General features: G+C 48.4%; 1 protein-coding gene across 2 annotated transcripts; it reads right to left on the bottom strand.

The window, feature by feature from the left end:
- Positions 1 to 47,350: 47,350 nt before the first annotated feature.
- Positions 47,351 to 118,674, bottom strand: LOC144485335 (NACHT, LRR and PYD domains-containing protein 3-like). 2 transcript variants are annotated; one of them, XM_078203527.1, is made up of 13 exons: positions 118,565 to 118,674; positions 115,804 to 115,969; positions 100,295 to 100,389; positions 99,001 to 99,164; positions 94,280 to 94,451; positions 94,125 to 94,190; positions 89,065 to 90,802; positions 82,355 to 82,441; positions 73,385 to 73,555; positions 69,215 to 69,385; positions 59,164 to 59,334; positions 53,727 to 53,894; positions 47,351 to 48,708 (listed from the first exon to the last, which is right to left on the bottom strand). In XM_078203527.1, exons 3-13 carry the CDS (start codon positions 100,356 to 100,358, stop codon positions 48,621 to 48,623), a joined length of 3,060 nt encoding a protein of 1,019 aa, XP_078059653.1. In that variant the 5' UTR covers positions 100,359 to 100,389; positions 115,804 to 115,969; positions 118,565 to 118,674; the 3' UTR covers positions 47,351 to 48,620. The 2 variants fall into 2 exon arrangements, with proteins under 2 accessions (XP_078059653.1, XP_078059654.1); XM_078203528.1 differs by lacking the exon at positions 118,565 to 118,674 and adding an exon at positions 118,024 to 118,115.
- Positions 118,675 to 139,200: the final 20,526 nt, after the last annotated feature.

Raw genomic sequence — 139,200 nt, forward strand, 5'->3', positions numbered from 1 at the left:
AATACTCACTGTCTCCATCTCCTGGTGTCCCTGTCTAACTGCACTCAGTTACCCCCTCACTGTCTCCATCTCCTGGTGTCTCTGTCTAACTGCACTCAGTTAGAATACTCACTGTCTCCATCTCCTGGTGTCTCTGTCTAACTGCACTCAGTTAGAATACTCTGTCTCCATCTCCTGGTGTCTGTCTAACTGCACTCAGTTAGAATACTCACTGTCTCCATCTCCTGGTGTCTCTGTCTAACTGCACTCAGTTACCCCCCTCACTGTCTCCATCTCCTGGTGTCTCTGTCTAACTGCACTCAGTTACCCCCCTCACTGTCTCCATCTCCTGGTGTCTCTGTCTAACTGCACTCAGTTAGAATACGCACTGTCTCCATCTCCTGGTGTCCCTGTCTAACTGCACTCAGTTACCCCCCTCACTGTCTCCATCTCCTGGTGTCTCTGTCTAACTGCACTCAGTTACCCCCTCACTGTCTCCATCTCCTGGTGTCCCTGTCGAACTGCACTCAGTTAGAATACTCACTGTCTCCATCTCCTGGTGTCTCTGTCTAACTGCACTCAGTTACAATACTCACTCTCCATCTCCTGGTGTCTCTGTCTAACTGCACTCAGTTACCCCCCTCACTGTCTCCATCCCCTGGTGTCTCTGTCTAACTGCACTCAGTTAGAATACTCACTGTCTCCATCTCCTGGTGTCTGTCTAACTGCACTCAGTTAGAATACTCACTGTCTCCATCTCCTGGTGTCTCTGTCTAACTGCACTCAGTTCGAATACTCACTGTCTCCATCTCCTGGTGTCCCTGTCTAACTGCACTCAGTTACCCCCCTCACTGTCTCCATCTCCTGGTGTCCCTGTCTAACTGCACTCCGTTAGAATACTCACTGTCTCCATCTCCTGGTGTCTCTGTCTAACTGCACTCAGTTACCCCCTCACTGTCTCCATCTCCTGGTGTCTCTGTCTAACTGCACTCAGTTCGAATACTCACTCTCCATCTCCTGGTGTCCCTGTCTAACTGCACTCAGTTACCCCCCTCACAGTCTCCATCTCCTGGTGTCCCTGTCTAACTGCACTCCGTTAGAATACTCACTGTCTCCATCTCCTGGTGTCTCTGTCTAACTGCACTCAGTTAGAATACTCACTGTCTCCATCTCCTGGTGTCTCTGTCTAACTGCACTCAGTTAGAATACTCACTGTCTCCATCTCCTGGTGTCTCTGTCTAACTGCACTCAGTTAGAATACTCACTGTCTCCATCACCTGGTGTCCCTGTCTAACTGCACTCAGTTAGAATACTCACTGTCTCCATCTCCTGGTGTCTCTGTCTAACTGCACTCAGTTAGAATACTCACTGTCTCCATCTCCTGGTGTCCCTGTCTAACTGCACTCAGTTACCCCCCTCACTGTCTCCATCTCCTGGTGTCTCTGTCTAACTGCACTCAGTTAGAATACTCACTGTCTCCATCTCCTGGTGTCCCTGTCTAACTGCACTCAGTTAGAATACTCACTGTCTCCATCTCCTGGTGTCTCTGTCTAACTGCACCCAGTTACCCCCTCACTGTCTCCATCTCCTGGTGTCCCTGTCTAACTGCACTCAGTTACCCCCTCACTGTCTCCATCTCCTGGTGTCTCTGTCTAACTGCACTCAGTTACCCCCCTCACTGTCTCCATCTCCTGGTGTCTCTGTCTAACTGCACTCAGTTACCCCCTCACTGTCTCCATCTCCTGGTGTCTCTGTCTAACTGCACTCAGTTAGAATACTCACTGTCTCCATCTCCTGGTGTCCCTGTCTAACTGCACTCAGTTACCCCCTCACTGTCTCCATCTCCTGGTGTCCCTGTCTAACTGCACTCAGTTACCCCCTCACTGTCTCCATCTCCTGGTGTCTCTGTCTAACTGCACTCAGTTAGAATACTCACTGTCTCCATCTCCTGGTGTCTCTGTCTAACTGCACTCAGTTAGAATACTCATTGAATGTCCCGCGCTGTACATTATTATTGTTAATGATCTTATTCGTAAAAACACTGTGGATTTACCCTGATTCCTGTTATTTTTCTCTCTCTGATCTCCAGTCTCTATGGTAACGATCTCACAGATTCTTGTGCCGAGGACCTGGCCTCTGCTCTCAGTACAAACCGCTCACTGATAGATCTGAATCTGGGTTCCAATAACCTGGGAGATTCCGGAGTGAAACAGCTGTCTGTGGCTCTGAGGAATCCGGAATGTAAAATACAGAAACTGGAGTAAGTAGCAGACTGTGTGAGATTGTGTTTATAATAACTGAATATTCAACAATATAATTTCACCACTGGTATTTGTATAAAAAACACTGCCCATTACTATTGGCGTCAGTTATGAATCAGGAAAACTGCTTTTCCTCTGACTCCTGTTGCTGCTCTCTCTGATCCCTGAGCAATGGGATGTCAGTCCCACAGATCCTTATGTTGAGGGAGTGGGGGAATAATGTTATGGTTCACCCTCTGAGGTCCAGTCATTGGCAACTGCAAACTGTATTGAATTTCTACCTTCGGGTGTGCTGACTCTCAGAATCCCCAACCTGATCCAATCTCATGACTTCATATTATAAGATCCGACAGCTTTGACAAATCAACAGAAAAGGCAATGAGGGACAATTCGCCTGGGAGCAAAGGTCGCCAGTCACAAATCTGATAGGTTTGTGGTCACAGCACAGCTGAAGTAACCTATATCGTTTTGGTCACCTTATGAACGTATTTTATAAACATTTGAGAAAATGTTGGCTTGAGTCTTTCGTGGCATGCCAGGCTTATCTTATGAAAAAATATAGAAATTATTCGTCCGATACTCACTGCAATTGGGACGAACCACGGCTGATCATGGTCGGCAGGGTGGTAGAGCTGTTAGCACTGCTGACTCAGAGCGCCAGAGACCCGTGTCAATTCCGGCCTTGGGTGACAGATTGTGTGGAGTTTGCATGTACTCTCCGTGTCTGCGCAGGTTTCCTTCAGTTACTCCAGTTTCCTCCCACATGCCAAAGATGTGCACGCTAGTTTGAGCGGCGATGGTAAATTGACACTTCATGTCAGGGGGATTTGCAGAGTTAATATGTCGGGTTACTGTTATAGGGCCTGGGCGGGATTGTTGTTAGTGAAGGATTGATGGGCCGAATGGCCCACAGCTTGTCTGGACTTGCAGAATCTCACTGGCTGTCCTGTCTGGAGACAATACACATCTCTTTAACCTGTGCTTAATGCTCCCTCCACTCACACTGTTTGTACCTTTAAGACTTGATTATCTGTAAAGACTGCATTCCAGTCATTATTCTGTAAATTGAGTTTGTGTCTCTGTGTGCCCTGTTTGTGAGCATTTCTACACTCCACCTGACGAAGGGGCAGCGCTCCGAAAGCTAGTGGCATTTGCTACCAAATAAACCTGTTGGACTTTAACCTGGTGTTGTTAAACCTCTGACTGTTACTAACCCAGAGCTCCATGTGACCAATGATGAACACACAAGCACCAGGTTTTGGACTCAGCAGCAGAGTCTCTCCTGTGCCCATCCATTCACTCACTCACTCTCTCTGGATCCACAACCCATCTCACCATCAGCGATTGCCCACCCAGCCTCCAGGTCTCCCAGCTCCAGCACTGCATCTTCCATTGGCATAAGGATGACACAATCCAGACACTGTCACTCTTGGCTCCTTCTCTGACGCTGAGTGCCCTCTTCTACAAGCACATAAATTTCCATTGTTACTCACCCATCAAAGACACACACAAGCCTATGATGCTGCCAGGCTGCCCATCATGGGACCACCAGGATGGTCACTCAGTGTCGGCAGTGCAGCAGTCATCTCTGACTGACCGGAACCCTTCACAGAGAGGCTGACATGTTCCTGAAGATTGATGCTGCTGTCTGGACATTGCCAGTGTCTGGGTGGAGATGTTCTTTCCACCATTCCTCTTTCATCCTTATTCACATATCACCCTGTAAGTTTAACGCTCACCTTGTCAGAACATATCAGGTTATTGATTCTTTGCCTCACTGCAGCCACGTGCTGCCTGCTCTGGCCCTCGGCAGTTTCTATCCAGACTTGCTTGGGTTGATGTGACAGGTCTCCTCCTCCACTCCTGAGGGAACAGAACCTCCCTCCAAACCGATATAGCCTTGAGAATTTCCAGGGAAGTGTCAGCGAATTGGGTTTAATCTGCCTTCTGCCATTTCAGCTCTTTGTTCATTAACCAGGGCTCCCTCACTGCTCCCTTCAGAGCCTTTAAAAGTGCTGCTGGCTGCCTTTAAATCTGGTGCCAGCTCTGCCTGAATGGGGCCTTCCCCTGCAGCCAGTGGTTAAGCTCTGGAATGCACAGGGTTTTGGGGGAAGGTGGGGGGATGACACTTAGTGAGTTGCTCATTCGGAGAGTCAGTGCAGACACGATGGGCCGAATGGCCTCCGCCTGCTCTGTAACAATACTGTGATTCTGCCTGTGCTGCCTGAGTGGACGGATTTCCCGAACCTGTCAGATATTAATGTGCCTGTTTGGTTATATGTGGAGTTGGTTAGTTCATTTGGTTTGCTGTTTAGAGTGTGATGTAGAATGATGCTAAATCTGAGGGTTTGGTCCTCTTACCGGCTGTGGGTTCATGGAATCCCATCTCCTCCCATTGCCGCACGTTTATTAAATTGTATCCCTGAAGCTACATGTAACAAATTGTCTCTCTCCATTGGAGAGAAACACAAAGAACAAAGAAAATTACAGCACAGGAACAGGCCCTTCGGCCCTCCAAGACTGCACCCACCATGCTGCCTGACTTAACTAATACCCCCTACCCTTCCGGGGACCATATTCCTCTATTCCCATCCTATTCATGTACTTGTCAAGACGCCCCTTAAACGTCACCACCATATCTGCTTCTACTACCTCCCCCAGCAACGAGTTCCAGGCGCCCACTACTCTGTGTAAAGAATCTGCCTCGTACATCTCCTTTAAACCTTGCCCCTCGCACCTTAAACCTTTTCCCCCCTAGCAATTGACTCTTCTACCCTGTGAAAAAGCTTCCGACTATCCACTCTGTCCATGCCCCTCATAATCTTGTCGACCTATATCAGGTCTCCCCTCAATCTCCGTCGCTCCAGTGAGAACAAAACAAGTTTCTCCAACCTCTCCTCATAGCTAATGCCCTCCAGACCAGGCAACATCCTGGTCAATCTTTTCTGTATCCCTCTCCAAAGCCTCCACATCCTTCTGGTAGTGTGGCGACCAGAATTGAACACTATATTCTAAGTGCGGCCGAACGAAGGTTCTATAAAGCTGCAACTTGACTTGCCAATTTTTAAACTCAATGCCCCGGCCGATGAAGGCAAGCATGCCGTATGCTTTCTTGACTACCTTCTCCACCTGCATTGCCACTTTCAGTGATCTGTGGACCTGTACACCCAGATCCCTTTGCCTATCAGTATTAACATTTTATTAAGGACTATGGCGACTAACACTGTCCACACGGCAACATCACCAACTTCCAGTTGAAATATCGATAACATTTTCAACCACTATCTTCACAGAATTCTTACTGAGCACAATGAGGCCATTTGGCCCATCGTGTCTGCACCAGCTCACCAAATTAGCATTAGGAATTTGAGTCATTCTCCAGCGTTTTTCTCGTATCCTCGCTCATTCTTTATATTCAAATAATCATCTAATTCCTTTTTGACTGCTTCGATGCAGCCGACCTCCACCACACTTCCCGGCTGTGAGTTCCAGACCCGAACCACTGGCAGTCTGAGAAAGGTTTCTCTCTCATCATCTTCAACCCCACCACACACTCCATTCCTGAGCCACTGGCCATCCCATGTCCCTCCCTGTGACTCAGGGTAAGGACATGGGAATCCTGTGCTCTTCCCTTTCACCATCATCCTTTTTGTTGTTTCATCAGTCCGGCACTTCCATTTTGTTCTTTCCTTGTCACCCGCCCATCCCCAGCTCCCTGTCACTTAAAACTATTTAATTCACTGCGACTTCCAATTTCTAAGTTTCGCGAATTGAACTGAAACTAAATCTGTTTCTATCTTCACAGATATTGCCTGACCTGATGAGAGTCTCCCAACATATTCATATTTCAGATTTACAGCATCAATATAATTTTGCCTTCTGTATCAACTGAAGTTGTGTTTCTTGAATGTCCCGCGCTGTACATTATTATTGTTAATGATCTTATTCTTAAAAACACTGTGGATTTACTCTGAATCCTGTTATTTTTCTCTCTCTGATCTCCAGTTTCGATGCAAACGCTCTGACCGATTCTTGTGCCGAGGACCTGGCCTCTGCTCTCAGTACAAACCGATCACTGATAGATCTGGATCTGAGTGTCAATAAACTGGGAGATTCAGGAGTGAAACTGCTGTCTGTGGCTCTGAGGAATCCGGAATGTAAAATACAGGAACTGCAGTAAGTAGCAGACTGTGTGAGATTGTGTTTATAATAACTGAATATTCAACAATATAATTTCACCACTGGTATTTGTATAAAAAACACTGCCCATTACTATTGGCGTCAGTTATGAATCTGGAAAACTGCTTTTCCTCTGACTCCTGTTGCTTCTCTCTCTGATCCCTGAGCAATGGGATGTCAGTCCCACAGATCCTTATGTTGAGGAAGTGGGGGAATAATGTTATGGTTCACCCTCTGAGGTCCTCTCCTCCTCCTCAGATGTGCACAGCTCTCCCCGGACACAACATCCATTGATTAGTGAAAGGGGGAGAGTGAGTGGATGACAGTAAATGGAGGGCAGGACATGGTGGTGGAGTCTCGCTGTTAGTAACAGATGTCAGTACAGTCGCGAGAGCTGAACTTAGTTCCAATGATCAAGATGCAGAATCAGTTTGGATAGAGATAAGATTTAACAAAGTTAAAAGTTCTCTTGTGGGAATCATTTTTAGGCTCCTAACAACAGTCACAATCTCCGACACAGTACACAGGAAAAATAACGGGGCCTTGTAAAAACATATTGCAATAACCACGGGTGATTTTAATCTTCATATACAAAGAAGAACAAAGAACCGCACAGCACAGTAACAGGCCCTTCAGCCCACCAAGCCTGTGGCGCCTCCTAACGCTTATTCAGACCCAGAACTTTCTGCCAATTTGCGGTTTCTATTCCTCTGTTTGTCTCTTGTTCATGTGTCTACCAAGATGCACCTTGGACATTGGAAACGTGCCTGCTTCTGCCACCTCCATTGGCAGTGCCTTCCAGGCACCCACCACCCTCTGGGTGAAAACTTACCCCACACACCTCCCTCCAAACTTTGCCCCTCTCACCTTCATCCTGTGCCCTCTTGTAGTTGACCATTCCACCCTGGAGAAAAGTCTCTGACTATCCACCATATTGATGCTTCTCATAATTGTGGATACCTCCATCAGGTCACCCCTCAGCCTCCCTTTTTGTAGTGAACCAATCTGTGTTTATACAACGTCTCCTCATAACCTAACCGTCCTTGACCAGGCAACATTCTGGTAAACCTTCCTTGCACCCTCTCCAAAGCATTCACATCATTCTGGGAGTGTCGCGAATGGAACTGCAAGCAATATTCAAATGTGGCCAACTGAAGTTTCATACAGCTGCAACATAACTTGCCAACTTTTACACTCGATGCCCCGGTCGATGAAGACAAGCATGTTGTCTGCCTTCTTGACCACCTCATCCACCTGTGTTGCTACTTTCAGGGATCTGTAGACTTGTACACACAGATCCCTCTGTAGGTCAGTGCTCCTGTGGCTTCTTCCATTTACTGTATAAATCACTCAGATTGCCAAAAGTTGAAAAGAAGATTAGTTCACAGAATCTATTCAAGCAATTTCTTGGAGAAGCACGTTCCAGTGCCAATCACACAACAAGCTGTTTTAGACATGGTGATGTGCAAATGTGTGGCGTTTCCAACAAAAATAGATTCCTTTCATTTGGAGAAGAGCAGCAGAAGTGTTCCAGCCGTTGCTAATTCAAGGAGTGTATTAGATTAAGTGAAGATGTGGCACCGGGGTTGGCACTGCTGCCTCACAGCGTCAGGGACCCGGATTCATTCCAGCCTTGGACGACTGTCTGTGGAGTTTTCACGTTCTCCCCGTGTCTGTGTGGGTTTCCTTCGGCTGCTCCTGTTTCCTCCCACAGTCCAAATATACTGTGTAGGTTGGGTGGATTGGCCATGCTAAATTGCCCGTTAGTGTCCAAGATGTGTAGGTTAGGGGGATTAGCGGCGTAAATATGTGGGGTTACAGGAAACCGGGCAACTGCAGATCTATTAGTCTGACATTGATGGTATGGAAATCCTATAATAATCTGTAATGAAGGAAGTGATAACAGAACACTTTGAAATTAATGGCAGGATTAGACAGGGCCAACATGGATTTATGAAAGGCTGGCACGGTGACACAGTGGTTAACATTGTTGCATCACAGCCAGGGGCCCGGGTTCAATTCCAGCCTTGGGTGACTGTGTGGAGTTTCCACATTCTCCCCGTGTCTGCGTGTGTTTCCTCTGGGTGCTCCGGTTTCCTCCCACACTCCAAAGATATGCATGGTCGATGGATTGGCCATGGTAAAATTGCCCTTCGTGTCCCAAGATATGTAGGTTAGGTGGATTAGCCCCAGTAAATTAGTGAGTTTATGGGGAGCGGACCTTGGTAAGTTACTCTGTCAGTGTGTCTCGATGGGCCGAATGACGATTCCTACACTAGGGATTCTATAGTTGCATGATTCACACACAAGAGGTTATTAAATAAAATTGGAGCACGTGGGATTGGGAGGAATATACCAGCATGGATTGAGAACTGATTAATGGACAGAAACAAGGAGTTGGAATAAATGGGTTATTTTTGGGTTTTCAGCCTCTAACTAGTGGAGTACGGCAGGGATCAGTGTTTGGGTTTCAGCTATTCAGAATCTACATCAATGATATGGATGTGGGGATCGAATATAATATTTCCAAATTTGCGAATAATGGAAAACGAGGTGAAAATCTGAATTGTGAGGAGGATGCAAAGATGTTTCAAGGGGATGTGGAGAGGCTCAGGGAGGCTCCACAACTGGAGTAATGTGTACAGTGTTGAGCTCTTTACTTACAAAAGGATAGAATTGTATTGGAACCAGTTCAGAGAAAGTTCACTCGGCTGATTCCTGGGATGGAGAGGTTTATTTTACGAGGGAAATTTGAGCAGATTGGAGCAATATCTATGAAAGTTCAGAAGATTAAACGGTGATCGCATTGAGGGGATGAGACAGGGTGGTTGCTGAGAGGCTGTTTCTTCTTGTAAGAGAGACCAGAACAAGGGGACAGATTTTAAAATGTAATTGTCAGTCCCTTAAGACTGAGATGAGGAGAAATTTATATTTTTAGATGGTGGCTGGTCAGTGGAATTCTCTTCCCTGGAGACTCGTGGCGGCAGAGTCATTGAATATATTCAAGGCTGAGTTAAGAATGATTTTGGATTGAGAAGTGAATCACGGGTTACGGGGAAAAGAGTTGAGACTATAATTAGATCAGCCGTGATGGAGTATGCTCGAGGGGCTGAATGACCTTCTGCTGCTCCTAGTTATTTTGTTCCTATCCCAATACGTCCTTCAGACTGCTCTCTGTGACCAGTGATGGATAAACAAGCTCTATGTTTTGTCCTCACCAGACGCTCTCCTGTGCCCATTCATTAGGCCACCCACTCAACCCATCTCACCAGCAGTAATTACCCACTCTGCCCCCAGGCCTTCCTGATCCAGCACTTCATCATCCATTGGTGTAAGGATGGCAAGACCTGGATGTCTCCACTCTTCTTCACTCGTTCCCTGATGATATTTGCTCTCTTTCCAAACACATAAATTGTTACTCACCCATCAAACACATGCAGTAGCCCAGGGTTGTCCAACGTGTGAACCAAGGGGTGAATGTGACCCTCGAAGCCCCTCAATGCGGCCCCCGGAGCGAGTTTCCAGAATCTCAGTCACACAGTTCAGTTTGAATGGAAGAATCTGCATGGAGCTGCTCCTCCAATCACATCCCGTTTCTTTCCCATGTTTGCTGCTGATTGGTTTTTGAGCCGATCTGCAGCAAATGTGGGAGAGAAACAATTTGTGATTGATGAGGATTAAACTCTAATAAACATCTTTATTTATTACTCATTATTGTGCTCAGCAAGTTGTTTCTTTTCATATCTCAGTTTAGTTTTTAATTGAAATTTCTGCTGTGCCAAACTTTATCATTCTGAAATTTACTCATCGGCCCCTTGAGTGAGAAAAACATTGACGTGTGTTTGCCCAGTGAATATGTTGGTCAACCCTGCTCGAGCCTATGCTGGTGCCAGCCTAACGGACATGTCTCTGACAGTCAATGCTGCTGCCTTTGCATTGTAAGAGTTTTAACACCAGGTTAAAGTCTAACAGGTGTATTTGGTAGCAAATACCATTAGCTTTCGGAGCGCTGCTCCTTCGTCAGATGGAGTGGAAATCTGCTCTCAAACAGGGCACAGAGACACAAAATCAACTTACAGAATACTGATTAGAATGCGAATCCCGACAGCCAACCAGGTCTTAAAGAGACAGATAATGTGAGAGAAGGGAGCATTAAGCACAGGTTACAGAGATGTGTATTGTCTCCAGACAGGACAGCCAGTGAGATTCTGCAAGTCCTTTGCATTGCCGGTGTCTGGGTGGAGATGTTCTTTCCACAATTTCCCCCTCATCCTTATTCACACATCAGGCTGTGCTGCACTCACCGTGGCAGAACACATCAGGACATTGATCCTTTTCCACTCTGTAACCACGTGTCTGAAACCTGCTCACCTCCCAGCAATCTCCATCCAGACTGGCTTGTACCGATGGGATAATCTCCTCCCATCCTGAGGGAACAGGACCTCCCTCTGAACCCGAGCAGCCGGGAGGAGCCCCTCCAGGGAGGGAGGGGAGGGGGGGGGGCGCAAGCCTTGCTCTGCTTTCTGACATTTCAGTCCTTCATTCAGTAAGCAGAGCTCCCTCGCTGCTCCCTCCAGAGCTGCTGTTTGAAAGTCCTGCTGCCTTTGGAGATGGTGCAGCATTGCCTGAACCGGGACTGCCCCCTGCCCAGGCTGCCTCAGTGGGCAGCTCCCCCTGCCTGCCAGCCGTTAATTGTCCGCCTCTGACAATATCTCCTTCATAACTCTGCCTATCCTGCCCACACGGACACACCACCCATTTCCAATCCCCATGTTGGGACTTCAGAGCTTCTGGTAAAATCACAGCCATTATCTTCAACCTCACCACAAACTGCATTCCCAAACCACTGACCATCCCATGTCCCTCCCGAGCCACTCCGAGTAAGGACATGGTGATCCTGTGATTATGGTCCTGTCCCATCATCACTTTTATCATTTAATCACTCCTGTAATTCCAGTTTGTCCTTTCTTTGTTTCTTCCCCAGCCACCCACCGCTGTCACTTCAAACCTGTCAATTCACTGCCCGTTCCCAGTTCCAATGGAAGCTCAAACTTTACCCCTGTTTCTCTCTTCACATGTATTTAGCTAACCTGCTGAGCATTTCCAGTTTATTTATATTTCATTTTCAGCATTGAGTATTTCCTCATTCTACAGAAATGCAGGTTGTGTTTTTGGAATGTGTGATACAATACATTATTATTGTTATTAACGGTATTATTTAAAACACTGGGGATTGAACCTGATTCCTGTTATTCCTCTCTCTGATCTCCAGTCTGTATAATAACGCTCTCACAGATTCTTGTGCTGAGGATCTCGCCTCCGCTCTCAGTACAAAACAGTCACTGAGGATTCTGTTCCTGGGATCAAACTCCTTCACAGATCAATCTGTCCCTGCTCTCCGCCGCCTCATACTGACCTGCAGGAGTCTGGAGGTGATCTCGTGAGTGTTTGTGTTAATTTTTAGTGTAACAATTAAAATTTAAATGGATTTAAAATATAAATGGGCCTGAATCTTCCAAGCAGCAGCAATGGTAAGCAGATTGCCGGTATGTTTAAAAATTCTCCCAACCTGAAACTGCTGCATATTTCTCCCAGGATCTTCGGCACTGCGACCCTGGGAGCTCCATCAGAGCAGACAAGAGTCGGGGAAGAGAGAGCACACACCCTATTTACAGCACAGTGACCCCAGGGAACTCCACCAGAGTAGAGTCGGGGAAGAGAGAGCACACACCCTATTTACAGCACAGTGACCCCGGGGAACTCCATCAGAGCAGACAAGAGTCGGGGAAGAGAGAGCACACACCCTATTTACAGCACAGTGACCCCGGGGAGCTCCATCAGAGCAGAGTCGGGGAAGAGAGAACACACACCCTATTTACAGCACAGTGACCCCGGGGAGATCCATCACAGCAGAGCAGAGCTGGGGAAGAGAGAGCACACACCCTATTTACAGCACAGTGACCCCGGGGAGCTCCATCACAGCAGAGCAGAGCTGGGGAAGAGAGAGCACACACCCTATTTACAGCACAGTGACCCCGGGGAGCTCCATCAGAGCAGACAAGAGTCGGGGAAGAGACAGCACACACCCTATTTACAGCACAGTGACCCCGGGGAGCTCCATCATAGCAGAGCAGAGCTGGGGAAGAGAGAGCACACACCCTATTTACAGCACAGTGACCCCGGGGAGCTCCATCAGAGCAGAGTCGGGGAAGAGAGAGCACACACCCTATTTACAGCACAGTGACCCCGGGGAGCTCCATCAGAGCAGAGCAGAGTCGGGGAAGAGACAGCACACACCCTATTTACAGCACAGTGACCCCGGGGAGCTCCATCAGAGCAGAATGGAGTCGCGGTAGAGCGAGCACACCTTATTTACAGCACAGTGACCCCGGGGAGCTCCATAAGTGTTAGTTGATTGTGGGAGTGAATGGGTTGGTGTGTCGCTGGATGAGTGGTTAGTCAGGGAGCTGAGGAGAGGTTCAAGGATTCGTTCTGGGTGTCTGGAGGGTGGTCGAGTTGTGTTGTGTTGGGTTGGAGGGTTAATCAGCAGTTTGGATGGTGGCTGGGAGTTGGTAATGTTGTTGGGTGTCTAGTTAGATTTGGTTGCGTGGCTGGGGGTTGGGTTTGGTTTCTAGCTTTGGAGAGTAGTGGGTTGGGGTTGCTTCTTGAGTAATCAGTTTAAGTCAGAGATATAGTCAAGAATGTATTCAAGAGGCGGCTGCATATAGCACTTGGGGCGAACAGGATCAAAGGTTATGGGGAGAAAGCAGGATTAGGCTTTTGAGTTGGACGATCAGCCATGATTGTGATGGATGGTGGAGTCGGCTTAAAGGGCCAAATGGCCGCCTCCTGCTCCTATCTTCCATGTTTCTATGTCAGGTCAGGAGAGGTTTGGACGGATGAGGCCAAGTTGGGAGGTTTAGTCAGATTTGTTCAAGGGCTAGTGGGAGGTAGTCGGGCTGGAGGGGAGGGAGAGATGATTTACGGGAGTGATAGCCTGTCAGGGGGAGATACCAGCAGCAGCCAGGCCTGTGACACCACAGCTGGTTCTGCTGTGGGACAGGGTCGGGCAAAGAGCAAGCGAGCAGTAGTAATCGGGGACTCGCTAGTTAGAGGCACAGACAGGCGTTTCTGTGGCTGCAATCGAGACTCCAGGATGGTGTGTTGCCTCCCTGGTGCCAGGGTCAAGGACGTCTCTGAGCGATTGCAGGACATTCTGAAGGGGGAGGGTGAGCAGCCAGAGGTCGTTGTACATATTGGTACCAACGACATAGGTAGGAAAAGGGATGAGGTCCTGAAATGTGAATACAGAGAGTTAGGCAGAAGGCTAACGTGTAGGACCTCGAAGGTAGTAATTTCAGGACTACTATCGGTACCACGTGCTAGTGAGAGTAGGAATAGGAGGATGAGGCAGATGAATGACTGGCTTGAGAGCTGGTGCAGGGGGCAGGGATTTAGATTTTTGGATCATTGGGATCTTTTCTGGGGAAGGGCTGATCTGTTCAAGAGGGATGGGTTACATTTGAACTGGAGGGGGACTAACATCCTGGCGGGGAGATTTGCTCGAGCAGCTCGGGAGCGTTTAAACGAGGTTGGCCGGGGGGTGGGATCCAAAGCAGTCGGGAGACAGAAGAGAAGTTTGAGGACAGCACGGAAGTTAAAGAGAGCACATTAATTAGTAAAGGCAGTGTCAGTAATCCTAGTACCAGACAGATCAGACAGAAGCAAGACAGAGAGCAAGGGAAGTCCAGATTAAACTGCATTTATTTCAATGCAAGAGGCCTGACGGGCAAGGCAGATGAACTCAGGGCATTGATGGGTACGTGGGACTGGGATATTATAGCAATTACTGAAACATGGCTAAGGGAGGGACAGGACTGGCAGCTCAATGTTCCAGGGTACAGGTGCTATCGGAAAGATAGAACAGGAGGTAAGAGAGGAGGGGGAGTTGCACTTTTGATTAGGGAAAGCATCACGGCCGTACTGAGAGGGGATATATCCGAGAGTTCAGCCACTGAGTCTATATGGGTGGAACTGTGGTTTCGGGTGTTTTTTAAAAAAGGGTGGCATGGACAAGTTGGGCCAAAGGGCCTGTTTCCATGCTGTCCATGCTGTAAACCTCTGTGACTCTATGAGTGGGTCTAGTCAGATTGTGGGAGGTGTAGTATGGGGATCAGTGGGAAGTGATTGGGGGACTCGGGTGTGCTATTCAGGTATTAGCCCAGGTGGTGAGCTGTCTAACATTACCTGAGTAACTATCCAGGTCAACTTTGTGGATCTGTCCCAAGTATCTGACTCTAACTGCAGCAGGGGAGTTCCCCAATCGTAGTTAATACCTCTGGGACAATTCCCAGGTAGATCAGTGCGTCAGGACATCCACAGGGTCCCGATGCTCATCTTCGGATGTGTGTCTGGTCTCTGGCGATCCAGAGACCAGAAGATTTGTCCCATTAACTCCAGTCTCCTGTTATTTACTCTGTTCAATCTGTTTGTTTCCTGTTTCATCTTTAATCTGTTTCAGGCTGCGGGGAAATCAGTTCAGTGCAAATGGAAAGAGACAGCTGGAGTCGCTGCGGGAATCCAGACCAGGACTGACAGTGCGAGTGTGAACATTTCAATCTATAAACATTGCTGCTCCACCGGTTACAGTGAAATCCTGAATTGTGAAGATCTTCGACAGCTCCTTCCAAACCCTTCATTCCTGCCCCTCTCCCTCCCTATTCCATCAGCCCCTCCAGCCTGGCACTGATTTCCCTGCTTACCTGGTTTCCCAGCTGGAAAACTGTTGTAGTTTTAGTCTCCACATTGAAGGAAAGATTGCTGCAAACCATTGTTTAAGCAGCAATGTGTTGTCAGTGTTCTCAGCAACAGAGTCTTCAACCTCCTTTCAAAATGGAGCAGCAGAGATCATTCTCCAGAGAGAGAACAGTGTGTGTGTGATTCTGACAGTACCCAGCAGGGGGCAGATTGGTCAATCTTGTCAGAGTTTCCTCTCTGTCTCTGTGAATGAATTAAAGGCTCCACCAGCCTCTCCTCAAAACCTCTTTCACTATCTGGTGATTAAAGTGACACAATGCCACCACCTGCTGGCGGCTCACAGCTACTGCAGGCGCTGCTCTCTGTGAGCCTCAGACAAGTTCAGTAAGTCCCATGTCTGCATCTGGGAACCGGTTCCTGCAGCGTGAATATTGAACAATATTGACAGGGATTGGAGTTTGCAGCAGGAACCCCGGCTGGTGAATTAACCCTTTTATCACCAGACACTGTACATGAACTCTGTTCCCCCATTCCCTATGGGAGATATTGTCTGGAGATTGTAGTTGGGGATGATCTCAGACTGTAATGTGTACATTTGGTGCAGTTATCAGACACTAATCCCATTCAGAATGGGAGTGGGTAAACTCTGCTGCACTCTGTAATTCCTGTGTCAGACATTCAGTGTTTAATCTTACACAGGGGATCTTGCGAACGGTTCTTTTAACGTTTCCAAGATAATTGTCTCAATCTCACAGACTGGTTCTCTGAAAATTGGAAACACAAACATTTTGAGACACAATTACAACCTTCAATCACATTTTGTCCGTGTTCGAACAGAAAATAATTTCCAAACAAACTATTCCCCTTTTGCAACTCTTGCTTTCCAATTGCACAGGTTTTGGTGATACAGAGAGCAGCTCAGTTGGAATCCAAATTCTCTCATTCCACTCTCGCCCCCCCGTTTACCCTGCCAATTATCAACCTCAACAAAAGTTCCCACATATTTATCTGGGACAGTTTCAGTGTTGACTCTGGTGAAGCAGGGTTTCCATTCCTTAACCCACAACACACACACACGGTAAATGTTACTGCAATTGTTTCTGGAACTGTTACAATCCCGAATGCACAGGTTGATTAAAGTGATTCCAATCCAAAGGTGGAATGTGTTTCTGATTTATAATCTCAATCACACAGACACACTGACATTCGCACACAAAAACACACAATCACAATCTCACACACACGCTCACAGAGAGACACACAGAGCAACACACAGAGAGGCACAATCATGGAAACCGACACATAATCATACACATACACGCATCTGTGCATCCGACACACATCCCTCCAGGCACACACACACAAACTGACACCCACACACTCATTCACACACTGACAAACTCTCACACATGCTCACGGGCACAGAGATACATACTCTCACAAACACACACATACAAACCCAGACACTTCCACACTCTTATCATAGAAATCATAGAAACCCTACAATGCAGAAGGAGGCCATTCGGCCCATCAAGTCTGCACCGACCACAATCCCACCCAGACCCTACCCCCACATATTTACCCACTAATCCCGCTAACCTACGCATCTCAGGACTCTCAGGGGCAATTTTGAACCTGGCCAATCAACCTAACCCGTACTGAGACACAGAGACTTACAGAGAGAAACACAGAATCTCTCTGAAATACACATAACACGCAGCCATACACCCACAGAAACACACATCACAAACCCATGCATTACAGCGGTGAATGAATTCTCAGCACCCCACAACCAAATGATTTAAGTTGGACAACAGTGATAACATTTCCTCTGAAACTGACATCCCTGGAACGAAAGCAACACAGGAACACTGGCGCAGGATTGCACAGGATCGGAGCCTCGGAAATGCTGTTCCCTCTTTCCTTGTTCCTTATATCTCACTGAGCAGATACAGAGGGAGAGCATAGAAAGCTAGAATTCACAATTTCACTCTGTTCCTGCACACTCACCTCAGCTTTATTTAATTTCTGAATGTATGATTTATTTTGGATTATCCCAAAGATCTCAGGACAGATGCACGATGTCAGATATTCCCATTATTTATCAAACTGTTTATTTTACCGTGACAGATATTACCTGGTGTTTGTCAGATTGTTGCTTTTCATCCATCGACAGTTGCAGATGCCGGCGCTGAAAAGTGGGTAGATATTCTACACCATTAAAAGCTTCACATTGAATCGGGGAAATTCTTCAAAGACTATGAATTAATCACTTTCAAATCAGTATCATTTCTTCAGAACAAACTGTTCATATCATCTATTATTGCAATTTAAACTAACTTTATTGTGTTGTCTGCTCTGTGCTAGTTTTAACTGAATACTGCTCAGGATGTGACATGATCTGTGTTATTGAGTCTTGGAAGAGAAAGGGTTAATGCTGCTGCTCTGTAATTGTAATGAATATTCCTAATTTTATCATCTGTATAACTGTAGATATTTACAATTAAATGCTTATTGGTTAATTAGTTAAATGCTAATTGTGAATCATTGGAATGCTGAAACTAATACGGACACAAGCTAATAAAGAGCGGGGGAACTAGTGTAAATACTGTAGCTAACAGTGAGCGTGAAACTGAAAAGACCATAAGATACAGGAGCAGAATTCAGCTATTCTGCTCATCGAGTCTCCTCCACCATTTAATCACAGCTGACAAGTTTCCAACCCCCCCGTCTCTCTCCCCCCACCCCCCCGTCTCTCTCCCCCCACCCCCCCGTCTCTCTCCCCCCACCCCCCCATCTCTCCCCGCACCCCCCCCGTCTCTCTCCCCCCACCCCCCCCCCCGTCTCTCTCCCCCCACCCCCCCGTCTCTCTCCCCCCACCCCCCGTCTCTCTCCCCCCACCCCCCCGTCTCTCTCCCCCCACCCCCCCGTCTCTCTCCCCCCACCCCCCGTCTCTCTCCCCCCACCCCCTGTCTCTCTCTCTCCCCCACCCCCCGTCTCTCTCTCCCCCCACCCCCCCGTCTCTCTCCCCCGTCTCTCTCCCCCCACTCCCCCGTCTCTCTCCCCCCACCCCCCCGTCTCTCTCCCCCCACCCCCCGTCTCTCTCCCCCCACCCCCCCGTCTCTCCCCCACCACCCGTCTCTCTCCCCCACCCCCCGTCTCTCTCTCCCCCACCCCCGTCTCTCTCTCCCCCCGTCTCTCCCCCCACCCCCCGCCTCTCTCCCCACCCCCCCGCCTCTCTCCCCACCCCCCGCCTCTCTCTCTCTCTCCCCACCCCCCCGCCTCTCTCTCTCCCCACCCCCCCGCCTCTCTCTCCCCACCCCCCCGTCTCTCTCTCTCTCCCCACCCCCCGCCTCTCTCTCTTCCCCCCCCCCCCCCCCCCGTCTCTCTCCCTCTCCCCCCTCTACTCTCTCCCTGTCCCCCTCTCTCAAGCCCGGTCGAACCAGATGACTCCACCCCGTACCTGTCCCCTCCCCTGCTCCCCCCCTGCCCCCCTCCGAGCGCTGCCCGCGGGGGTCCTCGGACGGCCCGGCCCGCCCCGCCTCCACGTCCACCAGTGTTGGCACTCGGACATCTGCCAGCCACACTTGCTGGGCAAGTGCGAGCTGGGTCCAAGCTGCCCTCGTCACCACACCCGCTTCCCCTACCACTGGCAGCTGCTCCGACGCCGCCCCGCCAAGTGGATCAGCCTGCCGGAGCTGGCCCAGCACCAACTGGAGCGGCTGTACTGTGCCGGGGAGCCCAGAGAGAAAGAGTACCTCCTCAGTGTCCCTCAAGGCTGAGGCTTCAAACTGGGCCTATTAAGGAATTAGGCCCCACTCCATCCCTGTGTGAGTTGTGATACACAGGGACTAGGCTTCAATCTCGGCCTACCAAGGAGTTTGACACGCCTATCCTACTCAGGATGTCAAAAGCTGCACGGAGGAGCGACTCTCCGATCTCATTGAAGAGGGAGATGAGGAAGACTCGCTCAGCGAGTGATTAGTCTGCGGGATTCATTCCCCCACAGAGAGCAGCGGGGACGGAGGGGCAGAGGAGGATGGATGGGAGGGGAGGGGGAGGTCAAGGAGTAATGGCGGGGAGGAGGGTGGAGAGAACAAACTGATCTTATCAAATGGGATAGTAGAGGTGGAGGGGCGGAATGGCTGATTCGTGCCCCGACTTTGCACATTCTTGCGCGCTCGATGGCGGCAGAGGCATGGGAGTGGGTTCCTTTTATTTAATCTGTGCGTGCCTCTGTTTTCCCTCCCCCTCCCTCCTCCTCCCTCAGCCCCTCGCCTCAGAGATTGAAGAATCCTACAAGCTTGAACAGAAACGTTTCCGCTTCGCGTGGGACGGCACGGAGTTCGTCATCAACTGGGTGGACCTGAGCGAGAGCGATTTGACCAATGGGGTGTATCGCAAAATCTGCCGTCGCCCCGTGTTCTGCTCGCCGCTGGAAATGGTCCCCTATCTGAGGTGGGTCCCTACCTGAGCGCGGTGCTCCGAGTGTGGTCTAACCGAGGGGATAGGGAGACTGGAACTGTGCGCGGTGCTCCGAGTGTGGGTCTAACCGAGGGGATAGGGAGATCGGAACTGTGCATGGTGCTCCGAGTGTGGTCTAACCGAGGGGATAGGGAGAGGGGAACTGTGCACGGTGCTCCGAGTGTGGGTCTAACCGAGGGGATAGGGAGACCGGAACTGTGCATGGTGCTCCGAGTGTGGTCTAACCGAGGGGATAGGGAGACGGGAACTGTGCACGGTGCTCCGAGTGTGGGCCTAACCGAGGGGATAGGGAGACGGGAACTGTGCACGGTGCTCCGAGTGTGGTCTAACCGAGGGAGACGGGAACTGGGCACGGTGCTCCGAGTGTGGTCTAACCGAGGGGATAGGGAGACCGGAACTGTGCACGGTGCTCCGAGTGTGGTCTAACCGAGGGGATACCGAGATGGGAACTGTGCACGGTGCTCTGTGTGTGGTCTAACCGAGGGAGAGGGAGACGGGAACTGGGCACGGTGCTCCGAGTGTGGTCTAACCGAGGGAGACGGGAACTGGGCACGGTGCTCCGAGTGTGGTCTAACCGAGGGAGACGGGAACTGGGCACGGTGCTCCGAGTGTGGGTCTAACCGAGGGGATAGGGAGAGCGGAACTGTGCACGGTGCTCCGAGTGTGGTCTAACCGAGGGGATAGGGAGACCGGAACTGTGCACGGTGCTCCGAGTGTGGTCTAACCGAGGGGATAGGGAGACGGGAACTGTGCACGGTGCTCCGAGTGTGGTCTAACCGAGGGGATAGGGAAGCCGGAACTGTGCACGGTGCTCCGAGTGTGGGTCTAACCGAGGGGATAGGGAGGCCGGAACTGTGCACGGTGCTCCGAGTGTGGGTCTAACCGAGGGGATAGGGAGACGGGAACTGTGCACGGTGCTCCGAGTGTGGTCTAACTGAGGGAGAGGGAGACGGGAACTGGGCACGGTGCTCCGAGTGTGGTCTAACCGAGGGGATGAGGAAGACCGGAACTGTGCACGGTGCTCCGAGTGTGGTCTAACCGAGGGGATAGGGAGACCGGAACTGTGCACGGTGCTCCGAGTGTGGGTCTAACCGAGGGGATAGGGAGGCCGGAACTGTGCACGGTGCTCCAAGTGTGGTCTAAAAGAGGGGATAGGGAGACGGGAACTGTGCACGGTGCTCCGAGTGTGGTCTAACCGAGGGGATAGGGAGGCCGGAACTGTGCACGGTGCTCCGAGTGTGGTCTAACCGAGGGGATACCGAGATGGGAACTGTGCACGGTGCTCCGAGTGTGGTCTAACCGAGGGGATAGGGAGGCCGGAACTGTGCACGGTGCTCCGAGTGTGGGTCTAACCGAGGGGATAGGGAGGCCGGAACTGTGCACGGTGCTCCGAGTGTGTTCTAACCGGGGGTGTAGGGAGACCGGAACTGTGCACGGTGCTCCGAGTGTGGTCTAACCGAGGGGATAGGGAGGCCGGAACTGTGCACGGTGCTCCTGAGTGTGGGTCTAACCGAGGGGATAGGGAGGCCGGAACTGTGCACGGTGCTCCGAGTGTGGGTCTAACCGAGGGGATAGGGAGACGGGAACTGTGCACGGTGCTCCGAGTGTGGTCTAACCGAGGGGATAGGGAGGCCGGAACTGTGCACGGTGCTCCGAGTGTGGGTCTAACCGAGGGGATAGGGAGGCCGGAACTGTGCACGGTGCTCCGAGTGTGGGTCTAACCGAGGGGATAGGGAGACGGGAACTGTGCACGGTGCTCCGAGTGTGGTCTAACAGAGGGAGAGGGAGACGGGAACTGGGCACGGTGCTCCGAGTGTGGTCTAACCGAGGGGATGAGGAAGACCGGAACTGTGCACGGTGCTCCGAGTGTGGTCTAACCGAGGGGATAGGGAGACGGGAACTGTGCACGGTGCTCCGAGTGTAGTCTAACCGAGGGGATAGGGAGGCCGGAACTGTGCACGGTGCTCCAAGTGTGGTCTAAAAGAGGGGATAGGGAGACTGGAACTGTGCCCGGTGCTCCGAGTGTGGTCTAACCGAGGGATAGGGAGACGGGAACTGTGCACGGTGCTCCGAGTGTGGGTCTAACCCAGGGGATAGGGAGACCGGAACTGTGCACGGTGCTCCGAGTGTGGTCTAACCGAGGGGATAGGGAGGCCGGAACTGTGCACGGTGCTCCGAGTGTGGTCTAACCGAGGGGATAGGGAGGCCGGAACTGTGCACGGTGCTCCGGTTTCCTCCCAGGAAGAGACAGCTGGAGTCGCTGCAGGGATCCAGACCGGGACTGGAAGTGACAGTATGAACATTTCAATCTATAAACATTGCTGCTCCACCGGTTACAGTGAAATCCTGAATTGTGAAGATCTTCGACAGCTCCTTCCAAACCCTTCATTCCTGCCCCTCTCCCTCCCTATTCCATCAGCCCCTCCAGCCTGGCACTGATTTCCCTGCTTACCTGGTTTCCCAGCTGGAAAACGGTTGTAGTTTTAGTCTCCACATTGAAGGAAAGATTGCTGCAAACCATTGTTTAAGCAGCAATGTGTTGTCAGTGTTCTCAGCAACAGAGTCTTCAACCTCCTTTCAAAATGGAGCAGCAGAGATCATTCTCCAGAGAGAGAACAGTGTGTGTGTGATTCTGACAGTACCCAGCAGGGGGCAGATTGGTCAATCTTGTCAGAGTTTCCTCTCTGTCTCTGTGAATGAATTAAAGGCTCCACCAGCCTCTCCTCAAAACCTCTTTCACTATCTGGTGATTAAAGTGACACAATGCCACCACCTGCTGGCGGCTCACAGCTACTGCAGGCGCTGCTCTCTGTGAGCCTCAGACAAGTTCAGTAAGTCCCATGTCTGCATCTGGGAACCGGTTACTGCAGCGTGAATATTGAACAATATTGACAGGGATTGGAGTTTGCAGCAGGAACCCCGGCTGGTGAATTAACCCTTTTATCACCAGACACTGTACATGAACTCTGTTCCCTCATTCCCTATGGGAGATATTGTCTGGAGATTGTAGTTGGGGATGATCTCAGACTGTAATGTGTACATTTGGTGCAGTTATCAGACACTAATCCCATTCAGAATGGGAGTGGGTAAACTCTGCTGCACTCTGTAATTCCTGTTTCCAAGATAACACACCTGCACCTATTTCCAGACACACAGGCACAAACTGACACCCACACACTCACAAACAAAGACAATTGTACACTCTTATCCACGTACTGACACAGAGAGAAACACAGAATCTCTCTTAAATACTCTCAACACGCAGCCATAAACCCACAGAAACGCACATCACAAACCACTATCAAGCAACAAACCCATGCATTGCAGCGGTTAATGAAATCGCAGCGCCCTGTAACCAAATAACATTTAAGTTGGACAAAAGTGATAACATTTCCTCTGAAACCGACATCCCTCGAACGAAAGCAACAAAGGAACACTGGCGCAGGATTGCACATGATCGGAGCCTCGGAAATGCAGTTTCCTCTTTCCTTGTTCCTTATATCTCACTGAGCAGATGCAGAGCGAGAGCATAGAAAGCTAGAATTCACAATTTCACTCTGTTCCTGCACACTCACCTCAGCTTTATTTAATTTCTGAATGTATGATTTATTTTGGATTATCCCAAAGATCTCAGGACAGATGCATGATGTCAGATATTGCCATTATTTATCAAACTGTTTATTTTACCGTGACAGATATTACCTGGTGTTTGTCAGATTGTTGCTTTTCATCCATCGACAGTTGCAGATGCCGGCGCTGAAAAGTGGGTAGATATTCTACACCATTAAAAGCTTCACATTGAACCGGGGAAATTCTTCAAAGACTATGAATTAATCACTTTCAAATTAATATCATTTTTTCAGAACAAACTATTCATATCATCTATTATTGCAATTTAAACTAACTTTATTGTGTTGTCTGCTCTGTGCTAGTTTTAACTGAATACTGCTCAGTATGTGACATGATCTGTGTTATCGAGTCTTGGAAGAGAAAGGGTTAATGTTGCTGCTCTGTAATTGTAATGGATATTCCTAATTTTATCATCTGTATAACTGTAGTTATTTACAATTAAATGCTTATTGGTTAATTAGTTAAATGCTAAATGTGAATCATTGGAATGCTGAAACTAATACGTACACAAGCTAATAAAGAGCGGGGGAACTAGTGTAAATACTGGAGCTAACAGTGAGCGTGAGACTGAAAAGACCATAAGATACAGGAGCAGAATTCAGCTATTCTGCTCATCGAGTCTCCTCCACCATTTAATCACGGCTGATAAGTTTCCAACCCCATTCTCCCGTCTTTCCCCCATAACATTTGATCCCCTGACCAATCAAGAACATGTCTATCTCTGTCTTACATACACTCAATGAGAGAGAGTGAGCAGAAAGAGTGAGGGGGAGAGTAGGTGAAGAGCGAGTGAGGGGGAGTGAGGTTGAGGGCAGATGGTGTGAGGGGAGAGCGCGATGGGAGATAGAATGAGGAGGAGAATAGGTGAAAAGTGAGGGAGAGAATGGGGGAGGGAGAGTGAGGAGGGGAGGGAGAGTGACGGGAAGATAGCGCATGAGGGGTAAGAGAATGAGAGGGGAGTGCGGGGGACGCAGGGGGAGGGGAAGGGTGAAGCGGAGAGATAGAGGGGAGGGAGTGAGAGTGGGGGATGAAAGTGAGGAGGAGAGAGAAGAGAATGAGAGGTAGAGTGAAGGGGAGAAAGTGAGCGGAGATGGAGTGAAGGGACGGAGTGAGGGGGTGGAAGGTGAAGAATGAGGGAGAGAGTCAGAGGAGGGAGAGAACGGGAAGAGGAACTGACTGGGAGAGAGTGAGGGGGAGAGTAAGTGAAGAGCAACTGAGGGGAGAGAGCATAAGCGGGAGAGAGGCTGATGGGACGGATAGTGAAGGGGAGAGTCTGAGGCGGGATAGTGTGATGGAAAAGACTGAGGGGGAAGACACTGAAGGGGAAGGGAGAGAGTGAAGACGAAGAGAGTGAGGAGGAGAGAGAGGGGAGGGCGAGTGGGGAAGTGTGAAGGGAGAGAGACTAAGGGATGGAAAGTAAAGGGGAGAGTGTGAGGGCAGAGACTGAGGGGGAAGAGAGTGAAAGGGAAGGAATTGAGGGAGGGAGTGAGGGGGAGGGAGAAATTAAGTGAGGAGGAAAGTGACTGGGAGGGCATGAGGGGGAGGGAGTGAGGAAAAGAGAGGGTGAGAACAAAGAACAGTACAGCACAGGAAACAGGCCCTTCGGCCCTCCAAGCCTGTGCCGCTCCTTGGTCCAACTAGACCAATCATTTGTATCCCTCCATTCCCAGGCTGCTCATGTGACTATCCAGGTAAGTCTTAAACGATGTCAGCGTGCCTGCCTCCACCACCCTACTTGGCAGCGCATTCCAGGCCCCCACCACCCTCTGTGTAAAAAACGTCCCTCTAATGTCTGAGTTATACTTCGCCCCTCTCACCTTGAGCCCTTGACCCCTCGTGAACGTCACTTCTGATCTGGGAAAAAGCTTCCCACTGTTCACCCTATCTATCCCCTTCATAATCTTGTACACCTCTATTAGATCTCCCCTCATTCTCCGTCTTTCCAGGGAGAACAACCCCAGTTTACCCAATCTCTCCTCATAGCTAAGACCCTCCATACCAGGCAACATCCTGGTAAACCTTCTCTGCACTCTCTCTAACGCCTCCACGTCCTTCTGGTAGTGCGGCGACCAGAACTGGACGCAGTACTCCAAATGTGGCCTAATCAGCGTTCTCTACAGCTGCATCATCAGACTCCAGCTTTTATACGCTATACCCCGTCCTATAAAGGCAAGCATACCATATGCCTTCTTCACCACCTTCTCCACCTGTGTTGCCACCTTCAAGGATTTGTGGACTTGCACACCCAGGTCCCTCTGTGTTTCTATACTCCTGATGACTCTGCCATTTATTGTATAACTCCTCCCTACATTATTTCTTCCAAAATGCATCACTTCGCATTTATTCAGATTAAACTCCATCTGCCACCTCTCCGCCCAATTTTCCAGCCTATCTATATCCTGCTGTATTGCCCGACAATGCTCTTCGCTATCCGCAAGTCCAGCCATCTTCGTGTCATCCGCAAACTTGCTGATTACACCAGTTACACCTTCTTCCAAATCATTTATATATATCACAAATAGCAGAGGTCCCAGTACAGAGCCCTGCGGAACACCACTGGTCACAGACCTCCAGCCGGAAAAAGACCCTTCGACCACTACCCTCTGTGAGGGTAGTGAGGGGAAGAAAATCAGTGGGAGAGAGAGTGGAAAAGAGGGGAAAGTGTGAGGGAGGCAGAGTTTGCAAGGGGGAGGGAGAGAGAGGGCAAGAGTAGGGGGAGAGAATGAGGGAGGAGGAGGGAGGGGGAGGGAGAGGGCGAGGGTGTTTTTTCACTCACTTTCCTGCAATTCTTCCCGGTTGCTCCACCTATTTGCTTCTGCGTTGCATCTTGCTGGGGAGGATTGTCCACATTCACTGTGGGAGGGGGGAGAAAACTGTTCTCTGTCCCCGAGGTTTAATGCAGCCTCTGGGACTAGGCCTCAGTTCAAGGCCTAATCTCAGAGGGCCCTCAAAATGTCCTTTTGTATTTGCTTCATCCCCGAACAGCGTCTGTGCTGAAGTGGGAGAACTCGATGGTTAAAAACAAAATAATGCATTTAATTCAGGATGTGATTGTGGGTTTTCCTGCTCTCTCTCTCTCTCTGTCTCCCATCGTTCTCCTCTGATTGTGAGTTATCAGTGAGAGAAATGGGAACTGGAGGGTAACAGTGAGGGGCGGGGGGACAGGAGGGTAACAGAGCAGTTTGCTTGTGGGATCTTGCTGTGTGTATTTTCCTTGCAGCCTATCCTGCTGGGAGACCGTGGTTCTGCTCCCCAAGTTCAGTGTACTGACAACTGACTGTGATTGCTTCCATCTCCCACCACTGCCCCCAGCCTCATTTCTCAATGTGAATCAGTGATCAACACAAACAGTGGTCACAGGGTGACATGATTTAAAATGGTCAGACAGAAACCTTTCAGAGAGCATTTCAATCCAGATTCATCATCAGAGAGAGAGAGAGAGATTATCCAGAGCAGGCGAGAGAGAGAGAGAGATTATCCAGAGCAGGCGAGAGAGAGAGAGAGGAGGGCGATGGGTACGCACAGAGATAGGGGGAGATAAACAGGCAGAGAGAGAGAGAGAGAACAGAGATAGAGCATCAAGAGCAGGAGAGAGAAGAGGGGTGTGGATAGGGACAGAGATGATGGAGGTAAAAGAGAGGGAATCAGAGAGAGAAACAGAGAGGAGTGACTGTGCTAGAAGTGGAAGGTTCCCCGTTCATATCAAATGTACAAACAGCACCAAACCTGGAGTGATGTCCCCGTATTTTAACTGGGGAGGGGTGGAATGAAGAGGGGTGGAGGGAGGTGGAGAGAGAGGGAGAGGTGTGGTCCCTCATTGCCCACTCACTTTACCCCAATCTCACTTAAATATCACATTGTATCTGGCCATGGTCAGACTGTGTGGGATCTTGCTGTGTACTCATGCTCTGTGCCTCCTCCCTGCCCCATATTCCTCACACTGTATTAGTGTCCACATTTTAAACATAAAAGATCGAGGGAAAGGAGGGTGGGATATGGAGAGGAACAGGGTAAGGCAGAGCTGCAGAGAGGGCGTTTCGATCGAGTTCTCACAGGGGCTTGGAATGAAAAAGGCTGCGATTGGGACCTGGTTTAATTGGCCAATTGGACAGTGCCTGTGTTTTACTCTCAGTAATGTCACGGTGCTGTGTGAGAGCCCAGGGCAGTGCTTCAATCTACTTTTACTGAGTTTCTCTTTGTAACATTCTCAGTCTGCCTCTCTCACTGTGAAGCACTCGGGAGGGAGAGGGAGCTGAAATTCACATTCCTGAGCCTGAGGAAAGGCTTGTTCTCCATCCCAGAGTCCTGCTTGTGTTTTCAGACAGGGCACTGGGATTTGTGGATGGAAAGGATTGTACTGTTTCACTGGGCCTCAATTCAAGGCCTGTGTGACTAGGCCTCAATTCAAGGCCTGTGTGACTAGGCCTCAATTCAAGGCCTGTGTGACTAGGCCTCAATTCAAGGCCTGTGTGAGTAGGCCTCAATTCAAGGCCAGTGTGACTAGGCCTCAATTCAAGGCCTGTGTGAGTAGGCCTCAATTCAAGGCCAGTGTGACTAGGCCTCAATTCAAGGCCAGTGTGACTAGGCCTCAATTCAAGGCCAGTGTGACTAGGCCTCAATTCAAGGCCTGTGTGACTAGGCCTCAATTCAAGGCCTGTGTGACTCGGTCTCAATTCAAGGCCTGTGTGACTCGGTCTCAATTCAAGGCCGATGTGACTAGGCCTCAATTCAAGGCCTAATCTCAGGGGCACTTTGCATTTCCATAATTCCAGAACAGGGTTGAAGTGGCTGAATTCAATGGTTTAATAAAATGTGCAGCAGCCACTTCAGGGTGGGATTGTGGATTTCCCTGCACCCTCTCTCACTGTTCTCTTCTCATTCTGAGCTTTAAAACATGATGCACAGCGCACATCATTATTTTAAAGAGTCAGACAGCAACTTACCAGAGAGAGCACTTCAGTCCAGATTCACGCTGAGATAGAGAAACAGAGCAGAGATCAGGACAGATTATCCAGAGCAGGAGAGAGAGGGGTGCAGAGATTGTGTATTGGATAGGTCGAGATCTGGGGGGAGAGTGAAAGAGACAGAGAGGGGGGCGGGGGTGGATTGACAGGGATTGAAATTTGCAGCAGGAACCCTGGCTGGTGAATTAACCCTTTTATCACCAGACACTGTACATGAACTCTGTTCCCTCATTCCCTATGGGAGATATTGTCTGGAGGTTGTAGTTGGGGATGATCTCAGACTGTAATGTGTACATTTGGTGCAGTTATCAGACACTAATCCCATTCAGAATGGGAGTGGGTAAACTCTGCTGCACTCTGTAATTCCTGTTTCCAAGATAACACATCTGCACCTATTTCCAGACACACAGGCCCAAACTGACACCCACACACTCACAAACACACACACACATACTCACAGGCACAGAGAAACACACTCTCACAAACACACACACCCAGACACTTGCACATTCTTACCCATGTACTGACACACAGAGAGACTTACAGAGAGAGAAACACAGAATCTCTCTTTAATACACACAACACGCAGCCATAAACCCACAGAAACACACATCACAAACTACAAGCAACAAACCCATGCACGACAGCGGTTCATGACTTCTGAGCACCCCGTAACCAAATTAAATTTAAGTTGGACAAAAGTGATAACATTTCCTCTGAAACCGACATCCCTAGAAAGCACCTTCTCCACCTGTGTTGCCACCTCGGAGGATGAGATGGATGCAGGGTGGGTGAGATGGATGGATGGAGAATTTGAGAAGCTGCAGTTCACATTTGAAGAGGTTCCCAGTGCCTCTGAGCAGCTGAACTGGGGAAGCCTTTTGGGCAGAGACTGTGCTGTTGCTGTTTCCCTCCCTGGCCGCCAGGGGTCGCTGTAACACTCCCGGCTGCTGCTGCTGCTGCTCCTCCCAGTGTCACCTCCTGCCATCTCCGGCCCAGCCGCTGCTCGTTGGCGGAACATCCGGGGCCTGTGAAAGGGCGGGACCGCCGCCATGTTGACCCGACGTCACGGCGAGCCCCTCCCCCGCCGCCATGTCGACCCGACGTCACGGCAAGCCCCTCCCCCACCGCCATGTCGTCACGGCGAGCCCCTCCCCCGCCGCCATGTTGACCCGACGTCACGGCGAGCTCCTCCCCCGCCGCCATGTCGACCCGAGGTCACGGCGAGCCCCTCCCCCGCCGCCATGTCGACCCGAGGTCACGGCGAGCCCCTCCCCCGCCGCCATGTCGACCCGACGTCACGGCGAGCTCCTCCCCCGCCGCCATGTCGACCCGACGTCACGGCGAGCCCCTCCCCCGCCGCCATGTTGACCCGACGTCACGGCGAGCCCCTCCCCCGCCGCCATGTCGACCCGACGTCACGGCGAGCCCCTCCCCCGCCGCTATGTTGACCCGACGTCACGGCGAGTGTTCAATTCTGGTCGCCACACTACCAGAAGGATGTGGAGGCTTTGGAGAGGGTTCAGAAAAGATTTACCAGGATGTTGCCTGGTCTGGAGGGCATTAGCTATGAGGAGAGGTTGGAGAAACTTGGTTTGTTCTCACTGGAGCGACGGAGGTTGAGGGGAGACCTGATAGAAGTCTACAAGATTATGAGGGGCATGGACAGAGTGGATAGTCAGAAGCTTTTCCCAGGGTGGAAGAGTCAATTACTCGGGGGGCACAGGTTTAAGGTGCGAGGGGCAAGGTTTAAAGGAGATGTACGAGGCAGATTATTTACACAGAGGGTGGTGGGTGCCTGGAACTCGCTGCCGGGGGAGGGAGTGGAAGCGGATACGGTCGTGAGTTTTAAGGGGCGTCTTGACAAGTACCTGAATAGGATGGGAATGGAGGGATATGGTCCCCGGAAGGGTAGGGGGTTTTAGTTCAGTCGGGGCAGCATGGTCGGTGCAGGCTTGGAGGGCCGAAGGGCCTGTTCCTGTGCTGTAATTCTCTTTGTTCTTTGTACACCCACCGGCGCTGTTAGGGAGGGAGCTCCGGGATTGTTATTGGACATCAGTCAGTCCCCGTGTGTGGTGTAGGTACACCCACGGCGCTGTTAGGGAGGGAGCTCCGGGATTGTTATTGGACATCAGTCAGTCCCCGTGTGTGGTGTAGGTACACCCACGGCGCTGTTAGGGAGGGAGTTCCGGGATTGTTATTGGACATCAGTCAGTCCCCGTGTGTGGTGTAGGTACACCCACGGTGCTGTTAGGGAGGGAGTTCCGGGATTGTTATTGGACATCAGTCAGTCCTCGTGTGTGGTGTAGGTACACCCACCGGCGCTGTTAGGGAGGGAGTTCCGGGATTGTTATTGGACATCAGTCAGTCCCCGTGTGTGGTGTAGGTACACCCACGGCGCTGTTAGGGAGGGAGTTCCAGGATTGTTATTGGACATCAGTCAGTCCCCGTGTGTGGTGTAGGTACACCCACCGGCGCTGTTAGGGAGGGAGCTCCGGGATTGTTATTGGACATCAGTCAGTCCCTGTGTGTGGTGTAGGTACACCCACGGTGCTGTTAGGGAGGGAGTTCCGGGATTGTTATTGGACATCAGTCAGTCCCCGTGTGTGGTGTAGGTACACCCACAGCGCTGTTAGGGAGGGAGTTCCGGGATTGTCATTGGACATCAGTCAGTCCCCGTGTTTGAGTAGGTACTCCCACGGTGCTGTTAGGGAGGGAGTTCCGGGATTGTTATTGGACATCAGTCAGTCCCCGTGTGTGGTGTAGGTACACCCACGGCGCTGTTAGGGAGGGAGTTCCAGGATTGTTATTGGACATCAGTCAGTCCCCGTGTGTGGTGTAGGTACACCCACCGGCGCTGTTAGGGAGGGAGTTCCGGGATTGTTATTGGACATCAGTCAGTCCTCGTGTGTGGTGTAGGTACACCCACGGCGCCGTTAGGGAGGGAGTTCCGGGATTGTTATTGGACATCAGTCAGTCCTCGTGTGTGGTGTAGGTACACCCACGGTGCTGTTAGTGAGGGAGTTCCAGGATTGTTATTGGACATCAGTCAGTCCCTGTGTGTGTGTGGTGTAGGTACACCCACTGTGCTGTTAGGGAGGGAGTTCCGGGATTGTTATTGGACATCAGTCAGTCCCCGTGTGTGGTGTAGGTACACCCACGGCGCTGTTAGGGAGAGAGTTCCAGGATTGTTATTGGACATCAGTCTGTCCCGTGTGTGGTGTAGGTACACCCACCGGCGCTGTTAGGGAGGGAGCTCCGGGATTGTTATTGGACATCAGTCAGTCCCTGTGTGTGGTGTAGGTACACCCACGGTGCTGTTAGGGAGGGAGTACCGGGATTGTTATTGGACATCAGTCAGTCCCCGTGTGTGGTGTAGGTACACCCACAGCGCTGTTAGGGAGGGAGTTCCGGGATTGTCATTGGACATCAGTCAGTCCCCGTGTGTGGTGTAGGTACACCCACGGTGCTGTTAGTGAGGGAGTTCCAGGATTGTTATTGGACATCAGTCAGTCCCTGTGTGTGTGTGGTGTAGGTACACCCACTGTGCTGTTAGGGAGGGAGTTCCGGGATTGTTATTGGACATCAGTTAGTCCACGTGTGTGGTGTAGGTACACCCAGGGCGCTGTTAGGGAGTGAGTTCCAGGATTGTTATTGGACATCAGTCAGTCCCGTGTGTGGTGTAGGTACACCCACGGTGCTGTTAGTGAGGGAGTTCCAGGATTGTTATTGGACATCAGTCAGTCCCTGTGTGTGTGTGGTGTAGGTACACCCACTGTGCTGTTAGGGAGGGAGTTCCGGGATTGTTATTGGACATCAGTTAGTCCCCGTGTGTGTGGTGTAGGTACACCCATGGCGCTGTGAGGGAGTGAGTTCCAGGATTGTTATTGGACATCAGTCAGTCCCCGTGTGTGGTGTAGGTACACCCACGGCGCTGTTAGGGAGGGAGTTCCGGGATTTCGACCCCATCCACAGTGAAGGAACGGCCGATATGTTTCCAAGTCGGGGATGGTGTGAGGGGCTCGGAGGGGGGAACTTGCAGGCGGTGGGTGTTCCCCATGTGTCTGCTGCCCCCCCACTTGTCCTTCTAGATGGTTGAGGTGGTGGGTTTGGAAGGTGCTGTTGAAGGAGCCTTGGCGAGTCGCTGCGGTGCATCTTGTAGACGGTTCACACGGCTGCCGCTGTGCATCGGTGGTGGAGGGAGTGAATGTTTGTGGTTGGCGTGTCGATCGAGCGGGGAGGGGCGGAGGAGCTGCTTTGTCCTGGAGGGTGTCGAGCTTTCCCGAGTGTTGTCGGGAGCCGCACTCATCCAGGTGAGTGAAGAGTTTCCCATCACACTCCTGACTTGTGTCCTTGTAGATGGTGGGACAGGCTTTGGGGAGGTGGGAGTCAGGAGGTGAGGACTGATTAGGGACAGTCAGCATGGCTTTGTGAGTGGAAAATCATGCCTCACAAATTGGATTGAGTTTTTTGAAGGGGTAACCAAGAAGGTAGATGAGGGCAGTGCAGTTGATGTTGTCTACATGGACTTTAGCAAGGCCTTTGACAAGGTACCGCGTGGCAGGTTGTTGCATAAGGTTAAATCTCACGGGATCCAGGGTGAGGTATCTAAATGGATACAAAATTGGCTTCTTGACAGAAGCCAGAGGGTGGTTGTAGAGAGTTGTTTTCCAAACTGGAGACCTGTGACCAGCGGTGTGCCTCAGGGATCAGTGCTGGGTCCACTGTTATTTGTCATTTATATTAATGATTTGGATGAGAATATCGGGGGCATGGTTAGTAAGTTTGCAGATGACACCAAAATTGGTGGCAGAGTGGACAGTGAAGAAAGTTATCTCCAATTGCAACGGGATCTTGATCAGTTGGGCCAGTGGGCTGACGAATGGCAGATGGAGTTTAATTTAGACAAATGCGAGGTGATGCATTTTGGTAGATTGAACCAGGGCAGGACTTACTCAGTTAATGGTAGGGCGTTGGGGAGAGTTACAGAACAAAGAGATCCAGGGGTACAGGTTCATAGCTCCTTGAAAGTGGAGTCACAGGTGGACAGAGTGGTGAAGAAGGCATTCGGCATGCTTGGTTTCATCGGTCAGAACATTGAATACAGGAGTTGGGACGTCTTGTTGAAGTTGTACAAGACATTGGTAAGGCCACACTTGGAATACCGTGTACGGTTCTGGTCACCCTATTATAGAAAGGATATTATTAAACTAGAAAGAGTGCAGAAAAGATTTACTAGGATGCTACCGGGACTTAATGGATTGAGTTATAAGGAGAGGCTGGAGAGACTGGGACTTTTTTCTCTGGAGCGTAGGAGGCTGAGGGGTGACCTTATAGAGATCTATAAAATAATGAGGGGCACAGATCAGCGAGATAGTCAACATCTTTTCCCAAAGGTAGGGGAGTCTAAAACTAGAGGGCAGAGGTTTAAGGTGAGAGGGGAGAGATACAAAAGGGTCCAGAGGGGCAATTTTTTCACACAGAGGGTGGTGAGTGTCTGGAACGAGCTGCCAGAGGCAGTAGTAGAGGCGGGTACAATTTTGTCTTTGAAAAAGCATTTACATGGGTACGATGGGTATAGAGGGATATGGGCCAAATGGTGGCAATCGGGATTAGCTCAGGGGTTTTAAAAAAAAAGGGTGGCATGGACAAGTTGGGCCGAAGGGCCTTTTTCCATGCTGACTCGATGAATCTATGACTCTACTCTCAGCAGGATTCCCAGCCTCTGACCTGCTCTGGGAGCCACAGTATTTATATGGCTGGGCCCCGGTTCAGTTTCTGCTCAATGGTAACCCCCAGGACGTCGATAGTGGGGGAGGGGATTCTGTGATGGTTACGCCATGGAATGTCTGGACCACACTCGGAGCACCGTGCACAGTTCCCATCTCCCTATCCCCTCGGTTCGACCCACACTCGGAGCACCGTGCACAGTTCCTGTCTCCCTATCCCCTCGGTTAGACCACACTCGGAGCACCGTGCACAGTTCCCGTCTCCCTATCCCCTCGGTTAGACCACACTCGGAGCACCGTGCACAGATCCCGTCTCCCTATCCCCTCGGTTAGACCCACACTCGGAGCACCGTGCACAGTTCCGGTCTCCCTATCCCCTCGGTTAGACCCACACTCGGAGCACCGTGCACAGTTCCGGTCTCCCTATCCCCTCGGTTAGACCACACTCGGAGCACCGTGCACAGTTCCCGTCTCCTTATCCCCTCGGTTAGACCACACTCGGAGCACCGTGCACAGTTCCCGTCTCCCTATCCCCTCGGTTAGACCACACTCGGAGCACCGCGCACAGTTCTGGTCTCCCTATCCCCTCGGTTAGACCACACTCGGAGCACCGTGCACAGTTCCCGTCTCCCTATCCCCTCGGTTAGACCACACTCGGAGCACCGTGCACAGTTCCGGTCTCCCTATCCCCTCGGTTAGACCCACACTCGGAGCACCGTGCACAGTTCCGGTCTCCCTATCCCCTCGGTTAGACCATCCTCGGAGCACCGTGCACAGTTCCAGTGTCCCTATCCCTCGATTAGACCCACACGAGGAGCACCGTGCACAGTTCCAGTGTCCCTATCCCTCGGTTAGACCACACTCGGAGCACCGTGCACAGTTCCGGTCTCCCTATCCCCTCGGTTAGACCATCCTCGGAGCACCGTGCACAGTTCCAGTGTGCCTATCCCTCGATTAGACCCACACTAGGAGCACCGTGCACAGTTCCAGTGTCCCTATCCCTCGATTAGACCCACACTCGGAGCACCGTGCACAGTTCCAGTGTCCCTATCCCTCGATTAGACCCACACTCGGAGCACCGTGCACAGTTCCCATCTGCAGATGAGGAAGCAGGGCAGAAAGTTGAGAAAAATAGCCTTTATTATATAAATAGATCAGTCAATTCACATGTCAAAACATTTAAAATATGTTAAATATAAATTTAAATCTCAAATATATTAAATAATCCAACACAGTTTCTGTGGAAATCAACCGGGGCGCCCTTAGGACAAGATGAAAGGTCAGAGTTCATGTAGGCCTCAGGCCTCGCAGGATTGGTCACACAAGAATCGCCGAGCCACCCTTGCAAGGGTGGAAGGTAACAGTTCAATTAGGCCGCAGGCTTCTACATTGGCAAAATTCACTGTCCGTGCCAATGAGGTGGCCATTTTGGTTTGCCAAGGGGAAGCAGCCATTTTGGTTTGCCTATGGGGAAGCGCGGCCATTTTGGTTTGCTAAGTCACGCCCCCCGCCCCACTGCAGCCCCGATTGGCCACAGTTCACTCGATGACAATGGAGTCGACAGCCTGGTACTGGATGAGCCAATAGGGGTAGCACTGGGCGCTGTCGAAGAGGATGTAGATGGTGGGGCGGTCCAGGGAGTTGACGCAGGAGTCAAAGCGGCCTCCGGCCGGCTGGGCGGGGGCCAGGGACGGGGGCCCGGGGGCGTTACGGCTGCCCAGGGCGCTGCGGCCCGTCAGCACCTTGGCCAGGAACATGTGGAGGAGGGGAGCCCGGCGGGGGGACAGGTGGCGGGGGCGAACGGGCGAATTCGTGGGAGTAGCGCGCCCTGGTGGCAAAGTAGCTCCCGCGACCGTAGAGGCAGCCATTGCGGCCGCTTAGCCCCGGGTCAAAGTTGTGGCGGCAGATGGAGCTCGCCGACTCCGCTGACGTCCCGTGGAAGAGGTGGCGATCCCAGCATCCCGAGGGGCACTCTTCCCACAGCCTCTGGTAGAATTGGGCACGGCATCTTGAGGGGGAGGGGGGAGAGAGAGAGGGAGGGAGAGAAACATCAGTGACCATTCGACTGCATGCCAACCCCATTCTCCCGTCACGTCCATTACAACCTTTGAACCCCGGCAGGCCACAGCAGAGGGGCAGCTCGGCCCCAAATGAAGCCTGGGCCTTGCCTGGCGATGCTAAGGGGTTTCTATGTTCCTCCCACATTCCAAAGACAGCTCCCCATTCCCCCTCCACCATCCCCCATCTGACTGGAGGCCTGAGACCTTAAATTTCATTAACATTAAATTGCCCCTTAGTGTCCAAAGATGTGCAGGTTAGGTGGATTGGCCATGCTAACTTGTCCCTTAGTGTCAGGGGAACTAGCTAGGGTAAATGCGTGGGCTTGTGGGGATAGGGCCTGGGTGGGATTGTGGTTGGTGCAGACTCGATGGGCCGAATGGCCTTGTTCTGCACTTTAGCATTCTATGTTCTATGTTATCTGTCAATTATATTAACAATTTGGATGAGAATTTTGGAGGCATGGTTAGTAAGTTTGCAGATGACACCAAGATTGGTGGCAGAGTGGACAGTGAAGAAGGTTATCTCGGATTGCAATTGGATCTTGATCAATTGGGCCAGTGGGCTGACGAATGGCAGATGGAGTTTAATTTAGATAAATGTGAGGTGATGCATTTTGGTCGATTGAATCATGGGCTGGACTTACTCAGTTAATGTCAGGCGCCTGTTCGGGTAACACGGAGGGAGAATTTAGCATGGCCAATGCACACTAAGCAGCAGGTTTGTCAGACTGTGGGAGGAAACCGGAGCACCCGGAGGAAACCCACGCTGACACGGGGGGGGGGGGTGCAGACTCCGCACAGACATGGACAAGTTGGACTAAAGGGCCAGTTTCCATCCTGTAAATCACCGACTAGGCCGCAATCGAGGCCTGCGCTGACTCCCAGCCCCAGCCAGGCCGCAATCGAGGCCTGCGCCGACTCCCAGCTCCAGCTAGGCCGCAATCGAGGCCTGCGCCGATTCCCAGCCCCAGCTAGGCCGCAATCGAGGCCTGCGCCGACTCCCAGCCCCAGCGAGGCCGCAATCGAGGCCTGCGCCGATTCCCAGCCCCAGCCAGGCCGCAATCGAGGCCTGCGCCGACTCCCAGCCCCAGCTAGGCCGCAATCGAGGCCTGCGCCGACTCCCAGCTCCAGCTAGGCCGCAATCGAGGTCTGCGCCGATTCCCAAACCCAGCTAGGCCGCAATCGAGGCCTGCGCCGATTCCCAGCCCCAGCTAGGCCGCAATCGAGGCCTGCGCCGGATCCCAGCTCCAGCTAGGCCGCAATCGAGGCCTGCGCCGATTCCCAGCCCCAGCTAGGCTGCAATCGAGGCTTGCGCCGATTCCCAGCCCCAGCTAGGCCGCAATCGCGGCCTGCGCCGATTCCCAGCCCCAGCCAGGCCACAATCAAGGCCTGCACAACAAGAGGTTAAGGGTTGCAGAGTCTAGGGGTGCAGCGGGGGGTGGGAATGGGAGCCAGGGGTTTCGACCGCCCTCCCTCCCCCCTCTGATGGCGGGGTCACCGGTCCCTCCCCCTCCCCCCACTCAGGAAAAGCCCGCTCACTTGGCATATTTTTCCCAGAGTGCCGCGTTCTGGATTCGGTAGATGTGGGCGATGATAAACTTGGACTCGCTGATGGTTTGGTGAAACATCCAGTACACCATCTGGTACTCCGAGTCTGCCAGCGCGAGCGGGACCCACCCCACCCCCTGGCTCTGGGGGTAGGCCACCCAGGAGGCGGGCAATTCGACACCTGGGGCTGCAGCATCCCCCCCGGGGCTGGCCGTGTGGTGGAGCGGTTCTCGAGGGAGGTCGGCAGATGGGAGAGTCCTGGCGAGAGAGAGAGAGAGAGATTCACCATTAGATACATCCGTTAGACCCACACTCGGAGCACCGTGCACAGTTCCGGTCTCCCTATCCCCTCGGTTAGACCACACTCGGAGCACCGTGCACAGTTCCGGTCTCCCTATCCACTCGGTTAGACCCACACTCGGAGCACCGTGCACAGTTCCAGTGTCCCTATCCCCTCGGTTAGACCACACTCGGAGCACCGTGCACAGTTCCCGTCTCCCTATCCCCTCGGTTAGACCACACTCGGAGCACCGTGCACAGTTCCCGTCTCCCTATCCCCTCGGTTAGACCCACACTCGGAGCACCGTGCACAGTTCCGCTCTCCCTATCCCCTCGGTTAGACCACACTCGGAGCACCGTGCACAGTTCCCGTCTCCCTATCCCCTCTTTTAGACCACACTCGGAGCACCGCGCACAGTTCCGGTCTCCCTATCCCCTCGGTTAGACCCACACCCGGAGCACCGTGCACAGTTCCGGTCTCCGTATCCCCTCGGTTAGACCACACTCGGAGCACCGTGCACAGTTCCGGTCTCCCTATCCCCTCGGTTAGACCACACTCGGAGCACCGTGCACAGTTCCGGCCTCCCTATCCCCTCGGTTAGACCACACTCGGAGCACCGTGCACAGTTCCCGTCTCCCTATCCCCTCGGTGAGACCCACACTCGGAGCACCGTGCACAGTTCCCGTCTCCCTCGGTTAGACTACACTCGGAGCACCGTGCATAGTTCCCGTCTCCCTATCCCCTCGGTTAGACCCACACTCGGAGCACCGTGCACAGTTCCGGTCTCCCTATCCCCTCGGTTAGACCCACACTCGGAGCACCGTGCACAGTTCCGGTCTCCCTATCCCCTCGGTTAGACCACACTCGGAGCACCGTGCACAGTTCCAGTGTCCCTATCCCTCGATTAGACCCACACTAGGAGCACCGTGCACAGCTCCGGTCTCCCTATCCCCTCGATTAGACCACACTAGGAGCACCGTGCACAGTTCCAGTGTCCCTATCCCTCGATTAGACCCACACTAGGAGCACCGTGCACAGTTCCAGTGTCCCTATCCCTCGATTAGACCCACACTCGGAGCACCGTGCACAGTTCCCGTCTCCCTATCCCTCGATTAGACCCACACTCGGAGCACCGTGCACAGTTCCCGTCTGCAGATGAGGAAGCAGGGCAGAAAGTTGAGAAAAATAGCCTTTATTATATAAATAGATCAGTCAATTCACATGACAAAACATCTAAAATATGTTAAATATAAATTTAAATCTCAAATATATTAAATAATCCAACACAGATTCTGTGGAAATCAACCGGGGCGCCCTTAGGACAAGATGAAAGGTCAGAGTTCACGTAGGCCTCAGGCCTCGCAGGATTGGTCACACAAGAATCGCAGAGCCACCCTTGCAAGGGTGGAAGGTAACAGTTCAATTAGGCCGCAGGCCTCTACATTGGCAAAATTCACTGTCCGTGCCAATGAGGTGGCCATTTTGGTTGCCATGGGGAAGCAGCCATTTTGGTTTGCCTATGGGGAAGCGCGGCCATTTTGGTTTGCTAAGTCACGCCCCCCGCCCCACTGCAGCCCCGATTGGCCACAGTTCACTCGATGACAATGGAGTCGACAGCCTGGTACTGGATGAGCCAATAGGGGTAGCACTGGGCGCTGTCGAAGAGGACGTAGATGGTGGGGCGGTCCAGGGAGTTGACGCAGGAGTCAAAGCGGCCTCCGGCCGGCTGGGCGGGGGCCAGGGACGGGGGCCCGGGGGCGTTACGGCTGCCCAGGGCGCTGCGGCCCGTCAGCACCTTGGCCAGGAACATGTGGAGGAGGGGAGCCCGGCGGGGGGACAGGCGGCGGGGGCGAGCGGGCAGGGCGAATTCGTGGGAGTAGCGCGCCCTGGTGGCAAAGTAGCTCCCGCGACCGTAGAGGCAGCCATTGCGGCCGCTTAGCCCCGGGTCAAAGTTGTGGCAGCCGATGGAGCTCGCCGACTCCGCTGACGTCCCGTGGAAGAGGTGGCGATCCCAGCATCCCGAGGGGCACTCTTCCCACAGCCTCTGGTAGAATTGGGCACGGCATCTTGAGGGGGAGGGGGGAGAGAGAGAGGGAGGGAGAGAAAAATCAGTGACCATTCGACTGCATGCCAACCCCATTCTCCCGTCACGTCCATTACAACCTTTGAACCCCGGCAGGCCACAGCAGAGGGGCAGCTCGGCCCCAAATGAAGCCTGGGCCTTGCCTGGCGATGCTAAGGGGTTTCTATGTTCCTCCCACATTCCAAAGACAGCTCCCCATTCCCCCTCCACCATCCCCCATCTGACTGGAGGCCTGAGACCTTAAATTTCATTAACATTAAATTGCCCCTTAGTGTCCAAAGATGTGCAGGTTAGGTGGATTGGCCATGCTAAATTGTCCCTTAGTGTCCAAAGATGTGCAGGTTAGGTGGATTGGCCATGCTAAATTGCCCCTTAGTGTCCAAAGATGTGCAGGTTAGGTGGATTGGCCATGCTAAATTGCCCCTTAGTGTCCAAAGATGTGTAGGTTAGGTGGATTGGCCATGCTAACTTGTCCCTTAGTGTCAGGGGGACTAGCTAGGGTAAATGCGTGGGCTTGTGGGGATAGGGCCTGGGTGGGATTGTGGTTGGTGCAGACTCGATGGGCCGAATGGCCTTGTTCTGCACTTTAGCATTCTATGTTCTATGTTATCTGTCAATTATATTAACAATTTGGATGAGAATTTTGGAGGCATGGTCCGTAAGTTTGCAGATGACACCAAGATTGGTGGCACAGTGGACAGTGAAGAAGGTTATCTCGGATTGCAATTGGATCTTGATCAATTGGGCCAGTGGGCTGACGAATGGCAGATGGAGTTTAATTTAGATAAATGTGAGGTGATGCATTTTGATCGATTGAATCATGGGCTGGACTTACTCAGTTAATGTCAGGCGCCTGTTCGGGTAACACGGAGGGAGAATTTAGCATGGCCAATGCACACGAACCAGCAGGTTTGTCAGACTGTGGGAGGAAACCGGAGCACCCGGAGGAAACCCACGCTGACACGGGGGGGGGGGGTGCAGACTCCGCACAGACATGGACAAGTTGGACTAAAGGGCCAGTTTCCATCCTGTAAATCCCCGACTAGGCCGCAATCGAGGCCTGCGCCGACTCCCAGCTCCAGCTAGGCTGCAATCGAGGCCTGCGCCGATTCCCAGCCCCAGCTAGGCCGCAATCGAGGCCTGCGCCGACTCCCAGCCCCAGCGAGGCCGCAATCGAGGCCTGTGCCGACTCCCAGCCCCAGCTAGGCCGCAATCGAGGCCTGCGCCGATTCCCAGCCCCAGCGAGGCCGCAATCGAGGCCTGCGCCGATTCCCAGCCCCAGCTAGGCCGCAATCGAGGCCTGCGCCGATTCCCAGCCCCAGCGAGGCCGCAATCGAGGCCTGCGCCGATTCCCAGCCCCAGCCAGGCCGCAATCGAGGCCTGCGCCGCCTCCCAGCCCCAGCGAGGCCGCAATCGAGGCCTGCGCCGACTCCCAGCCCCAGCTAGGCCGCAATCGAGGCCTGCGCCGATTCCCAGCCCCAGCTAGGCAGCAATCGAGGCCTGCGCCGACTCCCAGCCCCAGCTAGGCCGCAATCGAGGCCTGCGCCGACTCCCAGCCCCAGCCAGGCCGCAATCGAGGCCTGCGCCGATTCCCAGCCCCAGCTAGGCCACAATCGAGGCCTGCGCCGACTCCCAGCTCCAGCTAGGCCGCAATCGAGGCCTGCGCCGACTCCCAGCCCCAGCTTGGCCGCAATCGATGCCTGCGCCGACTCCCAGCCCCAGCTAGGCCGCAATCGAGGCCTGTGCCGACTCCCAGCCCCAGCGAGGCCGCAATCGAGGCCTGCGCCGATTCCCAGCCCCAGCTAGTGCCGCGTTCTGGATTCGGTAGATGTGGGCGATGATAAACTTGGACTCGCTGATGGTTTGGTGAAACATCCAGTACACCATCTGGTACTCCGAGTCTGCCAGCGCGAGTGGGACCCGCCCCACCCCCTGGCTCTGGGGGTAGGCCACCCAGGAGGCGGGCAATTCGACCCCTGGGGCTGCAGCATCCCCCCCGGGGCTGGCCGTGTGGTGGAGCGGTTCTCGAGGGAGGTCGGCAGATGGGAGAGTCCTGGCGAGAGAGAGAGAGAGAGATTCACCATTAGATACATCCGTTAGACCCACACTCGGAGCACCGAGCACAGTTCCGGCCTCCCTATCCCCTCGGTTAGACCACACTCGGAGCACCGTGCACAGTTCCGGCCTCCCCATCCCCTCGGTTAGACCACACTCGGAGCACCGTGCACAGTTCCGGCCTCCCTATCCCCTCGGTTAGACCCACACTCGGAGCACAGTGCACAGTTCCAGTGTCCCTATCCCCTCGGTTAGACCACACTCGGAGCACCGTGCACAGTTCCGGCCTCCCTATCCACTCGGTTAGACCCACACTCGGAGCACCGTGCACAGTTCCAGTGTCCCTATCCCCTCGGTTAGACCACACTCGGAGCACCGTGCACAGTTCCCGTCTCCCTATCCCCTCGGTTAGACCACACTCGGAGCACCGTGCACAGTTCCCGTCTCCCTATCCCCTCGGTTAGACCCACACTCGGAGCACCGTGCACAGTTCCGCTCTCCCTATCCCCTCGGTTAGACCACACTCGGAGCACCGTGCACAGTTCCCGTCTCCCTATCCCCTCTTTTAGACCACACTCGGAGCACCGCGCACAGTTCCGGTCTCCCTATCCCCTCGGTTAGACCCACACCCGGAGCACCGTGCACAGTTCCGGTCTCCGTATCCCCTCGGTTAGACCACACTCGGAGCACCGTGCACAGTTCCGGTCTCCCTATCCCCTCGGCTAGACCACACTCGGAGCACCGTGCACAGTTCCGGTCTCCCTATCCCCTCGGTTAGACCCACACCCAGAGCACCGCGCACAGTTCCGGTCTCCCTATCCCCTCGGTTAGGCCACACTCTGAGCACCGTGCCCAGTTCCCGTCTCCCTCGGTTAGACTACACTCAGAGCACCGTGCACAGTTCCCGTCTCCCTATCCCCTCGGTTAGACCCACACTCGGAGCACCGTGCACAGTTCCCGTCTCCTTCTCCCTCGGTTAGACCACACTCTGAGCACCGTGCACAGTTCCCGTCTCCCTCTCCCTCGGTTAGACCACACACGGAGCACCGTGCACAGTTCCGGTCTCCCTATCCCCTCGGTTAGACTACACTCGGAGCACCGTGCACAGTTCCCGTCTCCCTATCCCCTCGGTTAGACCACACTCGGAGCACCGTGCACAGTTCCTGTCTCCCTATCCCCTCGGTTAGACCCACACTCGGAGCACCGTGCACAGTTCCAGTCTCCCTATCCCCTCGGTTAGACCCACACTCGGAGCACCGTGCACAGTTCCGGTCTCCCTATCCCCTCGGTTAGACCACACTCGGAGCACCGTGCACAGTTCCCGTCTCCCTATCCCCTCGGTTAGACCACACTCGGAGCACCGTGCACAGTTCCCGTCTCCTTCTCCCTCGGTTAGACCACACTCTGAGCACCGTGCACAGTTCCCGTCTCCCTCTCCCTCGGTTAGACCACACACGGAGCACCGTGCACAGTTCCGGTCTCCCTATCCCCTCGGTTAGACTACACTCGGAGCACCGTGCACAGTTCCCGTCTCCCTATCCCCTCGGTTAGACCACACTCGGAGCACCGTGCACAGTTCCTGTCTCCCTATCCCCTCGGTTAGACCCACACTCGGAGCACCGTGCACAGTTCCAGTCTCCCTATCCCCTCGGTTAGACCCACACTCGGAGCACCGTGCACAGTTCCGGTCTCCCTATCCCCTCGGTTAGACCACACTCGGAGCACCGTGCACAGTTCCAGTCTCCCTATCCCCTCGGTTAGACCACACTCGGAGCACCGTGCACAGTTCCGGTCTCCCTATCCCCTCGGTTAGACCCACACTCGGAGCACCGTGCACAGTTCCGGTCTCCCTATCCCCTCGGTTAGACCACACTCGGAGCACCGTGCACAGTTCCGGTCTCCCTATCCCCTCGGTTAGACCACACTCGGAGCACCGTGCACAGTTCCGGTCTCCCTATCCCCTCGGTTAGACCCACACTCGGAGCACCGTGCTCAGGTAGGGACCCACCTCAGATAGGGGACCATTTCCAGCGGCGAGCAGAACACGGGGCGACGGCAGATTTTGCGATACACCCCATTGGTCAAATCGCTCTCGCTCAGGTCCACCCAGTTGATGACAAACTCCGTGCCGTCCCACGCGAAGCGGAACCGTTTCTGTTCAAGCTTGTAGGATTCTTCAATCTCTGAGGCGAGGGGCTGAGGGAGGAGGAGGGAGGGGGAGGGAAAACAGAGGCACGCACAGATTAACGAAAGGAACCCACTCCCATGCCTCTGCCGCCATCGAGCGCGCAGGAATGTGCAAATTCGGGGCACGAATCAGCCATTCCGCCCCTCCACCTCTACTATCCCATTTGATAAGATCAGTTTGTCCTCTCCCCCCTCCTCCCCGCCATTAACCCTCGACCTCCCCCTCTCCTCCCATCCATCCTCCTCTGCCCCTCCGTCCCCGCTGCTCTCTGTGGGGGAATGAATCCCGCAGACTAATCACTCTCTGAGCGAGTCTTCCTCATCTCCCTCTTCAATGAGATCGGAGAGTCGCTCCTCCGTGCAGCTTTTGACATCCTGAGTAGGATAGGCGTGTCAAACTCCTTGGTAGGCCGAGATTGAAGCCTAGTCCCTGTGTATCACAACTCACACAGGGATGGAGTGGGGCCTAATTCCTTAATAGGCCCAGTTTGAAGCCTCAGCCTTGAGGGACACTGAGAAGGTACTCTTTCTCTCTGGGCTCCCCGGCGCAGTACAGCCGCTCCAGTTGGTGCTGGGCCAGCTCCCTGATCCACTTGGCGGGGCGGCGTCGGAGCAGCTGCCAGTGGTAGGGGAAGCGGGTGCGGTGACGAGGGCAGCTTGGACCCAGCTCGCACTCGCCCAGCAAGTGTGGCTGGCAGATGTCCGAGTGCCAACACTGGTGGACGTGGAGGCGGGGCGGGCCGTCCGAGGACCCCCGCGGGCAGCGCTCGGAGGGGGGCAGGGGGGGAGCAGGGGAGGGGACAGGTACGGCGTGGAGTCATCTGGTTCGACCGGGCCTGAGAGAGGGGGACAGGGAGAGAGTAGAGGGGGGAGAGGGAGACGGGGGGGGGGGGTGGGGAGAGAGTAGAGGGGGGAGAGGGAGAGAGACGGGGGGGGGGGAGAGAGAGAGGCGGGGGGTGGGGAGAGAGGGAGGCGGGGGGGGAGAGGGAGAGAGACGGGGGGCGGGGGAGAGAGAGAGGCGGGGGGGTGGGGAGAGAGAGAGGCAGGGGGGTGGGGAGAGAGAGAGGCGGGGGGGTGGAGAGAGAGAGGCGGGGGGGTGGGGAGAGAGAGAGGCGGGGGGTGGGGAGAGAGAGACGGGGGGTGGGGGAGAGAGAGACGGGGGGTGGGGGAGAGAGAGGCGGGGGGTGGGGGAGAGAGAGAGGCGGGGAGGTGGGGAGAGAGAGAGGCGGGGGGGTGGGGGAGAGAGAGAGGCGGGGGGGGTGGGGAGAGAGACGGGGGGTGAGACGGGGGGACAGAGAGACGGGGGTGGGGGAGAGAGAGACGGGGGGTGGGAGAGAGAGACGGGGGGGTGGGGGGAGAGAGACGGGGGGGTGGGGGGAGAGAGACGGGGGGGGTGGGGGGAGAGAGACGGGGGGGTGGGGGGAGAGAGACGGGGGGGGTGGGGGGAGAGAGACGGGGGGGGGTGGGGGGAGAGAGACGGGGGGGGGGTGGGGGGAGAGAGACGGGGGGGTGGGGGGAGAGAGACGGGGGGGTGGGGGGAGAGAGACGGGGGGGTTGGAAACTTATCAGCCGTGATTAAATGGTGGAGGAGACTCGATGAGCAGAATAGCTGAATTCTGCTCCTGTATCTTATGGTCTTTTCAGTCTCACGCTCACTGTTAGCTACAGTATTTACACTAGTTCCCCCGCTCTTTATTAGCTTGTGTACGTATTAGTTTCAGCATTCCAATGATTCACAATTAGCATTTAACTGATTAACCAATAAGCATTTAATTGTAAATAACTACAGTTATACAGATGATAAAATTTGGAATATCCATTACAATTACAGAGCAGCAACATTAACCCTTTCTCTTCCAAGACTCAATAACACAGATCATGTCACATCCTGAGCAGTATTCAGTTAAAACTAGCACAGAGCAGACAACACAATAAAGTTAGTTTAAATTGCAATAATAGATGATATGAACAGTTTGTTCTGAAGAAATGATACTGATTTGAAAGTGATTAATTCATAGTCTTTGAAGAATTTCCCCGGTTCAATGTGAAGCTTTTAATGGTGTAGAATATCTACCCACTTTTCAGCACCGGCATCTGCAACTGTCGATGGATGAAAAGCAACAATCTGACAAACACCAGGTAATATCTGTCACGGTAAAATAAACAGTTTGATAAATAATGGGAATATCTGACATCATGCATCTGTCCTGAGATCTTTGGGATAATCCAAAATAAATCATACATTCAGAAATTAAATAAAGCTGAGGTGAGTGTGCAGGGACAGAGTGAAATTGTGAATTCTAGCTTTCTATGCTCTCGCTCTGCATCTGCTCAGTGAGATATAAGGAACAAGGAAAGAGGGAACAGCATTTCCGAGGCTCCGATCCTGTGCAATCCCGCGCCAGTGTTCCTTTGTTGCTTTCGTTCCAGGGATGTCAGTTTCAGAGGAAATGTTATCACTGTTGTCCAACTTAAATCATTTGGTTGTGGGGTGCTGAGAATTCATTCACCGCTGTAATGCATGGGTTTGTGATGTGTGTTTCTGTGGGTGTATGGCTGCGTGTTATGTGTATTTCAGAGAGATTCTGTGTTTCTCTCTGTAAGTCTCTGTGTCTCAGTACGGGTTAGGTTGATTGGCCAGGTTCAAAATTGCCCCTGAGAGTCCTGAGATGCGTAGGTTAGCGGGATTAGTGGGTAAATATGTGGGGGTAGGGTCTGGGTGGGATTGTGGTCGGTGCAGACTTGATGGGCCGAATGGCCTCCTTCTGCATTGTAGGGTTTCTATGATTTCTATGATAAGAGTGTGGAAGTGTCTGGGTTTGTATGTGTGTGTTTGTGAGAGTATGTATCTCTGTGCCCGTGAGCATGTGTGAGAGTTTGTCAGTGTGTGAATGAGTGTGTGGGTGTCAGTTTGTGTGTGTGTGCCTGGAGGGATGTGTGTCGGATGCACAGATGCGTGTATGTGTATGATTATGTGTCGGTTTCCATGATTGTGCCTCTCTGTGTGTTGCTCTGTGTGTCTCTCTGTGAGCGTGTGTGTGAGATTGTGATTGTGTGTTTTTGTGTGGGAATGTCAGTGCCTCTGTGTGATTGAGATTATAAATCAGAAACACATTCCACCTTTGGATTGGAATCACTTTAATCAACCTGTGCATTCGGGATTGTAACAGTTCCAGAAATAATTGCAGTAACATTTACCGTGTGTGTGTGTTGTGGGTTAAGGAATGGAAACCCTGCTTCACCAGAGTCAACACTGAAACTGTCCCAGATAAATATGTGGGAACTTTTATTGAGGTTGATAATTGGCAGGGTAAACGGGGGGCGAGAGTGGAATGAGAGAATTTGGATTCCAACTGAGCTGCTCTCTGTATCACCAAAACCTGTGCAATTGGAAAGCAAGAGTTGCAAAAGGGGAATAGTTTGTTTGGAAATTATTTTCTGTTCGAACACGGACAAAATGTGATTGAAGGTTGTAATTGTGTCTCAAAATGTTTGTGTTTCCAATTTTCAGAGAACCAGTCTGTGAGATTGAGACAATTATCTTGGAAACGTTAAAAGAACCGTTTGCAAGATCCCCTGTGTAAGATTAAACACTGAATGTCTGACACAGGAATTACAGAGTGCAGCAGAGTTTACCCACTCCCATTCTGAATGGGATCAGTGTCTGATAACTGCACCAAATGTACACATTACAGTCTGAGATCATCCCCAACTACAATCTCCAGACAATATCTCCCATAGGGAATGGGGGAACAGAGTTCATGTACAGTGTCTGGTGATAAAAGGGTTAATTCACCAGCCGGGGTTCCTGCTGCAAACTCCAATCCCTGTCAATATTGTTCAATATTCACGCTGCAGGAACCGGTTCCCAGATGCAGACATGGGACTGACTGAACTTGTCTGAGGCTCACAGAGAGCAGCGCCTGCAGTAGCTGTGAGCCGCCAGCAGGTGGTGGCATTGTGTCACTTTAATCACCAGATAGTGAAAGAGGTTTTGAGGAGAGGCTGGTGGAGCCTTTAATTCATTCACAGAGACAGAGAGGAAACTCTGACAAGATTGACCAATCTGCCCTCTGCTGGGTACTGTCAGAATCACACACACACTGTTCTCTCTCTGGAGAATGATCTCTGCTGCTCCATTTTGAAAGGAGGTTGAAGACTCTGTTGCTGAGAACACTGACAACACATTGCTGCTTAAACAATGGTTTGCAGCAATCTTTCCTTCAATGTGGAGACTAAAACTACAACAGTTTTCCAGCTGGGAAACCAGGTAAGCAGGGAAATCAGTGCCAGGCTGGAGGGGCTGATGGAATAGGGAGGGAGAGGGGCAGGAATGAAGGGTTTGGAAGGAGCTGTCGAAGATCTTCACAATTCAGGATTTCACTGTAACCGGTGGAGCAGCAATGTTTATAGATTGAAATGTTCACACGAACACTCTCAGTCCCGGTCTGGATTCCCGCAGCGACTCCAGCTGTCTCTTCCCATTTGGACTGAACTGATTTTGCTGCAGCCTGAAACAGATTAAAGATGAAACAGGAATTAAACAGATTGAACAACAGAGTAAATAACAGGAGACTGGAGTTAATGGGACAAATCTTCTGGTCTCTGGATCGCCAGAGACCAGACACACATCTGAAGATGAGCATCGGGACCCTGTGGATGTCCCGACGCACTGATCTACCTGGGAATTGTCCCAGAGGTATTAACTACTATTGGGGAACTCCCCTGCTGCAGTTAGAGTCAGATACTTGGGACAGATCCACAAAGTTGACCTGGATAGTTACTCAGGTAATGTTAGACAGCTCACCACCTGGGCTAATACCTGAATAGCACAACCGAGTCCCCCAATCACTTCCCACTGATCCCCATACTACACCTCCCACAATCTGACTAGACCCACTCATAGAGTCACAGAGGTTTACAGCATGGAAACAGGCCCTTTGGCCCAACTTGTCCATGCCGCCCTTTTTTAAAAAACACCCGAAACCACAGTTCCACCCATATAGACTCAGTGGCTGAACTCTCGGATATATCCCCCCTCAGTACGGCCGTGATGCTTTCCCTAATCAAAAGTGCAACTCCCCCTCCTCTCTTACCTCCTGTTCTATCTTTCCGATAGCATCTGTACCCTGGAACATTGAGCTGCCAGTCCTGTCCCTCCCTTAGCCATGTTTCAGTAATTGCTATAATATCCCAGTCCCATGTCCCCATCAATGCCCTGAGTTCATCTGCCTTGCCCGTCAGGCCTCTTGCATTGAAATAAATGCAGTTTAATCTGGACTTCCCTTGCTCTCTGTCTTGCTTCTGTCTGATCTGTCTGGTACTAGGATTACTGACACTGCCTTTACTAATTAATGTGCTCTCTTTAACTTCCGTGCTGTCCTCAAACTTCTCTTCTGTCTCCCTACTGCTTTGGATCCCACCCCCCGGCCAACCTAGTTTAAACGCTCCCGAGCTGCTCGAGCAAATCTCCCCGCCAGGATGTTAGTCCCCCTCCAGTTCAAATGTAATCCATCCCTCTTGAACAGATCAGCCCTTCCCCAGAAAAGATCCCAATGATCCAAAAATCTAAATCCCTGCTCCCTGCACCAGCTCTCAAGCCAGTCATTCATCTGCCTAATAGAACATAGAACATAGAACAGTACAGCACAGAACAGGCCCTTCGGCCCACGATGTTGTGCCGACCTTCATCTGAAACCAGGATCAAGCTATCCCACTCCCTACCATCCTGGTGTGCTCCATGTGCCTATCCAATAACCGCTTAAATGTTCCTAAAGTGTCTGACTCCACTATCACTGCAGGCAGTCCATTCCACACCCCAACCACTCTCTGCGTAAAGAACCTACCTCTGATATCCTTCCTATATCTCCCACCATGAACCCTATAGTTATGCCCCCTCGTAATAGCTCCATCCACCCGAGGAAATAGTCTTTGAACGTTCACTCGATCTATCCCCTTCATCATTTTATAAACCTCTATTAAGTCTCCCCTCAATCTCCTCCGCTCCAGAGAGAACAGCCCCAGCTCCCTCAACCTTTCCTCATAAGACCGACACTCCAAACCAGGCAGCATCCTGGTAAATCTCCTCTGCACTCTTTCCAGCGCTTCCACATCCTTCTTATAGTGAGGTGACCAGAACTGCACGCAATATTCCAAATGCGGTCTCACCAAGGTCCTGTACAGTTGCAGCATAACCCCACGGCTCTTAAACTCCAACCCCCTGTTAATAAAAGCTAACACACTATATGCCTTCTTCACAGCTCTATCCACTTGAGTGGCAACCTTTAGAGATCTGTGGATATGGACCCCAAGATCTCTCTGTTCCTCCACAGTCTTCAGAACCCTACCTTTGACCCTGTAATCCACATTTAAATTTGTCCTACCAAAATGAATCACCTCACATTTATCAGGGTTAAACTCCATTTGCCATTTTTCAGCCCAGCTTTGCATCCTATCTATGTCTCTTTGCAGCCTACAACACCCCTCCACCCCATCCACTACTCCACCAATCTTGGTGTCATCAGCAAATTTACTGATCCACCCTTCAGCCCCCTCCTCTAAGTCATTAATAAAAATCACAAAGAGCAGAGGACCAAGCACCGATCCCTGCGGCACTCCGCTAGCAACCTGCCTCCAGTCCGAAAATTTTCCATCCACCACCACCCTCTGTCTTCGATCAGACAGCCAGTTACCTATCCAATCGGCCAACTTTCCCTCTATCCCACACCTCCTTACTTTCATCATAAGCCGACCATGGGGGACCTTATCAAACGCCTTACTAAAATCCATGTATATGACATCAACCGCCCTACCTTCATCAACACACCTAGTTACCTCCTCAAAAAATTCTATCAAATTTGTGAGGCACGATTTGCCCTTCACAAATCCGTGCTGACTATCCCGGATTAATCCGCATCTTTCTAAATGGTCGTAAATCCCATCCCTTAGGACCTTTTCCATCAATTTACCAACCACCGAAGTCAGACTAACCGGTCTATAATTACCAGGGTCATTTCTATTCCCTTTCTTAAACAGAGGAACAACATTTGCCACTCTCCAGTCCTCTGGCACCATCCCCGTGGACAGCGAGGACCCAAAGATCAAAGCCAAAGGCTCTGCAATCTCATCCCTCGCCTCCCAAAGAATCCTAGGATACATTTCATCAGGCCCAGGGGACTTATCGACCTTCAGTTTATTCAAAACTGCCAAGACATCCTCCCTCCGAACATCTATTTCCTCCAGCCTATTAGCCTGTAACACCTTCTCTTCCTCAAAAACATGGCCCCTCTCCTTGGTGAACACTGAAGAAAAGTATTCATTCATCACCTCGCCTATCTCTACTGATTCCATACACAAGTTCCCACCACTGTCCTTGACTGGCCCTAACCTCACCCTGGTCATTCTTTTATTCCTCACATAAGAGTAAAAAGCCTTGGGGTTTTCCTTGATCCGACCCGCCAAGGACTTCTCATGTCCCCTCCTAGCTCTCCTCAGCCCCTTTTTCAGCTCGTTCCTTGCTAACTTGTAACCCTCAGTCGAGCCATCTGAACCTTGTTTCCTCATCCCTACATAAGCTTCCCTCTTCCTTTTCACAAGACATTCCACCTCTTTTGTGAACCACGGTTCCCTCACTCGGCCATTTCCTCCCTGCCTGACAGGAACATACCTATCAAGGACACCCAGTATTTGTTCCTTGAAAAAGTTCCACTTTTCATCAGTGCCTTTCCCTGACAGTTTCTGTTCCCATCTTATGCCCCCTAATTCTTGCCTAATGGCATCATAATTACCTCTCCCCCAATTGTAAGCCTTGCCCTGCCGTCCGGACCTATCCCACTCCATTGCAATAACAAAAGACACCGAATTGTGGTCACTATCTCCAAAGTTCTCTCCCACAAACAAAATCCTCCTAATCCTCCTATTCCTACTCTCACTAGCACGTGGTACCGATAGTAGTCCTGAAATTACTACCTTCGAGGTCCTACACGTTAGCCTTCTGCCTAACTCTCTGTATTCACATTTCAGGATCTCATCCCTTTTCCTACCTATGTCGTTGGTACCAATATGTACAACGACCTCTGGCTGCTCACCCTCCCCCCTTCAGAATGTCCTGCAATCGCTCAGAGACGTCCTTGACCCTGGCACCAGGGAGGCAACACACCATCCTGGAGTCTCGATTGCAGCCACAGAAACGCCTGTCTGTGCCTCTAACTAGCGAGTCCCCGATTACTACTGCTCGCTTGCTCTTTGCCCGACCCTGTCCCACAGCAGAACCAGCTGTGGTGTCACAGGCCTGGCTGCTGCTGGTATCTCCCCCAGACAGGCTATCACTCCCGTAAATCATCTCTCCCTCCCCTCCAGCCCGACTACCTCCCACTAGCCCTTGAACAAATCTGACTAAACCTCCCAACTTGGCCTCATCCGTCCCACCCTCCCCTGACCTGACACAGAAACATGGAAGATAGGAGCAGGAGGCGGCCATTTGGTCCTTTAAGCCGACTCCACCATCCATCACAATCATGGCTGATCGTCCAACTCAAAAGCCTAATCCTGCTTTCTCCCCATAACCTTTGATCCTGTTCGCCCCAAGTGCTATATGCAGCCGCCTCTTCAATACATTCTTGACTATATCTCTGACTTAAACTGATTACTCAAGAAGCAAACCCAACCCACTACTCTCCAAAGCTAGAAACCAATCCCAACCCCCGACCACGCAACCAAATCTAACTGGACACCCAACATTACCAACTCCCAGTCACCATCCAAACTGCTGATTAACCCTCCAACCCAACACAACACAACTCGACCACCCTCCCGACACCCAGAACTAATCCTTGAACCTCTCCTCAGCTCCCTGACTAACCATTCATCCAGCGACACACCAACCCATTCACTCCCGCAATCAACTAACACTTATGGAGCTCCCCGGGGTCACTGTGCTGTAAATAAGGTGTGCTCGCTCTACCGCGACTCCACTTTGCTCTGATGGAGCTCCCCGGGGTCACTGTGCTGTAAATAGGGTGTGTGCTCTCTCTTCCCCGACTCTAGTCTGCTGTGATGGAGCTCCCCGGGGTCACTGTGCTGTAAATAGGGTGTGTGCTCTCTCTTCCCCGACTCCACTCTGCTCTGGTGGAGCTCCCCGGGGTCACTGTGCTGTAAATAGGGTGTGTGCTCTCTCTTCCCCGACTCTTGTCTGCTCTGATGGAGCTCCCCGGGGTCACTGTGCTGTAAATAGGGTGTGTGCTCTCTCTTCCCCGACTCTTGTCTGCTCTGATGGAGCTCCCCGGGGTCACTGTGCTGTAAATAGGGTGTGCGTTCTCTCTTCCCCGACTCTTGTCTGCTCTGATGGAGCTCCCAGGGTCGCAGTGCTGAAGATCCTGGGAGAAATATGCAGCAGTTTCAGGTTGGGAGAATTTTTAAACATACCGGCAATCTGCTTACCACTGCTGCTGCTTGGAAGATTCAGACCCATTTATATTTTAAATCCATTTAAATTTTAATTGTTACACTAAAAATTAACACAAACACTCACCAGATCACCTCCAGACTCCTGCAGGTCAGTATGAGGCGGCGGAGAGCAGGGACAGATTGATCTGTGAAGGAGTTGAATCCCAGGTACAGAATCCTCAGTGACTGTTTTGTACTGAGAGCGGAGGCGAGATCCTCAGCACAAGAATCTGTGAGAGCGTTATTATACAGACTGGAGATCAGAGAGAGGAATAACAGGAATCAGGTTCAATCCCCAGTGTTTTAAATAATACCGTTAATAACAATAATAATGTATTGTATCACACATTCCAAAAACACAACCTGCATTTCTGTAGAATGAGGAAATACTCAATGCTGAAAATGAAATATAAATAAACTGGAAATGCTCAGCAGGTTCGCTAAATACATGTGAAGAGAGAAACAGGGGTAAAGTTTGAGCTTCCATTGGAACTGGGAACGGGCAGTGAATTGACAGGTTTGAAGTGACAGCGGTGGGTGGCTGGGGAAGAAACAAAGAAAGGACAAACTGGAATTACAGGAGTGATTAAATGATAAAAGTGATGATGGGACAGGACCATAATCACAGGATCCCCATGTCCTTACTCGGAGTGGCTCGGGAGGGACATGGGATGGTCAGTGGTTTGGGAATGCAGTTTGTGGTGAGGTTGAAGATAATGGCTGTGATTTTACCAGAAGCTCTGAAGTCCCAGCATGGGGATTGGAAATGGGTGGTGTGTCCGTGTGGGCAGGATAGGCAGAGTTATGAAGGAGATATTGTCAGAGGGGGACAATTAACGGCTGGCAGGCAGGGGGAGCTGCCCACTGAGGCAGCCTGGGCACGGGGCAGTCCCGGTTCAGGCAATGCTGGCACCATCTCCAAAGGCAGCAGGACTTTCAAACAGCAGCTCTGGAGGGAGCAGCGAGGGAGCTCTGCTTACTGAATGAGGGGCTGAAATGTCAGAAAGCAGAGCAAGGGTTGCCCCCCAATCACTAATTCCTCCCTGGAGGGGCTCCTCCCGGCTGCTCAGGCTCAGAGGGAGGTCCTGTTCCCTCAGGATGGGAGGAGATTATCCCATCGGTCCAAGCCAGTCTGGATGGAGATTGCTGGGAGGTGAGCAGGTTTCAGACACGTGGTTACAGAGTGGAAAAGGATCAATGTCCTGATGTGTTCTGCCACGGTGAGTGCAGCACGGCCTGATATGTGAATAAGGATGAGGGGGAAATTGTGGAAAGAACATCTCCACCCAGACACTGGCAATGCAAAGGACTTGCAGAATGTCACTGGCTGTCCTGTCTGGAGACAATACACATCTCTGTAACCTGTGCTTAATGCTCCCTTCTCTCACATTATCTGTCTCTTTAAGACCTGGTTGGCTGTAGGGATTCGCATTCTAATCAGTATTCTGGAACTTGATTTTGTGTCTCTGTGTCCTGTTTGAGAGCAGATTTCCACTCCATCTGACGAAGGAGCAGCGCTCCGAAAGCTAATGGCATTTGCTACCAAATAAACCTGTTGGACTTTAACCTGGTGTTGTTAAAACTCTTACAATGCAAAGGCAGCAGCATTGACTGTCAGAGACATGTCCGTTAGGCTGGCACCAGCATAGGCTCGAGCAGGGCTGACCAACATATTCACTGGGCAAACACACGTCAATGTTTTTCTCACTCAAGCGGCCGATGAGTAAATTTCAGAATGATAAAGTTTGGCACAGCAGAAATTTCAATTAAAAACTAAACTGAGATATGAAAAGAAACAACTTGCTGAGCACAATAATGAGTAATAAATAAAGATGTTTATTAGAGTTTAATCCTCATCAATCACAAATTGTTTCTCTCCCACATTTGCTGCAGATCGGCTCAAAAACCCAGCAGCAAACATGGGAAAGAAACGGGATGTGATTGGAGGAGCAGCTCCATGCAGATTCTTCCATTCAAACTGAACTGTGTGACTGAGATTCTGGAAACTCGCTCCGGGGGCCGCATTGAGGGGCTTCGAGGGTCACATTCACCCCTTGGTTCACACGTTGGACAACCCTGGGCTACTGCATGTGTTTGATGGGTGAGTAACAATTTATGTGTTTGGAAAGAGAGCAAATATCATCAGGGAACGAGTGAAGAAGAGTGGAGACATCCAGGTCTTGCCATCCTTACACCAATGGAAGATGAAGTGCTGGATCAGGAAGGCCTGGGGGCAGAGTGGGTAATTACTGCTGGTGAGATGGGTTGAGTGGGTGGCCTAATGAATGGGCACAGGAGAGCGTCTGGTGAGGACAAAACATAGAGCTTGTTTATCCATCACTGGTCACAGAGAGCAGTCTGAAGGACGTATTGGGATAGGAACAAAATAACTAGGAGCAGCAGAAGGTCATTCAGCCCCTCGAGCACACTCCATCACGGCTGATCTAATTGTAGTCTCAACTCTTTTCCCCGTAACCCGTGATTCACTTCTCAATCCAAAATCATTCTTAACTCAGCCTTGAATATATTCAATGACTCTGCCGCCACGAGTCTCCAGGGAAGAGAATTTCACTGACCAGCCACCATCTAAAAATATAAATTTCTCCTCATCTCAGTCTTAAGGGACTGACAATTACATTTTAAAATCTGTCCCCTTGTTCTGGTCTCTCTTACAAGAAGAAACAGCCTCTCAGCAACCACCCTGTCTCATCCCCTCAATGCGATCACCGTTTAATCTTCTGAACTTTCATAGATATTGCTCCAATCTGCTCAAATTTCCCTCGTAAAATAAACCTCTCCATCCCAGGAATCAGCCGAGTGAACTTTCTCTGAACTGGTTCCAATACAATTCTATCCTTTTGTAAGTAAAGAGCTCAACACTGTACACATTACTCCAGTTGTGGAGCCTCCCTGAGCCTCTCCACATCCCCTTGAAACATCTTTGCATCCTCCTCACAATTCAGATTTTCACCTCGTTTTCCATTATTCGCAAATTTGGAAATATTATATTTGATCCCCACATCCATATCATTGATGTAGATTCTGAATAGCTGAGACCCAAACACTGATCCCTGCCGTACTCCACTAGTTAGAGGCTGTCAACCCAAAAGTAACCCATTTATTCCAACTCCTTGTTTCTGTCCACTAACCAGTTCTCAGTCCATGCTGGTATATTCCTCCCAATCCCACGTGCTCCAATTTTATTTAATAACCTCTTGTGTGTGAATCATGCAACTATAGAATCCCTAGTGTAGGAATCGTCATTCGGCCCATCGAGACACACTGACAGAGGAACTTACCAAGGTCCGCTCCCCATAAACTCACTAATTTACTGGGGCTAATCCACCTAACCTACATATCTTGGGACACGAAGGGCAATTTTACCATGGCCAATCCATCTACCATGCATATCTTTGGAGTGTGGGAGGAAACCGGAGCACCCAGAGGAAACACAGGCAGACACGGGGAGAATGTGGGAACTCCACACAGTCACCCAAGGCTGGAATTGAACCCGGGCCCCTGGCTGTGATGCAACAATGTTAACCACTGTGTCACCGTGCCAGCCTTTCATAAATCCATGTTGGCCCTGTCTAATCCTGCCATTAATTTCGAAGTCTTCTGTTATCACTTCCTTCATTACAGATTATTATAGGATTTCCATACCATCAATGTCAGACTAATAGATCTGCAGTTGCCCGGGTTCCCGTAACCCACATATTTACGCCGCTAATCCACCTAACCTACACATCTTGGACACTAACGGGCAATTTAGCACGGCCAATCCACCCAACCTACACAGTTTGTTTGGACTATGGTAGGAAACAGGAGCAGCCGAAGGAAACCCACACAGACACGGGGAGAACGTGAAAACTCCACACACAGTCGCCCAAGGCTGGAATGAATCCGGGTCCCTGACGCTGTGAGGCAGCAGTGCCAACCCCGGTGCCACATCTTCACTTAATCTAATACACTCCTTGAATTAGCAACGGCTGGAACACTTCTGCTGCTCTTCTCCAAATGAAAGGAATCTATTTTTGTTGGAAACGCCACACATTTGCACATCACCATGTCTAAAACAGCTTGTTGTGTGATTGGCACTGGAACGTGCTTCTCCAAGAAATTGCTTGAATAGATTCTGTGAACGAATCTTCTTTTCAACTTTTGACAATCTGAGCGATTTATACAGTAAATGGAAGAAGCCACAGGAGCACTGACCTACAGAGGGATCTGTGTGTACAAGTCTACAGATCCCTGAAAGTGGCAACACTGGTGGATGAGGTGGTCAAGAAGGCAGACAACATGCTTGTCTTCATCGACCAGGGCATCGAGTATAAAAGTTGTCAAGTTATGTTACGGCTGTATGAAACTTCAGTTGGCCACATTTGAATATTGCTTGCAGTTCCGTTCGCGACACGACCAGAATGATGTGGATGCTTTGGAGAGGGTGCAAGGAAGGTTTACCAGAATGTTGCCTGGTCAAGGACGGTTAGGTTATGAGGAGACGTTGTATAAACACAGATTGGTTCACTACAAAAAGGGAGGCTGAGGGGTGACCTGATGGAGGTGTCCACAATTCTGAGAAGCATCAATATGGTGGATAGTCAGAGACTTTTCTCCAGGGTGGAATGGTCAACTACAAGAGGGCACAGGATGAAGGTGAGAGGGGCAAAGTTTGGAGGGAGGTGTGTGGGGTAAGTTTTCGCCCAGAGGGTGGTGGGTGCCTGGAAGGCACTGCCAATGGAGGTGGCAGAAGCAGGCACGTTTCCAATGTCCAAGGTGCATCTTGGTAGATACATGAACAAGAGACAAACAGAGGAATAGAAACCGCAAATTGGCAGTAAGTTCTGGGTCTGAATAAGCGTTAGGAGGCACCACAGGCTTGGTGGGCTGAAGGGCCTGTTACTGTGCTGTGCGGTTCTTTGTTCTTCTTTGTATATGAAGATTAAAATCACCCGTGGTTATTGCAATATGTTTTTACAAGGCCCCGTTATTTTTCCTGTGTACTGTGTCGGAGATTGTGACTGTTGTTAGGAGCCTATAAATGATTCCCACAAGTGATCTTTTAACTTTGTTAAATCTTATCTCTATCCAAACTGATTCTGCATCTTGAACTAAGTTCACCTCTTGCTGCTGTACTGACATCTGTTACGAACAGAGTGACTCCACCACCATGTCCTGTCCTCCATTTACTGTCATCCACTCACTCTCCCCCCTTTCACAGATCAATGGATGCTGTGTCCGGGGAGAGCTGTGAGCATCTGAGGAGGAGGAGGAGAGGACCTCAGAGGGTGAACCATAACATTATTCCCCCACTCCCTCAACATAAGGATCTGTGTGACTGACATCACATTGCTCAGGGATCAGAGAGAGAAGCAACAGGAATCAGAGGAAAAGCAGTTTTCCTGATTCATAACTGACGCCAATAGTAATGGGCAGTGTTTTTTATACAAATACCAGTGGTGAAATTATATTGTTGAATATTCAGTTATTATAAACACAATCTCACACAGTCTGCTACTTACCGCAGTTCCTGTATTTTACAGTCCGGATTCCTCAGAGCCACAGACAGCAGTTTCACTCCTGAATCTCCCAGTTTATTGTTACCCAGATTCAGATCTATCAGTGAGCGGTTTGTCCTGAGAGCAGAGGCCAGGTCCTCGGCACAAGAATCGGTGAGAGCGGTACGAGAGAGACTGGAGATCAGAGAGATGAAAATAACAGGAATCAGGGTAAATCCACAGTGTTTTTAAGAATAAGATCATTAACAATAATAATGTACAGCGCGGGACATTCAAGAAACACAACTTCAGTTGATACAGAAGGCAAAATTATATTGATGCTGTAAATCTGAAATATGAATAAAATATGTGGAAAATTTGAGCAGGACAGGCAGCATCTGTGAAGAGAGAAACAGATTTAGTTTCAGTTCAATTAGCTAAAATTAAAACTTGGGAGTAGCAGTGAATTAAATTGTTTTAAGTGACAGGGAGCTGGAGATGGGCGGGTGACAAGGAAAGAACAAAATGGAAGAGCCGGAGTGATTAAATGACAAAAAGGATGATGGTGAAAGGGAAGAGCACAGGATTCCCATGTCCTTACCCTGAGTGATGTGGAGATGCCGGCGTTGGACTGGGGTAAGCACAGTAAGAAGTCTCACAACACCAGGTTAAAGTCCAACAGGTTTATTTGGTAGCAAATACCATAAGCTTTCGGAGCACTGCTCCTTCGTCAGATGGAGTGGTCTCTGTTCTCAAACAGTACACAGACACAGAAATCAAGTTACAGAATACTAATTAGAATGCAAATCTCTACAGCCAGCCAGGTCTTAAAAGGTACAGATAATGTGGGTGGAGGGAACATTAAACACAGGTTAAAGAGATGTGTATTGTCTCCAGACAGAACAGCTAGTGATATTATGCAAGATCAGGGGGAAAGCTGTGGCGAGCTGTGGGGGTTACTGATAATGTGACATAAATCCAACATCCCGGTTTAGGCCATCCTCATGTGTGCGGAACTTGGCTATCAGTTTCTGCTCAGCGACTCTGCGCTGTCGTGTGTCGTGAAGGCCGCCTTGGAGAACGCTTACCTGAAGATCCAAGGCTGAATGCCCGTGACTGCTGAAGTGCTCCCCCACAGGAAGAGAACAGTCTTGCCTGGTGACGCTACGACAACGGATGAATGAACACTGCTCGACAATCACCAGGCAAGACTGTTCTCTTCCTGTGGGGGAGCACTTCAGCAGTCACGGGCATTCAGCCTTGGATCTTCAGGTAAGCGTTCTCCAAGGCGGCCTTCACAACACACGACAGCGCAGAGTCGCTGAGCAGAAACTGATAGCCAAGTTCCGCACACATGAGGACGGCCTAAACCGGGATGTTGGATTTATGTCACATTATCAGTAACCCCCACAGCTTTCCCCCTGATCTTGCATAATATCACTAGCTGTTCTGTCTGGAGACAATACACATCTCTTTAACCTGTGTTTAATGTTCCCTCCACCCACATTATCTGTACCTTTTAAGACCTGGCTGGCTGTAGAGATTTGCATTCTAATTAGTATTCTGTAACTTGATTTCTGTATCTGTGCACTGTTGGAGAACAGATATCCACCCCATCTGACGAAGGGGCATCGCTCCGAAAGCTTATGGTATTTGCTACCAAATAAACCTGTTGGACTTTAACCTGGTGTTGTGAGACTTCTTACTGTGCTTACCCTGAGTCACAGGGAGGGACATGGGATGGTCAGTGGCTCAGGAATGGAGTGTGTGGTGGGGTTGAAGATGATGAGAGAGAAACCTTTTTCACGATGCCAGTGGTTCGGGTCTGGAATGTACAGTCTGGAAGTGTGGTGGGGGCAGGCTGATTCGAGGCATCACAGAGGGCAGTCGATGAACAATCGAATGAAACAATGTGCAAAGATACGAGGAGAAGGCAGGAGAATGAGACAAATTCCGAATCCTAGTTTGGTGAGCCGGTGCAGACACATTTCGCCTCGTGGTGCTCCGCAATAATTCTGTGAAGATAATGGTTGGAAATGTATGGAGATTTTCACTGGAAGCTGGTGATGTTGCAGTGTCAACAGGGTTAGGTAATTTAGCCAGTGTCCACAAAGGGCCATTGGTATCTCTCTCAGGTAGAATCAGAGAATTGTTACAGAGCAGAAGGAGACCATTCGGCCCATGCTCTCTGCACTGACTCTCTGAATGAGCAATTTACGAAGTGTCATTCCCCCAAATTCTCCCTGTAACCCTGCACAATCTTCCTATTCACATCATAATCCAATTCCCTTTGGAAATGTTCAACTGAACGTGTCTCCACCACACTCTCCGACAGTGAACTCCAGCCCTTAACCACTCGCTGCAGGGGAAGTCCCGGTTCAGGCAATGCTGGCACGGGCAGCACTTTGATAGGCAGCAGCTCTGGAGAGACCAGTGAGGAAGACCTGGTTAAGAACACAGGGCTGGAATGGGAGGAGAAAGGTTAAACTCAATTCAATGATGCACTTGGCAACACTTGGTACTCTTCCCCAAGGCTCCGCGAGTCTGGAGCAAATTTCTGTTCTCTCAGGACTGGACAGTATCTGCCACATCAATCCAAGTATATCGGGATGGAGATTACTGGAGACCTGAGTAGGCGTGGGTTATATGGTTGCATGAGGCAAAAGGATGAATAACTTGCCAAGTTCTGACAAGGTGGTGAAGCATTTTATAGCATATAATCTGAGGCATATGGGGTCGAATGAGAATGAAAGTGAAATGGTAGAAAGGCCATCCCCACACAGACACAGGCAATGCCCAGACAGCAGCATCGACTGTCAGAGACATGTCAGCCTCTCTCTGCAGGGTTCTAGTTAGTCAGATAACTCTAGCACTGTGAGAATGGGATGGTCACAGGCAAGAGGCTTTCCCTGTGTAGACATGATGGTCAGTCAGGTTCTCACCAGCACAGGCTTGTGTCTTTGATGGGAGAGTAACAATGGAACTTTATGTGCCTGTAGAAGAGAGCACGAAACGTCAGGGAATGAACTAGAAATGCTGACAGCGTCCAGATCTTGTAATCCTTCCACGTAGAATTAGCAGCGCTGGAGCTGGAGCTGGGAGAACAGCAGATAGTGTGGGAAATCGCTGATTGCGATACTGGTTGTGGAGCTGAGAGTGTGCGGTCGAATGGATGGACACAGGAGACTCTCTGGTGCCTGCAACACACAGAGCTTGTGTGCCCATCACCGGTCACATGGAACCGGCTGAAGGACGTGTTGGAATGTACATTTTGTTACAAACTATGTCTCGAAGAAATATACTGAATATTGAAGGATATTGAATTTGATGATCAGCCATGAACAAAATGAATGGTGGAGCAGGCTCAAAGGGCCGAATGGCCGACTCCTGCTTCTAGTTTCTATTTTAATCATGTTTCTCTGCAGGTTATGTTGTCGGCACCGTGCTGTCTGTAGCCGGTTTCCTTTATTGTTACTGAAGCAGTATAATTGACATAATGTTGATTTTAATCTGAACTAATGCAGTGTTCTGTTGTTTCAGTGTTTCTCCTGGGATGGCAGAGTAGAGCTTGATTGCGGGTGATTGACAGGTTATGTCATGTGACTGAGGGACAGCTATTTTTCACAGAACATTCTAGTTTCAATTCTGCTTTCAGAAGCTGCTTGAAGTTAAGACAAACAACAGTGCTGTTTCCCTCTCTGAAGTTGGAGTTTTTTCTGTTTAAGTGTTGCTGTGTTGGAAGCTGTCAGAGACTGGGGTTACCTCTCTGCGGTTGGACTGTTCGGAGGCGACATCCTTCTCTGAAAACAATTGTCTGTTGGCTCTCCGGAAGTGTTAAAAAGCTGGAAATCGGCATCACGTGAGCTTACTTGTTTTTGTGCTAAGTAATGTTGGAGAAGGGTGTATGTCTGTGGGTATTGCTTTATATTGGAACAACAGAGATAGCTAGCTGTTAAGAGTTATACTGTGTCATGTTTAAGTGTTGCAATTGGTGAAGGTTATGCTAATTCTTGTTGTTATATTCTAACTGCATTCTTAAATAAAGTGTGTTTGATAAAAGCATCCTAGTGGGTCACTTGATTCATACCTGGAGTGAAACACCTCATGCTCATCAATGCCAAAATCAAATGTAAAACCAAGGGTCCAGGCTAACTTCACAAAACACCTTGGAGTTTCTGGTCTGCATCTTAACAATTGCCTCCATTCACTCTTTACTCTTCCTCACAAATCAAGGGCTGTGTGACTGGGTGACGTGTGTCCCCCTGTAAGCATGTGAACGGGTCCTCATAGAGTCACCGTCACATTATTCCCCTACACCCAGGGCACAAAAGTCAATGTGATTGACATTCCACTGCATTGGGATCAGAGAGAGAGAAATAATAGGAATCAGTGAAAATTCAGGTTCTGGTTCATAACTTCCAACCCCTGGGCCTTTATAGAGTTTTTCAGCACAGAAAGAGGCCCTTCGGCCCATCGTGTCTGTGTCAGCCATCAAGCAGCAATCTATTCTAACCCATTTCCAGCACTTGCTCCATAGCCTTGTCTGCTGCGGCATTTCAAGTGCTTGTCTGAATGCTTCTTAAATGTTGCGAGTGTTCCTGACTCCACCGCCCTTTCAGACAGTGAGATCCAGATTCCCACCACCCTCTGGGTGAAAAAACTTTTCCACAGAACCATAGAATCCCCACTGTGCAGAAGGCTCCCAATCGCCCCATCGGCTCTGCACTGACTGTCCGAAAATGCCAGGCCCACACAACTGCTTATCACTGGACATTTATCATGACAAATCCACTGAAACTACATATCTTTGGACATGAAATGATAATTTAGCGTGGTCGATCCACCTAACCTACACATCTTTGGACTGTGGGAGGAAACCAGAGTACCTGACGGAAACACGCACACACGGGGGGAACATGCAAGCTCCACACAGGCAGTCACCCGAGGCCAGAATTAAACTAAGGTCCCTGACGTTGTGAGGCAGCAATGCTAACCACTGTGTCATCTTCAATTCTCCTCTGAAACTCCTGCCCAATGCCTTAAATCTATGCCCCTGGTTATTGTCTCCTAAAACAAAGGGGAAAGGTTTATTTCTATAATTTGATACAACTCCACATGGTCGTCCCCCAGCCTTCCCTGTCTGTAAAAACTAACAGGAGCATTGACATACAGATGGATCTGTGCGTACTTGTCCACTGATCCCTGAAAGTGGTAACACAGGTGGATAACTTGGTCAACAAGGCATGCAGCATGCTTGCTTCATTGGCCAGGGCATCAGGTATAAAAGTTGGCAAGTTATGTTACAGCTGTATTAAACTTTAGTTTGGCCCAACATGGAATATTGCGTGCAGTGCTGATCACCAGACAACCAGAAGGATGTGGCTGCTTTGGAGAAGGTGTAAAGAAGGTTTACAAGGATGTCGCCTGCTCTGGTTAAGGTATGAAGAGAAGTTGAATAAACTCGGATTGTTTTCACTGGAAAGACGGAGGCTGAGGGGCGACCTGATAGAGGCAGATATATGGTTGATAGTTGGGAGTCTTTTCCCCAGGGTGGAAATGTCAACTACAAGACGGGACAGTTTGAAGGCAAGAGGGGGAAAGTTTAGAGGAGACATGCGGGGAACATTTTCACAGGGGGTGGTCGGTGCCTCGAATGCACAGCCAGTGAAGTTGACGGAAGCAGGCACGTTCCCAATGTTCAAGGTTAATCTTGATAGAAACATGAACGGGAGATGAGCAGAGGAATAGAAGCTGCGTATGAGCAATAAGTACTGGGTCTGAATAAGAATGAGGAGTCGCTGCAGGCTTGGTGGGCCGAAGGGCCTGTTACTGTGCTGCATGGCTCTTTGTTCTTCTTTGTACATGAATGTTAAAATCACCCGTGATTATTGCAGAATGTTTTTACAAGACCCCATTAATATTCCTGTGTCGGAGATTCTGAATATTGTTAGGAGCCTATAAAAGATTCCCACAAGTGATCTTTTAACTTTGTTCATTCTTATCTCTACCCAAACTGATTCTGCATCTTGAACTAAGTTCAGCTCTCGCTGCTGTACTGACATCTGTTACTAACAGCGAGACTCCACCACCATGTCCTGTCCTCCATTTACTGTCATCCACTCACTCTCCCCCCTTTCACTAATCAATGGATGCTGTGTCCGGGGAGAGCTGTGCACATCTGAGGAGGAGGAGAGGACCTCAGAGGGTGAACCATAACATTATTCCCCCACTCCCTCAACATAAGAAGTTGTGGGACTGAGGGAGGGAAATTTGTTACGGCTCTTCAGGGGGGTTTAAACTAATTTGTCAGGGGAGTGGGAAAAGGAGTTGTAGTCCAGAAGTCAGTGTTGAGGGTGGTGAGGTATTGGGGAAGATATCAGGGTCAAGGGTGGGTACCGGTAGACAGGAAGGTGGGTTGAAGTGTGTCTACTTCAATGCAAGGAGCATCCGGAACAAGGTAGATGAACTTGGGGCGTGGATTGGTACTTGGGGCTACGATGTTGTGGCCATTACGGAGACGTGGGTAGAACAAGGACAGGAATGGTTGTTGGACGTTCCGGGGTATAGATGTTTCACTCAGTGTAGGGAAGCTGGTAAAAGAGGTGGAGGAGTGGCATTGTTAATCAAGGATAGTTTAACGGCTGCGGAAAGGCACTTCGAGGGGGATCTGCACACTGAGGTAATATGGGCTGAGGTTAGAAATAGGAAAGGAGCGGTCACGTTGTTAGGAGTTTACTATAGGCCCCCAAATAGTAATAGAGATGTGGAGGAAGAAATTGCTAAGCAGATTATGGATATGTGTGAGGGTCACAGGGTAGTTGTCATGGGGGACTTTAACTTTCCAAATATTGATTGGAACCTTTGTAGGTCAAATAGTTTGGATGGGGCAGTTTTTGTGCAGTGTGTGCAGGAGGGTTTCCTGACACAATACGTGAATAGGCCGACAAGAGGTGAGGTCACATTGGATTTGGTACTGGGAAATGAACCGGGCCAAGTGTTAGATTTGGTTGTGGGAGAGCAATTTGGAGATAGTGACCACAATTCGGTGTCTTTTGTTATTGCAATGGAGAGGGATAGGGCCGTACGGCAGGGCAAGGTTTACAATTGGGGGAGAGGTAATTATGAAGCGATTAGGCAAGAATTAGGGGGCATAAGTTGGGAACAGAAACTGTCAGAGAAAGGAACTAATGAAAAGTGGAACTTTTTCAAGGAACAAATACTGGGTGTCCTTGATAGGTATGTCCCTGTCAGGCAGGGAGGAAATGGCCGAGTGAGGGAACCAGGGTTCACGAAAGAGATGGAATGTCTTGTGAAAAGGAAGAGGGAAGCTTATGAAGGGATGAGGAAACAAGGTTCAGATGGCTCGATTGAGGGTTACAAGTTAGCAAGGAATGAGCTGAAAAAGGGGCTGAGGAGAGCTAGGAGGGGACACGAGAAGTCCTTGGCGGGTCGGATCAAGGAAAACCCCAAGGCTTTTTACTCTTATGTGAGGAATAAAAGAATGACCAGGGTGAGGTTAGGGCTGGTCAAGGACAGTAGTGGGAACTTGTGTATGGAGTCAGTAGAGATAGGCGAGGTGATGAATGAATACTTTTCTTCAGTGTTCACCAAGGAGAGGGGCCATGTTTTTGAGGAAGAGAAGGTGTTACAGGCTAATAGGCTGGAGGAAATAGATGTTCGGAGGGAGGATGTCCTGGCAGTTTTGGATAAACTGAAGGTCGATAAGTCCCCTGGGCCTGATGAAATGTATCCTAGGATTCTTTGGCAGGCAAGGGATGAGATTGCAGAGCCTTTGGCTTTGATCTTTGGGTCCTCGCTGTCCAGGGGATGGTGCCAGAGGACTGGAGAATGGCGAATGTTGTTCCTCTGTTTAAGAAAGGGAATAGAAATGACCCTGGTAATTATAGACCGGTTAGTCTGACTTCGGTGGTTGGTAAATTGATGGAAAAGGTCCTTAGAGATGGGATTTACGACCATTTAGAAAGATGCGGATTAATCCGGGATAGTCAGCACGGATCGTGAAGGGCAAGTCGTGCCTCACAAATTTGATAGAATTTTTTGAGGAGGTAACTAAGTGTGTTACCTTTATCGCGAGGGGGATAGAATATAAAAGCAGGGAGGTCTTGCTGCAACTGTACAAGGCACTGGTGAGGCCGCAACTGGAGTACTGTGTGCAGTTTTGGTCCCCTTATTTGCGAAAGGATATATTGGCCTTGGAGGGAGTGCAGAGAAGGTTCACCAGGTTGATACCGGAGATGAAGGGTGTGGCTTATGAGGAGAGATTAAACAGATTGGGTCTGTACTCGTTGAAGTTTAGAAGGATGAGGGGTGATTTTATAGAGACATATAAGATAATGAAGGGGCTGGATAGGGTAGAGGTGGAGAGATTCTTTCCACTTAGAAAGGAAACCAGAACTAGAGGGCACAGCCTCAAAATAAGGGGGGGCCGGTTCAGAACAGAGTTGAGGGGGAACTTCTTCTCTCAGAGGGTGGTGAATCTCTGGAATTCTCTGCCCATTGAAGTGGTGGAGGCTTCCTCGTTGAATATGTTTAAATCACGGGTAGATAGTTTTCTGATCGATAAGGGAATTAGGGGATATGGGGAGCAGGCGGGTAAGTGGAACTGATTCGCTTCAGATCAGCCATGATCTTGTTGAATGGCGGGGCAGGCTCGAAGGGCCAGATGGCCGACTCCTGCTCCTATTTCTTATGTTCTTATGTGTTGATGAAGGTAGGGCAGTTGATGTCATGTACATGGATTTTAGTAAGGCGTTTGATAAGGTCCCCCATGGTCGGCTTATGATGAAAGTGAGGAGGTGTGGGATAGAGGGAAAGTTGGCCGATTGGATAGGTAACTGGCTGTCTGATCGAAGACAGAGGGTGGTGGTGGATGGAAAATTTTCGGATTGGAGGCACGTTGCTAGCGGAGTGACACAGGGATCAGTGCTTGGTCCTCTGCTCTTTGTGATTTTTATTAATGACTTAGAGGAGGGGGCTGAAGGGTGGATCAGTAAATTTGCTGATGACACCAAGATTGGTGGAGTAGTGGATGAGGTGGAGGGCTGTTGTAGGCTGCAAAGAGACATAGATAGGATGCAAAGCTGGGCTGAAAAATGGCAAATGGAGTTTAACCCTGATAAATGTGAGGTGATTCATTTTGGTAGGACTAATTTAAATGTGGATTACAGGGTCAAAGGTAGGGTTCTGAAGACTGTGGAGGAACAGAGAGATCTTGGGGTCCCTATCCACAGATCTCTAAAGGTTGCCACTCAAGTGGATAGAGCTGTGAAGAAGGCCTATAGTGTGTTAGCTTTTATTAACAGGGGGTTGGAGTTTAAGAGCCGTGGGGTTATGCTGCAACTGTACAGGACCTTGGTGAGACCACATTTGGAATATTGTGTGCAGTTCTGGTCACCTCATGCGCTGGAAAGAGTGCAGAGGAGATTTACCAGGATGCTGCCTGGTTTGGAGGGTAGGTCTTATGAGGAAAGGTTGAGGGAGCTAGGGCTGTTCTCTCTGGAGCGGAGGAGGCTGAGGGGAGACTTAATAGAGGTTTATAAAATGATGAAGGGGATAGATAGAGTGAATGTTCAAAGACTATTTCCTCGGGTGGATGGAGCTATTACAAGGGGACATAACTATAGGGTTCGTGGTGGGAGATACAGGAAGGATATCAGAGGTAGGTTCTTTACGCAGAGAGTGGTTGGGGTGTGGAATGGACTGCCTGCAGTGATAGTGGAGTCAGACACTTTAGAAACATTTAAGCGGTTATTGGATAGGCACATGGAGCACACCAGGATGATAGGGAGTGGGATAGCTTGATCTTGATTTCAGATAAAGCTCGGCACAACATCGTGGGCCGAAGGGCCTGTTCTGTGCTGTACTGTTCGACTGACATCCCATTGCTCAGGGATCAGAGAGAGAAGCAACAGGAATCAGAGGAAAAGCAGTTTTCCTGATTCATAACTGACGCCAATAGTAATGGGCAGTGTTTTTTATACAAATACCAGTGGTGAAATTATATTGTTGAATATTCAGTTATTATAAACACAATCTCACACAGTCTGCTACTTACCGCAGTTCCTGTATTTTACAGTCCGGATTCCTCAGAGCCACAGACAGCAGTTTCACTCCTGAATCTCCCAGTTTATTGGAACCCAGATTCAGATCTATCAGTGAGCGGTTTGTACTGAGAGCAGAGGCCAGGTCCTCGGCACAAGAATCTGTGAGATCGTTACCTTGGAGACTGGAGATCAGAGAGAGAAAAATAACAGGAATCAGGGTAAATCCACAGTGTTTTTAAGAATAAGATGATTAACAATAATAATGTACAGCGCGGGACATTCAAGAAACACAACTTCAGTTGATACAGAAGGCAAAATTCTATTGATGCTGTAAATCTGAAATATGAATAAATATGTTGGAGACTCTCATCAGGTCAGGCAACATCTGTGAAGATAGAAACAGATTTAGTTTCAGTTCAATTCGCGAAACTTAGAAATTGGAAATAGCGGTGAATTAAATTGTTTTAAGTGACAGGGAGCTGGGGATGGGCGGGTGACAAGGAAAGAACAAAATGGAAGTGCCGGACTGATTAAACGACAAAAAGGATGATGGTGAAAGGGAAGAGCACAGGATTCCCATGTCCTTACCCTGAGTCACAGGGAGGGACATGGGATGGCCAGTGGCTCAGGAATGGTGTGTGTGGTGGGGTTGAAGATGATGAGAGAGAAACCTTTCTCACACTGCCAGTGGTTCGGGTCTGGAATTCACAGCCGGGAAGTGTGGTGGAGGTCGGCTGCATCGAAGCAGTCAAAAAGGAATTAGATGATTATTTGAATATAAAGAATGAGCGAGGATACGAGAAAAACGCTGGAGAATGACTCAAATTCCTAATGCTAATTTGGTGAGCTGGTGCAGACACGATGGGCCAAATGGCCTCATTGTGCTCCGTAAGAATTCTGCGAAAATAATGGTTGGAAATGTATCGATATTTCAGCTGGAAGTTGGTGATGTTGCCGTGTGGACAGTGTTAGTCGCCATAGTCCTCAATAAAATGTTAATACTGATAGGCAAAGGGATCTGGGTGTACAGGTACACAGGTCACTGAAAGTGGCAACGCAGGTGGAGAAGGTAGTCAAGAAAGCATTCGGCATGCTTGCCTTCATCGGCCGGGGCATTGAGTTTAAAAATTGGCAAGTCATGTTGCAGCTTTATAGAACCTTAGTTAGGCCGCACTTGGAATATAGTGTTCAATTCTGGTCGCCACTCTACCAGAAGGATGTGGAGGCTTTGGAGAGGGTACAGAAAAGATTGACCAGGATGTTGCCTGGTCTGGAGGGCATTAGCTATGAGGAGAGGTTGGAGAAACTTGGTTTGTTCTCACTGGAACGACGGAGGTTGAGGGGAGACCTGATATAGGTCGACAAGATTATGAGAGGCATGGGCAGAGTGGATAGTCGGAAGCTTTTTCACAGGGTAGAAGAGTCAATTACTAGGGGGCACAGGTTTAAGGTGCGAGGGGCAAGGTTTAAAGGAGATGTACGAGGCAGATTTTTTACACAGAGTAGTGGGCGCCTGGAACTCGTTGCTGGGGGAGGTAGTAGAAGCAGATATGGTGGTGACGTTTAAGGGGCGTCTTGACAAGTACATGAATAGGATGGGAATAGAGGGATATGGTCCCCGGAAGGGTAGGGGGTATTAGTTAAGTCAGGCAGCATGGTGGGTGCAGTCTTGGAGGGCCGAAGGGCCTGTTCCTGTGCTGTAATTTTCTTTGTTCTTTGTGTTTCTCCCCAATAGAGAGAGAGACAATTTGTTACATGTAGCTTCAGGGATACAATTTAATAAACGTGCGGCAATGGGAGGAGATGGGATTCCATGAACCCCACAGCCGGTAAGAGGACCAAACCCTCAGATTTAGCATCATTCTACATCACACTCTAAACAGCAAACCAAATGAACGAACCAACTCCACATATAACTAAACAGGCACATTAATATCTGACAGGTTCGGGAAATCCGTGCACTCAGGCAGCACAGGCAGAATCACAGTATTGTTACAGAGCAGGCGGAGGCCATTCGGCCCATTGTGTCTGCACTGACTCTCCGAATGAGCAACTCACTAAGTGTCATCCCCCCACCTTCCCCCAAAACCCTGTGCATTCCAGAGCTTAACCACTGGCTGCAGGGGAAGGCCCCATTCAGGCAATGCTGGCACCAGATTTAAAGGCCTCCAGCAGCACTTTTAAAGGCTCTGAAGGGAGCAGTGAGGGAGCCCTGGTTAATGAACAAAGAGCTGAAATGGCAGAAGGCAGATTAAACCCAATTCGCTGACACTTCCCTGGAAATTCTCAAGGCTATATCGGTTTGGAGGGAGGCTCTGTTCCCTCAGGAGTGGAGGAGGAGACCTGTCACATCAACCCAAGCAAGTCTGGATAGAAACTGCCGAGGGCCAGAGCAGGCAGCACGTGGCTGCAGTGAGGCAAAAGGATCAATAGCCTGATATGTTCTGACAAGGTGAGCGTTAAACGTACAGGCTGATATGTGAATAAGGATGAAAGAGAAATGGTGGAAAGAACATCTCCACCCAGACACTGGCAATGTCCAGACAGCAGCATCAATCTTCAGGAACATGTCAGCTTCTCTGTGAAGGGTTCCGGTCAGTCAGAGATGACTGCTGCACTGCCGACACTGAGTGACCATCCTGGTGGTCCCATGATGGTCAGTCTGGCAGCACCATAGGCTTGTGTGTGTCTTTGATGGGTGAGTAACAATGGAAATTTATGTTCTTGTAGAAGGGGGCACTCAGCGTCAGAGAAGGAGCCAAGAGTGACAGTGTCTGGATTGTGTCATCCTTATGCCAATGGAAGATGCAGTGCTGGAGCTGGGAGACCTGGAGGCTGGGTGGGCAATCGCTGATGGTGAGATGGGTTGTGGACCCAGAGAGTGTGAGTGAGTGAATGGATGGGCACAGGAGAGACTCTGCTGCTGAGTCCATAACTTGGAGCTTGTGTTCATCATTGGTCACATGGAGCTCTGGGTTAGGAACAGTCAGAAGTTTAACAGCACCAGGTTAAAGTCCAACAGGTTTATTTGGTAGCAAATGCCACTCGCTTTCGGAGCGCTGCCCCTTCGTCAGGTGGAGTGTAGAAATGCTCACAAACAGGGCATACAGAGACACAAACTCAATTTACAGAATAATGACTGGAATGCAGTCTTTACAGATAATCAAGTCTTAAAGGTACAAACAGTGTGAGTGGAGGGAGCATTAAGCACAGGTTAAAGAGATGTGTATTGTCTCCAGACAGGACAGCCAGTGAGATTCTGCAAGTCCAGACAAGCTGTGGGCCATTCGGCCCATCAATCCTTCACTAACAACAATCCTGCCCCGCCCTATAACAGTAACCCTACAAATTAACTCTGCAAATCCCCCTGACATGAAGTGTCAATTTACCATCGCCGCTCAAACTAGCGTGCACATCTTTGGCATGTGGGAGGAAACTGGAGTAACTGAAGGAAACCTGCGCAGACACGGAGAGTACATGCAAACCCCACACAATCTGTCACCCAAGGCCGGAATTGACACGGGTCTCTGGCGCTCTGAGTCAGCAGTGCTAACAGCTCTACCACCCTGCCGACCATGATCAGCCGTGGTTCGTCCCAATTGCAGTGAGTATCGGACGAATAATTTCTATATTTTTTCATAAGATAAGCCTGGCATGCCATGAAAGACTCAAGCCAACATTTTCTCAAATGTTTATAAAATACGTTCATAAGGTGACCAAAACTATATAGGTTACTTCAGCTGTGCTGTGACCACAAACCTATCAGATTTGTGACTGGCGACCTTTGCTCCCAGGCGAATTGTCCCTCATTGCCTTTTCAGTCAAAGCTGTCGGCTCTTATAATATGAAGTCATGAGATTGGATCAGGTTGGGGATTCTGAGAGTCAGCACACCCGAAGGTAGAAATTCAATACAGTTTGCAGTTGCCAATGACTGGACCTCAGAGGGTGAACCATAACATTATTCCCCCACTCCCTCAACATAAGGATTTGTGGGACTGACATCCCATTGCTCAGAGATCAGAGAGAGAAGCAACAGGAGTCAGAGGAAAAGCAGTTTTCCTTATTCATAACTGACGCCAATAGTAATGGGCAGTGTTTTTTATACAAATACCAGCGGTGAAATTATATTGTTGAATATTCAGTTATTATAAACACAATCTCACACAGTCTGCTACTTACTGCAGTTTCTGTATTTTACAGTCCGGATTCCTCAGAGCCACAGACAGCAGTTTCACTCCGGAATCTCCCAGTTTATTGTGACTCAGATTCAGATCTATCAGTGAGCGGTTTGTCCTGAGAGCAGAGGCCAGGTCCTCGGCACAAGAATCTGTGAGACCATTAACACGGAGACTGGAGATCAGAGAGAGAAAAATAACAGGAATCAGGGTAAATCCACAGTGTTTTTAAGAATAAGATCATTAACAATAATAATGTACAGCGCGGGACATTCAATGAGTATTCTAACTGGGTGCAGTTAGACAGAGACACCAGGAGATGGAGACAGTGAGTATTCTAACTGAGTGCAGTTAGACAGAGACACCAGGAGATGGAGACAGTGAGTATTCTAACTGAGTGCAGTTAGACAGAGACACCAGGAGATGGAGACAGTGAGGGGGGTAACTGAGTGCAGTTAGACAGGTACACCAGGAGATGGAGACAGTGAGGGGGTAACTGAGTGCAGTTAGACAGAGACACCAGGAGATGGAGACAGTGAGTATTCTAACTGAGTGCAGTTAGACAGGGACACCAGGAGATGGAGAGAGTGAGTATTCTAACTGAGTGCAGTTAGACAGAGACACCAGGAGATGGAGACAGTGAGGGGGGGTAACTGAGTGCAGTTAGACAGAGACACCAGGAGATGGAGACAGTGAGTATTCTAACTGAGTGCAGTTAGACAGGGACACCAGGAGATGGAGACAGTGAGCATTCTAACTGGGGCTCAGGAATGGAGTGTGTGGTGGGGTTGAAGATGATGCGACAGAAACCTTTCTCACACTGCCAGTGGTTCGGGTCTGGAACTCACAGCCGGGAAGTGTGGTGGAGGTCGGCTGCATCGAGGCAGTCAAAAAGGAATTAGATGATTTTTTGAAGATAGGCAATGAGCTACGAGAATGGATACGACAAAAAGGCTGGAGAATGACACGAATTTCGAATGTCAATTTGGTGAGCTAGTGCAGACACGATGGGCCAAATGGCCTCATTGTGCTCCGTAAGAATTCTGTGGAGACAGTGGTTGAAAATGTTATCGATATTTCAACTGGAAGTTGGTGATGTTGCCGTGTGGACAGTGTTAGTAGCCACAGTCCCCAATGAAATCTCTCCAATAGAAAGAGACACAATTTGGTACATGTCGCTTCAGGGATACAACTTAGTAAACGTTGGGATATGGGAAGAGTTGGGACTCCATTAACCCCACAGCCAGTACGAGGACCAAACCCTCAACAACAGCGTCATTCTACATCACGCTGGAGACACCGAACCAACTGAACTAACCAACTCCACACAGAGCCAGAACGGGCACAGTAAATGTCTGACAGGTTCGGGAAATCCGTCCACTCAGGCAGCACAGGCAGAATCACAGGATTGTTAGAGAGCAGAAGGAGGCCACTCGGCCCATCGTGTCTGCACTGAGTCTTCGAATGAGCAATTCACTAAGTGGCATTCCCCCACCTTCCCCCAAATCCCTGTGCATTCCAGAGCTTAACCACTGGCTGCAGGGGACAGCACAATTCTGGCAATGCTGGCACCAGATTTAAAGGCAGCCAGCAGCGCTTTTAAAGGCTCTGAAGGGAGCAGTGAGGGAGCCCTGGTTAATGAACAAAGGGCTGAAATGGCAGAAGGCAGATTAAACCCAATTCGCTGACACTACCCTGGAAATTCTCAAGGCTATTTCGGTTTGGAGGAAGGTTCTGTTCCCTCAGGACTGGAGAAGGAGACCTGTCACATCAACCCAAGCAAGTCTGGATAGACACTGCCAAGGGTCTGAGCAGTGGCTGCAATGAGGCAAAAGATGAATAATCTGATATGTTCTGACAAGGTGAGCGTTAAGCCTACAGGCTGATATGTGAATAAGGATGAAAGAGAAATTGTGGAAAGAACATCTCCACCCAGACACTGGCAATGTCCAGACAGCAGCATCAATCTTCAGGAACATGTCAGCCTCTCTGTGAAGGGTTACATGGAACATAGGACATAGAACAGTACAGCACAGTACAGATCCTTTGGCCCACGATGTTGTGCCGAGCTTTGTCCAAAACCAAGATCAAGCTATCCCACTCCCTATCATTCTAGTGTGCTCCATCTGCCTATCCAATAACCGCTTGAAAGTTCCTAAAGTGTACGACTTCACTATGACAGCAGGCAGTCCATTCCACACCCCAACCACTCTCTGAGTAAAGAGTCTGTCAGAGATGGCTGCTGCACTGCCGACACTGAGTGACCATCCTGGTGGTCCCATGATGGGCAGTCTAAATTAGCGTCAGATTTGTGTGTGTCTTTGACGCTGTGTGCCCTCTTCTACAAGAACATAAATTTCAATTGTTACTCACCCATCAGAGAAGGAGCCAAGAGTGACAGTGTCTGGATTGTGTCATCCTTATCCCAATGGAAGATGCAGTGCTGGAGCTGGGAGACCTGGAGGCTGGGTGGGCAATCGCTGATGGTGAGATGGGTTGTGGATCCAGAGAGAGTGAGTGAGTGAATGGATGGGCACAGGAGAGACTCTGCTATTGAGTCCAAAACCTGGTGCTTGTGTGTCTTCCATTGGTCACATGGAGCTCTGGGTTAGGAACAGTCTGCAGGACATGTTGGAATGTGCATTACCCTCTAACATTCTTCACTCTCTCACAAATCAACAGCTGCGGTGAGAGGGAGACGGGCGTGCAGCTCTGAAGATGGGGAGGGGTCAGAGGATGGATTGTCACATTATCCTCTATAACGTCCGCCAGAGCAGATAATGTCTCTCACGATTAGCAAAGGGGTTACAATCTGGCAGCACAGGAGAGCACACACAAACCCGAGCAGCTGATGGAGGCAGGAATAGCTGAGTTCACTCACACTCTCGAGGGGACAGGTCATTGTCAGCTTCAGGAAGATGAAATGTGACTGGAGTCTTTAACAATGCAGCAGATACTGGAGCTGCAGCGTAGGATACTTTAACATTTGGTGGAGTTTCCAAAGACTGTGTGTATCCATACACAAAGGATGGAGGAGTCAATCCAGGCCAGCAGTGTTACCATGTCTCAGGTCTGAGCACAAATAGCATCCTCCACAGAGAGATTGGTGACCTTCATGGAGAGTCACATCCAGCCTATCACCCACAGGAAATACACATGAACCTGCATGTTCTCACCACCTCCATGAGCTCTGTGGAACACGGGCTGTGGGAGGGATGGGAAAATGTGCCTGGAGTAACTGTCAGGCCCTCCCCAGCTGAGCAGGGAGGGTCCAGCTTGCCCTGAATGGATAGAGGAGCGGCTGCCTGCAGCATTTGGGAGCTCCTCTCAGGATGCCCCTGGTGTGGGCAGTGGGTCCCCTTCTGCTCCGACTGTGACACAAGCACCTCACGAAGCTATGATGATAGAGACAACTCCAGCATCTGTGCAGAGGACCCGCAGTCGGCCGGATCCTTCCAGGACTCAGGAAATCTGAGGACAAAGGCCACGGTCATCGAAATTCCCAGAGGAGAGGAGGGAGGTAAGATGCTGCCTGCAGCTCAGCGGAAAGTGCGGGGATGGCGGTGGTTGTCATGGTGGGGTTGCTTCCTTGGGTTTCACAGGATTATACTTTGTTATTACTGGTCACTTTGTTATGTCTGTATTTTGAGTAAATTCAGAGATGGAGCACCACTAAAAAACTCCTTCACCATATTACTGGGTCTTTAATAGTTCACTGGGAATGTGAGATGGGAAATACAGCACTGAATCAGGTCAATACAATTCCAATACCTTTGTTTCATGTCGTGACAGCTCCAGGGAAATTATAAAACATTCACAGAAACAGCAACAGTGCTGGAGATGGTGAAGATTTATTACACTGAATGGCTGTGTGAGTTAAGGTTCTTGGAAAACATGTCTGCATTACTGAATCTCCATCCTCCCTGACACATATCCCATGTCCCTGGCCTGTGGTCCATGGGGTTCCTCATCATGAAGCATCTGGTCAACATTGTATTGCATCACACTTTGTTCAAAGCTTCTCCACTCTAGATCCAGGTTGTATGGAACACAGCACAACACCAGGACATTTGAGACCTTCGCTGAGTATATTAAATAGTTCCACCAGATCTATCTTTAGAATTCCTCTGGCCTGTGCAATGGTCACACTATTTGTCCTGTCGCAGCTGTTTTTTCTCTCTTCCGTGACTGTGTTTGGGTTACACACAGGCACAATTACCCACCTCTACAGTGGGTAGCGCTTGTCTTTATTAATTCTTTCAAGGGATGATGGTATCACTGGCAATGCCAACACTTGCAGCCCATCCCCAATTACCCTTGAGAAGGAGGTGGTGAGCCATCTTCTTAAATTCTGCAGAGCATCTGGTACAAAACCGCGAGGAAGGGACATCCGGGATTATGATCCCGCATCAGTGATGGAAAAGCAATATATTCCAAGTCAGAATGGCGTGTGGTTTGGAAAGAAATCTGAAGCTGGTTGGTGTCCCATCCTTCTGATATCCTTGGCCATCTCGGTGATGGATAGTGCCTGTTTGGATGATGCTGGCTCAGGAACCTTGGTGAGCTGCTACATTCCACCTTGTATGTGGTAAAATACTGCCACTGTGCGTCAGAAAGAGACAGAACTTTGTTCTACAAGGACTGTGCAGTGATCACTCCTACCGATACTCAGAAACACAGAATCATAGAATCACAGAGTGCAGAAGAGACGCTTTGGCCCACTGAGTCTGCACCAAAACACTGAACCTACCTACCTAATCCCATTTACCAGCACTTGACCCATAGCCTTGAATGTTATGACATGCCAAATGCTCATCCAGGTACTTTTCAAAGGATGTGAAGCAATTCACCTTTACCACCCTCATAGGCAGCGCATTCCAGACAGTCACCACCCTCTGGGTAAAAAGGTTTTTCCTCACATCCTTCAGAATTTTCTCCAATATTTTCTCTACCACTGAGATTCACAGGCCTGTACAAAGAACAATACAGCACAGGAACAGGCCCTTCGGCCCTCCAAGCCCGCGCCGCTCCCCGGTCCAGGATTGAATCCTGAATCCAGGATCCCCGCCCAATTTTCCAGCCTATCTACATACCAATATCCTATCCACCGAGCTGTCCCCCACAGCTACGATGCTTTGTTCATCACAACCTATTAACTCACCCCCACCCCCCCATTCCAGACCATGTGATCTCCAGGGAGAGGCGAAAACCCAGAGTGAAAAACCCCAGGGCCAATATGGGGAAAAAAAAATCTGGGAAATTCCTCTCCGACCCCCTGAGGCGATCGAAACGAGTCCAGGAGATCACAATGGCCCTGATCGGAAAATGCTTCCCAACCCTCGTCATTTCCACTTCCACGAGAAACAAGGAACAATTAGCCCGCGCCGCTCCCTGGTCCAAACTAGACCACTCTTTCGTATCCCTCCATTCCCACTCCGTTCATATAGCTGTCTAGATAAGTCTTAAACGTTCCCAGTGTGTCCGCCTCCACCACCTTGCCCGGCAACACATTCCAGGCCCCCACGACCCTCTGTGTGAAATATGTCCTTCTGATATCTGTGTTAAACCTCCCCCCCCTTCACCTTGAACCTATGACCCCTCGTGAACGTCACCACCGACCCGGGGAAAAGCTTCCCACCGTTCACCCTATCTATGCCTTTCATAATTTTATACACCTCTATTAAGTCTCCCCTCATCCTCCGTCTTTCCAAGGAGAACAACCCCAGTTTCCCCAATCTCTCCTCATAACCAAGCCCCTCCATACCAGGCAACATCCTGGTAAACCTCCTCTGTACTCTCTCCAAAGCCTCCACGTCCTTCTGGTAGTGTGGCGACCAGAACTGGACGCAGTATTCCAAATGCGGCCGAACCAACGTTCTATACATCTGCAACATCAGACCCCAACTCTTATACTCTATGCCCCGTCCTATAAAGGCAAGCATGCCATATGCCTTCTTCACCACCTTCTCCACCTGTGACGTCACCTTCAAAGATCTGTGGACTTGCACACCCAGGTCCCTCTGCGTCTCTACACCCTTTATGGTTCTTCCATTTATCGTGTAGCTCCTCCTTACATTATTCCCACCAAAATGCATCACTTCGCATTTATCAGGATTGAACTCCATCTGCCATTTCCTTGCCCAAATTTCCAGCCTATCTATATCCTTCTGTAGCCTCTGACAATGTTCCTCACTATCTGCAAGTCCTGCCAGTTTTGTGTCGTCCGCAAACTTACTGATCACCCCAGTTACTCCTTCTTCCAGATCATTTATATAAATCAGTGGTAGAGACAGCCAATGTTTAGTTTGGTGAATGGCCAGCTGATCCAGTGGGCTCCTTTTCCATGGATGAGCTTCTTCAGTGTTTTTGAAGCTGCAGACAATCCAGCAAGATGAGCGGATTCCATCACACTGCTGACTTGTGCCTTGGAGATGGTGGGAAAAATTTGGGAGACAGGAGGCGAGTTCCTCATCTCCGAATTCCCAGACTGTGATCTATCCTTGGAGCCATAGTGTTTACAGTTCAGTGTCTGTTCAATGGTCCCAGTGCGCCCCCACCACTCAGGATGTTGATGGTCGAGGATTCAGCGATGGTGCTGCCATTCAATGTAAAGGGAATATGGTTAGATTCCCGTCTGTTGGAGATGGTCCTTGCCTGGCATTTGTGCAGTGAAACATTACTTGCCATTTATCAGGTTAAGCCTGAAAGTTCTTCAGAGCTTAAGACGCTAGCTCTGTCGAAGAGTCATCCAGATTCGAAGGGTTAGCTGTTCTCTCTCCACAGAAGCTGTCAGACATGCTGAGCCTTTTCAGCATTTTCTGTTTTGTTCAGGTCTTGCTGTTTATGGACATGGACTGCTTCAGTCTCTGAGGAATTGTGAACAGTACTGAGCATTGTGCAATCATTAGTGAGCATCCTCACTTCTGACATTATAATGGAAGGCAGGACATTGATAAAGCAATTGAAGGTGGTTGGGATTTGGACATCACCCTCAGGAACTCCTGCAGTGATGTTCATGAGGCACTGGAAGGATGACACTTTTCTGACGTTCAAGAGCAGACCGATGGAGCAGCAATTCATCAGATTGGATTTGCCCTGTTTTTTTCCACATTGTCCGGTAGATCCAGTGTTGTAGCTGTACTGGAACAGCTTGGCCAGGGGAATGGCTAGTTATGGAGCACAATTCTTCAGTACCATTGCTGGGGTACAGCCAGGCTGACAGAGTTTGCAGTATGCAGTGCCTTCAGTCATTTCTTTACCTCACATGCAGTGAATCCAATGGTCATCTGTCATGTTGGGGACCTCAGGAGGAGGCCGAGATTAATCATTCTACTCAGCACTTCTGGCTGAAGATGGCACTGATGCTCTGGGTTCCCTCATCAGTAATGATGGAATTCTTGTAGCATGTTTATAGAATCATAGAATTCCCACAGTGTAGAAGGAGGCCCTTTGGCCCATCGAGTCCTCACCAATTCTTTGAAAGAATATCATATCCAGGCCCTATCTCTGTAACTCCACATATATGGCCCACTAATCCCCGTAACCTACACACCCTGAGATACCAAGGGACAACTTAGCATAGCCAATCAACCGAACCTGCACATCTTTGGACTGTGGGAGAAAATTGGAGCACCCAGAGGAAACCCACACAGACACTGGGAGAACGTGCAAACTCTACACATAAAGTCACCCAAGGCCGGAATTGAACCCTGGTCCCTGGCGCTGTGAGGCAGCAGTGCTGACCACTGTGCCACCTTGTTGCCTAATGTAACCGGCATGTCCAACATTTTGTGGCATGTCTAACACTATTTATGACTGGATATGGCAAGACAGCAGATCTCTGATCTGATCCATTGGTTTTGGTGTGATTGAGCTCGGTCTATCATATGCTGCGTCCGCTCTGTGGTCTGGTGGCCGTGTGCTGGAGCTTCACATCTCATCTTTAGATAAACCCAAGTCTCATTTGGTCGTACATGTAAAGAAAATTAGTCGTAGTAACACAGTACTGGTTGCTGGGGAAAGCCACTGTCAGCTTCCGATAAATGAAAAGGTACAGTTCACCTCTCCTGCCTGTTTCCTGTCACTCAGATAACTTCATATCCAGGCTGCCTTTGTCTCTTTTATTTCATGGTCTCCAACTTTGCTCCCAAGCTTATTTTGTGTCTACTAATAGCGGGTAGTGTTTTTAATAACACGAATACTGATAGCAATGGTATATTTAGTATCATTATTTGTGTTCTTAAAAACAATGTCCATTATTGATAGGGACATCATTCAGACTATTCTGCACTGTGATTATTGCCATTGCCAGCTGAGCTGTGCCTTGAACTGCTGGGCTGTGAGCTCTGGAATTCTCTTCATAACCCTCCCCACCTCCATCTCTGCATTCTCTTTTCAGATGCTCCTTAAGCTCCGTTTAACGTAAATTTGAGAGTGGATCCCTCGGGATAAAACTCATCAGAATTCAATGTAGTTTGTAATCTGCCTTACCGATATACAGCAGTTTTCTACATTTAATCAAACTGAGAAGCCGACAGACATAAACATCTATAATCTGAATGACAAATTAAACTAAATTGAACATGCGACCAGCCATATCTGGGAATTCTATAAACATTTAATTGTTTTGTCCATCTTTTTTATTCTCATGAATGGATTTGAGAATAATTATAAATGATTAGTTAATTCTTTCACTCCTGAATCTCGCAGTTTATTGTAACTCAGGTTCAGACACATCACTGACTGGTTTGTACTGAGAGCAGAGGTGAGAATATCTGAGGCTGTTACTCTCCAAACTGGAGATCAGAGAGAGAAAGATTTCAGGAATCAGAGCGAATCCGTGGTGTTTAACACGAATACTGACAGGAATGATGTGGAATGGTTATTAATGACACGATTACAGACACTGATAATAATTTACAGTGTCAGACCATCCACTGATTATTAACACAATCTCACACAGTCTGATACTTACTCCAGTTTCTGTATTTTACATTCTGGATTCCTCAGAGCCGCAGACAATAGTTTCACTCCTGAATCTCCCACTTCATTGCGATACAGACTAAATGGAGAAAGTGAGAAACACATTAAATTCAGATTAATGTTCAGCAGAAAAAATAGCTGGATCTATTTTTGTGTCAGAAACTTAGCACGAGTGGTGACCTGATTCAAGTTACGATATTATATCTCATCCAAGTTGATCTTTCTCTACACCCCAGCTGTGACTGTAACACTGCATTCTGGACTCTTTCCTTTCCTTCCCTATGTACGGTATGCTTTGGCACTAATAAATGTGACAATATTAAATTAGATAATATCAAACCCTTTCTGTTGAATGGAAAAGGCAATAGTCAGCATTGAAAAATGATGAACAATTAACTCTTATACACCTCTCAAAATGTATATTTTGTTTAATTGTCCATGGGATATGGGTGTCGCTGGCTAGACCAGCATTTATTTCCCACTGCTAATGGCCCCTAGAGGAGGTGATGCCCACATCCTGTGAACAAGCAAGTAACGTTTAAACATGTCCCACATTCTGGTCTCATTTCCTGATCATCAGAATTACCCTCCTGAATCTCACTGACCCTGCTAAGATTCCAAAAATTCAAATCATTTCTGCTGTTACACAAATCCAGGATTTTCTGAGAATTGTACATTTTACTGAGGGTTAAATGATAAAGCTGTGAGAGTGGATCGCTCGGGATTCCCCGTGCTTCTTAACTATTGACATTGTATCATCTGTATAATATCTCAGGGCAAGTTAAAGTGTGAAACTGTGCTAACTGTTGCTTTAAGGTCCATCCCCTAAATTTTATACAACAAGGAAAGAATATTCTCCCATTAGAAAGTTGAAATATTTCTGTTTAATTCGTTTATAGGGGAGGGGTGTCTCCCGCTACATTCCACAGTAAACAGGCTCTACATTTTCCGCAGGTCTGGCTCGTGTTCTATCTCCGGGAATTACCATGAGTTCTTACTTCCAGTCGATCCTCACATTGAATCATAGAAACCCTACAGTGCAGAAGGAGGCCATTCGGCCCATCGAGTCTGCACCGACCACAATCCCACCCAGGCCCTACCCCCACATATTTACCTGCTAATCCCTCTAATCTACGCATCTCAGGACTCTAAGGGGCAATTTTTAAACTGGCCAATCAACCTAACCCGCACATCTTTGGACCGTGGGAGGAAACCGGAGCACCCGGAGGAAACCCACGCAGACACGAGGAGAATGTGCAAACTCCGCACAGACAGTGACCCGAGCCGGGAATCGAACCCGGGACCCTGGAGCTGTGAAGCAGCAGTGCTAACCACTGTGCTACTGTGCCACCCAGGGAAAGGGTTATCCGCAAACCCGGTTTCATATCACTGACAGTTTGACTGGAGATTTTCCAGCAGCAGGTTTCCTCATTCAGGAAATTCTGGTTTCCTCGGCTCAGATGTAAGCTCTGCAGTCCTGCCACATTTAGCTGTGAATGGTAGTGGATGATGAAACAACAGAAGGAGGAGGCTCCACAAATATCCCATCCTCATGACGGAGACGACTAATACATCAGTGCAAAAGATATGGCTCAAATATTAGTAACTAACTTCAGTGGCTAAACCGTTCAGAGGTCCCCAGCATCACAGATATTTATCAGAGAATTCGATTCACTCCACATGATGTCAAGAAATAGCTAAAGATAATGGATACTGCAAAGACCACAGATCTTGACAATATTCCAGTAACTGTACTGAAGACTACTGCTCCAGAAGCTGCTCTGTTCCTCGCCAAGCTGTTCCAGTAGAGCTACAACACTGATGTTTACCTAAAATAGTGGGAAATTGCCCAGATATGACCGTAAACAAAAAGGAAAGAACAAATCCAATCTGTCCATTTACCACCCCATCAGTCTCCTCTCAATCACCAACAGAGGAAGGCGTCATCGAGACTATCAAGCAGCATTTAATTAGCAATGACCTGCTCGCTGACTCTGAGCTTGTGCTTACTCAGGGTCACTCAGTCCCCTACCTCATTACAGCCTTGATGTAAACACGGACAGCAGAGCTGAACTCAGGATGTGAGATGAGAGTGTCTGCCCTTGACATCATGGCAGCATATGACCACATGTAGCAAAAAGGAGCCAGAGAAAAACTGAAGTCAATGGAAATGAGAGAAAAAAAAACTATCTGCCGGTTGGAGCAACACCAGCACAAAGGAAGTTAGTTATGGTTGTTGGACCATGTGCATGATGCAGTGCAACAACTCACCATGGCTCGTTACACAGCACTGCCCAGTCTGTGATTTCTATCCCTGGAAGGACAAGGGCAGCAGATGAATGGAAACATCACCACCTGGAAGTTTCCTTCCAAGATACACACCATCCTGACTTGGAAATATATCACCGTTCCTTCACAGTGACTGGGTCAAAATCCTGGAACTCTCTTTCTCACAGCACTGTGGGTGCACCTACACCACAGGAGTCACTAAATGCAATTCCAGTGATATAATTGTGAGCATAGTTGCTTTCCAAGCAGTTGATAGGGGTTTAATTCCCAGATATCTCTGTTTGTTGGAGTGTGTGAAGAGAGGGTCATCTCATCTCCAGGAAATGACAGCAGGAAGTTCTCAGGAGAGTGCCCTCGTCCCAACCATCTTCAGCTACTTCATCAATTAAATTTCATCCATCATAAAGTCAGAAGTGGAGATGTTTGCTGATGTCTGTACAACGTTCAGCACCATTCTCGACTCCGCAAGACAGTGATGCAGGACCTGTCCATATTTAGCAAGGCTTGAACAATAGTCAAGGAAGGCTGACAAGTGCCAGGCGATGACCATCTCCACCAAGAATGAATACAATCAACTCTCCCTTCACATTCAATGGGATTATCATCACCTGAATCCTGACTATCAGCACCTTCGATGCTACCATTGGCCAGAAACAGACTTGACATATCATTACTGTGGATTTTAGAGAAGATTAAAGGCCAGGAACTCTGCGCAGAGTAACTCACCTCCTGACTTCCAAATACATTTCCACCATCGACAAGACACATGTCAGGAATTTAATTAAATACCATCCACTTGTCTGCATGAGTGCAGCTCAAGATTCAGGAAGCTCGCCACCATCCAGGATAACTCTGCTTGTTGACTGGTGCTCCACGTTCAACATTCATTCCATCCACCACAGAGGTACAGAGCGAGCAGTGTGTACCATCTACAAGATGCAGTGCAACAACTCCCAATGGCTCGTTACACAGCACCTTCCAATCTTGTGATTTCTATCCCTAAGGACAAGGGCAGCAGATGAATGGAAACATCATCACCTGGAAGTTTCCTTCCAAGATACACACCATCCTGACTTGGAAATATAGCACCGTTCCTTCACAGTGACTGGGCCAACATTCTGGAACTCTCTTTCTCACAGCTCTGTGGGAGCACCTACACCACAGGAGTCACTAAATGCAATGACAGTGATATAATAATGAGCATAGTTGCTTTCCAAGCAGTTGATACGGGTTTAATTCCCAGCTATCTCAGTTTGTTGGAGTGGATGAAGAGAGGGCCAGGAGGCAGTAACCACAACCGAAAAGACTGGGTCAATCCAATTTAGTCAAGTCTGCGGCTCCAGCCTGGAGCAGTAGTGTTAAACTTAGCTGAGGGTCCGAGGGTCAGTTGATCATTCAGCTACTCTGAGCCGGCCCATGCTGAGTTCAAAAGGGAAATGGTGAATCTAATAGCGACAGAGGAAACTAAATTCATTGGTTGGTAAAAAGAAATGCCATTGGCGACTGGCTTTATATTGCTGTGAATTGGAGGAAGCAACAGAAAGGTTCAATGATGGTTCTGCTGTTGATGTGGTGGACATGGAGATTCAAAAATCATCTGATGCAGTGACACAACAGACTTGTGGCATAAGCTCATAAAATAACTGAGAAAGTCGCAACGTGGATACAAAATTGGATGAACAATGAATAATGGATATTTTTCAGGCTGGAGGATGTCGGTAGTGGAGAACCCGAGAGGTCAGTATTGGGATCCTTGCTTTTCCCTGATATATATGAATGATCTAGGTATTTGCAGTATAGAGGAAAATTTCAAAGTTTGTTGATCACAGAAACCTTTGAGGCATCGGATACTGTGAGGAGGGGAGCTTGGGACTGAAAAACGGACAATAGTGGAGTGTACAGATAGGTGGCAGATTAAGTTCAATGCAGAGACGGGTGAGGTGATACTTTCAGGAAACATGCACATGAGGAAGGAATATAAAATAATCGGTAGAATAGTTAACAGAGTGCAGGAGCAGGGGGACTGGACGTATATGCACATTGATCATTGCCGTTAGCAGGGCAAGTGTAGGGAGCAGTTAATAAAGAATACAGCATCTTGGGCTTTACTGCTGTGAAATAGTTTATGTTTGTAGGCATCAGATAATAATTCATGAGTTTAAGTTGAATTTGTGTTTCTGTGCTTGTGTGTTAAGAAAGAGCCAAAACTTTAATTTCACTTCGTGTTAAACAAAGCTGCCTGCCTGCGGGTTTTTTGTGTCCCTGCATTTTAATTTAAGGTTTACGACATTGTCAGAGTTATAGAGGTTAAAAAAATGATTGCTTATATTCAGAAGTCCACAATGAATGATAGAAACACTGAGTTTCAGTTGCAACCAGTTAACCCAAGAAGCGAGATGGAGTTCACAGAGGCTGCCAGGAGAGGCAGGGCAATGCAGGGACTCAGAAAGCAGGACCCACAAGATAAATCACCGTCAGAAACCAAGGAGGAAAAGAGGAGTGCCAGGAAGACAGAAGTCAAAGAGACAAAAAAACCTGAATCTGAACAAGCGACTGCTCCCTGAAGTTAAAGAGAGGAGCAGAGAGAGGTTCCCAGTTAAAGACAGAGCTGCGAGATGCAGACATTGTAAAGTTTGCTCACGAGAATCCAGATATCTGATATATTCCTAAAGTTGGTGACACCTTCATACAGACTATGAGGCGCTGGTGTCTGTTGGCACGGCTGAGTATGGAGGAATAATGAAAGGAAACATTGAAATATTGGACAGGGATCCTTGGTGAAGGCACCTGACAGAAAGCATTGAAAAGATTCCAAAAGCTGCTTTTTGTTTCTCGAGTGGAGCTTCTGGAGCGGAAGCATCAGTCCCAGTGAGACGGGTTTTCTCACATTGTTACAAACATTTGGGGGGATTTGAAGAAGAATCCACTGAAGTTACTTTGGGTGGCATCTGTCACTGAGTTTCAGAGAGTGGTGTATCTGAACCACAGGTGGATTGTTGGTTTACATTAACTGTGTACTTACTGGGAACATTAAAGCATAAGATCTATTTTGTAACTCGTGTCATCCTTACAGATCTGCAGACATCTGTGAAGTTAGATGGGGTGGTGCATTGTAGTTATTTTTTTAACAAAGGTTTTATTCTTTTGTTAAAAGTAAATCGACGACCTTGTTATTCTGTTCATCTACATTTCTAAATAATAAAACAATAAATAAAAGTTATGATTTACTGAGCTGGGTTTCTGCTCGTCGACCTGACTGTCCAGAAATCAGCTGGGATCATAACATTGTCAATAGGGGCATAGAGTACAAGAGCAAGGAGGCTGTGCTGAACCTGCAAAAGACATCAGTTAGATCTCAGTTCAGCGCGTCATACTTTAGGAAGGCTTAGAACACATTGGAGAGAGCACTGAACATGTTTAAAAGATTGGCTACAGGGATGTGAAACTTCAGACACGAGGATCGATAGGAGAAGTCGTTCACCTTGGAAGGAAGAAAGCTGAGGGGACATTTGATAGAAATGTTCAAAATAGTGATGGTGCTGGAAAGAACAGGTAGCAAATCAAAATGTTGCTGCTCGGACAAGGATCAACAACAAGATTTAAAGTGATTTGCAAAAGATGCAAATACACAGTGTGAATAAAGCTATTTTTTTTTAAACACAGCGAGTGATTCAGGTTTTATGAGGCTGCAGTCAGAACCATGGAACAGAAACAGCGTGGGCTGCTGTAACCTAAGGGAGGTTTCTTTTCACAACTGCACACTGTGAGGTTTAATACAAGACTGAACCTCCACTGCGACCCTGACTGATGTTACCAGTTATCACATGACTTATAAAAGGACACTGTCCCGATAAAACACACACCAACTATAATACATAACAGAGGCAGCGTGCAGGAAAATAATCCTGACAATAATTAGCCACAAACTGTCAGCTGTACCGAACACAAGAGAAACAAATTTCCTTCCAGCATCATACATAATCAGATGGTTTCTGTTGGGAGAGTGAAATATCCTTTTTTAAAATTTGTAACGAGGCCTTTACACCTCTAATTATTTAAAATTTATCCCAATAATGCTTTTATTCACTCAAGGAACGTGATCATCGCTGGTTTTGCCAACATTTATTGCCGATGCCTATTTGCCCACGAGAATCTGCCTTCTTGAACCGCTGTAGTTTTATCAGAGAATTCAAAATTTATTACAGGTTCAGAAGGAGGCCAATCGGCCCATCATGTCTGCATCTGCTCTCAAATGAGCTTTATGACTTTGTACCATTCTCCCGCGCTTTCTCCGTGACCATTGGACATTGCTTCCCTCTTGACTTCCTCAACTGAACATGTCTCTGTTTTATTTGGAACAAAGGAAATGGCTTCTCAGCAATGAAAATATCCGCTCTGAGACCAAACAGTTACCTCAATTCCTGACATTTGTGCAGAACGGGTCCCAGCCGCTGGAGCCCTTCACACTGAATGTAGCATTCCAATAGATCGAGGTGTTTTATTGTATCACAGAGTCCAATGACATGAGACAGGACCGCACAGTCAATCGGGGTCAGTCGCAATCCGCTAAATGAAAGTGTTTCCATAGATCCCACTGTGTTCCGAGCCAGTGCTTTATTCTGAGACTCAAACAGGTAGTGGAATGTGTTCAGGAGCTTCCTCTTCCCAGTTCCAGTCTGAGAGTCTCCAATCTGCCCTTCAACCTTCTCCTTCACCCAGTCAATCACTCGGCAGGTTGTTTGATGAAGAAACGGACCCAGAAACTCCTCCAGGGGTCGAGCTGACTGTGGGGAGGAGAGACCAGCAACAAAACGGAGAAATATCTCAAATCGCCCATCTTCCTCACTGTGGGCTTCACTGAGGAGTTTCCCGATCTCCCCGGGATCTGGAGTCAGGAATTGTGAGAGTGCAGCTGCAAACTCTTGGATGGTGAGGTGTGGGAATGTGTAAACCACACTCTGGGCAGATTCATCTTTCTCCAAAAGTTCCACCAGGAATCCAGACAGGAACTGGGAAGGTTCCAGCTTGTACTTGATCAAATCTCCATCTCTAAACACAATCTTCTTCTCGGAGACTCCTGTGTGGGCCATCTCACCAAGCTTCAGTAACACATCACGGAGGTTTTCAATCTCTCGGCCATGGTTTTTCAGAATGTTGTAAATATAGTAGGAATATAATTGGGTGATGGTCTTGGGAACTTGCTGCCGTTTCCTGTCTCTTTGTGTAAAGAAGGGACCCAGTGACAGACCGAGGATCCAGCAGTAGGAAGGGTTGTAACACATGGTGTACAGGATCTCGTTCTCCTCCACGTGTTTGAAAACAGCTGCTGCCACCGTCTGATCTTCAAAAAACTTGTTGAAATATCCCTTCCGTTCATCACCAACAAATCCCAGGATTTCAGCCCAGACACTGATGTCAGCCTTTTCCAATAAATGTAATGCAGTGGGGCGGCTGGTCACTAACACTGAACATCCTGGGAGCAGCTTGTGCTGTATTAAACTGTACACAATGTCAGACACTTCACACCAGCATTCGGGATCTGTGCACATGTACTGAGGTTCTGTATTTCTCCGATTGTCAGCAAAATCAATACTGTCCTTGAATTCATCCAAACCATCGAATATAAACAGCAATGCCTCTGGGTTCTTCCAGAGCTCTCCCAGAATATTCCCAAAGTAAGGATACTGATCCAATATCAGATTCCTCAGATTTATTCTACTGTTAATAGTGTTCAAATCCCGGAATTTAAAATTGAAAACAAATTGAAAGTGTGGGTATATTTTCCCAGTGGCCCAGTCATAAACAATCTTTTGTACCATTGTTGTTTTTCCAATTCCCGGCACTCCGCTCACTGCTGCTGAATTCCCAGATTTGAATTTTCTCTGGGAAAAGCTGCTCTGGAACAATTGATCAGTTCGGATTTTTTCCAGTTCTTTCCGGAGATCTTTCTCTCTCCACTCTTCATGGTCTCGGCCTCTTGCCAGCAGTTCATGTTCGACAAGTGTCCGATCTCGAACAGTAGAAATAACCGTGAGCTCAGCGTATCGACCAACCAGCTGGAAAATCTTAACCTTCTCCTTTATGAGGATAGTGTTCACTCTCAGTGTTTCAGTTTGTACCCGGAGTGTCTCCTTGTGTTTCTGTTGGAGATCTTCAATAAGAATGGAGAGAAAGTTAGTTCTATTGGCATTTTACAAACATCCCGGTAAAATTGACCAATCCATTAAATATTGCAGGCATTAGTTCAGTTCCAACATCGATTTTTGTACAACTGGCTTTGACAACTAATGGCCCATGGGCCAAATTCAGCCACTGAACTGTTTGTATTCAGCCTAATAAATATGGCTGGACAGCTCAGCTCTGCAGAAGTCAAATCTGATCCAAACACCGGTCTCCCTTTCTGCCTCTGCAGATCTGCAGAGTTTCTCCACAATTTTCTCTTTTTATGTCATTTGTCCTGTAACAGAATTAGACCACAAATAAAGAAAATATGGGAGAAAGGAGGCTGTGATTGGACAAGCGGCAAAGTGTTGAAAACCCCACTTTTCTATTTCAATTTGAATCTTACAGAGCTCGTATCACGACAGCGAATAGCAGAGTTCAGGTCAGGGCAGAGAAAGGGCGAGAATCCTGAGGAACAATTATTGCACGTGAGTGGGGTGTTTGTGTGTGCAAATATATGTGTGAGTGAGTGCACAGAGAGAGAGAGATGGAGAAAGACAGAAGCAGAGTGTGTGCGAGAGAGTGTGTGTGAGATTATGTGAGAGTGACAGAGAAGGAGAACAACTGACAGAGAGCGTGTGGGGGGGAACATGAGAGTGAAAAATTCCCTGAGACTGTGGGTGTTAAACAGAATGCGATAATAACAGAGGAAAGGTTGAGGGATAAAGGTTGTGAGACTGTGTTAGGGAGAATGACAGAGGAAGCGATGAAGAGGGAGATAGTGTGCGTGAGGAAAGGCGAGAGGATAATATTGTGAGACTGAGTAGGTGAGAGTGAGAATGTCGATATAAGATAAAGAGAGAAAATGTGAGAGCAAAACAGAGTTATCGATGTGTGTTTGAGAAACACACAGCGTGTATGGAAGAGAGTGCGTGTGAGAGGAAGAATGAGGGTGTTGTGGGTGTACATAAGAAAGAGATTGAGAGAGTATGTGAGAAATATGTGAGAGGAAGACCATGCGAGAGATTATGTGACAGAGAATCTGTGTGTGACTGAGTGACGATGAGTCTGAGAATGTGTGTATGAGTGCGTGTGTGTGAGTCTCTGTGAGGGATAGAGTGTGAGAGTGTGTGCGCGAGTGACAGTGAGTATGAGAATGTGTATGTGAGAACATGTGTATAACTGTGTATGTGGGACAGCGTGTATGTGTGTGAGAGAGAGTGTATTGTGACAGAAATTGTGCAAGAGAGTTTGTGCGAGAGGGTCCATTGGAGAGGTTTTTTAAAATCATTTACTGGGATCCAGATGTCACTGGCTAGGGGAGCATATATTGTCCGTCGCCGATTGCCTTTGCGATTGTGGCGATGAGCTGCCTTCTTGTTCTTATTGGGTGAGATTCGAATTGTGTTCTGTCCCAAATGGGAGACTGGCTCTCAGCATCATCAAACCCCTGCTCCAATATAAGCAAATCACTGAGCAATCGTGTTACTGAATCTGGGCTGCTGGACATATGGAAGCGTCTGCACCCGAGTAACAGAGACTTTGTATTTTATTCCAAAACTCACTGCTGTCACTCTCGCATTGACTATTTATTTACAATTGAGTCAGAGTCTCATAGAATCATTGACAGTGACATTCTCGCTATAACTCTCTCTGATCATAAGTCCATAGACTTGTGACCTGGGTCAAAAATCTACTGCAAAGAGATGGCGTTTGAATGCATCTTTCTTAAATGATGATGAGAAAATAATTACAACGTTGTCTATAACTTAATACTGTCTCTGACCCGATGAAACAGCGTAAAGGAACATTTAAGGGGCCGCATCATATCATTTACTTGTTCCAAAAAGGAAGAAGAATAAATTAAAGTGATCAAATGCAAAAAGGTAATTCATAATTTAGAACAGCAACACAATAAGCAGCACTCATTAGCTTTGATGGTCACCCTCACAAAGGCACGCCGAGCTCTCGATACTTGACTTTCAGAACACGTTGAAGGGTGTTTATGAGTTGCAAAACAGAGACATTACGAGCATGTTAACAAGGCGAGCCTTGATAGTGGGGAAGGAAGCCACCAGGTCCATCGAGTCTGTACCGACTTTCCAACAGAACATCCCACCCAAGCACTTTCCCGTAACTCCACATATTTACCCCCGCTAATCCCCCTAAATGCTTTAGTTAACTGAGGATTTGAACTATTTAAAGAATAAACTTGAAAAAACAAACTTGACAACGGTTCAGTGAAGTTCAGGCATTCGAAGCATTTCTGGACTATGGTGGAAAATACACAGAACAAGAAAATGAGGTTCTGGTCATTTAGAGTTGCTGAAGTGAAAAAATATAAAGCACAACAGACGAAAGATGATTGGGAAAAACAGGAATGCAGTGTGAAGGTTGTGATGCGATCAGCCATGGACTTGTTCATAAGAACATAAGAACATATGAAATAGGAGCAGGAGTAGGCCATCTAGCCCCTCGAGCCTGCCCCGCCATTCAATAAGATCATGGCTGATCTGACGTGGATCTGTACCACTTACCCGCCTGATCCCTATAACCCCTAATTCCCTTACCGATCAGGAATCCATCTATCCGTGATTTAAACATATTCAACGAGGTAGCCTCCACCACTTCAGTGGGCAGAGAATTCCAGAGATTCACCACCCTCTGAGAGAAGAAGTTCCTCCTCAACTCTGTCCTAAACTGACTCCCCTTTATTTTGAGGCTGTGCCCTCTCGTTCTAGTTTCCTTTCTAAGTGGAAAGAATCTCTCCATCTCTACCCTATCCAGCCCCTTCATTATCTTATAGGTCTCTATAAGATCCCCCCTCAGCCTTCTAAATTCCAACGAATACAAACCCAATCTGCTCAGTCTCTCCTCACAATCAACACCCCTCATCTCTGGTATCAACCTGGTGAACCTTCTCTGCACTCCCTCCAAGGCCAAAAGGGGACCAATACTGCACACAGTATTCCAGCTGCGGCCTCACCAATGCCCTGTACAGATGCAGCAAGACATCTCTGCTTTTATATTCTATTCCCCTTGCGATATAGGCCAACATCCCATTTGCCTTCTTGATCAATGGTGGAGCAGTTTAGAGGGACCGAGGGGTCAACATTTGCTCCTAATGTGTATGGTCGTATGAATTGCAAACTTGAACCTGTGCAGAACAGATGAGGATGGACGACAAATTCAAACAATATTTAACCCTGATTCCGAGACTTCGATTTGCTGATTCCCAAATTCTGACAACTAATTATTCAGACTCTGAGCAGTGAAATTATTAGTTTGCAATCTTCACTGTCATCACTTACCTTTTAGGTTACTGGGTACTTCCGATAATCCTTGTGGGATGTTCATGTGAACAAATGCATCAGGACCTGATTAAAGGAATTACAATCATGAAATCAGCTATGTGCAATATCAGAACAATCTGCAATGGTTAATTCACTGCGCGATTTTACTGTACCAAGTGTCGGTAATTCTCTCAGTATTTTCTCCAACTTTGGTAACCCACGGTGCATTTCCACAAAGGATTCCCACATCACCCTGAGAGCCCGAGGGCCTTTCTCTATCACCAGATTTAGGAGAAGTTTGGAACAGTCCGCGAGGTTCCCACTGTCTGCGATTTCCTTTACTTTCTGTAAAGAATAATAAGGAGCGTATTGGAAAACAGAGTGAAAGGTAAGCACTGGGAATGAGAAGGAAAGGATCTGTTCAGGGATTTCCCAGGTGTTTTGAGGACAGGAGGCAGTCCCTGGACTGGGTCCTGATCCCTTCTCTTCGTTCCTTAATTTAAACGACATATAAATAAACCAATTTTTAATTTAAAATAATTTTCAAAGAGTGAGAAATCCCAGAGAACCAGCAATAATTTCAATGGGATTAATTTCATCTGAACTTCCGTGCCCAACATGACATCAGATTGCTGTTAGACTATAGGATCCACTTTTTTATGATGTTGTGGCAGTGTATCATGTAAATGGTAAACACCGCTGCCATGTGTGTCGATAGTGGAGGGTGTGAATGCTGATGTTGGTGAGATGGGGTGTCAATCAGGTGGCTGTTTTGTCCGGGATGCTGTCGAGCGTCTTGAAAGTTGTTGGAACTGCGCACATCCAGGAAACTGGAGACGATTCCATCACACTCTGACTGTGCCTTTTAGACGATGAAGAGGTCTTGGGGAGTGAGGAAGTGAGTCACACTCCACAGAATCTGACCTGCTCTCGTCACCAGTATTTTGTGCCTGGTACAATTCAGTTTCAGGTCAGCTGCACCCCCCCAGCATCGTGATAGTGGGGGATTCAATGATTGTAATGAAATTCAATCGCCAAGGAGGGAGGGGTGGAATCTCTTTTGATGGCATTTGTAATTGCCTGGCATTTTTGTAGCGCGAACGTTACTTGGCATATCGCAGCCCAGGCCTGACTGGTGTCCAGGTTTTCTTGCATATGTGCACTAATTGCTTCAGCATCTGTGGAGTTGCAAATTGTGCTGAAAACAGTGCAATCGTCAGCAAACACCCCACATCTGAGATTAAGTTAGAAGTACGATCACTGATACGTCTTTCTCCTGCCAGAATATTGCCATGGCCCAAAGCATTTACAGTTTACATTTACTTTGGTTATTTCATGATATCATTTGGAGTGAACTGAATTAGCTAAGGACTGACATCTGTGATGACAGGGACCTCAATAGACAGTCACAATAGATCATCTACTGGCTCCTAAAACAGAAAAGGCTCGAAAATCTCAGCAGGTCCGACAGCATCTGTGGGGAGAGAATAGAGACAAAGTTTCGTGCCCAGATAATCCTTCGTCAGAGCTCTGATGAAGGGTCATCCAGACTCGAAACGTTGGCTCTATTCTCTCCTCACAGGTGCTGTCAGACCTGCTGAGATTTTCCGGGGTGTTCTGTTTTTGTTTCACATTGCAGCATCCGCACTATTTTGCTTTCATTCTTTCTTTCACCTCCGGCGTTCTTCTGGCTAATAATATTTGCCAATGTTTCAGCTTTGTCTTTTGTACTGGAATGTTCAGACATACTGAAACATATTTAATTTAGGACGTGGATATTTGGGGCGCCTAATACTCCAGATGGTTAGTTAATAATTCACACCAGCCATGGACGAATCCGGCAGGGATGCAGAGCTTTGGATCCGATTCATTAGATTTCGGGTCACTTCCCTCATGCTTGTTCTGCTGTTTGCTATAAAAGCATTCCCGCCTTGAACCTTCACCAGTTTGACACCTGTTGTTGAGGTACCCCCGGCGCTATCAATGGCATCCCCTCCTGCACTGTTCATTCACTCGGACTGATACACTGGCAATAGCAGAGCAGATGATATGCTGGGCCGTGAAGGTCGAATACAATTCTGCCGCTCCTACTGATTGATCACACTGTCTAATGGCTGCGCAGTTTCGACTCAACTGATCTGTACAAAACCTATCACATTTAACTCGTTGGTAAATCCACACAACACCTGACGGTAAGTCAGGACTTTGCCTCCTAATGGAAAGTTGGTTGGTCACTCCGACAACTTTGACCATGTGCATCTGGAACAGACAGCCTGATCAGGAGGAGGTCAAATAAGTTAAACCTTTTGTTGATTCACTCACCGCCTGCCGCAGACCCAGTGCAGCAGCTATGCCCTTTAGGACGTTGCTCGCTCGTTCAATGGTGGCGCTACTGAGCATGACTTGTTGATGGATATTTCAGTCCCCACCCAGAGTATATTTCCTGCCCTTGCCATCCTCAGTGCTTCCTCCAAACACTGTGTCACATGGAGGAGCAGTTGTTCATCAGATAGTGGGCATTGTAGGCTGAAACCAGCAGGCAATTTCATTGCCACGCTTCCAACCGGATTATGAGACTTCAGGGAGTTCAGACTCAATGTTGAGGAAATCCAGGGCAATCCGCTCCCCACTGGATGTCTTGTGGGTCTTTCCTGTCAGCGGGACAGGTCATACCCAACAATGATGATGGTTGTATTTGGGACATTGTCTGCAAGTATGATGTTAAGAGGTTCATTGTTTCAGGGTACTGGTTGACTAGTCAGTGGGATAGCTTTCCCAATCTTAGCACTGGCCCCACATGATGAAATTTGTAGGGTCGACAGGGTTGGGAATGTAATTGTAATTTCCGGGTGAATCATTCGGTTTCAATACTTTTAGACTTTGCAGCCATTTAATAAAACTGAGTTGCCTGTTAGACCTTTCTAGACGTAATCACACTGTTTTAGAGCTGGGGTCACACGTAGTCCAAACAAGGACAGCAGATCTCAGTCTACCATCGACATTATTGATTGGTATGGGTTTTTACATGAATGGATAATGTTTTCATGGTCAGCATTACCGAAACTAGATTTCAATTCAAGATGTATTAGTTGATTTTCATTTCCAAAATCTTCCATACTGGTGATTTGAAAGCATGTGCCCACAGTATTAGTTCTGTTAAGGGAGTGTTAGTGATTTGCTGCAGTGCATCTTTTACGAGGTGCACATGCTGACATTGTGACGTGGGAGGAAATATTTTTAAGAACAAATTCCATGCAAATCAAGTGCGTAGCTTCATTCTCGATGGTGTCGAGCTGCTTAGATAATGTTAGACACAATAATCCATGATTGTGGAGTGTATTCCGTCACGTTGCCCATTTTTGTCTTGTGGATTATTCGCAGACTTTGGGAATTCAGGAAGTGAGCCTTGCAGCAAATTCCCAGCCTCTGACTCTTCTCGTTAAGGTTGTGTTCAATTGTAACCCTCATGGTTGTTGAAGTGGGTTTCCGCAATGGTAATGTGACTTAGTGTCAAACAGGGATGGAGTTGTGTGGCAGGAATATCACTGACCATTTACTAGACTGGATATTGTTCAGTTCCTGATATCTGAGGAGTTACACATTAAGTTGTACATTTTAACATCAACACTAAAACACCTCCACTTCTGACCAATTGATAGCAGATAGGTCATGAAACAGCTGGATATATTTTCAGAGAACACAGGACGTTGAGGAACTCAAGTATGAGGGCCATGGGTCTGCTAGGATTGACCTCGAACAATCACAACTATCATTGTGCTAGGTATGACTGCAGCCATTGCAGAGATTTAGCGCAGTTCCCATTCATTTCTATCGCCTGAGCATTCCATGACAGAGTTCAATCAAATAATGTTGTGATGTGAGAGGCAGACACTCGTGTTGGTCCATGAATGGACCAAGGGTTTAATGAGATCAGGAGGCAAGTGATACTGGCAGTACCTAAAAGGAACTTCAATTATCATGTTATTAAATGCTTAAAGTGTATTTATCTATGTTACGAAGAGGCTTGCATTAAGAATGCAATGTAGTGACCGAGGAAATCCCGTCGTTGTCACGCTCCAGCGCCTGTTCAGGTACATTGAAGGAGAATTTCGCATGGTCAATGCACCTAACTATCACGTCTTTCAGACTGTCGGAGGAAAGCTAAACACCCGACGGAAATGCACACAAAAACTCGGCAGCACGGTTCCAAAGTAGTTAGCAGTGCTGCCTCATAGCGCCAGGGACCTGGGTTCAATTCCCGACTTGGGTCACTGTGTGTAATCTGCACAGTCTCCCCGTGTCTGCGTGCGTTTCTTCCGGGTGCTCTGGTTAGGTGCATTGGCCATGCTAAATTCACCCTCAGTGTTCCCGAAAAGGCGCTGGAGTATGGCAACTAGGGGATATTCACAGTCACATCTTTGCAGTGTTAATACAAGCTTACTTTTCACAATAATGAATAAACTTTAAAACGTGGAGAACATGCAGACACCACGTAGAAAATGACTCAAACCAGGAATCGAACCCGGGTTCCCAGCGCGATGAGGCAGTAATGCCAACCACTGTGCCACTTTGCCGTCCCAAACTGCAAAGTATCTGCAACTTTAAGTCACTGGTAATTACTCATTTTATCTCTGCCACTTAGTGGGAGGAGGCTTGTGGGGTGCAAATTTTCCATATGGATTTGTCCTGTTTTGGGCAAATGGGATAGACATTTTCTACACGTTGTTGGGTAGATGCCAGCATTGTAGCTGGACTGGAACAGTTGTCTTTTTAGGAGAGCAGCAAGAGAGACCATAGCTTCTTACTGTTCAGCAAATTATTCTTCCTCTAATTTAATCAGGTCTGCGAAGTGAAAATGGGCAAAATCACTAAACCCACTATATCCTGGACTTACATGACTTTCTTTCACACCAATATGATCGCACGCTGCAAACATCAGACAGAGTCTCGCCACTCCTTCAATCGCCTGTTCTAATCTGTCCCGGTAGAATTTGGTCAACAGCAACAATTGGTCATCTTTACAGTTTGTCAAGAACTCAGTGATTTTAGAGTTTGGATCTGTGAACAGAAATTGGAAAAAAATGAAACACAATGAGTTCCTATCTGGACTGTTTTAATTGCCCGTAAACTTAAAACAACCCACTTAAATGTCATGTGAGCCATGTTATCGACTATCTTTCAGAAAACATTCATGATATTTATCTCATTTGTGAATAAAACCCATGTATCCAGCTGACCTCCAAATCACTTCATACCCCTGGTTAGTAAGAAGCAATTCACATCAACTTTCCAATATCAATTCCCTTTTTTGCAGGAAATGTTTTTGCGTCTCGAAGCATTTTTCAATTTCATTCCTGAAAGGTTTTGCCTTTATTTTAACTGCAATCGCCACAGCCGGGATTGGTCTATTCAGGAGCTTGTCTCGCTTGTAACATAACTTCTATCCCTACATGCTCTTGTCCTCTCGACATAAAATCCAACATTAAATTGTTTGTTTTACTTTATGCTCCCTTTTCACGATATTTTAACAATCTATATTCAGGAATTCCCAAGGTTCTGTAGAGCTTCCAAGTTTCTAGGTTTTCCACATTTGGAAAGGGCCCTGTTCTATCCCTTATTGAAAGTGAAGGACCTGATATTGGCCTGCATTTTAATCTATTTGCCACAAACGTGCCAATTCACTTAATTTACTGATATTTCATTGCATATTGCCAGCTATACTGACGACAATGTTTCAATAACTTTGTGTCATAATCAGTTTTATATATCCATTTTTTTATTCCATCATCTAGGCTGTCAATAAATTTGGTTAGTAATTGTGAGCCTAACACAGATGCTTCTGGAACACAGCAAGTTGCATCCTGACAGTCAGCCTAAATCACCATTTACCTCATCTCTATCCCTTGCTTTTCCACCAATTTCACAATGAGGTCACAAATTTGCCTTCAATTGCATGACAGAAATTTTAAGAAACTCTGTCCAAATTCCTTCTGGATGTCTATGTAAACAATGCCTATCGACATGCACTAGACATTGCTTTCAGCACAACTTCATTATATCAGTTTTACTGGTTTATAATTTGCTGCCGCTATGTTCTTCTCTGCTCCTTGTGTGAACTGCAGGTTCATGCATGAGGTCTGGATTCATTAACAGGACGGTGAAAACTTGGGAGTATTTTCTGAACCTACCATTGTCCAAAGTCAATCTTTTTGAAGATATTGGATATACTCCGCTGTTGAAACCTTCAGCCATTTTTGTGACAGGTGTTTTCGATTCTGGTGCTCTGAAATAGACAAATCCAGAGCAGGGTTAAATGGAAACTGTGAAGTGAAAATGCCTTGTTTGTATCTTTACGCAGCAATGTGATTTCCAAAATTTATATGGGGACAACCTTTTAGTATTTACAATCTCACAAACACCATGTAGATATGGTAGATCTGACGGTGACCCCACAACCTTGGTACTGCCTCTTCAAAAAATCATCTTGATTTCATTTGCCCTTGAAAATCCCTGGCCCATGTCCAGCCTCCTTTTCTCCAAAACACATGACGATAACTTTACCTGATAAATGTAGACACACCTTTCTTGGAACTTGTTTGAATACATCTAACTAGGTTTCCACCTACACCACAATACTGAAACAGCTCTTATCAAAGTCAAACATTACATTCTAGCAGAAATAAAATGGTCAGTGAAGTATCTTCAGCCGACTCTACGTCTCTGAAGCCTTTGGCACAGTTTGTCACATGATCATCTCTTCACTGCCTTCCAGCTGGGTGGAAATTGTCCCTGTTTGTTTATCCAGTAAATCGCACAGCACATATCACTGGCATTGGTTTATCTTCCCAATCCCATTCTCTGGACTCCCACTGGGTGGGCTATCTGTTTATCATAAATGTATTGCTTGCCAGCATATAAAAAATAGTGTCACACATGCAAGATGATCTTACAAACTGCCCTGAAACTTGTTTCTTGTATCCTAACTTGCACCACGTCTCATTAACCCTAGATCCTTGTACACCATCTGGATCGAGCTTCTCAAATATACCCACTGACTCAAACTTCCCAGCCAGATATTATAGCCCAGCCTTAGATGTTGGCAATATTTCCGCACTCCTGAAAGTTTGGCCAGTCCTTATTTGGATTCTTCTATACATGGGTCCCTTGCCTTCAGCTGCCAAGAGACTACGCTCTGGAGTACTCATCCCACACATCTTCCAGCCTGTGGAACTCTTTCTTTAATTGAGATACTCATGAAGAGCTATGGATATGAACAAACTGCTTTAGCATTGGGAGATAGGGTGGCAGAATGGTTAGCACTACTGTCTCACATCTACAAGGACCTGCCTTCGATTCCCGGCTTGGTAACTGTGTGTGGAGTTTGCACATTCTCCCCGTATCATTGTGGGTTTCCTCAGGCTGCTCCGGTTTCCTCCCACAGTCCAAAGATGTGCGGCTTAGGTTGATTAGTCATGCACGATTGTCCCTTAGTGTGGCGGGATGTGTTAGTTAGAGTGATTAATGGGGTAACTGAGTGGGGTTGTGGGGATAGGTCCGATGCGTGATTGTTGTCGGTGCAAACTCGATGGGCGGAATGGCCTTGTTCTGCAGTTAGTGTTTCTATTATTTCTGTGAGGTTTCTGGGTGTCCTTCCTTCTACTTCTTTTGTATCTTGGGATACGGCATCAAGTAGGCAGACTACCAGGGGAAAATTGAAACGTCAAAACACAATCTCTGTAAAGAGGTTCAATGTCTATCCCAGACCTTGCAATGCCCTCCAGGTAAGGAATTTCTCACTCATGCCGGTGAACATGGCATGCTCCCCTTCCAGGGAAACCAGCAGTAAACCTGGCCACAGAAAATGAGTAAATTGTCTGAAGGACAACCCCATCGAATCTTGACTTCCTGGAGCCAATAACAGCCTACAATGCCAAAGCAGGAACGGGAGGGGTTTATCTCCTGTTACCGCACATCCTCCCCATCTTCACATCCACCACTCCCCCCTTCGCTTCATCTACTGCGGGTGCACCGAGATCGGAAACGGGGGGCAGAACTGCAAAAATTAACAAATTAACATGCTTTTCAGAAAACCAGAAAATGTGTGCAGTCAAGGTGAACTTCCCTTAAGGTTATTCCATGGAATCCTGAATGCCTCAAAATAAGCAAGAATTCTGAATGTGTGTGAACAGAAGCAACTGACAGCTCTAAGCGATTGCTCCTTGCAACATCCCTCCAACATAAGTCCACATGGTGAGCAGGATTCCGATAATTTGAACCCTCAAACTGGGATTGTGTCTTTCTGAATGACAACGTTGGGGGGGGGGGGGGGGGGGGGGGGGGGGGTTGAGAGGAGTGAGAGCGAGGGAAAGGAGTGGACTCCATGGCAACATCCTCCCCAGGTTAAACACTGACTCCATTCTGCCTGGGTTCCACACTGTCTGAATACATCCTCCCCGGGTGACACACTGTCCTATTTCACTAACGGCACCCTCCTCGGGAAACACACTGATCTCGCTGACTCCATCCTTCTGTAGATTTATACCGACAAACCCAAATGTTCCATTCACTGTCATCCTGAAGTAAATGATAGTCTTGTTTTGCACAAGCGTACAAAGAACAAAGGACAATACAGCACAGGTACAGGCCCTTCGGAAAAGACATATTGACAGGCTACAGAGGAGATTCACTAGGTTGATTCCAGAGTTGAGAGGGTTGGCTTATGAGGATAGACTGAGTAGACTGGGGCTGTATTCATTGGAATTCTGAAGAATGATCTTATAGAAACATGTAAGATTATGAAGAGAATAGATAAGATAGAAGCAGGGAAGTTGGTTCCACTGGCAGGTGAAATAGAACTAGGGGCATGGCCTGAAAATAAGGGGAGCAGATTTAGGACTGAGCAGATTTAGGACTGAGTTGAGGAGAAACTCCTTCACACAAAGCGTTGTGAATCTGTGGAATTCCCTGCCTGGTGAAGCAGTTTAGGCTTCCTCATTGAATGTTTTTAAGGCAGGGAGAGATACATTTTTGAATAAAAGGAATTAAGGGCTATGGTGAGTGGGTGAGTAAATTCAGCTGAGACCACGGAAAGATCAGCCATGATCCTATTGAATGGTGGAGCAGGCTCGAGGGGCCAGATGGCCTATTCCTGATCCTAGTTCTCATGTTCTTATAGCTGCAGTCGATGGGTAACTGGACGACCCACTCAAACTCCCGTTGCCTGGACCTAGATTAGCCCACCTACCTGACATCAAAAGAAGATTCAACAGGAGTGTTAGAAATGTTTCAATTGCTGTATTCTCATCAGAAACATTAATAAAGTTCACAAACTGATCTCAGAGGCTCCATCCTCCCCGGGTTACACACTGTCTGATTGCACTGACTCCATACTCTCCGGGTTAGACACTATCATCTCACTGGCTCCATCCTCCCCGGGTTACACACTGTCTGATCTCACTGGCTCCATCCTCCCCGGGTTACACACTGTCTGATCTCACTGACTCCATACTCTCCGGGTTAGACACTATCATCTCACTGGCTCCATCCTCCCTGGGATATGCTCTGTCTGATCTCACTGACTCCATCCTCCCCGGGTTACACACTGTCTGATCTCACTGACTCCATACTCTCCGGGTTAGACACTATCATCTCACTGGCTCCATCCTCCCTGGGATATGCTCTGTCTGATCTCACTGACTCCATCCTCCACGGGTTACACACTGTCTGATCTCACTGGCTCCATCCTCCCCGGGTTACACACTGTCTGATCTCACTGACTCCATCCTCCCCGGGTTACACACTGTCTGATCTCACTGACTCCATCCTCCACGGGTTACACACTGTCTGATCTCACTGGCTCCATCCTCCCCGGGTTACACACTGTCTGATCTCACTGACTCCATCCTCCCCGGGTTACACACTGTCTGATCTCACTGACTCCATCCTCCCCGGGTTACACACTGTCTGATCTCACTGACTCCATCCTCCCCGGGTTACACACTGTCTGATCTCACTGACTCCATCCTCCCCGGGTTACACACTGTCTGATCTCACTGACTCCATCCTCCCCGGGTTACACACTGTCTGATCTCACTGACTCCATCCTCCCCGGGTTACACACTGTCTGATCTCACCGACTCCATCCTCCCCGGGTTACACACTGTCTGATCTCACTGACTCCATCCTCCCCGGGTTACACACTGTCTGATCTCACTGACTCCATCCTCCCCGGGTTACACACTGTCTGATCTCACTGACTCCATCCTCCCCGGGTTACACACTGTCTGATCTCACTGACTCCATCCTCCCCGGGTTACACACTGTCTGATCTCACCGACTCCATCCTCCCCGGGTTACACACTATCTGATCTTGCTCACTCCATCTTAGACAGAATGAAAGTGGAAGTTCCCTATTTTTAAACAAACTCTTTACAATACAGGCATCAATGCCATTTTCCTTCTTAACTCCTCACTTAATTGCGCAGAAGTAGGCCATTCAGCCTATCAAGTCTGCACCAATCACAATCCCACCCAGGCCCACGTATTTGCCCTGCTGATCCCCTTGACACGAAGGGGCAATTTAGCATGACCAATCAACAGGACCTGCACATCTTTGGAGTGTGGGAAGGAACTGGAGCACTCGGAGGAAACACATGCAGACCCGAGGAGAACGTACAAATTCCGCAAAGACAGTCACACAAGCCGGGAATCGAACCTGGTTCCTCGGTGCTATGAGACAGCAGTGTTATAACCATTGTACCACCTGTATCTGAGGTCATCATTACAGATTAGAGAGCAGCTTCCTCGATGGTCAACTGATGGAATGCGACTGGCCCGGATGGGGTACCCGGACAAGCACTCAGATCATGCTCAGATCAGCTGGTGGGGGTATTCGCAGACATTTTCAACATGTCTTTACAACAATCTGTGGTCCCTATTTGCTTAAAGAAAACGACCATTATCCCAATACCAAAGAAAAGCCTAGCAGCATGCTTAATGACTATTATCCGGTGGCTCTGACATCCATCATTATGAAGTGTTTCGAAAGGCGAGTCATGGCATCAATCAATTCCAGCCTCCTGACTCCGTGGATCACAACAGTTCGCCTCCCACCACAACTGGTCCACAGCAAACACCATCTCCCTGGCCCTGCACTCAACGCTGGAACACTAGATAACGAATATTTGTCAGACTCCTATTTATTGACTACAGCTCAGCCTCCAACACCATTATTCCTACAAAACACATCTCCAAACTCAGTTGCCTGGGTCTCCGCTCCTCCCTCTGCGACTGGATCCTGAACCTCTGAGCGAAGAGACCACAATCAGTAAGGATAGGCAACAACACCTTCTCCACGATCTTCATCAACACCAGTGCCCCAGAAGGCTGTGTTCTCGGCCCCCTACTTTATTCCTTTTACACCTATGACTGTGTGGACAAATTTCCCTCCAACTCGATTTTCAAATTTGCTGATGACACCACCGCAGTGGGTTGGATCTCAAACAAAGACAAGACTGAGTACAGGAATGAGATAGAAAATGTGGTGAACTGGTGCAGCAACAATAATCTCTCCCTCAATGTCAACGAAACGAAGGAGATTGTCATCGACTTCAGGAAGCGTAGAGGAGAATGTACCACTGTCTACAGCAACAGGGGCGAAGTAGAAAGGATCCTGAACTTCAATTTTTCAGGTGTCCAGATCAGCAACAACCTGTCCTGGTTCCCTTCTGCCGACACTATAGTTAAGAAAGTCCACCAACACCTCGTCAGAAGACGAAGGAAATTTGGCATGTCAGCTATGACTCTCACCAATTTTTACAATTGCACCTCAGAAAGCATTTTCTGATTGTATCAAAGTTTGGTTTGACTCCTGCTCTGCCTAAGAGCACAAGAAACTTCAAAAGGTCGTGAATATCGCCGAATCCATCACGCAAACCAGGCTCCTGTCCACTGACCCTGCCTACACTTACCGCTGCCTTGGCAAAGCAGCCAGCACAATTAAGGACCCCACTGTACCCCAGACATTCTCTCTTCCACCTTTTTCCCCTCGGGAAAAAGATACAAAAGACTGAGATCATGTACCAACCGACACAAGAACAGCTTCTTCCCTGCTGCCATCAGACTTTTGAATGGACCTACATTGCATTAAATTGATCTTTCTCTGCACCCAAGCTATGCCTGTAACACGGCATTCTGCACTCTTTCGTTTCCTTCTCTATGAACGGTATGCTTTGGCTGCATAGCGCACAAGAAACAATACTTTTCACTGCATGTTAATACATGCGACAATAATAAATCAAAACAAAACCGTGTTGCCCCTTGCTGGACATGCCAGCTAACGTTTAGTGATTCATGCAATGAAACACCTGGATCTCTCTGTACTTAACTCACCTGCAGTCTCTCTCCTTTTAGACAACAATCTGCCTTTTGATTCCACCTACTTGAAATGCATGACCTCACACTTGCCCACATTAAATTCCACTTGCCAAGTTTTCACCCAGTCTCCCAGTCTATCTGTATCCCTTTGCAGCTTCACAATATCCCCATCACAACATGCCCTCCCAACTAACTTGGTTTCATCGGCAAATTTGGAAACCTTACATTCTCCTCCTTCTGCCAGGTCACAAAACAATTGTCAGCCAAGAATTGATGCCTTCGGTGCTGCACTAGTTATACCTTTCCAGTCTGAAAAGGAGCCATTTATTCCAACTCAGTTTTCTGCCTGACAGTTTTCAATCCACGCTAACGCACTTCCTCCAATTCCATGGGCTTTACTGTGATGCGCCATCCTGTTATGCATCACCTTGTCAGATGCTCATACAGGGCCCATAATGAAGAGAGATCTGGTGCTGTGTTTACTCAGACAAGCGCTTGATTGCAGTAATTTAGAGGGTGCAGCAGTGTTTACACAGACACGGCCCGGATTGTAATAACAGATCTTTCTATGAAACATTGAATCATCCAATTGCTGCAGTGCAGGAGGAGGCCATTTGGTCCATCCAGTCTGTACCGCCCACAATCCCACCCAGACCCTATCCCCGTGTTGACCCTGCTAATCCCCCTGACACTGAGCAGCAACTGAGCCTGGCCAGTGCCCCTGTGCTGCTGATGTTTGGAGAGTGTGAGGAAAGGGCCGCAGACACGGGGAGAATGTGCAGACTCCACACAGACAGTGAGCCAAGGCCGGGAATTGAAGCCGGCTCCCTGGCGCTGTGAGACCGCAGCACCAACCACTGAGCCACCGCGCCGCCCACAATGTAACTGACCGTTCCCCGCTCTGTTAATATGATACAAATGATGTTGTCCAGTACTTCCCCGGAGCGGAGAAGCTACGGCATCTCCTCCGGAGCCTTCAACATGTCATTGATGAAGACGAACATCTCGCCAAGGCCATCCCCACACCCCCACTTCTTGCCTTCAAACAACCGCACAACCTCAAACAGACCATTGTCCGCAGCAAACTACCCAGCCTTCAGGAGAACAGTGACCAAGACACCACACAACCCTGCCACAGCAACCTCTGCAAGACGTGCCGGATCATCGACACAGATGCCATCATCTCACGTGAGAACACCATCCACCAGGTACATGGTACATACTCTTGCAACTCGGCCAACGTTGTCTACCTGATACGCTGCAAGAAAGGATGTCCCGAGGCATGGTACATTGGGGAAACCATGCAGACGCTGCGACAACGGATGAATGAACACTGCTCGACAATCACCAGGCAAGACTGTTCTCTTCCTGTTGGGGAGCAGTTCAGCGGTCACGGGCATTCGGCCTCTGATATTCGGGTAAGCGTTCTCCAAGGCGGCCTTCGCGACACACGACAGCGCAGAGTCGCTGCGCAGAAACTGATAGCCAAGTTCCGCACACACAAGGACGGCCTCAACCGGGATATTGGGTTCATGTCACACTATTTGTAACTCCCACAGTTGCGTGGACCTGCAGAGTTTCACTGGCTGTCTTGTCTGGAGACAATACACATCTTTTTAGCCTGTCTTGATGCTCTCTCCACTCACATTGTTTTGTTTCTTAAAGACTGGATTAGTTGTAAGTATTCGCATTCCAACCATTATTCATGTAAATTGAGTCTGTGTCTTTATAAGCTCTGTTTGTGAACAGAATTCCCACTCACCTGAAGAAGGGGCTTGCAGCTCCGAAAGCTTGTGTGGTTTTTGCTACCAAATAAACCTGTTGGACTTTAACCTGGTGTTGTTAAACTTCTTAATATGATACAAAGACGGGCTGTATTTACACAGGAAACCGCCATTTTAATCCTTAAGCTGAATGTTGTTGAAGTTGAAACTTTTTCTGGGCCGTTAATTCCTCAAACCCGGAAATACCCGGACACGCAGCGACAAACGGCAGTGCGCCTGCGCGCAGTCGGAAGCGGGCCGCACCCTCCCGGAGTGAAGTTCGCGCAAGCGCACTCAGGGCGGCGAGGGCTGGTTTCCGGCGATTGGTCAGCTCCCGGTCACGTGCTGCGAGCGGGCAGTGACTTCAGACCCCCCTCTCCAGCCGCGCGCAGAAACCGTTAACGGCCGCTTCCAGCCACGTCACTGAGGGGGCGGCACCTCATTGCGTCATCATTCAGATTTACATACAGCAGGGAAACAGGCCCTTCAGCCCAACTTGTCCAGGCTGCCCCTGTTTTTAAACCCCTAAACTCGTCCCAATTGCCCACATTTGGCCCATATCCCTCTAGACCCATCTAACTAAATGCTTTTTGAAAGACAAAATTGTCCCCACCTCTACTACTCCCTCTGGCAGCTCGTTCCAGACACTCACCACCCTCTGTGTGAAATAATTGCCCCTCTCACCTTCGACCTCTGCCCTCTAAGGTTTAGACTCCCCGACCTTTGGGAAAAGACATGAACTGTCCAGCTGATCTGTGCACTCATTATTTTGTAGACCTCGATAAGATCACCCCTCAGCCTCCTACGCTCCAAAGGAAACAAGTCCCAGTCTATCCAACTCCTCCTTAGAACTCAATCCATCAAGTCCCGGGAGCATCCCAGTAAATCTTTTCTGTACTCATTCTAGTTTAATAATATCCTTTCTATAATAGGGTGGCCAGAACTGTACACAGTATTCCAAGTGGGGCCTTACCAATGTCTTGTACAACTTCAACAAGACGTCCCAACTCCTGTATTCAATGTTCTGACCAATGAAACCAAGCATGCCGAATGCCTTCTTCACCACTCTGTCCACCTGTGACTCCACTTTCAAGGAGCCATGAACCCGTACCCGAGATCTCTTTGTTCTGTAACTCTCCCCAACACCCTACCATTAACTGAGTAAGTCCTGCCCTGAATCAATCTACCAAAATGCATCACCTCGCATTTGTCCAAATTAAACTCCATCTGCCATTCGTCAGCCCACTGGCCCAATTGATCAAGATCCCATTGCAACCCGAGATAACCTTCTTCACTGTCCACTGTGCCACCAATCTTGGTGTCATCTGCAAACTTACCAACCATGCCTCCTATATTCTCATCCAAACCATTAATATAAATGACAAATAACTGTGGACCCAGCACTGATCCCAGAGGACACCGCTGGTCACAGGCCTCCAGTTTGAAAAACAACCCTGGACAACCATCCACTGGCTTCTGTCATCAAGCCAATTTTGTATCCATTTAACTACCTCACCCTGGGGTCCATGATGGAGGTTGTGCAACAACCTGCCATGTGGTACCTTGTCAAAAGCCTCATTGATTCACTGCACAATCCATCACTGCACCCTCATTCTCCATTGGTGCATTCTGCTGTCCATCAGCTGAACACAGCCAATAGGAAGCCGCTCCAGCAGAATGATTGACAGCCAGTGTGGGTGGAGTCGGGCAGATTGTGATGAAGCAGCGACTCGCTGTGGATTCGCTGCCATTGGGGACAATCCCAGCCAGCAAGAGGCAGCAAGGGCGGCACCTTCCGTCCCCAAGCGCAGCATTCGCACCATCCCACTTTCTCTTCCATTTGGACAGCACCACAAACAGCTTCTTGTTGTTCTTCCATTGGCAGCACCCCCGGGTGCTCCCGTTCCAGCACCTTTCCTCTTAATGATGGGGGAATGAGGCTCTCATAGCCCAGAATAAACATCCAGCAACACCGCCAACTCCCAGCTTCCGCACACTTATCACCGTAACTCCGGGTGCTTTCTACTCATCCTCCCTCTCTGGACAAGTTGCACTCCCTGCCTCATAACCGGATCATTCCGGGTGACTTTCTGCACCTGGTTAGCGGAACTTTATCTACTTGTCTGAAATATATTATCAAAGTACACCTGCAAACCGAGATACGGAGACCTCATAATTGATCCGAGCCCTCATAATTGACAAGGGACACATCAAATCGAGGGGAGGCGGGAGAGCAAATTGCTCAGGGAGGGAGCAAACAGAGTGAGCAAATTGTTCAGGGAAGGAGGAGAGAGGAAGAGAGAGAGCAAGTGGTTCAAGGAGGAGGGAGAGGAAGAGAGAGAGAGAGAGGGAGGGCGCAACTGGTTCAGGGAAGGAGGAGGGAGATATAGAGGGAGAGAGAGGAAGAGATAGAATGAGAATTCAGGGAAGTGGAGAGACATATACTCAGGATGGTGCGGCACGGTAGCACAGTGGTTACCACTGCTGCTTCACAGCTCCAGGGACCTGGGTTCGATTCCCGGCTTGGGGCACTGTCTGTGTGGAGTTTGCACATTCTCTTCGTGTCTGCGTGGGTTTCCTCTGGGTGCTCCGGTTTCCTCCCACAGTCCAAAGATGTGCGGGTTAGGTTGATTGGACATGCTAAAATTGACCCTTAGTGTCCTGAGATGCGTAGGTTAGAGGGATTAGCGGGTAAATGTGTAGGGATATGGGAGTCGGGCCTGGGTGGGATTGTGGTCGGCGCAGACTTGATGGGCCGAATGGCCTGTTTCTGCACTGTAGGGTTTCTATGATTGATGATCTGTTTTCAGACTGGAATCACCCAGATATTCTCAGTGTTATAATGCTGTTTATTCAGACTAGAATCTCCCAGATATTCTCAGTGTTATAATGCTGTTTATTCAGACTAGAATCTCCCAGATATTCTCAGTGTTGATGGTCTGTATTCAGACTAGAATCTCCCAGATATTCTCAGTATTGATGCTGTTTATTCAGACTAGAATCTCCCAGATATTCTCAGTATTGATGCTGTTTATTCAGACTAGAATCTCCCAGATATTCTCAGTATTGATGCTGTTTATTCAGACTAGAATCTCCCAGATATTCTCAGTGTTATAATGCTGTTTATTCAGACTAGAATCTCCCAGATATTCTCAGTATTTGATAGTCTGTATTCAGACCATCAATACTGAGTATATACTGGAATCACCCAGATTTTCAGTGCTGAGGCTGTTTCTTTTCAAACACTTTCTCACCGTTATTCAGTCACCATTTCCTCTCGCGCACGCTCAGACGGCATGCTGATGCATGCGTGTTGAGTGGTCCCGCGCCCTGTTTCCAGTTTGATTCAGCATAGGCGCATTGCCGGTCATGACTGTCCCTGCGCAGGCGAGAAGCCCAAGGGAGGAATTACGCTGCCCCCCTCCTCGTGTAGCCAGATGTCAATCAACTGTCCCTCGCCAATAGAGAGCTCAGCCTCATTGTGGTCACTGATTGATAGAAAGAAACCCAGTAAGTTTGATGTATTACTGTCGCATGTATGAGCACACAGTGAAAAGTATTGTTTCTTGCACAAGGTACAGACAAAGCATACCATTCATAGAGAAGGAAACGAGAGAGTTCAGAATGTCATGTGACAGTGATAGCTATTTTAGAGAAAGGGGAGGAGATGGAATAGTAGAGGGACAGACAGAGAGAGAGAGAGCAAATGGTTCAACAACAGAGAGCAACTGGTTCAGGGAGGTGAGGGAGAACAAAATGGTTCAGGGAGGGAGGAGAGAGAGAGAGAGCAAATGCTTCAGGTAGGGAGGAGAAAGAGCAAATGAAAATTCATCCAAGATGGTGCGACAGACTCCTTGCGAGCTGTGCACAGCCTACACTCTCATTCTATGGTTCTAAAACTCTATTCGAACTCTTTTAAACTCTCCAGACTTTTGAATGAACCTACATTGTATGAAGTTGATTTTTCTCTGCACCCTAACAATGACTATAACACCCAACTCTCTACTTTCCTTCTCTGTGTTTGGTATGCTTTGTCAGTATAGCACGCAAGAAATAATACTTCTCACTGTATACTAATACATGTGACAATAATCAATCAAATGGCTCAGGGAGGGAGGAGAGGGGGCAAATCGGGTGGCACAGTGGTTAGCACTACTGCCTCACTGCGCCAGGGACCCGGGTTCGATTCCTGGCTTGGGTGACTGTCCGTGAGGGGTCCACACTTTCTCCCATGTCTGTGTGGGTTTACTCGGGATGCTCCAGTTTCCTACCCTGGTCCGAAAGACATGATGGTTCAGTGCATTGGCCATGCTAAATTCTCCCTCAGTGTAGCCGCACAGGCACTGGAGCGTGGCAACTCAGGGATTCTCACAGTAACTTCATTGCAGTGTTAATGTAAGCCTACTTGTGACACTAATAAATCAACTTTAAACAGACGTGGGCCATTCAGAAGTGTTCTGGAATTTAACATGATCACAGCATTACGATCCCACTTGATATTAACATCTGATAAGTCACGTCCAAAGATGGAACACGGCTTCACATATTTGAATAACATTTTGGCGAATTGGCAAGAGCTGGAGGCCAAGGTCTCCGCTCGCCTGAATAGCTGGACAGGACTGCTCTGAGTGCGAGTTCTCATCATAAACCAGCTGATTGCCTCCATGCTGTGGTACCGGCTGGTCACTTCCACCCCTCCCCACCTTTGTCATAAACATCCAGAGAACACTCGTAGAGTTCTTCTGGGAGAAAAGACCGCACTGGGTCACTGCTGTGGTTCGGAGTCTCCTGCTGAGGGAGGGCGATCAGGCACTGGTGACCTTCCACCTTCAGACCCTGCAGGGGTACCTCCTCGTTGAATCCCCTCCTCAATGGTGTGCCCTGGCGATGTACGTCTTCCGCCAGGTGTGAAATTACTCTCCCTCCTTCTGAAAGTCTGGGTCATGGTCACCTCGAGGTACATCTCTCCCCTGTCTGGAGGAGCAGCTGTCGTTCGGAAGCCGCTGCTGTGGAATCTGCTCCTCCACCAATACCATTTCAGTTGGCTGGCAGAGAGGAAGACTGACTGCTGTGTGACAGGGTCAGGGACGTGCTGGTGGTGGAGTGGACTGGATGACACCCCACGAGCTTGCTGAGTATGTGGTGGAGGACTTTCAGCTCATGGCTAATGGAATCTATGACCTGAGAACGGTCGTGCTCGGACACGACGTCACACGTGGTCTTGAGGAGGTACAACTGCGTGATGGGATCCCGTCTAAACGTACCTGCTCGGGCGGAACTTCACATTGACCCGAAACCCAGACCTCACTTCCTGGATCTGGCACCCCATAGTTTGAGCTGCCTTGCAGTAATACCCTCCATGCCTTTTGCCTCAGCACAAAGGGTTTCCTGTCTGGGCTGCTGCTGCACACCTTCCACTACTGTATCCTCACCCATCACCCGCACACGCCTTGGTTCGCCTTGCTGCTGTCTGGCGGTGGAGGTTCCCACTGGAGGTCCCCCTCTGAAGGGATCCTCTTCCAATACATTGGGGACCTGGGGTGGAAGCTGGTGCACGCAGCGATACCACGCAACCGTAAGTTGTACCGATTCACTGGCTCACAAGAAACCTGCCCTTCTTGGGATCTTGTGGAGTCCGTGGGCCACGTCTACATTCAGTGTCTTCGGCTGCACTCCCTTTTGGTTCCCCCAAATAACTTTCATTGATGTTCTGTTTGCACTTCAGTCCCACGCTCCTGATCTACGGGCACCTGGTACGGAGGGGTAGGGGTGAGGAAGGCAGAGGACCTCCCTGTGAACCTGCTCCTGGGCCTGGCTAGATTGGCCATAATTAGGCCCAGGCAGACGGCAACCAAAATGATCGTCCCACACGACTGTCTTCCCCTCGACTGGAGCTACATACGTGGCAGGGTGTCCCTGGAGAGGGAGCATGCTTAGTCCACAAGCACCATTGAGGCCCGGCAGGGGCTGGCGTCCATTATCGATCCCTTTAATCACGTGCTGATTTGATATTTTAAGTTTCCTTTACACTTTGCTTTATTTTGCTGAGGGCAGTTCCTGACTTTTTTAAGGGGCCACTGCTTTTATTTTGTCCCTCAGTTTATCTGATTTATTTGGTTTGCCAATAGGATGAGTTCACCTGTGGGCTTGTTGGAAGGAAATTGGGAGCACAAGCAATTCACACCAATGGTTTCTGTCCCTGGCTGTTACTCAGGGCCACCCAACTGATTTTACACTTTGCTCTTCAAGAACTAAGGGTCATCTCTCACGACACTACTAATGCCCTCTCTGATATACACAAATTGCCCCACCACTGGCTCCCTGTTTTTTATCGTTGCTGCTTCCTCACTTCGCATCTCAATTTCTATCTTCCCTGCGTCTGTATCAGTGTGTCTCTCTCCAGCTCACTGTTCTTCCTCCTCTCCCTGACCCCCGTCTGTCTCAGTGTCGGTTCGCCCTGGTCTCTCTCTCCTTTCTGATTAACATATCTCATCGCCTCTGTCTATCTCCAGAATCTGCCTCACACGGACTGATCCCCTCGCCTGGCCCCCCCACCCAGCTGCTTTCTCTCCACCGGTTGGTGTCCACACCTCTGTCTCTGGTACTGAGATCAGTCAGATCGTTACCCTGGCAACACAGGAAATCGCTCAGCAAAAATAACTGAAAACGGAAATAACAAAACCACCATCACACACCCTGTTGGAGAGCAATCAAAGTAAAGGAGACAAAATGGTTACCCGGCACACAAAATGGACTCTGGGAAAAGACATTAAGAGGCACTGACTTTGGGCACAGACATTACATAAAGAGTTAAAACCTTTAGTGTTTAAATTACTGCAGGAAACAGGTCAGACCTTGAGGCACCTTAAACTCGAGATAAAAGCAGACCCAGAACAATGAGTTTGATGACGAGATCAGCCACTGATGAGGGACATAAATGCATAAATGTATATAACAAGATCAGCCATTGATGGAAGACATAACTGCATATATGTATCTACTCTATGTATAACCATGTGTTAACTGTCGATGTCCGTACCTGTCGACTCAACTTGTAACGATGTGCTAACGGCTAATGTCCACACTGTCTATTATCTAACAATGTATAAAAGATGCTCAGCTACCATTGTGTAGTTGAGAAGGTGAGTGCCTGTACTGTGGAGTGCCAGCGCTTCTCCCAAAGCTTTGTCTGAATAAAACTGTTTGTTGAACCTCCAAGTCTGACTCCGAAGTGGCGAATTTCCCACAACACACCCTCAGTTCAGTTCAGAGGAAGATTAACCCAGAACAGTCAACCAGTTCTGTTTAACAATGAAACTGCAATTCCAATATTGCGTGTTTTACGGACCAAAACGTGACGCTGTCGGGGGCTTGTGAAATTCAGGCGCGGTGTTTCACGAGACACAAACTGCTCCAACTTCATGGTACATCACACAGCCTTACACTGGATAATTGTGCTTGGTGCTCACACACTCCACATCTCACTCAGCATTTCCAACCTCACCTTATCATCTTTTTGTACTTGCTACAGGACCAGAGTAAATGGAACTTCCTCTTACCTTCCTCTCCAGAAAATATATGGAAGCTGTTTGAACGTGAAGGGTTCTCTCTGGCTGGCGCTCTCACAATACTGTGCTGGTTCACCTCTTATAGTTCTTCAGGCCACAATCCCTGCTGAATTGTAACTGTGGATATTCACAATTAATCCAGCGCTCCCCCGGAGATCTGATTATGCCAAGAGAGAGAAAGAGAGTCAAATAGAGCCAGTGTGAATCAAAATGACAATTTAGCCACATACCCGACATCAAAAGATGCTGAAGGGGAAGCAGGAGTGTTGGAAATGTTTCAATTACAGTATTACCATTCGACATATTAACGAAGTTCACAAACTATCTGATCTCATAGACTCCATCCTCCCCGGGTTACACACCGTCTGATCTCACTGACTCCATCCTCCCCGGGTTACACACTGTCTGATCTCACTGACTCCATCCTCCCCGGGTTACACACTGTCTGATCTCACTGACTCCATCCTCCCCGGGTTACACACTGTCTGATCTCACTGACTCCATCCTCCCCGGGATTAAACTAGAAAGGGTGCAGAAAAGATTTACAAGGATGCTGCCGGGACTTGATGGATTGAGTTATAAGGAGAAGCTGAATAGACTGGGACTTTTTTCTCTGGAGCGTAGGAGGCTGAAGGGTGACCTTATAGAGGTCTATAAAATAATGAGGGGAATAGACAAGGTAGATAGTCAATATCTTTTCCCAAGGGTAGGGGAGTCGAAAACTAGAGGGCATAGGTTGAAGGTGAGAGGGGAGAGATACAAAAGTGTCCAGAGGGGCAATTTTTTCACAGAGGGTGGTGTGTGTCTGGAACAAGCTGCCAGAGGTAGTGGCGGAAGCGGGTACAATTTTATCTTTTAAAAAGCATTTAGATAGTTACATGGGAACAATGGGTGTAGAGGGACATGGGCCAAATGCGGGCAATTGGGATTAGCTTAGGAGTTTAAAACAAAAAGGACGGCATGGACAAGTTGGGCCGAAGGGCCTGTTTCCATGCTGTAAACCTCTATGACTATGGGAATAGATAAGATAGAAGCAGGGAAGTTGGTTCCACCGGTAGGTGAAACTAGAACTAGGGGGCATGGCCTGAAAATAAGGGGTGCAGATTTAGGACTGAGTTGAGGAGGAACTTCTTCACACAAAGCGTTGTGAATCTGTGGAATTCCCTGCCCGGTGAAGCAGTTGAGGCTGCCTTATTGAATGATTTTAAGGCAAGGATAGATAAATTTGGAGGCCATTTGGTCCATCCAGTCTGCACCGCCCACAATCCCACCCAGACCCTATCCCCGTGTTTACCCTGCTAATCCCCCTGACACCGAGGAGCAATTTAGCATGGCCAACGCACCTATCCTGCTCATCTCTGGAGAGTCGGAGGAAATCCCCGCAGACACGGGGAGAATGTGCAGACTCCCCACAGACAGTGAGCCAAGGCCGGCAAAGTCAGCGAGGTGAAAGTTGTGCAGGAGAAGCCCAGACAGGGCAAAAGGGAGGGGAGGGGATTTCCATGAGACACAAACATTGTGGGTTCCAGTTCTCTCTGTCTATAGAGTTTGGGATTTGGGGCTGCTGTGGCAATACACGTGTTGCACTGTGAATGTGCACATATCCTCGTATTCAATCAACCTCTGTCAGTTTCCTTGCATTTGTTGATTTACAGCCGCACAAAGCAATTTAGTTTCATGTGCTGAAAATGCTCAGACAGGGCCCAGACTGAAATAATGGAGAGAGATCTGGTGCTGTGTTTACTCAGACAAGCGCTTGATTGCAGTAATTTAGATGCTGCAGCAGTGTTTACACAGACACGGCCCGGATTGTAATAACAGATCTTTCTGTGAAACATTGAATCATCCAATTGCTGCAGTGCAGGAGGAGGCCATTCGGTCCATCCAGTCTGTACCGCCCACAATCCCACCCAGACCCTCTCCCCGTGTTGACCCTGCTAATCCCCCCTGACACTGAGCAGCAACTGAGCCTGGCCAGTGCCCCCTGTGCTGCTGATGTTTGGAGAGTGTGAGGAAAGGGCCGCAGACACGGGGAGAATGTGCAGACTCCACACAGACAGTGAGCCAAGGCCGGGAATTGAAGCCGGCTCCCTGGCGCTGTGAGACCGCAGCACCAACCACTGAGCCACCGCGCCGCCCACAATGTAACTGACCGTCCCCCGCTCTGTTAATATGATACAAAGACGGGCTGTATTCACACAGGAAACCGACATTTTAATCCTCAAGCTGAATGTTGTTGGAGTTGAAACTTTTTCTGGGCCGTTAATTCCTCAAACCCGGAAATACCCGGACACGCAGTGAACAAACGGCAGTGCGCCTGCGCGCAGTCGGAAGCGGGCCGCACCCTCCCGGAGTGCAGTTCGCGCAGGCGCACTCGGGGCAGCGAGGGCTGGTTTCCGGCTCGCGGATTGGTCAGCTCCCGGTCACGTGCTGCGAGCGGGCAGTGACTTCAGACCCCCCCCCTCTCCAGCCGCGCGCAGAAACCGTTAACGGCCGCGCCACGTGACCGCGAGCCGCTCTCACTGAGTGGGCGGGACCTCACCGCACCCTCATTCCCCATTGGTGCGTTCCGCTGTCCGTCAAATGAACACAGCCAATAGGATCCCGCTCCAGCAGAATGATTGACAGCCAGTGCGGGGCGCACTCGGGCAGCTTGTGATGAAGCAGCGACTCGCTGCCACTGGGGACAATCCCAGTCAGCGAGAGTCGGCGCCGCTGAAGCGGAGACTTTTTCTCTTATTTAATTCCTTACCGTGACTCAAAGATTCGGTGTGAAGCCGCTGGGAAAGCCCCGCACACGCAGTGAGAAACGGCGCGGCGCCTGAACTCCGCACTCGAGGCGACGGCGGCTGATTGTCCCGCTCGCCGATTGGCCAGATCCAGGTCACGTGCTGTGCGTCGGCAGTGACGTCAGAACGCCCCCTCCAGCCGCGCGCGGAAACCGTTTAACGGCCGCTTCCAGCCACGTCACTGAGGGGGCGGCACCTCATTGCGTCATCATTCAGATTTACATACAGCAGGGAAACAGGCCCTTCAGCCCAACTTGTCCAGGCTGCCCCTGTTTTTAAACCCCTAAACTCGTCCCAATTGCCCACATTTGGCCCATATCCCTCTAGACCCATCTAACTAAATGCTTTTTGAAAGACAAAATTGTTCCCACCTCTACTACTCCCTCTGGCAGCTCGTTCCAGACACTCACCACCCTCTGTGTGAAATAATTGCCCCTCTCACCTTCGACCTCTGCCCTCTAAGGTTTAGACTCCCCGACCTTTGGGAAAAGACATGAAGTATCCAGCTGATCTGTGCCCCCCATTATTTTATAGACCTCTATAAGGTCACCCCTCAGCCTCCTACGGTCCAAAGGAAACAAGTCCCAGTCTATCCAACTCCTCCTTAGAACTCAATCCATCAAGTCTCGGTAGCATCCCAGTAAATCTTTTCTGTACCTTTCTCGTTTAATAATATCCTTTCTATAATAGGGTGACCAGAACTGTACACAGTATTCCAAGTGGGGCCTTACCAATGTCTTGTACAACTTCAACAAGACGTCCCAACTCCTGTATTCAATGTTCTGACCGATGAAACCAGGCATGGGGAATGCATTCTTCACTCTGTCCACCTGTGACTCCACTTTCAAGGAGCCATGAACCCGTACCCGAGATCTCTTTGTTCTGTAACTCTCCCCAACACCCTACCATTAACTGAGTAAGTCCTGCCCTGGATCAATCTACCAAAATGCATCACCTCGCATTTGTCCAAATTAAACTCCATCTGCCATTCGTCAGCCCACTGGCCCAATTGATCAAGATCCCGTTGCAATCCGAGATAACCTTCTTCACTGTCCACTGTGCCACCAATCTTGGTGTCATCTGCAAACTTACCAACCATGCCTCCTATATTCTCATCCAAATCATTAATATAAATGACAAATAACAGTGGACCCAGCACTGATCCCAGAGGACACCGCTGGTCACAGGCCTCCAGTTTGAAAAACAACCCTGGACAACCATCCACTGGCTTCTGTCATCAAGCCAATTTTGTATCCATTTAACTACCTCACCCTGGGGCCCATGATGTCGGTTGTGCAACAACCTGCCATGTGGTACCTTGTCAAAAGCCTCATTGATTCATTGCACAATCCATCACTGCACCCTCATTCTCCATTGGTGCATTCTGCTGTCCATCAGCTGAACACAGCCAATAGGAAGCCGCTCCAGCAGAATGATTGACAGCCAGTGTGGGTGGAGTCGGGCAGATTGTGATGAAGCAGCGACTCGCTGTGGATTCGCTGCCATTGAGGACAATCCCAGCCAGCAAGAGGCAGCAAGGGCGGCACCTTCCGTCCCCAAGCGCAGCATTCGCACCATCCCACTTTCTCTTCCATTTGGGCAGCACCACAAACAGCTTCTTGTTGTCTCTTCCATTGGCAGCACCCCCGGGTGCTCTTGGTGCTCCCGTTCCAGCACCTTTCCTCTTAATGATGGGGGAATGAGGCTCTCATAGCCCAGAATAAACATCCAGCAACACCGCCAACTCCCAGCTTCCACACACTTATCACCGTAACTCCGGGTGCTTTCTACTCATCCTCCCCCTCTGGACAAGTTGCACTCCCTGCCTCATAACCGGATCATTCCGGGTGACTTTCCGTAACTGGTTAGCGGTTACCGGAACTTTATCTTCTTGTGTGAAATGCATTATCTGCACATTCCAGCGGGAACATCTTTATCTCCAGGCAAAGGCAGCCTTGACAGAGCATCCGCATTGCCGTGTTTCTCACTGACAGCACCAACACCCACCTCTGCAATCAAACTGCTGCCATGGACGGTATCCCAGTGAATGGTCCAAGGATGGAAGATAAAATATAGGAATTATGAATGGGAGTCAGTAATTCTGCCCTTCGAGCTCAGTCACAACATCATCATGGCAGAGCTTTTAGTTTCTTGATGCAAAGACGATGCCTCAGCCTTCTTTTTCCACCCGAGCAAACTTTTCCTCAGCTTTCGTCAATGATCTAGAAGCGAATACTATGGATCTTCCTCTCCGTTTGACATAACGTTAGACAGGACAACCTCAATCCCATTGGGCGAGGCTTCGCATGTAAGCTGCAGCGGTAACTTTTTCAAATTGAACTCGCATTTCCAATCTCTTCAAAGCCTGCTTTACCGCCAGGGAGGCCTCCTTTTTTTCACTTCCACGGCTCTCCTTTCACCAGCAACTGGAGCATCAGTTTCAATGCTGTCGCCAGATCCGGATTGAGCTTGTTGTCATAGTAATTGATTAGACCCAAAAACAACCTGAATTGGGACACATTGTCTGGTCTTGGGCCTTCATGATGACCTCCATTTTAGGTTTTGTGCATCCATTTCATGACCCAGGCATTCAATGGAGTCCTTGAAGAACTCATATTTCTCTCTTGATTTGCAGGTCGTGCTCCTGCAACCTCTAAGGTATTCTGCAAGTACTGGGAAAATAGTCGAATCCATGACCAAGATCTCATCCAGGTAAGTCTGGATTCCTGTCATTCCACTCAGGATTTGGTCCATGGCCCTCTAATCGAGATAAGGGCGCATGTAATCAAGATGGGGGCACTCCAAACAGAAATTGGGGGCACTTATAATTCACCTGGGCACTCCTCATTGACAGGAGCACTGCAAGCTGATATGCGGGCACTCAGAATTGATACTGTCACTGCTCTAAATCTAAATGGGAGCACACCTAATCGGGATAGAAGTCTCTCTTATTCGAGATACGGCGTGCTCCCAATCGAGACAGGGGGGCACTGCGAACGGCGACGGTGGCGGGGAGGGGGGGGTGGGGGGGGGGGGGGGACGACTGCCAACGGCGATGGGGCGGGGGGCACTGCTAACGGCGATGGAGGGGGGACTGCTAATTGAATTAATCGCTGCTCCAAATCTAAATCGGAGGCACCCCGAACTGATATAGAAGGCTCCATTATTCGAGATACGGGACACTCCTAATCGAGGGAGGGACAGACCTAATCGAGGTAGGCAGCGTTCCTAATTGACCGGGGACACTCAGAAATGACGGGGGGCACTCCTCACTGAAATAGTCACTGGTCCAAATCTAAACAGGGGGGCATTCCTAATCGAGATAGAAGGCTCCCTTATTGCAGATCGGGACACTCCAAATCAAGATGGGACACTCCTAATCGTAAGAGGGTCACTCGCAATCGAGATAGGGGGCACTCCAAATTGAGATAGTTGGGACTTCAAATCGAGCTAGAGGGAACTACTAATTGACACGGGCAGTCCTGTGAACCTGGCACTGAACCCAGCCAGGCCTGTGACACTGAATCCTAAAGGACAGAGTGAATCCAGCCAGGCCTGTGGGACTGTATCTCAAAGCACACAGTGAACCCAGCCAGGCCTGTGACACTGAATCCGAAAGGACAGAGTGAATCCAGCCAGGCCTGTGGGACTGTATCTCAAGCGACAGACAGAACCCAGCAATGCCTGTGACACTGAATCTCTAAGGATAGAGTGATCCCAGCCAGGCTTGTGACACTGAATCTGAAAGGACACAGTGAACACAGCCAGGCCTGTGAGACTGAATCTGAAAGGACAGAGTGAATCCAGCGAGGCCACTGTTCGACCACCCCGAAGCGTCCTATGCTCCAGGAGAAAATGTCCCAGTCTTTGCACCTCTGCTTATAACTCAAACCATCAAGACCCTGCAGTATCCCAGTAGTTCTTTTCTGCACACTTCCTAGTTTAATAATATCCTTGGTATAATAGGGTGACCAGAACAGTACACAGTATTCCAAGTGTGGCCTTACCAATGTCTTGTACAACTTGAACATGATGTCCCAAATCCCATTCAGCATTCTGACCAATGAAACCAAGCATGTGGAATGCCTTCTTCACTACTCTGTCCACCTGTGACTCCACTTTCAAGGAGCTATGAATCTGTACCCCTAGATCTCTGTTCTATAACTCTCACCAATGCCCTACCACTAACTAAGTCGTGCGCTGGTTCGATCTACCAAAGTGCATCACCTTGCGTTTATCTAAATTAAACTCCATCCACCATTCATCAGCCCACTCGATCAAATGATCAAGATCCCGTTGCAATCCGAGATAACTTTCTTCACTGTCCACTATGCCACAAATCCTGGTGTCATCTGCAAAATTACTAACCATGCCTCCTAAATTCTCATCTAAATTATTAATATAAATTACAAATAGCAGGGGACCCAGCACCGATCCCTGAGGCACCCCGCTGGTCACAGGCCTCCAGTTTGAAAAGAGAACAACCCTCCACAACCACCTTCTGTCTTCTGTCATCAACCAATTTTGTATCCATTTGGCCACCTCATCCTGGATCCCATGAGATTTAACCAAATCCAGTCTAGTTTTGCTTTTAAATGTTTACATTTTCAAACACTGAAACCTCTTGCCCTTGTTGGGAATATCAGTGCGGTTTGAGAAAAGCAAACACTGATCCCACACTCAACACCCCCCAACACAGGACTGAGCAGAGAGTGTGAAATGTGACTGGTGTGAGTGTGGATTATCTTTTAAAAGTGGGTAAGAAACACTCCTCCATTTTCAAATCTTTACCTTGTTTATGGAGCGTCTCGGACTCCCCTGACACTCACTATCCATCTGAATTAATCTCTATTCCTCACTGTCTAACTGTTACTCTCTGCATTGCTCCCTCTCTCTCTTCCTCTCCCTCTCTATCCCTCTCCCTCTCTATCCCTCTCATCCACTATGTTGTTTACCGTTAAGGAGTCTAATCACAGAGAATTCAAACACTCTTTCTGTTTCTGTCTTGGCAGAATTAGCAACATGAGTGCAAATTTCAAGATTGGATTCACACAATACAGACAGAACAGTATTTATATAATGGCTTCTGCAAATGCTGGTGAGCTCAGTACATGTGGTAGCTTAATGTTACAATAAGATAGAATCTGTATTCAGACAACTGTTACTCTCTGCATTGCTCTCTCTCATTCTCCCTACCTCTCTGTTACTCTGTATCTCTTCCTCTCTCTCTCTATCCCTCTCATCCACCATGTTGTTTATCATTAAGGGGACTAATCACGGAGAATTCAAACACTCTTTCTGTTTCTGTTTTGGCAGAATTAGCAATATTAGTGGATATTTCAAGACTGGATACAATACAGACAGAACGCTGGTGAGCTCAGTACACGTGGTACCTGAATGTTACAATAAGATAGAATCTGTATTCAGACAACTGTCACCCCACAGGGCCCAAACTTCACCGTGTTAATTTGATTTGATTTGATTGATTTGTATTGGGATGCAGTGAAAAGTATTGTTTCTTGTGCGCTATACAGACAAAACATTCCGTACATAGAGTACACAGGGGAGAAGGAGAGGAAAGGGTGCAGAATATAGTGTTGCAGTTACCGATAGTGTGTAGTGAAAGATCAGCTTAATATATGGTAGGTCCATTCAAAAGTTGACATTCTCCCCAAGCACTAAAGCTTCCCACAAAGCAAGGCTCACAAATTCAACACCAGTTTCCTTTGTCCCCTCTCCCATCATGCTGTGTTCGGAGTCTCTGATCGATGCTGAGGGCCTAGTATTTGAGGCTCTGAGCTGAACCCACAATCTGTCTGATTCTGAGGGAAGATTACTGCCCACTCATATATATACCCTTGAAATATATCTGTTGTGTACAGAGTCACTTCTTTTTTCCCTGTGTCTGCTACCCTTAAAGAACTACTGAATAATCTTTAAACATCTGTATTATCACAGAACAGGGCCAACATGGGGGAATCTAGTATCAGGGAGGGCACAGTTTAAAATTCATACAGCGCCCATTAAAGATGGAGATGAGGAGGAATAATTTGTTCTCTCAGGGGGTGGTTAGTGTTTAGAATTCAAAGTTAAAATTCATTTATTGGTCACAAGTCAGTCTTACATTAACACTGCAATGAAGTTACTGTGAAATTCCTCTAGTTGGCGCCTGTTCGGATCAATGCACCGAACCAGAATATGGGAGGAAACCGGAGCACCCGGAGGAAACCCATGCAGACACGAGGAGAACATGCAAACTCCACACAGACAGTGACCCAAGCTGGGAATCAAATCCAGGTCCTTGGCGCTGTGAAGCAGCAGTGCTAACCACTTTCCCCAGAGAGTGAGTTGAGCATTATGGGGAGACAGGCAGCAAAGTAGAGTTCAGGCCACAGTCAGATCAGCCATGATCTTATCAATGGGAGGAGCAGCCTCAAGGGGCAGAATGGCCTACTTCTGCTCCTATTTGTTGTGTTCTGTGTGGTACCTTCAAAGGCCATTGTACTCAGCATTGCAGGAACTCTGCCGAACACACACTATCTCAATCACTTCCTCTCCCTCTCTGTGACTCTCACTCCATTCCTTTCCTCCCCTCTCTCTGTTACTCTCTCTCTATCTCTATCCCTGTTTCTCTCTTGCCCACTCCAGCTGGTTGGAGAGTGGGAAAGAGAGGCTGATATGAAGGGAGTTTTCATCTGTATCTAACTGCATTTTCTGAACTGTCCTGTCCTTGTTTGATGAAACAATGAAATGGGAGATTGTATTTGTTTGTGTGCACGTCTGTGTGTGTGTCTGCGTGCGTATATTGGTGTATGTGTGTGTGTGTATCAGGGTGTGAGGTGGTCTGCATAGGTGTATTTGGGTGTGTGTATGTGTGTGTGTGTATTCTGCATGTATGTGTGCGTGTGTGTATATGTGCATGGGAGGGGTGTGTGCCTATGTGCGAGTGTGTGTGTCTGTGTTTGTGAGAGAAATTGAGTGTGTGAGTGTGTAAGTGTTTGCCTGCATGGGGGTTATGTGTGAAACATAGAAACGAGAAGCAGGAGGAGGCCATTCGGCCCTTCGAGCCTGCTCCACCATTCATTTTGGTCATAAGAACTAGAAGCAGGAGTAGTCCATCTGGCCCCTCGAGCCTGCTCTGCCATTCAATAAGATCAAGGCTGATCTTTTCGTGGACTCAGCTCCACTTACCCGACCGCTCACCATAACCCTTAATTCCTTTACTGTTCAAAAATGTATCTATCCTTGCCTTAAAACATTCAGCGAGGTAGCCTCAACTGCTTCACTGGGCAGGGAATTCCACAGATTCACAACCTTTTGTGTGAAGAAGTTCCTCCTCAACTCAGTCCTAAATCTGCTCCCCCTTATTTTGAGGCTATGCCCCCTAGTTTTAGTTTTACTGCCAGTGGAAATAATTTCCCTGCTTCTATCTTATCTATTCCCTTCATAATCTTATATGTTTTTATAAGACCTCCCCTCATTCTTCTGAATTCCAATGAGTATAGCCCCAGTCTACTCAGTCTCTGCTCATAAGCCAACCCTCTCAACTCCGGAATCAACTTAGTGAATCTCCTCTGCACCCCCTCCAGTGCCAGTATATCCTTTCTCAAATAAGGAGACCAAAACTACACAGTACTCCAGGTGTGGCCTCACCAGCACCTGATACAGCTGCAACATCATCTCGCTGTTTTTAAACTCCATCCCTCTTGCAATGAAGGACAAAATTCCATTTACCTTCTTAAATACCTGCTGCACCTGCAAATCAACTCCTTGAGATTCCTGCACAAGAACATCCAGGTCCCTCTGCACAGCAGCATGCTGCAATTTTTTACTATTTAAATAATAGTCCATTTTGCTGTCATTCCAACCAAAATGGATGCTCTCATATTTACCAACACTGTACTCCATCTGCCAGACTCTCGTCCACTCACAAACTATCTATATCCCTTTGCAGACTTTCAGCGTCCTCTGCGCACTTTGCTCTGCCACCCATCTTAGTGTCATCTGCGAATTTTGGCACACTACACTTGGTCCCCAGCTCCAAATCATCAATGTAAATCGTAAACAATTGCAGTCCCAACACTGGTCCCTGCGGCATACTACGAGTCACTGATCGCCAACCAGAAAAACACCCATTTACCCCCACTCTTTGCTTTCTGTTAGTTAACCAATCCTCTATCCATGCTAATACATTACCCGTAACACTGTGCACCTTTATCTTGTGTAGCAGTCTTTGGTGCGGCACCTTGCCAAATGCTTTTTGAAAATCCAGATACATCACATCCACAGGTTCCCCATTGTCCACTGCACATGTAATGTTCTCAAAGAATTCCACCAAATTAGTCAAACATGACCTTCCCTTCATGAATCCATGCTGCATCTTACCAATGGGACAATTTATATCCAGATGTCTCGCTATTTCTTCCTTGATGATAGCTTCAAGGATTTTCCCTACTACAGAAGTTAAACTAACCGGCCTATAGTTACCCGCCTTTTGTCCACCTCCTTTTTTAAACAGTGGCGTCACATTTGCTGTTTTCCAATCTGCGGGAACCATGCCAGAGTCCAGCGAATTTTGGTAAATTATCACCAGTGCATTTCCCCCACCATCTCTTTTAGTTCCCTGGGATGCATTCCATCAGGGCCAGGAGACTTGTCTACCTTTAGCCTCATTAACTTGCCCAACACTACCTCTTTCATGATAATGATAGTTTCGAGGTTCTCACCTGCCATAGCCTTCCACTCATCAATTCTTGGCATGTTATTTGTGTCTTCCACTGTGAAGACTGACGCAAAATACCTGTTCAATGCCTCAGCCATTTTCTCATATCCAGTTATTACATCCCCCGTCTCATCCTCTAAAGGACTAATGTTTACTTTAGCCACTCTTTTTCATTTTATATATTTGTAGAAACTTTTGCTGTCTGTTTTTTTTATTCTGAGCGAGTTTACTCTCATAATCCATCTTATTTTTCTTTATAGCTTTTTTTGTGGCTTTCTGCTGACCTTTAAAGATTTCCCAATCCTCCAGGTTCCCACTAATCTTTGCCACTTTGTATGCATTTTCTTTCAATTTGATACCCTCCTTTATTTCCTTCGATATCCATGGCTGATTATGTCTTTTTCTACAGTCCTTCCTTATCACTGGTATATACTTTTGCTGAGCACCGTGAAAGATCGCTTTGAAAGTTCTCCACTGTTCCTCAATTTTCCCGCCATAAAGTTTTTGCTCCCAGTTTCCCTGAGCCAACTCCTCCCTCATCCCTTTGCAGTCTCCTTTGTTTAAGCACAAGACATAGAAGTGGGCAGCAAAGGAGTCTGGGAAGGGTTTTTATTTTAACTTTAAAAGTCAGTTACCTGGGAGGTTCCCCCTCATTGATCCACTGGAGCAAGCTGAGAGGGGTGATTGAAAAGCAGCAGTGCTGGTAAGAGATTAATTGGATTAATTGAATTGTTTATTTATTTAATTAGTCAGCTAGTGTGTGTATTTTTTTGGCCTTTACTTTAACAGCAGTTTTTCAAGTTTAAAGTGAAAACTAGAAGTGGGCAGCAAAGGAGTCTGGGAAGGGTTTTTATTTTAACTTTAAAAGTCAGTTACCTGGGAGGTTCCCCCTCATTGATCCACTGGAGCAAGCTGAGAGGGGTGATTGAAAAGCAGCAGTGCTGGTAAGAGATTAATTGGATTAATTGAATTGTTTATTTATTTAATTAGTCAGCTAGTGTGTGTATTTTTTTGGCCTTTACTTTAACAGCAGTTTTTCAAGTTTAAAGTGAAAACTAGAAGTGGGCAGCAAAGGAGTCTGGGAAGGGTTTTTATTTTAACTTTAAAAGTCAGTTACCTGGGAGGTTCCCCCTCATTGATCCACTGGAGCAAGCTGAGAGGGGTGATTGAAAAGCAGCAGTGCTGGTAAGAGATTAATTGGATTAATTGAATTGTTTATTTATTTAATTAGTCAGCTAGTGTGTGTATTTTTTTGGCCTTTACTTTAACAGCAGTTTTTCAAGTTTAAAGTGAAAACTAGAAGTGGGCAGCAAAGGAGTCTGGGAAGGGTTTTTATTTTAACTTTAAAAGTCAGTTACCTGGGAGGTTCCCCCTCATTGATCCACTGGAGCAAGCTGAGAGGGGTGATTGAAAAGCAGCAGTGCTGGTAAGAGATTAATTGGATTAATTGAATTGTTTATTTATTTAATTAGTCAGCTAGTGTGTGTATTTTTTTGGCCTTTACTTTAACAGCAGTTTTTCAAGTTTAAAGTGAAAACTAGAAGTGGGCAGCAAAGGAGTCTGGGAAGGGTTTTTATTTTAACTTTAAAAGTCAGTTACCTGGGAGGTTCCCCCTCATTGATCCACTGGAGCAAGCTGAGAGGGGTGATTGAAAAGCAGCAGTGCTGGTAAGAGATTAATTGGATTAATTGAATTGTTTATTTATTTAATTAGTCAGCTAGTGTGTGTATTTTTTTGGCCTTTACTTTAACAGCAGTTTTTCAAGTTTAAAGTGAAAACTAGAAGTGGGCAGCAAAGGAGTCTGGGAAGGGTTTTTATTTTAACTTTAAAAGTCAGTTACCTGGGAGGTTCCCCCTCATTGATCCACTGGAGCAAGCTGAGAGGGGTGATTGAAAAGCAGCAGTGCTGGTAAGAGATTAATTGGATTAATTGAATTGTTTATTTATTTAATTAGTCAGCTAGTGTGTGTATTTTTTTGGCCTTTACTTTAACAGCAGTTTTTCAAGTTTAAAGTGAAAACTAGAAGTGGGCAGCAAAGGAGTCTGGGAAGGGTTTTTATTTTAACTTTAAAAGTCAGTTACCTGGGAGGTTCCCCCTCATTGATCCACTGGAGCAAGCTGAGAGGGGTGATTGAAAAGCAGCAGTGCTGGTAAGAGATTAATTGGATTAATTGAATTGTTTATTTATTTAATTAGTCAGCTAGTGTGTGTATTTTTTTGGCCTTTACTTTAACAGCAGTTTTTCAAGTTTAAAGTGAAAACTAGAAGTGGGCAGCAAAGGAGTCTGGGAAGGGTTTTTATTTTAACTTTAAAAGTCAGTTACCTGGGAGGTTCCCCCTCATTGATCCACTGGAGCAAGCTGAGAGGGGTGATTGAAAAGCAGCAGTGCTGGTAAGAGATTAATTGGATTAATTGAATTGTTTATTTATTTAATTAGTCAGCTAGTGTGTGTATTTTTTTGGCCTTTACTTTAACAGCAGTTTTTCAAGTTTAAAGTGAAAACTAGAAGTGGGCAGCAAAGGAGTCTGGGAAGGGTTTTTATTTTAACTTTAAAAGTCAGTTACCTGGGAGGTTCCCCCTCATTGATCCACTGGAGCAAGCTGAGAGGGGTGATTGAAAAGCAGCAGTGCTGGTAAGAGATTAATTGGATTAATTGAATTGTTTATTTATTTAATTAGTCAGCTAGTGTGTGTATTTTTTTGGCCTTTACTTTAACAGCAGTTTTTCAAGTTTAAAGTGAAAACTAGAAGTGGGCAGCAAAGGAGTCTGGGAAGGGTTTTTATTTTAACTTTAAAAGTCAGTTACCTGGGAGGTTCCCCCTCATTGATCCACTGGAGCAAGCTGAGAGGGGTGATTGAAAAGCAGCAGTGCTGGTAAGAGATTAATTGGATTAATTGAATTGTTTATTTATTTAATTAGTCAGCTAGTGTGTGTATTTTTTTGGCCTTTACTTTAACAGCAGTTTTTCAAGTTTAAAGTGAAAACTAGAAGTGGGCAGCAAAGGAGTCTGGGAAGGGTTTTTATTTTAACTTTAAAAGTCAGTTACCTGGGAGGTTCCCCCTCATTGATCCACTGGAGCAAGCTGAGAGGGGTGATTGAAAAGCAGCAGTGCTGGTAAGAGATTAATTGGATTAATTGAATTGTTTATTTATTTAATTAGTCAGCTAGTGTGTGTATTTTTTTGGCCTTTACTTTAACAGCAGTTTTTCAAGTTTAAAGTGAAAACTAGAAGTGGGCAGCAAAGGAGTCTGGGAAGGGTTTTTATTTTAACTTTAAAAGTCAGTTACCTGGGAGGTTCCCCCTCATTGATCCACTGGAGCAAGCTGAGAGGGGTGATTGAAAAGCAGCAGTGCTGGTAAGAGATTAATTGGATTAATTGAATTGTTTATTTATTTAATTAGTCAGCTAGTGTGTGTATTTTTTTGGCCTTTACTTTAACAGCAGTTTTTCAAGTTTAAAGTGAAAACTAGAAGTGGGCAGCAAAGGAGTCTGGGAAGGGTTTTTATTTTAACTTTAAAAGTCAGTTACCTGGGAGGTTCCCCCTCATTGATCCACTGGAGCAAGCTGAGAGGGGTGATTGAAAAGCAGCAGTGCTGGTAAGAGATTAATTGGATTAATTGAATTGTTTATTTATTTAATTAGTCAGCTAGTGTGTGTATTTTTTTGGCCTTTACTTTAACAGCAGTTTTTCAAGTTTAAAGTGAAAACTAGAAGTGGGCAGCAAAGGAGTCTGGGAAGGGTTTTTATTTTAACTTTAAAAGTCAGTTACCTGGGAGGTTCCCCCTCATTGATCCACTGGAGCAAGCTGAGAGGGGTGATTGAAAAGCAGCAGTGCTGGTAAGAGATTAATTGGATTAATTGAATTGTTTATTTATTTAATTAGTCAGCTAGTGTGTGTATTTTTTTGGCCTTTACTTTAACAGCAGTTTTTCAAGTTTAAAGTGAAAACTAGAAGTGGGCAGCAAAGGAGTCTGGGAAGGGTTTTTATTTTAACTTTAAAAGTCAGTTACCTGGGAGGTTCCCCCTCATTGATCCACTGGAGCAAGCTGAGAGGGGTGATTGAAAAGCAGCAGTGCTGGTAAGAGATTAATTGGATTAATTGAATTGTTTATTTATTTAATTAGTCAGCTAGTGTGTGTATTTTTTTGGCCTTTACTTTAACAGCAGTTTTTCAAGTTTAAAGTGAAAACTAGAAGTGGGCAGCAAAGGAGTCTGGGAAGGGTTTTTATTTTAACTTTAAAAGTCAGTTACCTGGGAGGTTCCCCCTCATTGATCCACTGGAGCAAGCTGAGAGGGGTGATTGAAAAGCAGCAGTGCTGGTAAGAGATTAATTGGATTAATTGAATTGTTTATTTATTTAATTAGTCAGCTAGTGTGTGTATTTTTTTGGCCTTTACTTTAACAGCAGTTTTTCAAGTTTAAAGTGAAAACTAGAAGTGGGCAGCAAAGGAGTCTGGGAAGGGTTTTTATTTTAACTTTAAAAGTCAGTTACCTGGGAGGTTCCCCCTCATTGATCCACTGGAGCAAGCTGAGAGGGGTGATTGAAAAGCAGCAGTGCTGGTAAGAGATTAATTGGATTAATTGAATTGTTTATTTATTTAATTAGTCAGCTAGTGTGTGTATTTTTTTGGCCTTTACTTTAACAGCAGTTTTTCAAGTTTAAAGTGAAAACTAGAAGTGGGCAGCAAAGGAGTCTGGGAAGGGTTTTTATTTTAACTTTAAAAGTCAGTTACCTGGGAGGTTCCCCCTCATTGATCCACTGGAGCAAGCTGAGAGGGGTGATTGAAAAGCAGCAGTGCTGGTAAGAGATTAATTGGATTAATTGAATTGTTTATTTATTTAATTAGTCAGCTAGTGTGTGTATTTTTTTGGCCTTTACTTTAACAGCAGTTTTTCAAGTTTAAAGTGAAAACTAGAAGTGGGCAGCAAAGGAGTCTGGGAAGGGTTTTTATTTTAACTTTAAAAGTCAGTTACCTGGGAGGTTCCCCCTCATTGATCCACTGGAGCAAGCTGAGAGGGGTGATTGAAAAGCAGCAGTGCTGGTAAGAGATTAATTGGATTAATTGAATTGTTTATTTATTTAATTAGTCAGCTAGTGTGTGTATTTTTTTGGCCTTTACTTTAACAGCAGTTTTTCAAGTTTAAAGTGAAAACTAGAAGTGGGCAGCAAAGGAGTCTGGGAAGGGTTTTTATTTTAACTTTAAAAGTCAGTTACCTGGGAGGTTCCCCCTCATTGATCCACTGGAGCAAGCTGAGAGGGGTGATTGAAAAGCAGCAGTGCTGGTAAGAGATTAATTGGATTAATTGAATTGTTTATTTATTTAATTAGTCAGCTAGTGTGTGTATTTTTTTGGCCTTTACTTTAACAGCAGTTTTTCAAGTTTAAAGTGAAAACTAGAAGTGGGCAGCAAAGGAGTCTGGGAAGGGTTTTTATTTTAACTTTAAAAGTCAGTTACCTGGGAGGTTCCCCCTCATTGATCCACTGGAGCAAGCTGAGAGGGGTGATTGAAAAGCAGCAGTGCTGGTAAGAGATTAATTGGATTAATTGAATTGTTTATTTATTTAATTAGTCAGCTAGTGTGTGTATTTTTTTGGCCTTTACTTTAACAGCAGTTTTTCAAGTTTAAAGTGAAAACTAGAAGTGGGCAGCAAAGGAGTCTGGGAAGGGTTTTTATTTTAACTTTAAAAGTCAGTTACCTGGGAGGTTCCCCCTCATTGATCCACTGGAGCAAGCTGAGAGGGGTGATTGAAAAGCAGCAGTGCTGGTAAGAGATTAATTGGATTAATTGAATTGTTTATTTATTTAATTAGTCAGCTAGTGTGTGTATTTTTTTGGCCTTTACTTTAACAGCAGTTTTTCAAGTTTAAAGTGAAAACTAGAAGTGGGCAGCAAAGGAGTCTGGGAAGGGTTTTTATTTTAACTTTAAAAGTCAGTTACCTGGGTGGTTCCCCCTCAGTAGTAGTTTTTTTTTTTCTCTCGGGCCCCTAGCCCTATAAATTGGTGCAGAGGAGATACCCGATCCTCTACACTGGTAGAGGATCCCACCCTTCCATCCTCCTCTAACCTAATCATAAGTGTGGGGAAGTTTTTTGTTTTCTTTTTTTCTTGCTGGTAATGGCTTCAGGGATGGCAGTTCAGGCAGTATGCTGCATCTCCTGTGGGATGTATGTGGTGAGGAAATCCAGTAGTGTTTCAGGAGATTTTAGTTGTAAGAAGTGCATTAGATTGCAGCTTCTGGAGGAGCGTGTAAAGGAGCTGGAGGGGGAGGTAGAGGAACTCCGCATAATTCGGGAGGCGGAGGTGGAAGTTGATAGGAGTTATAGAGAAATAGTAACTCCTAGAAATGAGGCTTGGGTCAATGCCAGGAGGAGGGGTAAGAAGCAATCGGGAAGACAATCCCCTGGGGCGGTTCCCCTCCATAATAGGTTTTCGGTGCTGGAGGCTACAGTTGAGGAGGAATCAACTGAGCATAGAGAGCAGATCTCTGGGGGTGAGCCGAGTGAGAAAGCTCAGGTGGTTAGGGGCTGTAAAAGACTGGGCCTTGTGATTGGGGACTCCACAATTAAGGGGACAGATAGGAGGGTCGGAACTAAAGGTAGGGACTCAGGGTTGGTGTGTTGCCTACCAGGGGCTGGGGTCCGGGATGTGTCTGACAGGGTATTCAGGACTCTTAGGGGGGAGGGAGATAAACCACAAGTTATTGTACATGTGGGGACACACGACATAGGGAGGATAGGGGAAGGGGATATTAGGCAGGGATTTATGGAGTTGGGGTGGAAACTAAAGGCCAAGACTGACAGAGTGGTTATCTCTGGACTCTTGCCTGTACCACGGGATAGTTTAGAGAGGAATAGGGAGAGGGAAGGTTTGAATTCATGGCTGAGGGGATGGTGCAGGAGGGAGGGGTTCAGGTACTTAAGCAATTGGGGCTCGTACTGGGGAAGGTGTGACCTCTATGAGAAGGATGGTCTACACCTTAATCAGAAGGGGACCAATATCCTGGGGGGTAAATTTGCTAAGGCCATGCAGGGAGGTTTAAACTGATTCGGGGGGGGGGAGGGATCCTGAGTAGTGGGGCTGAAAGTGAGGGATGCATGGATGGGGACTGCAATGCACGGCATTGCAGAGGTGGGGTGGAGCAGGGTTTGAAATGTGTATACTTCAATGCCAGGAGTATTCGCAATAAAGTGGGTGAACTTGCAGCGTGGATCAGTACCTGGGACTTCGATGTTGTGGCTATTTCAGAGACATGGATAGAGCAGGGGCAGGAATGGATGCTGCAGGTCCCGGGGTTCAAATGTTTTAGTCGAAGTAGGGAAGGAGGTAGAAGAGGGGGAGGGGTAGCATTATTGGTCAGAGATTGTATCACAGTGTCAGAGAGGAGGTTTGATGAGGACTTATCTGTTGAGGTAGTATGGGCGGAGATTAGAAATAGGAGAGGAGAGGTCACCCTGTTGGGAGTCTTTTATAGACCTCCTAAAAGTTCTAGAGAGGTTGAGGAAAGGATTGCGGAGTCAATCCTGCTTAGGAGTGAAAGTAATAGGGCAATTGTTATGGGGGATTTTAACTTGACTAATATTGACTGGAATTGTTATAGCTCTAGCTCGTTAGAGGGGTCAGTTTTTGTTCAAAGCGTGCAGGAAGGTTTTTTGACTCAGTATGTAGACAGGCCAACTAGAGGTGAGGCTATATTGGATCTGGTGCTGGGAAATGAGCCAGACCAGGTGCTAGACTTGGAAGTTGGTGTGCATTTTGGTGATAGTGACCACAATTCGGTTACGTTCACCTTAGTGATGGAAAGGGATAGGCATGAACCTCGGGCCAGTGGTTTTAGCTGGGGGAAGGGTAATTATGAGGCTATTAGGAGAGAATTAGGAAACATAGGTTGGACTAGGAGATTACAGGGACTGGGAACGTCCGACATGTGGAGTTTTTTCAAGGAGCAGCTACTGCGAGTCTGTGATAGGTATGTCCCTGTCAGGCAAGGAGGAATTGGTAGGGCTAGGGAACCGTGGTGCACCAAAAAAGTTTCTTTGTTGGTTAAAAAGAAAAAGGAGGCTTATGTTCGGATGAGACGTGAGCACTCGGGTAGTGCACTAGAAAGCTTTAGATTGGCTAAGAGGGAGTTGAAGAGCGAGCTTAGAAGGGCTAAAAGGGGACATGAGAAGACTTTGGCGGATAGGGTTAAAGAGAATCCTAAGGCGTTCTATAGGTATGTCAAGAACAGAAGGTTGGTTAGGGCAAGTTTAGGGCCAGTTATAGATGGCAGAGGGAAGTTATGTGTGGAACCGGAGGAGATTGGTGAAGCATTGAACCAATATTTCTCTTCGGTGTTCACGCAAGGGGACATGAATATAGCTGAGGAGGACACTGGGTTGCAAGGGAGTAGAATAGACAGTATTACAGTTGATAAGGAGGATGTGCAGGATATTCTGGAGGGTCTGAAAATAGATAAATCCCCTGGTCCGGATGGGATTTATCCAAGGATTCTCTGGGAGGCAAGAGAAGTGATTGCAGAGCCTCTGGCTCTGATCTTCAGGTCGTCGTTGGCCTCTGGTATAGTACCAGAAGATTGGAGGTTAGCGAATGTTGTCCCATTGTTTAAGAAGGGGAACAGAGACTTCCCCGGGAATTATAGACCGGTGAGTCTCACTTCTGTTGTCGGCAAGATGTTGGAAAAAATTATAAGGGATAGGATTTATAGTTATTTGGAGAGTAATGAATTGATAGGTGATAGTCAGCATGGTTTTGTGGCAGGTAGGTCGTGCCTTACTAACCTTATTGAGTTTTTTGAGAAAGTGACCAAGGAGGTGGATGGGGGCAAGGCAGTGGACGTGGTATATATGGATTTTAGTAAGGCGTTTGATAAGGTTCACCATGGTAGGCTTCTGCAGAAAATGCAGATGTATGGGATTGGGGGTGATCTAGGAAATTGGATCAGGAATTGGCTAGCGGATAGGAAACAGAGGGTGGTGGTTGATAGTAAATATTCATCATGGAGTGCGGTTACAAGTGGTGTACCTCAGGGATCTGTTTTGGGGCCACTGCTGTTTGTAATATTTATTAATGATCTGGATGAGGGTATAGTTGGGTGGATTAGCAAATTTGCTGATGACACCAAAGTCGGTGGTGTGGTAGACAGTGAGGAAGGGTGTCGTAGTTTGCAGGAAGACTTAGACAGGTTGCAAAGTTGGGCCGAGAGGTGGCGGATGGAGTTTAATGCGGAGAAGTGTGAGGTAATTCACTTTGGTAGGAATAACAGATGTGTTGAGTATAGGGCTAACGGGAGGACTTTGAATAGTGTGGAGGAGCAGAGGGATCTAGGTGTATGTGTGCATAGATCCCTGAAAGTTGGGAATCAAGTAGATAAGGTTGTTAAGAAGGCATATGGTGTCTTGGCGTTTATTGGTAGGGGGATTGAATTTAGGAGTCGTAGCGTTATGTTGCAACTGTACACAACTCTGGTGCGGCCGCACTTGGAGTACTGTGTGCAGTTCTGGTCCCCACATTACAGGAAGGATGTGGAGGCTTTGGAGAGGGTGCAGAGGAGGTTTACCAGGATGTTGCCTGGTATGGAGGGGAGATCCTATGAGGAGAGGCTGAGGGATTTGGGATTGTTTTCGCTGGAAAGGCGGCGGCTAAGAGGGGATCTTATTGAAACATATAAGATGATTAGAGGTTTAGATAGGGTGGATAGTGATAGCCTTTTTCCTCTGATGGAGAAATCCAGCACGAGGGGGCATGGCTTTAAATTGAGGGGGGGTAGTTATAGAACCGATGTCAGGGGTAGGTTCTTTACCCAGAGGGTGGTGAGGGATTGGAATGCCCTGCCAGCATCAGTAGTAAATGCGCCTAGTTTGGGGGCGTTTAAGAGATCCGTAGATAGGTTCATGGACGAAAAGAAATTGGTTTAGGTTGGAGGGTCACAGTTTTTTTTTAACTGGTCGGTGCAACATCGTGGGCCGAAGGGCCTGTTCTGCGCTGTAATGTTCTATGTTCTATGTTCTATTGCTTTTGGATTTTACCTTCTCACGCTCTATCTGTATTTTAAATTCAACCATACTGTGATCGCTTCTTCCAAGAGGATCCCTAACTGTAAGATCACTAATTATTCCCGTCACATTACACAGGTCCAGATCTAGGATAGCTTGCTCCCTTGTAGGTTCCATTACATACTGTTCAAGGAAGGTATCGCAGATACCCTCTATGAACTCTTCCTCATGGCTAATCATCAAATTCAATATCCTGATCTCCCCTTCCCCTCCCTAATCCCGCGATCCCTTTAGCCCCAAAAGTTATATCTAATTTCTTCTTGAAATCACACGTGAACATGTGCAAGTTCCGGGCCATCTCCGTGTGTGCGTACATGCGTTTGTACGTGTGCATGATTGAAGTCAATGGTGAGATATGGTTAAAATTCCATATGTTTATTGTTATTCCCATACATTGGTAAATTCAAGAATCTCACACCAACCTTTGAAATCTTCAGACTATTTGGGTGGACAGGATAACCATGAGAGCACAAAGTGCCTCCAGCTGCTTGTGTGAGACTCACTGACCTGAACTAAGTTCCTGGGACAAGATGAAAAGACACCAGACAGTGAGTTTGATGCAACAGGTTAACAGAATTTATTCAGTCAATGATTGAACAAAGATGCTGAATAGGCAATTGATTGACAGCTCCTCACGTGACCTGCCGAGCTGACCTCAACGGGCTCGAGCCTGCGCAGTGTCTGAGCCACATTCCCTTAGCAACGGGCCGGGCCTGCGCAGTGATTGAGCCGCGTTCCCTTAGCAACGGGCCGGGCCTGCGCAGTGTCTGAGCCACATTCCCTTAGCAACGGGCTGGGCCTGCGCAGTGATTGCGCCGCGTTCCCTTAGCAACGGGCCGGGCCTGCGCAGTGTCTGAGCCACATTCCCTTAGCAACGGGCCGGGCCTGCGCAGTGATTGAACCGCATTCCCTTAGCAACGGGCTGGGCCTGCGCAGTGATTGAGCCGCATTCTCTTAGCAATGGGCTGGGCCTGCGCAGTGTCTGAGCCACATTCCCTTAGCAACGGGCTGCGCCTGCGCAGTGATTGAACTGCATTCCCTTAGCAACGGGCTGGGCCTGCGCAGTGATTGAGCCGCATTCCCTTAGCAACGGGCCGGGCCTGCCCAGTGACTGAGCCGCGTTCCCTTAGCAACGGGCTGGGCCTGTGCAGTGATTGAACTGCATTCCCTTAGCAACGGGCTGGGCCTGCGCAGTGTCTGAGCCACATTCCCTTAGCAACGGGCCGGGCCTGCGCAGTGATTGAACTGCATTCCCTTAGCAACGGGCCGGGCCTGCGCAGTGACTGAGCCGCGTTCCCTTAGCAACGGGCCGGGCCTGCGCAGTGACTGAGCCGCGTTCCCTTAGCAACAGGCCGGGCCTGCGCAGTGACTGAGCCAGGTTCCCTTAGCAACGGGCCGGGCCTGGGTGAGGAGGCTGTTTCCTTATTGTGAGTGTCCCCGCTCAGGGGAAAGATCAGCAACATTGGTGACCCAGTAACATGGAGAGAGTCTGTGTGAATCTGCACATTGTTAATGACCCTTCAATAAAAATAACACAAAGCTCACCGACATCAGACAAGGGATAAACTGTCTGAAAGGTGGGCTGTCCCATATTGAAGCGGCCGAATGGCCTCCCCCAGCTCCAGGAGCTGCACAAGCTCTGAGCTCCGGCAGCAGCAAGAGGAGGAGGCAGACATTCAGTCCCTGCAGCCTGAGCTGCCCGTTGATCAGGGAGACAAACTCCATCCGGCCGCCTGGGCTTCAGATCCACACCTTCTGGCAGCAGAAATATCCCCATCTCAGAGTGAAAATTGTTCACAGAATCCCCACAGTGCAGAAGGAGCAC

The sequence above is a fragment of the Mustelus asterias genome, unplaced genomic scaffold, assembly GCF_964213995.1.
Source record: "Mustelus asterias unplaced genomic scaffold, sMusAst1.hap1.1 HAP1_SCAFFOLD_185, whole genome shotgun sequence".
In the NCBI taxonomy this organism is placed as follows: Eukaryota; Metazoa; Chordata; class Chondrichthyes; order Carcharhiniformes; family Triakidae; genus Mustelus; species Mustelus asterias.

What these genes read in the sequence shown, in the direction of transcription:
- LOC144485335 (XM_078203527.1), bottom strand. Translation starts at nt 100,358, where the DNA reads ATGGCTGAAGGTTTCAACAGCGGAGTATATCCAATATCTTCAAAAAGA. An exon ending in CACAAATGTCAGGAATTGAG is followed by an intron (nt 82,442 to 89,064) that starts GTAACTGTTTGG and finishes TTCTCCATTTAG; the next exon opens with TCTGTATCGCAATGAAGTGG. An exon ending in TGTAAAATACAGGAACTGCG is followed by an intron (nt 53,895 to 59,163) that starts GTAAGTAGCAGA and finishes TCTGATCTCCAG; the next exon opens with TCTGTATAATAACGCTCTCA.